Below are 144,179 nucleotides of genomic sequence, written 5' to 3'. Positions count from 1 at the left end.
AGCAACCCCTTTAAAGGAACAATTCATTGTGAAAATAAAAACTGTGTAAATAGATAGGCTGTGCAAGATAAAAAATGTTTGCAATATAGTTAGTTAGCCAAAAATGTAATGTATAAAGGCTGGAGTGACTGGATGTGTAACATAATAGCCAGAACACTACTTCCTGCTTTTCAGCTCTATAACACTGAGTTATTCAGCGACTTGAAGGGGGCCACATGGGACATATCTGTTCAGTGAGTTTGCAATTGATCCTCAGCATTCAGCTCAGATTCAAAAGCAACAGATATGACCCATGTGCCCCCCTAAAGTCTCTGATTGGTTACTGCCTGGTAACCAGGCAGTGTAAACCAAGAGAGCTGAAAAGCAGGAAGTAATGTTCCGGCTATTATGTTAGACACCCAGTCACTCCAGCCTTTATACATTACATTTTTGCCTAACTAGCTATATCAGAAACATTATTTATTTTGTACAGCCTATCTATTTAACCAGTTTTTATTTTTACACTGAACAATTCCTTTAATATGTTGAAAAATAATATGGGAAATATATCAATATAAGCTTAAAAAGTATGTTTCCTTAAGAAGTTATAGTAACCGTAGAAACTAATGAGTGAATTGACTAACAGAACCAATTGTTATTTAATTGTCCATTTGTTCAAGCCAACTGCTATTCATCTTACAGTCTGTTAGTAAATTTATTAAGCAATTAAGTGACTGTATGATGTAATATTGTCTAGATTAACAGCGTAACGGAGGAATGTTATAAATGTTATATATATATATATATATATATATATATATATATATATATATATATATATAAGCAATTATTTCCATGATTGCATGCGTCAAAGCCTACATTAAATGACTTTCTATTTTCAGCCCAAATTTAGGATTTACATTTACAATCCAATATATTCAACATTGTAATCATTTCCTAACACCACTCTCTATAAGAATAAGCTTCCTATTTTTTCAGTAGGTTCATTCTGCATTTGAACAGTGTGAAATGTTAAAGTGAGATGTCCTGGCATAAAAGAAACTGCAGGATAGTGTGGCATAGACTCACAGGAAGTCATTTCACAGTTGTTTCTCTACTGGTAAACAGATTACAGGCAGTGTACTCAAGTGCGGGTTATAATTCAAGAAAATTGTTGCTGCATAATGTATATTGGATAATCACTGAAAATGCTATATCTATACACAGGCTAAACAGAGAAGTGGAATCTGCAATGTAGTTTATCTATATTGGCAGTAATAGCTTTGTGCATGAGCTTTGCTTTTACCAGGAGCATGCAGAGCAGGGAGGATTGTAGGACCTACTTCTGGGGTCTCCTTGAAATTTAATGAATTACTAGACTCACAACACACGACAGGAAGGAGAAGGATTTGTATATGTAAAGTAACTATATATATATATATATATATATATATATATATATATATATATATATATATATATATATATATATATATACGTGTGTGTATTATTTATATATATATATATATATATATATATATATATATATATATATATATATATAACAGTGGAGCAGATCTTTTCGACAATGCTAAAAATGTTTCCTCCAGGGATATTCCCTTAGAATATTGTGAAGCTTCTCTGTGCAAGTGTGCAAGCTAGAAGATCTTAGGCTAGAGACACACAGGCTGTTGTCAGCGGCTGTTGTAATTTTGCAGGCTGAGAGAAGCAGATATGCTCAGTGTCCCTGCTCCATAGATTTGAATCTGATCAGCCTGTGTGCCGTCACACACAAGCTACGATCAGCCCAATTGCACAGGCTGAAAACAGCCGGCAGACAACAGACTGTGTTTCCATAGCCTTAACTGAAATGTCTGTTCGTGACTTCCTACAGAATTTTTCAAGTAGGCCTAGGACCAAATCAGACTGGTTGTTATTACTGGCTCTTTTTTATAGCTAAAGGGACTTAACACTGCCAGCATGAGATCAATAAGAGCTAACAGTCTGGCATTATCACTGAGATCACAGAACTCTTCACATTAACACTTTGCCTAATGTATATCACACTGTACTAGAGTAGCATCAGCAGGTTCCATGCCATCACTAAAGAGGCACACAGCCAAGTAATACAACACTGCTAGTCTTCCAAGCCTTGGCTATATCTGCATTAATAATCACACAAATTCACACTTTGCAAAGTAATATGTTTCATCAGAATGTTTTTACATTTTAATTGTGAACACCACTTAAAGGTGATGAATTGATAAAACAATTCATCACCTTTAGGGGGTATTCACAATTAAAATGTAAAAACATTCTGATGAAACATATTACTTTGCAAAGTGTGAATTTGTGTAATTATTAATTATTATTATTTATATATACAAAGAAAAAATAATTTGCATGTCTTCTGTGAACAACTTTTTTCACATTCCCCCATATGTTTGTTTCATTGACTGTTCGATAATATAAATCTCAACATTAACATAATACTATTCAAGTACAGAGATCTTAAAATATCATATTCTCATGTAACAAAGTCACACTAATTCTCAAGTTCCCAAAGTTATATTTGTGCCTGGATTATCCTACAATGCAACACAGCAAATGCACAGAAATCAGCCATGTTTGAAGACACACGAAACTGATGCATTCATTGTTTTTACTTATTATGCTGCAAACTTAACTAAACTAAGGGGCCCATTTACTAACAAATTTCCATTTTTTCCACGAATCTCTAAAATTGGGTGGTTTTCAAATTTTTTTAAAACATTTTCTAAAAATTCAAGATTTATTAAGGGGCAGATTTATCAAGGGTCGAATTTCAAAGTACAAAAAAAATCGATATTCGACCATCAAATTAAAAAACTTCTAATTCGAATATCGAATTCGACGTTTTTTCAACAAATTTGTCAATCCTGCGGTCGAATAAAAATCAAACGATTCGAACGATTTTAGCAATCAATCGAAGGATTTTCATTCGACCTCTAACGACTTAGAAAATGGTTGTAGAAGGTCTCCATAGGCTAACATAGCACTTCGGCAGGTTTAATTTGGCGAAGTATTGAAGTCGAAGATTTTTTAAAGAGGCAGTACTTCGATTATCGAATGGTCGAATATTCGAACAATTTTTACTTCGAATCAAAGTCGAAGTAAATTTGAAGTCGTACTATCCTATTCGATGGTCGAAGTATCCAAAAAATTACTTTGAATTTGAATTTTTTTACTTCGAAAATTCCCTCGAATTCACTTCGACCCTTGATAAATCTGACCCCAAGTTTAAAAACCACAAAAATCTCTAATAAAAGTCAATGGGAGCTTCGCTGATCCTTTGGGACCAGTTTAAATCAATTCAGACTTTTAGAGGTTTTTGGATTTTCTTTTTTGCTAGGAATTGTCTAAAAAACTTGAATTTTTATGGTATTCGTATTTTTTAAGCATCATTCAGCATAATTTTCCATTTGTAATTTTTTTATTCAGATCTTTTAATGAACAATAAATATTTATTGAAAGTTTTCAAATTACAAGAAACTAGAATTGTTTCGTATAGCAAATTCAAGAATTATAAAGAAATGGAAAAAAGGAAAAACAAAAATAAGTCTAATCATAGCAAACATATTGGTGGTTTGACAATCAAAACATGCCATGATAAATATACCGGAAAGTATTCCATGCATAATCTCAGATTCGGGTCCCAGATAAATGGAATACAAGTAAGTTGCCTAAAGCATTAGGAGAACTGGTGCAGAGATGCATATATCTATTTCAAGTTCAAAGTTTATTGTCATATGTAGAGAGTACAGCGTACACAGTACAATGAAATCTTACTTGAATGCATTCTTCACAGAATAGACAATTAACAAATGTGCAACATTACAATAATAAATTAAGTTACTATACGGTTCTGTTTACTCTAGCTATATACAATAAAGAGGTCTGTCTTCTTATAAATACAGTGAAGTTACAAAACAATAATCCTATCTAACATGTCCTATTATCAAAATAACCATAAAGTGCGAGTTTAAAGTCTAGTGTGTAAAAGTCTTTAGCATTTGCAGTGTATTTGAATTGAGTATTTTTTATATTAAATATATATATGGTGTTTTTCTTATTTCTTGAGCAAAAAAAGGAAACTGATGCTACTCCATGTTTGGTCATTTCAGTTTAGATAATACCAGTGCACAGACAATCACCTTGCAAAATGGATTCCTGCTAACAAAACAGTCACAACAAAAAGGGAATGGAGGAGTTTGTATAATGGTAATCTAATTATTTACCTTGCAAGGACCAAACATGGAGTAGTTTTAGTTCCCTATTTAGCTAGCTCAATATATAATAAAACCCATAGCTTTTTAGTGATTAAAACAGTAAGTAAAAAAAGTATGTTAAGTGCAAGCCATTTTTGTTGCACTCATGTTGAACAAGCGGGGTTAAGAATACTCCTTTAAGAATGAAAGAAAAAATACAGTATCCGTTAAACTACCATTTGCCATGATGCAGTGCATAGCAGCTGTTGCAAGACTACAATAATCATCATACTCCACCATTTCATCTGTAGCATTGTGCAGCACTTGAACTGACACAAGTTGTTTATCATAGATACACAATGAGTATATAAATGTTTCTGTATCACACACAAACCCAATTTCCCACCTCTGTCTCAAACACCACAAAGAACTGTCTGCTGCACCCTATTTATGTCAATCTGTCCATTGAGCCTAATCCTCTGGAGAATGACAAGTGACAATGAAACTATGCTGTACATATGTCTGAGCACGCTACCGCAGAAAGCTATGAGAGGTGGTCACCTGCTGTCAGTTACAGTTCCTAAGTTTAAGTGTTTGAGCACATATAGGTAAACACTGCATCTTTTATTTTTATTTACATGGCGCTACTTGTGACTGTAGATGCTGTATGACCAATTACTGGGGAGCTGTGCATATTATGTATCTGTGTTGGCCAATCATGAACTTTGTTGACCAAACATTGCCATGTGGCATATTGGGGCCAACTGCGACCAGAAGGTATAAGGCAGATGGATTGGATTGGAATATACTGTAAAAGGCAGTTGTGGCAGGCACTGACAGTACTATAAAAAGCCTTATTTTATGGAGAAATCGGTTATGGAAGAAAACGTTAGGCGTGTTAAATGCCCTCTCTAAGCCATGTGTACAATGGAGTGCATCCTGTGAGGCGAGATATACAAGGGGGGGTGGTTACCAGCGCCATCTTCACACATTGAACCCAAAACAGGTTGGCGCTGCTGGTGCAGACAAGGAGCAAGCCTTACTCATCAACTTTCATCATCAGCTCAGACACCAAGCGCTGCCGCTGCCTTTAACCCATACAACGTGATTTTGGGAGCGAGCTAGAGAAAGTGATCCTCCCAGGTTGGGAAGTAGCTTGCTTCTTCTCACTACTTCTGTCTGACTTTGCGCTCACTCCTGAGCGTTCCAACCTGACAGTGCCGCTCCTGCACATCCTGCAGGGCCAGATTTGTATTTCCGGTGCCGGGACTCATGAGTTGGAGCGCATTTGTGCTCCTCATGGGCCCCTCAGTGCTGTGGGCCCCTATGCTATTGCCTAGGTTAACATAGGCATTAATCCGCCCCTGTTGCTCCGGTCTAGATGATGAAAATTTGAGCGAATAAAAGGGAGGGGACGGGGGCGACGAACGTCAGCAGGCCTAGGGGTGCCCTATGTAAATCCACCATATGGGGTTTGCCTTGACGTGGTATGGTGGCTTACCAATTTTATGATCATACCTTTGTAACTAAATATATGTACTTCCATAGATACTGAATTACTTATGAGACAGGGGACCAGGGAATGTGTATTGATCAAGCCCTCTTCTTTTTCTCTATGTTTCTGTCAGTACCGCTGCTGGGAGTGCACAGCAGCGAGTCTTCTCCCAGGGGCACAGGTTCCAAAATGGAGGTGCCCATGCGGCCCACATGCATGCCGAGCCGACGCGATGGCGCAGGCGCGATGACGCCATCGATGACGCCGAAGTATGAATAAAAGAGCGTCTCAAACGCTGCATCCTTGCCCAGGTATAGGAACTGTTTTCTAATTGTTCCTGGGTGCTTTAAAATAATTGTGATAGTTTATTTGGACCTTGATCCCTGCCTGAAACTCTGTTTGTGAACCTGCACTGCCTGCCTCCTGAAATCTTGCCTGGACATTGACTTCTCGCCTGTTTAACCCCTTGATTACCGCATACTTGGACTTTGACCCAGCTTCCTCCTTGGTCCTTACTTCTCCCGGCTGGGAGCCGATAGGCCCCCTGATAGTTTGTAGTTAATTTGGCCAGATTAGTGGCACTTCCATTGAACATAAATATATTTTACTTAGCCTTGGAGTGATCCCACAACCCCCCTTTTTTACCTTTAATATCTACCTGTCTACAAATGAGTTAAGATTATTTTGGCCAATCTGCACCTTGCCATAGGCTATATATATATTCATTTTTAATGATGCACTTCTCACCTGTCCATGGAGAGACTGCTTATATGCAGTTGTGCGGTACATATTGTCAACCAAAAGACTCTGCTTGCATCCTATGGGATCGGCATGTCTAGGTAAAATGCGCTAAGTGCACTTACCAGTTAACACAGCTGCAGGGAAGGAGTAGAGATTATTTTTTAATAAGAAAGGAACTACGCAGGAGATACAGAAATTGAGTCTTCAAATCACATTAAATAGTTCAGACATGGGACATTTTCTCTCCCTGTGTATCAGTTTCCTTGCAGTACTTGTTATTAATAAGGATGATGGAAATAATAATTGCACTAATAACAATAAGGCACAATGTACCCTATCAAAATGTTCAGTTAATCCAATAAAAACTATCCAGCAATATCTCTGATTTTTTTTCCCCAACTCTATTAAAAAAAAAAAAAATAACTAACATACGGCTTCACCTAAACGTTATAAAACAGCGCCATCTAGTGAAATTTCTTTTCCCTTTCAGAAATGAATTAAAGCCCCTTGAAATTTTTATTTTCCAATATGTTTCTTGCTGCTGGTAATATTTCTCCCACTAACTACTCCAAAGTCTTTTGCAGTTCATTAAAATGTGCTTTATGTTCATACTTGACATTGATAAAAATGTTGTAACTAAAAGAGGTTTTATCGAAGACACTAAAGGAGATTTACCAAACAACCCTGAGCCCAGGAAGTTAAAGAAAATAATATGGAAACTATAGCTAAATCTCGCACAGTTAACACATATATCTTAATTATTGTGGCACATTCACTGGCACTTTATTCGGAAAACACTGTCAGTGCGTTAATAAGGATGCAGCGTTGGAATATTTACATGTTATTTCACCCTCGCCGTGTGCCATTTATCATGGGAATAAAAATCTTAATTTCCTTCATACAGATGGAAATGTTGTTTTTGAAAAATGCGATAGATGTAAAATTCTTTTGCCTGCATGCATTATTATCCACTATATCTTGTTAGGATCACTCTACATCGGCAGTGCAGTTATTTGTAATCTATAGCAATTTCTCCTATAATGACAGGACTAAGAGCAGGGAACTGAATTACTCAGCAACTGCAACTCCCAGCATACCCTAGTCATCTTAGCTAGCAGTGGGGCGGCACAAATTGTCCGTCTAAGATTTTAAATAGCCTCTGCACATGTTTACGGCCATTTGCAATGTTTGTTGGAAAGATAGGCAGGTACACATATCTTTCTTTGTTTTCCATTGCTCTTCCATTGCATCATTTCACATCACCCCCAATAGTTGCCTGAAAAATGTTTGCTAGTATGTTTAGCCTTCTTGGAAGAATAAATAATTAGTATCACTTTTCCTTGCTTCCATCTACAGCATTCAATAAAAATACATAGGCTAGGGAAAGATACCAAAAAGTTTGGATGTGCTACTGCAAAAAGTGCAGCAGTCCCTCTGCACTTTTTGGTATATTTCTCTAGACTAGGTTTTTGTCCCAATTGTTCTCCAGTAGTATGATATGTGGTTAAATGATCATTTAATGAAACGTGTGCAGAATGGGCAGTCCCTCAATACTGTTATCACATCATGGAATGTCCATTCTTGATATGGATGCATTCTTTTAAGGGTCACTATACCCTTAAATTTCCTATAAAACTGTGAGATAAAAATCAAAGGTGTTCTGGAGGAATGTGAAATGCATGGTCATTGTGTGGCACATACAGTATGTATTTTATTTAAGGATGATGCTGTGCTGCACATAAATCTATGGGACTCAAATTTAACTTCTAAAACTGTGCATGCTGGGAAACCCCCTCCAGAAGAAAGTATGGCATTTGGCAGAAAAATGCTGAGCTAGTGCTTCTTTAGATGCCATGTCAATGTAATAAATGACGATCATTTAGGCATGGCATTATAATTAATTATATTAAATGTATTTTCTTTCTTTTCTCTTCATTTTTACTGAAGATCCAAGGAGACTAAAACTGATGGAGTGTTTATTTTCATGTATTCTCTCTTTTGCTTCCATTACTTTTTTAATTGCAGTGAAAGCCTGTTGTAATTGTTCACCAGTTATAGTGAAGATTAGTGTACATTGGAAAATAATAAAACATTTAGTCAGAATGTAGGGCACTGAAGATTTACATACCTTTTATTCAGACAGTGCCCTAAAGTTTTGGACACCCAAGTGGGGTCCTAAGCATAGAATGGAAACAGCTACCTTCTCTTGTGTTTAAGGGGTGGCTCACCTTTAAGTTAACTTTTAGTATGTTATAGAATAATGGCTAATTATAAGAACTTTTTAATTGGCCTTCATTTTTTTCTTGTTCTATTCTATAATAAGCGAAGCACAAGTCCCCTACTTGCTGGAGGTGGTGAGGAGTGCTCCAAAGGGCCTGGAATGGAGGAAGGTTCCAGCATAGGAGAAAAAAAGCGCAAGGTTAGTTATGTAATAGCTCACTCTAGGGGGCAAATTCACTAAGATTCGTAGTTGCGCCAGGCGTAACTTCGCCGCACTTCGCCAGGCGTAGTTTCGCCAGCGCTTCGCAAATTCACTAAAATCTGAAGTTGCGCTCAGGGGTAGCGTAAGGTTGCGAAGTTGCACTAGCGTTGATTCGCTAAGCGAAGCGAAGTTACGCTAGCGATGGTTAATTTGCATACGGCGCCAAATTCAAATTTCAATGGAGGAATACGTACAATCACTACAAATGCCTGGGAAACCTTCAAAACATCAAATAAAATGTTTATTTTGCCCTAGACATGTGCCCACTGTATAGTTAAGTTGCCATGAGTTAGGAAATGTAGGGGGGAAGGAGGGGAGCCCCAAAAAAATTTTCGATCTTTTTCAGCCTATCACCCATAATATAGAAAAAACGCCAGCGTTTTTTGGGACTTAGAAAAAATTTGAACTTTTTTTGAAGCAATCCCTATCTACTCTATTGCGCTTTGCCTGGTCTGAGGTGGCGAAGGAAGTCTAGCGTAAAAGGTAGCGTTCAGTACACTGCGAGCGTTAGTGAATTTGCGTAGTTACGTCCGTAGCGAAAATTCGCCAGGCGTAAGGGTGCGAATTAACACTAGCGAATTTACGCCAGAGTTCGTTAGTGAATTTGCGAAATAACGAAAATGCCCAACGCTAGCGAATTGACGCTAGCGTTCGGCGCTTCGTCGCTTAGTGAATTTGCCCCTAGGCGTGAGACACAGGATTAAAGCAATTGGAAAAGAATCCAGAGGCTCCAACAAGGAGGCTAATAAAGTTTAGTACCCTGCAGTGTCAATGCTGCCAGTATAGGGGTGGTAGGCTCATGGATCAAGGGAGAGATAGCTGGAATAATACACATAGAGCTGTCAATTACCATATTTCTCCCATGGCCTTAAGTCATTCTCCCGATATTTAGCACTTTCTCTGTCACTCTGGGGGATCCTTTACCAGGCTGGAGTACTGTATCACATGTATACTTGTATATTGAGCTGTGGTTCCCAAACTGAAGTGCTGGCCCCAAGGGGCTTGAAGCAGTGACAAGGGAACTTGGTGGTGTGTGATTATAGTCTTGGCTAATCCCAAAACTCCCTGATTATGGATATAGAGGGTTAAGCAATTTTTTTTCCCAGCTGTCATAAAACTACAACTCACAGCATTCCTGGCCAGCTGTAAATTGCTTTATTCAGTAACTAAAGACCTTCCCTTCAATAAAAGGGCGTTATTCAACAATGTTGCATAGTATGTGCTGCAACGTGGTATCAACTGTATCATATATCAGGAGGGGCTGGAAACTTTATAAGTATCTCGTCCTTCAAAAATCTGCACATAACAGGTTAATCCTTGAGACAACACCAGTAACCTAAAAGTAACCTAAATGCACAGAGTACAAGATAAAGACAGAGAGGTACTTGCTCTCCCTTAATATAAAACTGCATTACACAGACTTCAAATCTACTTCGCCAAGCAGTACAGCATCTCCATTTTGTAAGCCTTTGCTGTGATTGGGGGAATAATAAAATAAGTCACAATGTTTTAGAGCATATGGGCCATTCTTTTGTTTCTGGTTAGATTGTGAAAGTAAATATACATAAAGCTACTGGAATAGTAAAGAAATGTATTATGGTCAGATGGATTGTTAAGCTGAAAATTATCCATAAATAGATATCCGATTTAACAGCTAGCACCTTCATTATAGCATAAGCACAGGAGCAATGAGTAAAATTGGCTGTGCTCTTTACTGTAACCTTTGCACTAAGGGAAAAAATAAAGCATGGAGCCAGGGAACAGAATGTACATATTGTACAAACAATCTACTTATAGGATCGCATTTTGAAAGGTGAATTTTGGCACCTTTATTTGTTACATTACTTATTCTCAGAAGGAGAATAATTGTATTACTTCCTAAAACATCCTATGCTCAATATTAGTACTGTACATTGTATACATTTCCTCAGGTTTTTTATTTAATCAAATGCATTAATTTCTTCATTAATTAATTAACAATATAAAACATTTAAAAGGTCATGCTATAAAATGCATTTAACTTTCCCGTCATTCAAATAAAGGAAGAAAACATCATCTTAGGAGAAACACTATCCCTAGTTGTTATAGCATAATATAGCATGATATAGCATTTCTTTAAATTTCCCCAATCAGCCTCCCACCTCAAATGATTTTTAGTGCAAATGTAATGCCCTTTCCGCCAGCTCTAACCGTAATATATTCAGGGAAATGCTCCCATCCAGTTCAATCCAGGATTCTTTCAAGCATAGTATAAAACTATTTCATGTAGAATTCTTTTATTTCTGGAGGGGGTAGCATTTTCCACTGCTCCTAAAAGGCAAACTTCCAAAGCCAATCTAACTGTTACTTTCTTATCTTCAGAAATATACCCAATTACCTACTTCCAATATATATATGCATAACTTTAAAACAGTCCCAAACATTCTAGCCAATGTCTCAGGCAAATAATAATACAGATGTATACATTTTAAACTAGTTTTATATATATATATATATATATATATATATATAATTCCACATATAATGGCACTCACCATATAAAGTATCACAGCTGGGTGCTAACCGTAATTCACATAAGCCCAATATGAAAGCACTCACAGCAGATTTCATCAGTGTATAAAGAGGTTTATTCACCACTCACATCTACGCGTTTCAACCCTCAATGGGTCGTCATCAGGATGACAACCCATTGAGGGTTGAAACGCGTAGATGTGAGTGGTGAATAAACCTTTTTATACACTGATGAAATCTGCTTTTCATATTGGGCTTATATATATATATATATATATATATATATATATATATATATATATATATATATATATATATATATATATAACAAGGGAAAGTTGTGCTCACCACTATTTTTTAAAAACCATTAGGCGGGGGTGCAATGAGGGTGTGACCACAAAATACATATAGACAAATACAAGAGTCCTCTGCACTCTACCCATTATCAATATATTTAAGACAGAGACATTTTGTGCATACTGCTACTAAAAAATGCCTTACCCTTTAAACAACACAGGGATTGTTTGTCCATATATTGCAATATATTTAAGCTGGCCAACTACGTCAAAGTCATCCCATATCTGGCCAGTCCTACGCTCAATTTTATCTGATTCATTAAGAATTCAATTGCTTAATTATACATTTTACAAAGGGACTAAGTTTTACCTGCAACTTACTAGCTGCTTTCAAAGTAAAACTCCCAAACTTGGCTGCCCTTTTATTAGACACCAGTGGGATCACCTGACTATAGCTGGGAAGTGTGGGAGCTACAACATGGAGCTGGTCACTGCTCCTGTATAACTATAACAAACAAGGGAAAGTTGTGCTCACCACTATTTTTTAAAAAACATTAGGCGGGGGTGCAATGAGGGTGTGACCACAAAATACATATAGTCAACTACAAGAGTCCTCTGCACTCAACCCATTATCAATATATTTAAGACATAGACATTTTGTGCATACTGCTACTAAAAAATGCCTTACCCTTTAAACAACACAGGGATTGTTTGTCCATATATTGCAATATATTTAAGCTGGCCAACTACGTCAAAGTCATCCCATATCTGGCCAGTCCTACGCTTAATTTTCATCTGATTCATTAAGAATTCAGTTGCTTAATTATACATTTTACAAAGGGACTAAGTTTTACCTGCAACTTACTAGCTGCTTTCAAAGTAAAACTCCCAAACTTGGCTGCCCTTTTATTAGACACCAGTGGGATCACCTGACTATAGCTGGGAAGTGTGGGAGCTACAACAAGGAGCTGGTCACTGCTCCTGTATAACTATAACAAACAAGGGAAAGTTGTGCTCACCACTATTTTTTAAAAACCATTAGGCGGGGGTGCAATGAGGGTGTGACCACAAAATACATATAGTCAACTACAAGAGATCCTCTGCACTCAACCCATTATCAATATATTTAAGACAGAGACATTTTGTGCATACTGCTACTGAAAAATGCCTTACCCTTTAAACAACACAGGGATTGTTTGTCCATATATTGCAATATATTTAAGCTGGCCAACTACGTCAAAGTCATCCCATATCTGGCCAGTCCTACGCTTAATTTTCATCTGATTCATTAAGAATTCAATTGCTTGAACAACCCCTTTAAGTTTTATTGGCATCTTTCAATAGTATATTTATTTATATTCATCTTATTATACTCTCATTTCTATACCCAAACCACATTGGGGTTGGCTTGCACAGGGTGAGTTTACCCCTGATATAACCTATTGCTCCAGCTATCTGTCTTGTCTAAGAGATTTTTATCAGCAGGTTAGGCTAAGCATTCTCAATAAAATCTTAAATATTTCAAAGACCACTTGTAAAACAGGTTTACTAAACATCATTTTATCACCATGACAGCACTCCTGTAAAGGAAATAATATAAGAGCACAGACTGTTGTGTAAGGCACACTCCTTCTCTACTGTTTTTACATTTGTATGGCAGATCGACAGCTACTATATTGCTTTCCTGAGGCATTGTCTACTACATACAGTAACAGAACACCATTTATTTATGACCATTTGATGGTGCTCGGCCATTGCAGTTAATGGAGAAATATGGATACTCAAAATTGCATCTAAGAGCAATATTCAGGAAAAAAGGTTTGTGTAGACGCAATACTTTACTTACTATTATTTGCAAATAAATGAGAAATAAACATTTCTACATAACAGTTTTAAATATGGAATGCTGTGTTCATGTTTTTATTTGAAATCTGGTTATTATAATGTTGCACAAAAAACTTGATTTGTTATTGTAACTGTGTGGAATAAATACATTTAATTTTTTCCTTTTCTTTCATAGTTTCTTGTTTCTAGTTTTTTTTAGTCTTATGAAGAGGACTTAAAAAGAGGATATTTAATTGTAAGAATAAGAATATGTTTAATTTTTCACAAATATAACATTATTTGCCTCTGCATTAGCTCTCATGATTTCAGCTTAAATAACATGCTGAGTTGCATCTTGTATGCTTCCCTAGGTTACCTTGTCCTCCCGACAGTCACATACTCCCTAACTGGTAAAACTCACCCATGGTCCCACCTTGTGCAGTCATTATACATGTAATAAACAGGGAATTTATAAGCAAATCATCTTAGCTATCTCAAGCAAAGTCTGCAGTTTTTTAACGGTATGGGTTGACTTTGTGCTGGGGTTGCCAATCAGCTGGTAATTCGCGAGCCTAGTCGGTAAATGACCAGACTAGCTGGCAAATGACCAGCTAGTTCAGGGGCTGATTGTACAGATTTTCATCTTTCCGGCAATTAAAGTGCTTCAACCTAATCTTCATAACAACCATATCTCCACCTAGATCCTGATTTGCCCATTTCCACCCCCAATCTAACATCAGTGCCCTGCTTCGGCATAATTCACATCACCACTGGCCTCCTTCCAATGCTGGCTGGTAAGTTTGGGGGGAGTTTGGGGGGGAAAAGGAGATAACCCTATTTTATGCCACCTATGTGTCAGCCTTTTGTTCAGCAGTACTGTATTCATTAAGGGGTGAGTGGGGGATGAGTAGGGGTGGGTAGGGGCATTCCCTACCTCTCCCTTAACTTGTGCGCTCATCAAATGGGCATAGGCTGCAACAGAGCCCCGTTGTTACCACCTGCTGTATAGCACACTCTTTTACCCCTTAATGTCTTCCATTCTTACCTAGTAAATGTCCCCCCTCAGATGCCTAATAGTCAAATAAATGATTGTATTTCTTGCCCTTTTTCAGCACTGCCCACTCTCAGGAAAGGTGCTGTAACTTCTTAAAAAGTGAGTGTGCTCAAAATAGACAAATGAATATCATACTCACAAAACCCAAATGGCCTTAATTTGATGTTCACTTTGTCAGTTTTGAACTCACTCGCTGCAATTGCACCATGGAGTTATTTCCTTTTAAGGGTTTCAGCTATATTCTGATGCTAATATATGTTCTGTCATCTATGTAGAAATTTCATTTATTTATTTTTTCTTAGGTCGATTTACTTAGCACATACACCTTTTCATACATCTACATAATTCAAAGATGTCAAAAAAAAATACTGAATGGTTATTATATAGGAAACAAAGCCATCATTAAATCTGTCATTTACACAAAGATCTTGCTATTATTGCCATTAACCTAGACAAGTATAACACATACTTTGCATGTATTTCATGGAAATTTGGGTGAGCACAAATTTTCTAGTCAATTTTACAGCAGTAGTCACACCCAAAGCAGTATATCACAATCAAGAAATAAAATGATCCTTTCTGTTCTGTTGAAAGCAATATCATGTAATACATGAGTAAAGAATAGCAGCAGAAATATGGTAGTAGTTAATGCAGAACTGATTAATGGTCAGTAAACTATAATGCATTTACAATGCTTAGCTCAACTGTAGTGAAATGGCTCAATCCTGGGCAACATTTACATTACCAAATAACTATAAACAGTGAATACAATTTGGAAGCCAGCAGAGGTGACAAACACAATCTATACTGCTGCTTAATGTTTGACTTATTCATGTTCATCTTTGAACTCCTGGGGTTCCAGTTCCCCATTGTGGTCCAACATTTGGTCAAGCTATGTTTAGGTTATAGAAAGATTTCATTTATAAATAAAACAATGTTGTAACAGTACAAACTAACGTATGTCCACAAAATGGGCTTTTAGACTTGCTTTTTACCAGGGCTTTAAGACCCAAGTCTCAGAAATCTAGATTTAAGGTGGCCATACACGGAGAGATCCGCATGTTTGGCGATGTCGCCAAACGAGCGGATCTCTCCCCGATATGCCCACCTTGAGGTGGGCAATACCGGGCTGATCCGATCGTGGGCAGCTTTTATTGGCCCGTGTATGGCCACCTTTAGACTGTAAAGTTGACAGTACTCTGTAGCTAATTTGATGAAGTCTCCAAGAGGGGATCTTTACACTGCCCCTGAAGTACTGAGACTAGTGACTGGATAATACCACCAATAGATCCATCAGACAAGGATCACATCAATATACCAATGTGTTCCTCACACTGCAAGATTTTAATCATACCTGATAGAGATCTGGATTAAAAATGGTCAGATAGGCCCACACAGGGATTATAAATTACCAACTCATTTTGGAGTGTAGCGCAAATGCTATTCTTTAAGAAAGGATCCATATTCCCACTTGACTGGTACTTGCTTTCCCTATCCTTATATACAGCTGTGTTATAATACTGGCCCTTTCTAAATAGTTTTTGACCACCTAATCCAGGGTATACCCTTATTAGGTACTGTAAGTGGCTGGCAAAGTACAAGAAACATATTCAAACATATCTGCACACACACAGTTGTTTTCTGTTGGGGAGCTTACCCCTTTTATTTTGCTACCAACAGTATCAACGTTTTGGGGGGGGGGTCATCATCCCCTAATCCTCTTCAATTCGCTAAGGGTAAGGCCACACTAAGCGATAGCGCGGCGATTTGACTCGCAGCGACTTTTCGCCGCGACTTTTAAACGGCAATCGCTGGCGAAACTTTGGCGCTGGTGTCTATGGGGAATCGCTGCGTAAAAACACACGCGGCGATCTTTTTTCTATTGTCGCTCGAAATCGCGATTTCAAGCGACAATAGAAAAAAGATCGCCGCGTGTGTTTTTACGCTGGCGATTTTGCGCGATTCCCCATAGACGCCAGCGCCAAAGTTTCGCCAGCGATTGCGGATTAAAAGTCGCGGCGAAAAGTCGCCGCGAGTCAAATCGCCGCGCTATCGCTTAGTGTGGCCTTACCCTAAAACCAGGATATGCCATTTATTAGATAAGTGGCTGGCAAAGTACAAGATACAAATTATTTTACAACGTATGAATTAAAAAGTCAAGAACCTTGCAGAATGATATTTTCTATGCAGATTTGTGATGTATGTATTGTGTTCTGTAACTAGATGTTACAGCAAATTCAATTTAGGGCTCCAATATATTGATAAATTTGCAGATTCTCTATTACAATTGCTTATTAATTAGGGCCTCACTCATCCCCCTACACTCCTGGGGCCCCTGCACCCCCAGGGTCTGCTTCATCTGTAGTTACACCCCTGTATTTATTTTAACACCTGACTCAACTTCTTATTAGAGCAGAACACATAAAAATAAACAATGTGTAACATCCTGTGGGGTGCCAATCCCCCTATGTGATAGTATGACTGGCTATAAATATTTCTGCTCTGGTAACACTATATAAGCCTAAACATGCTTGAAAAACAATGATACCTTCTTGTCAAAATTGTTACACCATTTGGTTTTTTTAATCTGGTTTTCTCTTTCAGACCATGTTGATTTGTATAGACTCCATGGATTTTATGTGATATTTGTTCTCATCTATTTCGCTTTTGAAATTTCCTACAACCTGTGTCAACAGAAGCAAGTATTTTTTCCTCTTCACTTTTCTTAGCATGCTGTTCATGTTGGGCATAACAAACCATTAAAGCAAATGTAACCACTGTCTTTGGGAATGTACAGGGACCTTGAAAATGTTGCAGTGCCGTGTTTAAATACAATAGGGCTTATTCGTTAAACCAGGCTACCTGCATTTAGCAGAGGTGTATGCAGAGGGGTTGGGTGTTGGGCAGCAAGTGAGTGCCCCTGGAATGATCCTTTTACTTTTACCTTCACCTATTTCACATTTAGCTTTTTATATTTAATATTTGCCTGCCTGTCTACCAAACCCACTTTCCAATAACTATTTGTCGTGAGAAAGATATGTGTATGGTTGGCCATCTCTACAGTATGTCATTGACTGACCATGAATTTGCCTTGTTACTGTTATTATTACATTTAGATACAAAGTGCCAACATATTCTGCATAATAACTGACCTAGAACAAACTGATACAGTTGGTATCAAGAGCATACTTGGAAAGCAAAACAAAATACTGTAGTGGTATTATTTGTACATGAGCTGCCACTTAAGAAAGGATTTTTGTTCAACAAAAGAACAGAACATTCCATCAATTTGTGAGCTTTTCCTAATTATCCAACTTTTGCCACTGTCACGCAAACACCTGTTGTGTTCTCTCATTCAAAAGCTGAATTGCCTGAACCAGTTTATTGTTTTCATTCCATTGTTAAAAAAAAAAAAAAAAATATATTGATTTGGCTTTCTGAAATCACTCAGGCAGTAAGAGACAGCTTTGCAGGTGGCTCTTTCCCCCCAGAGGGTTTTTACAGTCTTGTAATTGTCTGCTTCCATTTCTGATGGCTTGAGTCAGGGAGATGAAGTCAGTTATAATAAGGCCTATAACACTGTTGAATGCTCTGCTAGCAAATGGTGACAATTAGATCGTCTCTAATGCCAGGATATTTAGGGAGACAGACAGTAATTCTGAGAAGACTTCTCTACTAGATGATACAAACAAGTGTAATTAATGCTGAAGTTATTTTTACAGGATAGTCATAATATTAACTTTTTTTAAATGTATCTAAAATCATTAGCTGGTAATTTTAAACACATGCTAATAGATTTCTTTGTAACCTAATAGTACAGTCGTGGGAGTCTGGATACAGAGAGAAAATATTCTTTTCACACATTCTACATCTGAGACAACTTATTTTAATTACAGTATATACATTTTTGCTTGAGTGGGAGGTGCCACCTCAGCTCCATGATAACATTCCAGTTTCCTGCCCACGACCCTTTTCATTCTGCAATGGGGGTGAAGTTTGTGTTTTCATGAATTATCTACCCTTAGTGCATGTTGGAGCCTATCTTTTCATTTCTTCTTTGCTTTCTGCTCAGGTTATGGCAAAAAACTAAAAGAAAATAAAGTTTCTAAATGTATCACTATGGGTTAAACTAGCAATAGTGCAATATGCATTAGCTCATGGCAACCAATAAGCTTTTTGTTTTGTCTTTGAAGGATTCCCTTACAGCTGCATGCAGCAAAACCATGTTTTTGGTGTGCTTTGCAAATGCAACTGGCTTTACAGCATTTTGTACCCTTTGTGGTGACTGGACTTTAAACCAGCTCCTATATGTGTATACCAGGAATAGCAATTAATCAAGAAATGCCAACCCATTTTGGGTAAGCCTTGACCATATCTTGCCGAGACCACACCGCCAATCATGCTCCAAATTCTGCCTGTTTCTAAGGTATATTGGTATATATATATATATATATATATATATATGTGTACAAAGGCTTAGGCACACACTGCTTAAACAATTACCTAGGTGCTGTACAGAAGAATTGTATATTCGCTCCAAAATGCTGACGCACACCAGGATTTTTCTTCAAAAATGCTTGTTTATTAGATCGACGTTTCGATCCCCAGAGGGATCTTTATCAAGATAACAACACACTGATTTGTAAGAGATTATAAAGACTCACCATCAGTGACCCAACACCAAACACCTCCCACAAATTCAATTAAGCAGGTTAACCCTTCGTGAACCTTAAGTGGCAAGTGGTAAGTTGTGCGGGACAATCTGGAAGAAAAAGTGCATGGTGCCATGAATAAATATCTTTTTAAACAGTAAAATCGTGTTAAGAATTTTTTTTAAAATACTTTTACAGAAAAAATCACAAACAGTATAAAAACACCATTTAAAACCAATATAACAAAAGCTTAATGTTTGCATATAGAATAGTCCATAAGTATTTCATTTCATTTCGTCTTCCTTCCTTAGATAACATTATGCTAGATTAACAAGGCTCTGTAAACATAGACAATCATAAGAATGGATTGTAAGAACAATATTCATTTAAACCATTGGGAGCAACCGTGTTTAATGTCTTAATCCAAAAGACCTCCCTTTGCGACAACAGACGATTCCAGTTACCTCCCCTGGTGGGCTCTGTGACCATATCTATGCCCATAAATCTAAGTGTGGGCAATCTATGTCCCATTTTTAGATAGTGTTGCGGTAGGGGTAAATCTGATTTCCCTGTCTCGAATGCCCGTTTTATTGAAGATCTATGGTTACCCATACGTTCACGGAGCGTGTTCTGTGTCTTTCCCACATAAGATAAACCACAGGGACACGTTATCATATAGATAACGTGAGTTGAAGTACATGATATACGTTGTTTGATTTGTATATCTTTACCCGTATGGGGATGTTTAAAAGATACGCCAGTTGACATAGACCTGCAGGTAATACAGCCCGCACACCTATAGCAGCCTTTTTTCAGTTTACTTAAAACATTGCCATTGCCCGTATAACATTTAATGGGGTCAGACTGCATCAAGAGATCTTTTAAATTCTTACCCCTTTTATAACCCCACAATGGTTTTTGGGTTATATTTTGAGCTAATTTCTTATCACTCTGTAAGACTGGCCAGCTATTTTCTACAATTGATCTAATGGCATTAGAGCCCGAGGTATAATCACTGGTTATAATAAACCGATCTTGTTTTTTTGGCAACATATCTTGTTGTGATGTTTGTTTATATGTTAGGTGTTCTCGGGCTTTATTAAGGGACATAGTTAAAGTCTGTTGGCTGTATCCCCTCTGTTTAAAGCGATTGAATGTATCCAGTACCTGTTCCTCCCCTATAGTGCAGTCTGAATTATTTCTCATGGTTCTTAAAAACTGTGAAAATGGAACTGCCTTTTTAGAGCTAGGGGGGTGGTAACTTGTCGCATATAGCAGTGTGTTTCGGTCAGTAGGCTTACGATATAACTTGTGTCCCAAACCTTTGTTATGTCTGAATAACTCAATGTCCAAAAATTGGATATTCTGTGTGTTATGTGTGATAGTAAATTTCACAGGTGTGTCCAATGAGTTGATTGCATCCACCATATTTAGAAGCTCATTTTCCTTACCACGCCAAATTATCAGAATATCATCTATATAGCGCAGATATAATAACAACGAATCTCCATATTGGGGTATAATATTGCGTTGTTCAAAGGCTGCCATGTAACAGTTGGCATACGCAGGAGCCATTGCCAAAAAAAATCTGAATGTAGGATTCATTTGCTTCATTTAGGAAGTCTGGCACTGAAACACACTGCTATATGCGACAAGTTACCACCCCCCTAGCTCTAAAAAGGCAGTTCCATTTTCACAGTTTTTAAGAACCATGAGAAATAATTCAGACTGCACTATAGGGGAGGAACAGGTACTGGATACATTCAATCGCTTTAAACAGAGGGGATACAGCCAACAGACTTTAACTATGTCCCTTAATAAAGCCCGAGAACACCTAACATATAAACAAACATCACAACAAGATATGTTGCCAAAAAAACAAGATCGGTTTATTATAACCAGTGATTATACCTCGGGCTCTAATGCCATTAGATCAATTGTAGAAAATAGCTGGCCAGTCTTACAGAGTGATAAGAAATTAGCTCAAAATATAACCCAAAAACCATTGTGGGGTTATAAAAGGGGTAAGAATTTAAAAGATCTCTTGATGCAGTCTGACCCCATTAAATGTTATACGGGCAATGGCAATGTTTTAAGTAAACTGAAAAAAGGCTGCTATAGGTGTGCGGGCTGTATTACCTGCAGGTCTATGTCAACTGGCGTATCTTTTAAACATCCTCATACTGGTAAAGATATACAAATCAAACAACGTATATCATGTACTTCAACTCACGTTATCTATATGATAACGTGTCCCTGTGGTTTATCTTATGTGGGAAAGACACAGAACACCCTCCGTGAACGTATGGGTAACCATAGATCTTCAATAAAACGGGCATTCGAGACAGGGAAATCAGATTTACCCCTACCGCAACACTATCTAAAAATGGGACATAGATTGCCCACACTTAGATTTATGGGCATAGATATGGTCACAGAGCCCACCAGGGGAGGTAACTGGAATCGTCTGTTGTCGCAAAGGGAGGTCTTTTGGATTAAGACATTAAACACGGTTGCTCCCAATGGTTTAAATGAATATTGTTCTTACAATCCATTCTTATGATTGTCTATGTTTACAGAGCCTTGTTAATCTAGCATAATGTTATCTAAGGAAGGAAGACGAAATGAAATGAAATACTTATGGACTATTCTATATGTAAACATTAAGCTTTTGTTATATTGGTTTTAAATGGTGTTTTTATACTGTTTGTGATTTTTTCTGTAAAAGTATTTTAAAAAAAATTCTTAACACGATTTTACTGTTTAAAAAGATATTTATTCATGGCACCATGCACTTTTTCTTCCAGATTGTCCCGCACAATTTACCACTTGCCACTTAAGGTTCACGAAGGGTTAACCTGCTTAATTGAATTTGTGGGAGGTGTTTGGTGTTGGGTCACTGATGGTGAGTCTTTATAATCTCTTACAAATCATTGTGTTGTTATCTTGATAAAGATCCCTCTGGGGATCGAAACGTCGATCTAATAAACAAGCATTTTTGAAGAAAAATCCTGGTGTGCGTCAGCATTTTGGAGCGTATATATATATATATATATATATATATATATATATATACTTGGTTTCAGTGGATTTTTAATGGAGAAGTGCAAATCACAGCAAGCAGGTGACTGGGCTGCTACTTAACGGTGGGGGGGTGGCAAAGATTGCATGTTACTTGAAATATCTGGTAATCCTTGCCACTGCCCCTCAGCTCAATAAAGTACAGGTATGGGATTCATTAATGTTATCCAGAAAGCTCAGTATTATGGAAAGGCCATCTCCCATAGACTCCATTTTATCCAAATAATCCAATTTTTTATTAAAATTTTTTGTGTTAAATAAAACAGTACATTGTACTTGATCCAAACTAAGATATAATTAATCCTTATTGGAAGCAAAACCCGCCTATTGGGTTTATTTAAAGGTTTACATGATTTTCTAGTAGACTGAAAGGGATACTGTCATGGGAAAAATAAAACGCATCAGTTAAAAGTGCTGCACCAGCAGTATTCTGCACTTAAATCAGTTTCGCAAAAGAGCAAACATATTTTTTATATTTAATTTTGAAATCTGACATGGGGCTAGATATATTGTCAGTTTTCCAGCTGCCCAAGTCATGTGACTTGTGCTCTGATAAACTTCAGTCACTCTTTACTGCTGTACTGAAAGTTGGAGTGATATCCTCCCCCTCCCTCCCTCCCCCCCCCCAGCATCCTAACAACAGAACAATGGGAAGGTAACGAGATAGCGGCTCCTTAACACAAGATAACAGCTGTCTAATAGATCAAAGAACAACACTTTACAGTGTTTATACAAATGGCCTGTAGATTCCATTGTGCTCAAGACTTATACTGTGCATACTTTCTATACAGCTTGTGGTGTTAGAGTTGCTTACTGTTGTGTATTGGCTGCATGAACCTGCTAATAAAGCACTGTTATACTCTACTCATCCTCGACTACCAAAACATAACACACTTAATTGTAAAAGCCAGGTCCCACTGAGACACATTCAGTTAAATTCAGTAGGAGAAGCAACAGCCTGCCAGAAAGCAGTTCCATCCTAAAGTGCCGGCTCTTTCTAAAAGCACATGACCAGACCAGGCAAAATAACCTGAGATGGCTGCCTACACACCAATATTACAACTAATAAAAAATACACTTATCGGTTCAGGAATTACATTTTATATTATAGAGTGAATTATTTGCAGTGTAAACAGTGTAATTTAGAAATAAAAAATGCATCATAAAAATCATGCCACAATCCCTTTAAGGTATGAAGATCCAAATTACGGAAAGATCCATTATCCAGAAAATCCCCAGGTCCCGTGCATTCCAGATAACAGGTCCCATACACACATTGAACTCTTAGCAACCTCAGCCCATTCGATTCTGGGAAGTGAAGTTTAGCAATAACTCAAGGGCAGCAGGGTTTAACATCTCGCATTTTATTTCATTTTCCATTCCATTTTAGCATTATACACATGAAGAAACATTTGAAAGTGAGTCCAGCACTTATTTAGATTTTTGAAAGTAAAATAAAGAAATGAATGTGTGTCAGCAGCAGAGAGTCATTCCAAAATACTGAGCTGTTCCAAGACTGCTGAGACGGAACAAGAGAAAGCATCATCAATATGCTGCCCGGTGATATTTAAACCAACTGCAGCAGATCAGTCACAGAAAGTTTCCGGTCACACATTCTCCCTCTCTGTCTCTCTAATTCTTTCCTTCAATAGCCATAGAATACTCCACTGCATCCATTGCAAACTACACTGACTGTATATCACTAAGCCCTAGCACTAGATTTCATTTGATACCATTTTTCTCTCTTGCATGAATTCCTCTTCCTTTTATCCTTCCTGAAATGTGTTGCCTGCATATAATTGAAAGATTATAGTAATAATTTGGCAAGGATGCCGCCTAATAGCATTTCCTATAATTGAAAGGGGAATGGTACTTTAATTTTATACTGACTCAGACAAACTACTGTACTAAAGCATTATATTAGGTGCATTAGAGTGCAGAAAATTGAATTTATTATAAATTGTGACACTAACATGTAAATTATACACAGCCACTATAGCATAAGTGGCCCTGAATGCTCAGGTGTTGAATCATCTAAGTGTGATTGTTTTTTACACACACACACACATATATATATATATATATATATATATATATATATGCATAGAATGGACCAGCACACCGTTTTCTTCAATCAAACGTGTTTATTCAATACACACTGTGCATCCAACGTTTCGGCCCGCATCCGGGCCTTTATCAATATATATATATATGTAGCGCTATAATAAACTGACTTGTGCTAGGACAGTTTAGCTACTTTCCTTGGTGGGCTGAGACCACCGATGAGCTCTCTTTCTCAGGGGTAAGCCCTCACAGCTGGGTGGAGGCAAGGGTGTAGTGTAACTGTAACCTGATGCGATAGCACAATGATGGGCGCCAGTAGTTCTTGAACAGTTGAACAAAGAACAGTATTTATTGAACAATAGCACAGAGATCATTTAGCACATTGATCCATAATGGAGTATAGAACATACACAGCAGCATAAAGGAAGCATATACTAACAGCACGTATAGACTGAATCCCCACAGGCTAGGGAATATACAGCAGAGAGTAAGTTGACAGCATGTGATGGGTATTGCCCAGTTTTCAGGATATCTTACAGTGGCAGACTAGGGGAACTCCTGACATCCCTATCTCAACACTTGGTTCCTTACTCTGGGTCAGTAATACCCTGGGATCTTAATCCCTCTAATCTCCTTGGCGGAGCCTTAAGATGCTCAACTAAATAACCTCTCTATCACTCCTTGAGCGATCTATAAAACAAGTATAGCTGTCTAATTACTAGGGCCAAGGCGCCTAGGGTCAGCACTACCCATTCCCTTCCAGCCTGTTTGGTTGGGCTAAAGCAATGGACCCAGAGCACATGGTTCCTAAACCTTTTATACTCTGGCACAGTGCCATCTGGTGTACACTGTGTGAACTGCAGGGGTTACATAAGCACAAGGTCCCCATAAGGACCCACTAAGGTGTCCATATTACTAGGGATGTGCCTGTCTGTAATGTGTAAGGGTGTCTAAGATTTTCACATCCCTACATATATATATATTTATACACGATCCAATGAGTATCCGCACTCCAAGGCACACTAATGTAGCTTATCCAGCTGGGGTGCACGGTTAAAATATATGTATTTAAATTTTCAGAAGAACCAGCACTCCCATATATAAAAAATATCTGTTTTTATTTCTGTTGCTGGTTCTTCTGAAAATTTAAATATATATATATATATATATATATATATATATATATATATATATATATATATATATATATATATATAGATATATATAGATATAGATATATATTTATAAGAAATTTGCTGGAATACTAATACTCTCCATTAGCATAACACTGTATACAGAAAGTAATCAGACTGTACTGATATTTTGGCAGAAAGAGGAGGGTGTCCATATTCTAATTACTGTATGAGACTATCTGGTCCTTATATGTAATGTGTAAGATGATAGGTACATTACACAAGCAGAGGTGTGCTTGTTGAAGCCATTTACTGGTAGTAATAGTGTGATATTTCCCCAAAAGTAAGATTGGGAGCAGGAAAAAGTGTATATCTCTGCCCCAGTGGAGCTTGAAGTCTATGGGAGTAAAGTAATATATGTAAAATTTGCACTAGGTCTAGTATAAAACAGGTGACATTATAAATTAGTTGCTATGAGAGGTTAGATCCGGTGCAAACTTTACACCAACACACTTTGGCAAACCTCCATATATGTTATAATATGGGACAGTCATTATCAACTGTTGGGCTACCTCTTTTTGAGTGACCTAAAGCAGTAGAAGAATGGCCTAGTCTCAAGGCCAATAACGTAACAGCATAACTACTGTATCGGCTATCCCTGGAACCAGGCAGAACTAGCCGTCTGGATTCTCTGACAAATACCAGCGTGGCTGATTTAAGCTGCCATAGACTGATGCTTAAATTAGGCCTGTGTGGGGCTGTTTCATGTAACAAGAATCTCTTTGACGCAGAGTGGACCAAGCATTTCTGGCTACTTTGGCAAAAGTTAGATGGGCTGCTATAAGGTGCCACCTTTCCTTAGGTCTGTGTGGGGCATTTTGGAATTTGCAGTGCCTATTTTGAATTGCAGTGCAGTCATACCTGAAACTAAAAGGCCAGTTGGCAGCTAACCCTCAGGCAGCTCCAGGAGGAACAATGAAAGCAAAGGTTTGGTATGGATTTCTGCCCAGCTACAAATCTGTGTTGATAAATGTGCCCCAGAAGTATTAACCAAGTTTTCATAATTTCTAACCAAATGTTCTAGAACAATAGTATTTGTGAATGTAGAGTATGAGAAGCCTTGGTTAAATAAACCAGCCCAGCTAATGTATGCATAGTCCTCCAAGTCTCCTTGACTACTCAAAACTATAAGTTTGATTTTTTTAAGGTGTTCTCTCTGAAATGTGGCAGATAGAGATTCATCTGCCAAAACACAGAATTAAGAAGTGCTCTCCAGGTGATACACAGAAGTGCATATACAAACAAATACTACAAACAGCACATACATATGCATAAATGTTTGCATTGTTGCTGTTTTTATTCATATCCCTTCTTTCAATAAAATCTTATTTTTATTACTGTCAAGTATGTATCAGAGGATTGATTTTCTTTTATTAACTTTCTTTCGATGTGCTGTCATAGCAGTATTACTTCTAGAATGTTTGAAGGTTGAAATCAGTTTTTAGTGACTCCATTTGAGCATATTTTAACACTTTTGTGTGTACAGATCTGACTTTGATCAATGGCAAAGCTGCTGGCTTACATATTAATTACCCGTCGTAATTTATTGATGCCACCTACTCTGACTTTTATGTGCTGCTTTAGTTTCCCTGACCAACAATTGTCTTTGGAAGACTTTATTACTTTGCCTTCTGTTCTCAGATGTCTCAAAACTAAATATAGGCATACATGGGCAGATTGGTAATGTTATGGTGGCTACATAGTGTAATAATGCAGTCACTTGTATTCAGATTTGATAACCACCTTTTTGTTTGTGGGGTAGCAAAGCAATCGTTTAAGATTACTGATTGGAGATTTTACCAATGGTAGCAGTTGATCAGATATCTGCAGTTTTGTCAACCACAACCTGTGGTGTGGTCAAATTTGGTTGAATTTGTACATTAAAAGGTGAATGTTAAACTAGATAAATAGCTGAAATTATTTTTCTGAATCTTGCTAGAAGATGTACAAGTGTTTGAGCTGTATAGTTAGAGATATATGACCATAGTGAATTATTTTTACACTATAAAATTCATAAGAATTTGTTGTTTAAAAAAATAAGACAATTCTCTCACCAGTGTGTAGCTCCCCGATTGGATCCCAACGATCATGTGTCCTGCTCCCTGGCACCGGAACCATTCCAAAACTTTAACCAATACAAACTTATTTGACACGCCAAACCATGATGAATAAAAAGTTTCTTTATTTGTTGACAAATATAAATAGCATATAACATGCTATTTATATTTGTCAACAAATAAAGAAACTTTTTATTCATCATGATTTGGTGTGTCAAAGAAGTTCGCACTGGTTAAAGTAAAAAAAAAAAATAAGAACCCCTTTGTTTATTCTGAACTCCTGTACCATCATACTCTTGTTTTAAAGGAAGACTGGGTATTAGGCATAATGGATTCTGAGGTATCCATATATCATATAGATTTGTAAAATCCACTTGCCTACTATAATGCTTGCAGTTTGCTAGAATGGATACAATTCAGTGAGAAATGGTGGATATTACAATAAAATGAGGCTTATTGGGGTAAATTACTTCACCTCAATAAGCGCACATTTATTGGTATCGCTCAGTCATTCAGTTAAATGTGAGCAGGCATTTTAGTTCTATTATCAGTATAGCAAGAGCACACAAGCTAGGAAAAAACAACATTTGCTTTTCATAAACTGAATTGCAGAAAGACAGTGTGCCAACATTAATAAAAATGTACCCAGCCAGCATGTTCAAACATTTGCCATATCCCACACTTAAAGGGTGCTTTGTTCCTGATTGTTTGTCCAAATTTACCTCCCCCCTTAATATGGACACACTTAGGAGGTTATTTATCAAAGGTAGAATTTTAGAACTTTTTTAGACCTCAAATTAACTCAGAACTCGAATGGTTGCTAATTTAGGAAAATACTTAAATATAAAAAAATTAATATCAGCATCGGGGTAAAAAACTTGAATACTCTGATAGATTTTTTGGGCAAAAAAAACCTCAAATCGCTTGAATTGATCGAGTTTTTGAGCGAAATCCAACTAAAAAAAAACAGAACATTATGAAGGCTACAAACATCTTCAAATGGTTCAAAAGACATCTGCCATTGACTTCTACATGACCTGAACAGGTTTTAGATGATGTAATTTTCAAGCTATTTCCAGCTTCGGGGGTTTTTATTACATCTCCAAAAAATATTTTTTTTTAACCCAAAAATTTGAGTTATGACTGAAAAATACCCTCTAAATTTTCCTTGGAAAAAACAACTTGACTGTTGATAAATAACCTCTTAGGGTAAGGTCACACCTGGAGATTCAGGGAGATTTAGTCACATGGCGACTAATAGCCTCTTCTTTGGGGGTGACTAATCTCCCCAAACGGCTTCCCCCTCTCTTCCACCTGCTAGAATAAGAAATTGCCTGCGGCATGGCACTCTCAGCACTTCATTTTCCGAAGTCGCCCCACAAGGAAAATTGGAGTTTATTTAGCCCATAGCATACAAAAAGGCAATGTTTCAAGCCTACCAGGCCCTTATCAAGCCTGGTAGGCAGGGCGGGGCTTGATAAAGGGCCTGGTAGGCTCAAAACGTTTACTTTTTGTATGCTATGGGCTAAATAAACTCTGCATTTGAGCACTTTTGCAAAAAAAAATAAAAAAAAAGGGCTTGATAAAGGGCCTGGTAGGCTCGAAACATTGCCTTTTTGTATGCTATGGGCTAAATAAACTCTGCATTTGAGCACTTTTGCAAATTCAACAGTGTGCTGCTGGATTTTTTCAATGTACTGATGTGACCCTAGGACAGGATTGGGTCTTCTGCACCACAACAACAACACAACAACAGTCAATAGAATCACTTCAGCGCACTGCCCAGTTTTTTTATGCAGTGGTGCTTCTTTCCTCGTTAGACTTCACCGCAAGTCTTCAGCATACATATAATTAGAAAAGTGAGGAGAGCAATCCAGGGCAAAAGATCTGCAACAATGTAGTTTATTAGCAGCTACAAACACACACACCTGTGTGTTTTGTAGCTGCTAATAAACTACATTGTTGCAGATCTTCTGCCCTGGATTGCTCTCCTCACTTTTCTAATTATAACAACACAACAAAAGTGTTTTTTTGGAAGGTGAGCGCTCCCTATTCTGTGACTGTGAACACATACACATATGAAGCAGAGTGGCATTCAGAAACAACTGAAATATTGGAAATACTGTACACATGCTAAGTTTTGGTTTGGGTATTTTGAAGAAATGTTAGGGCTGCCCAAGTCATTTCTGTTTGAATTTTGCATCTGGGTAAATGTTAATTATTTTTTTGCACTTATTTCACTTATCCATATCCCATATACAGAAACATAGTAATTCAGGTTTAAAGAAGAGCCATGACAACCTTGTTGTCTGAATGACTCCTGCATAACTATTAGTGGATCCAGAATCCCTATCTGAAGCATCTCCATTTTGTCTCTGAGGGGAAAACCCTGTGTATTCTCAATTGCTAAAAAGACACCAATCTTCTAATGTATCTGCCAGTACAACCACCACCACTGAAAAAAAATCATTACGATGCCGGAACCTCCTCTCTTCTAATCTTAGTGGATGTCCTTGTGTCTGCTGGAAGGACCTAAAGTTAAATATTGCTTTAGAGAGTTTATTGTATGCTCCCCTATGAGGCAAATTGTAGAGGCTTGAAATGGGTTTTTTTGCCTTCCTCTGGATCAACTAACAGTTAGGCCCAGTGGTGGATTAAAGGCATGTGGGATCCCCAGGCTACATCCACACAGGGCCCCTTTTCTCAACAATTTTGCTTCCCTGGTTTTCTGGCTCCCTTTTCCATCCACCGTTCGCTCCATCTCCCCCTTCTGACACAGCTCGGTCTCTCTCCACCTACTCCCTCCCTTGAAGTCAGGCCTCTGACAGCCCACTTTCTTTCTCAGCATTACTTCTTTCACAGCGAGATCTAGCTCAACAGCAGATGTAATAGGACAGCGCATGCGCAACAGCTTCCCACGTCACTTCCCCCTTCATATTAGGTTTTTTTTTAATTAGCTGAAGCAAGAACCTCATTAGAAGGGTTCTGCACGCTTTTGTAAAAACTGAAATTTTTTCTCCCAACCAGCAGCAATCGGCAAGTACCAGCTACAATCTACAGACAGTGAACAGTGAATTTTTTTTAATTGCAAATAACCCCATGGGCCCTAGTCTAGACATTAATCTGCCCCTGTAGGCAGGTTAAAATAGAGTTAAAATGTTGTACTGGATGGACATGTGTCTTTTTTCAACCTAACTTACTATGTTACTAGTGCTCTGGGATGAATGACCCCTCATTCTGTGGATCTGTACCCCTTTAAATACATTTCAAAAAAATTTTTGACCATGCAGCTGCTGACTAGCATTGCTTGTTACAGCCAAGCTTATTATGCACAAGTAACCCCAGGTTCTTCTCCATTATGGATTTGCCTGGGGCAGTTGCATAAAAGGTGTATGGCTTGCATGTTTTTACATCCCATGTGCACAAGCTTACTTTTATCAATATTAACTCTCATCTGCCACTTAGCCAATTTAATTTGATATAAATATTTATGTGTGTATATTTATTTATATATATATATTTTTATATATATATATATATATATATATATATATATATTTATAATTCATTAATTATACATCTTCTTGATTCTCAACCTTAGCTCATTAATTGTTTATAAACCATTCTCCTTTATATATATTTAATTCTGTCAACCCCACTCTTCACCTCTTTGCCTTGAGCACCTTCCCCTGCCCTTTTGGATGCTTTAAAACAGGGGCCCCAACCTTTTTTACCCGTGAGCCACATTCAAATGTAAAAAGAGTTGGGGAGCAACACAAGCATTAAAAAGTCCCTTGGGGTGCCAAATAAGGGCCGTGATTGGTTATTTGGTAGCCCCTATGTGGACTGGCAGCCTACAAGAGACTCTGTTGGCAGTATACTTCGTTTTTATGCAATTAAAATGTGCTTCCAAGCCTGGAATTCAAAAATAAGCGCCTGCTTTGAGGCCACTGAGAGCAACATCCAAGGGGTTGCAGAGCAACATGTTGCTCACGAGCTACTGGTTGGGGATCACTGCTTTAAAACCTTAAGCAGTAAAACTAAACAGCAGCCATGTTAATGAAGGTCTGACCCAAGGTTAAAGGGGATGATTTTAGGGATGAGAGTGAGCTTAGACCAAGTTCCTTGCACTTTACCTGGGTAGCCTTGGGTAGCCTTACATGACACTTGAGCATCGTAGATTTCAAAACAATGAATACTGAATTAAAAAATTAAATATGCCAATATGTTTATCTGAAATCTTTATGTTGGATTGATTGGATTTGAGACTTTAAATAGGAAAATGTTTATGCTTAAGGCATTGCAGCCATATATCCTTAATATTTTCACATAAAACAACAGGAAAATACTAAAGATTTCTTTCTCCACAACAAGATTTTCCCCTGTGGCACATGATATCATTGTTTTCTAAGCATGATTTCACTGTTTGTGATTGTTTATCTGGCTGTGTCTTTGCGTGCAGTACTTGACATTGTTCAATTTTCGATATCAGTCATCTTGTTCTATGGCAAATCAAATAAACTGCGGGGCTCGCATTCTATTTCTCAGGATGCGGGAATATTTTCTGCTTGTGTGTCCTGAAGGTAGAGAATATCTCCTATGAATTACCATTTTACCATTACACAGACGTCCAATACAAATTTCAGCCAATGTTATGATGCGCCTCTTAATGCCACATCAGATTTCTGCTTGAATAAGCATCAATGACGTGTCATATCTGTTCTTTATTACAGCAGTAACTCAGTATGCTTGGGTGAAGTGTCACATGGTTGTGAGAACAGATCTTGGCATTAAAAGCAATCTGCATGGAAATGAGCATGATTCCGTTCTCCAATGGAATGCTCTGCAGTACATTCACTGAATCGACCAGGCAACGGCACTTAGAAGCTGCCAAGCAAGTATCAGTTTTGCAGCAAGAAAAGATGGATTTCTGCACAACAGAACTGAAAACCTCAGAGGCAAGAAAGTCATTTTTCTTTTTTATGATTAACTGCACCAGTGCTTGGGAGGTTTGTTTGTGTCTCAGAAGCAAATTAAATTCGGGAAAATAAACTTTGAACTTTCAAGATGTTTTCTAAAGCCACAAAGTATGATTTTTTTTTCTTGTTATAAAAGTGTGCAGATTCAGCAACAGCTTTGCACATATGGCAAAGCTGAACAATCACAAAGGACAAGTATCCAAAATGGCAGGAATTCAGAAACCTAAAAACCTAATTTTGTCAGTGCTGTATCTGCCAGGTTGTACTGGCAGCAGGTTTTCGTCACACACACACAAAAAAATTAAACAGAAAAGTGTAAATGCGTTATATGGCAGTAGGGCTAGTACGTGTTAATTAATGTGGCATGGATGAATGTTGCCAATTGCACTGGCCAGCTATACATGATACTTAAGTAAAATTAAATTAAAAATACCAGTGGCAATCAAAATGTGGGAAAAGCCAGCAATGCATTAATTGCTTACCAAATGATAATTGATGTATCCTTTGACAGCTACATGATATTTTTGCAGAAGACAACATGATCAGTTTGAATAGAGAGGAGGAGATGGATATTGGGAAGAAACATCTTAACAATCAGTGTTGGACTGGGTCTCCTTGGGCCCACCAGAGAACCTAAGCCTGTTGACTCACTCTCACAACGATAAGTGTCAAATGGTACAAGGTGTTTATATAGGCCAACAGTGGGAAAAGGATGGGTTGATGATGGGAATAGTCTTAGGCAGGGGCCCACTAGGGCCTTGGCATATTGGGAGTAAAAGTGTGTCATGCATTTTGATGCTGCAGGTAAAACTGAGTGAAACCCACACATGTGTGACATGCAAGATGTGTGACACTTTACAGGACTGGTGTGGCAATAGGGCATAAAGGACAGAACCATGTAGGAGATTGGCAGGGGCTTAACCGGCTCTTCAGTAGATTTGGAGTGTGCCGTTTTGTAACACAAAAGCTTAAACACACCTAACTATCCAGGATCCTCTTATGTTCCTATGGGGTAGCCCAATTTCCCAGCTCTGCATTATTCTAAAGTAATTACACGGCACCTGCACTACATTAGCCTACTTCTTTACATAGCAAAAGTCATTCCTGATAAAATAGGCTAGGTTTTTCTTAGCTTCAAAGTTAATATCAGAAAAACCTATAAGATTAGGACCCCGTGGAAGTGAGAGTTCATTGGGGGACACTTTTCAAAAGCTGCAGTTTTATTATACTGCTTATCATTAGCCTTTATTTATAGTCCCACCAGTTATGTACTGCTTTACAGAAATGTAACCCACTATCACAGTCATAGACAATTTACCTAAAGAAATCTCACACATACACAGAAAGAAAATATTCCAATTCCTTCCAGAAAACACCATGCTTAGAAAAAAACTTGGCGTCCTCAGTGTTATGAGACAATGATAACCCCTGTCCTACACCAAGGGGGCATTTTTGTATCATCTAATAATCTTAATGTGGGTGGCGTGAGAAAAACCTCTGTTTAAGTGCCACAACTTTTTTCATGGCTAAATATGAAATCGCTCTGGGGCAGCCAAAGACTGCATTATGCATGTCTAGAATATCCAATATGAAAGGCTACATCAATTGCATTAAAAGGGGAAGCTCTACTTTGATTTATAATCTTTTAATCCTTCATTTTTTATGTTTAATCATTTTTACTTTATCACTCATTCTTCAACAAAAATGAAAGATCAATTTGCATTCAAGTTTTGAAATCTGTGTGGGTGCGGAGAGTTATTAAAAAGTTTGAAATGATAATTTGAGGATACTGTATACATAAACTACAGTGGTTTCAGAACAGCAGAACTAAGACAATTAAAGGGGTTGCCCGCCTTTAAATTAACTTTTAGTATGATGTACAGAGTGATATTCTGAGACAATGTGCAATTGGTTTTAATTTTTTCTCATTTTTATTTTTTTCGTTATCCTGCTTTTTATGCAGCAGCTCTCCAGTTTGCAATTTCAGCAATTAGGGTGCTATGGTCTAAATTACCCTAGCAACCATGTATTGATATGAATAGGAGACTGGAATATGAATAGGAGAGATCTGAATAGAAAGATGAGTAATAAAAAAAGAAATAATAATACATTTGTAACCTTAGAGATCATTTGTTTTTTTAGATGGGGGCAGTGACCCCCATTTCAAAGTTGGAAACAGAAAATGATAAGCAAAAAAGGCCTATTGAAAACATAAAGGTGGACCACCCCTTTAACAGATGTGCTGATTTATCAGAAAGATTGATCCTACAGAAGTATATCACAAGGGGGTTGAATTGGTGATTATAGAAAACTTATTTAAGTAGAGAATCGGATGCTATGTTTTAAAAGGGGGCTTATTGCATTATTTTTAAATCACCCTCAACATGTAAGAATTTTTAAAGAGGTGGTCCAGCTTGTAGTATGTTATAGAATGGCTAATTCTAAGCAATTTTTCAATTGGCCTTCATTTTTTGTATAGTTTTCAAATGAATTGCCCTGTTCTTCTGACTCTTTTCATCTTTCAAACGGAAGTCACTGACCCCATCTAAAAAACAAATTCTCCGTAAGGCTACAAATTTATTGTTATGGCCCTCGTCTGTTCATATTCCAGTCTATTCTAATCAATGCATGGTTGATAGGGTAATGTGGACCCAAACACCAGATGGCTGAAACTGCAAACTGGAGAGCTGCTGAATAAAAAGCTAAATAGCTCAAAAACCACAAATAATATAAAATGAAAACCAACTGCAAATAGTCTCAGAATATCACTCGCTACATCATTCTCAGGTTCATTTAAAGGCGAACAACCCGTTTAACTGTAAAATTGACCATGCTATGATAACTAGCACACCATATACTGTATAAGATAGGTATGACAATATAATTAATACATTTAATATAACAGAAAAACTGCTCAAATGTTAAGAACACAAATCAATGGTCACACATCAGTTACCAGTGCTGTGTGATGGTAAACTGCAACGGCCTGGTGTACTTCTATAGTAGTACCAAGTAGCAATCTCCTTCCTGTTCTTGGATTCTCTCTGCTGCCATGGGATGGGTGCACATGCACAGTAGTTTGAAAAGCCAGCTTTTTGCTTCTCAGTTCTCCTTTGATACTTCTTTATGAGTAATTTACGTGATGGTAGTTTAGAGTACAATTGAATTTGTGCATGACAGTTGGAGCAGAGCTACTACCATTCATCTTTCTAACCTGATCTCTGGAATCTGGCAAATGTAGTCCACTGGATTTGGAGTATCAGCATTTTTGGTTTGTTTCTGTATTAAAACAAAGCATAATGATAAAACTCAATTCAAAATAAATCGGGAGACTTGTGCCCAGAACATTGCAGGCATTTTCCAAAAAGCAAAAGCTTAGAAACAAACAACTTACTTAGGAAAACCTTGGAGAATTACCAAGTTTGTTACACCAATATTTTGCACATAAAGATATGCATACAAATAAAGGGAGTGTCATAAAATTAACAACCCATAACAAAGATACAATAAAGCAGAATGATGCTGGAATCCCGAAATATATATAAAATCAAGTTTTCAATTCAGCTTTGTATTAAATACAAACTAGATTAGCTTTTAATTCATGCTATTTGATCGAATTGCAAAAAGTTTCTTTTTTTTTGTAGACCTTAAAGCCTTGTATCTAATGCCCTCTAGTGGTCAAGAGAATATTTGTTTGGTTTATTTTTATTCGGATATTTACAGTACTATGTAATGTGCTTTTTTTTCGGCACATAAAATGCTCTCTTCATATATATTTCAGTAATATGTCTCTTTAGCTCTTTCGTTTTTCTTGGTTTAACAGTGTGATTTCAGGACTCTTTGCAAATATAGGTTGGCAACAATGGGTAATATGACCTGACAACCCATATCCATGATTATTGCCATTAAACCACAACAGACATATTTCAGATACCAAGTGTAACTGCAGAGTTATTCACAGTACTCCCAAATTACTAAACAGCGTCACTTGATTTTTAGCATCTCTACAAACACCTAGATGCAAATAATTGAACAGTTTTAAAGTGTGGGAAATGGCAATAATGAATAATTTAATTTAACAGAAAGGCAGAATTACAACAATCCACACACCGTCCGAATATCGTACGAATGGAGGATTCGTATGATCGGATCTTTGCCTTTATGGCCAGCTTAATACGAACTAAAATAGGAAAAAGAAGAATCTAGAAGACCCAATGTAGCCAGGAAGAGGAGAAATAAAAATGCCACTCCAGAAGAAGTTTATTTGAAAGAGAATCAGAACCCAGCAACCAACAAGATTTTGAGGAAACTCTGAAGCACGACTATCAAGGACCATGCAGCTGGAATGGTGGAGTGAAAGTTTATAAACACAGGGACTGCAGGGAATAAGCCACTAATAACTACTGAACTGGATAGCCTTTAAAAGCCTTTTGTATGTAGGTCCTAATTAATTCATGGAGACTCTGTCACCAACTCACTTTATGGTATAGAAGAACAGAGTGTCTAATACCTTGGATCCCTATGTCTTCAGCATTCAATTTTTGTGACAAGCATCAATTGCATTACATGCAGGAGGGCCCAAGAGTGTAGCCCAGCGAGGCCCTAATTAACAAGCAATTTTAATATACTGTATCTTGGTAGCATAGGCCAACTTATAAATATTTTGGGGCCCTATATTGAATTTGCTGTATGGCCCAGTAACATCTAGTTCTGCAACTGATTACATGGGAAGTTTTAATCTATGTTTTCATTTTGGCTGTGACAGTGGACCTTTGAATTGCTTTACCTCAAACACATAGGAGAACAATAAGGTGCAAATATGATCCAATGCGGGAACCAGACATTTCCTTTGCACCAATATATGCTCATTTGTAATTGCTGTATGTTATTACACTGAAGCGCCCTAATAAAAGTACCTTATATAGTCTTGCTTTTGTATTATGATACGGAATCCGTACATGAAATTTCTTACACACATTTTAACTCTCTCACACACACAAATCAATGAGTATGTATTTGAAGAGGCTAAGGCTAAGGAGTGTTTAACATTCCACTGCTATGATTGTATAAGATTGCTTCATAACTAGAATGCATTTTGTGATATCATTCTACATAAAAATCATACATTGGGATATGGGCAAAATGAACTGATAAAAGTGGTTGTGTGTGTGAGTGTGAGTGTGCACAGTAGGCATTTTATAAAGGCAGTCTAAAAGTGACTGATTGACTGGCTTATATTAACAATAATGTCAACTACCCAAATGTCAACTTTATCGGAAAGGACCTCATCAGCGTGGATCAGCAAAATCAATATCAATGTCAAGGTAAGGAAGTGGTATAAAGTAGCTTTCCAGTACCATATTTATTGATGTCAAAGTTGCCATTGTTACCTTTACATCATGTTTCCATTTAATTTACATACAGGACCCAGATCATCTCTAAGGGACAAATTTACTAATCTTTACTTCAGAAGCCTCCACCACATTTCGTACAACGTCATCAGATGTTAATTTGCTGCGCATACGTTTAGTGATCAAAATGTCAAGTTACAACTTGGCAGACGAATGCTGGCGAAGTTTCGCCAGCAAAAATTCGTCAACCTGGGCATTTCTAAGCGAACTTTCACTAGCATTACTTTCTTCCTAGCAAAACTCTGTTAACACGCTTCCGCTTATGTCAATTTAAATAGGACGGGTACATATAGGTTATATATATGTCTTTATTGGTGATTGTTGGTGAAATTGCTGGAAATGCCCACTTATTATTAAAAATGTCCATGGAAGCAAAATAAAAACAAAAGAGATCTTCTATTGTCCTAGACATGAGCCTACCCTAAAATAAATGTGGCATGTGCTTCAAATGGTTAAAAAAAAAATTAAATAATATATTTAACAGTTACAACTTTTAAACATAATCCTACTTTAAATTGTGGAAAAAACGCCAGCATTTTTTTTTTTTACTTTTCGGCGTAGAGGATATGATGTCACTGACATAAGATTGTTGAGGATGAGAAGCAGACTCTGGCGAAAAGGGAAACACAGTGGAAAGTTTGCACTTATGAATTTGTGGAGTAACGATCGTTCTCCTGAGTGAGAATTCACCTGGTGAAAGGGAGTGGGAACTTTACTAGTGCTGAGCTCTTTCGCTAGCAAATTGTCCTCTACGCCTTTTAGTAAATTGGTTCTGTCCTTGCGAACTGCTGATTTGCCGAATTTTCACTAGCAACAGCCACTTCATCCTTTAGTAAATCTGCCCCTTCTAAGGGACAAATTCACTAAGCTGCGAAGCGCCGAATGCTAGCGTTAATTCGCTAGCATTTGGCATTTTCGCTACTGCGCAAATTCACTAACGAACGCTGGCGTAGTTTCGCTAGTGTTACTTCGCAACCTTACGCCAGGCGAATTTTCGCTAGTGACGAAACTATGCAAATTCACTAACTTGCGCAGTGTACTGAACGCTACCTTTTACGCTAGACTTCCTTCGCCACCTCAGACCTGGCGAAGCGCAATAGAGTAGATAGGGATTGTTTAAAAAAAAGTCAATTTTTTTTCTAAGTCCCAAAAAACGCTGGCATGTTTTCTACATGATGGCTGATAGGCTGAAAAAGATCGAAAATTTTTTGGGGCTCCCCTCCTTCCCCCCTACATTTCCTGACTCATGACAACTTACCTAGACAGTGGGCACATGTGTAGGGCAAAATAAAATTTTTATTTGATGATTTGAAGGTTTTCTAGGCATTTGTAGTGCAGATACGTGTTCCTCCATTGAAATTTGAATTTCGCGCCGTATGCAAATTAGCCTTCGCTAGCGTAACTTCGCTTTATATAGCGAATCAACGCTAGCGCAACTCCGCAACCTTACGCTACCCCTGTGCACAACTTCGGATTTTAGTGAATTTGCGGAGCCCTGGCGAATCTACGCCTGGCGAAGTGCGGTGAAGTGCGGCGAAGTTGCGCCTGGCGCAACTTCGCATCTTAGTGAATTTGGCCCTTAGTGTTCTTTTGCCCTGCTTGGCACAAATGAACTCTCCCTCACTGGGATTATCCTTGTCTAGTTCTAGAAATTTCAGCTCCATCCTGAACTGCCACATCATGTTCGTTGATATGGTCTGTCACACTGTAAGACGGTGCTGTAGTATCGGATTTTTGTGGGACAAAACAATGGCATCACTGACAAAAGATATTTTGCTGACAGTATAATATATTAAAAGGCACCCCCACATACAGTACCAGTATCCAGTTTTACTAATAGGGTTTCCACCTGGCCGGTAAAAATGATGGCTGATCCCAATGTTATTAAGAGGGAAAAATGATAAATATATAGGAAGGCCGGTATTTTTAGGCAACCCTATTTACTAATGTCACTGAACATCTGAAATACACATACACCAGTGCTCCTGTAGTGTTCTGAAAATACAAAGATGTTTACTAGTGTAAGATAACAGTTAAACAAGTGTAACATTTTACAGCACAGGCCTAAAGCTCAAGGACAAATGTAGCAATACATGGAATTAACACAGATACAATTTCATTACAATAGTATAACCTAAAGGCATAAAGCAGAGTAGACACAGACCTGGTAATTTCTGAGGTCCCCATGCATTTTGGGGGTGGTGCTCTTTCAGAAGAATTGATTCTTTCTTGAGGAAGGGCATCAGCCTGAAACACTGGGGACAATTCCAGCATCACCAGGTCTGTATCTGTTTTGCTAGATGCCTTTAGGCTACAGCATGGTATGGGAATTGTGTCTGCTGTTACCATATGTTGCTTTTTTTCTTCTAAAACTCCTTTTTTCCTAAACTGTGATAGGTGATACTTGTAGTACTATGATTACTAGACTAGACTAGTAAAAAATCTTTTGGTTTGCATGACTGAATATATGAAGTGGTATATTTTATTATCACAACGCCAGTAAAAGTGAATCTAACAGGTTCCACATCTTTAAAACTGGTGCAAGATAACAGGATAACCAATGCATGTATTTTTTAAATCTCAACTACTGTATAACTATATTAATGCATTTTATAGGATATGAATATTTTATATATATATTCCTATGCACTATGCACTAAAGGGGTTCTTACTGATGCACAATTTCAATTTATTCTTGCAAGTCCTGAATGTCTGGGGGCACATAAAGATGAAGAACAGTATATTCTGGTTTAGCATTGCTCAGTTTGCTACAATATAGCTTTAGATTCAATTTCATTATAAAAAAAAGAATAGGCCCTTTACAATATATTTTAGTAAAAATTTGTTTTTAAACTGGTCTACTCCTCTAACTCACAGATATACCAGTGGCCACAAGCTGTAGGACTTCAAAACACATAAGTCTTATTTTATAATGAGGAAAAGAAATGCTAAAGTTTTTGGTTGTTACAATATACAATATGTATTTGCAAAAGTCTACAACCCCATATGTAGGTCTAGTAAATCCATTGCAACCAATCAGATGGTGGAATGTACTAGTCTAGTCCATACCTTACAACATTTAAAAAACAGAGAGAAGAACAAAAAGTTCTGCCATGTATCGTTCCCATATCATGTCCATTTTACAAAATTTTGCAGGTTATGGAAACTTTTAGGGCCATGTTTTGTGTGTTATTACAGTTTTGCTAATAAAGGTAAATCGCCCTTTAAGCAGCAAGTCTCAGTTCTCCCAAAAGACCTGCTCATATTAAATTGTTACAAATGTATCTAAGTGCAGTTTCTACGTATTCTGTGCTCTCTGCCAACAGCCTCTTGTTTAATTATGTTTTAGAAACTTTTTCTGGCATCAGTGCAGGAGATCAATCTGGACATTTCAGTAAGAAACTGGGACTGCGGGCTGAGCTATCAAAGTCAGGACTGTCCCACAAAAAATGGAACAGTTGGGAGGAATGGTCTAGTCTAGCTAGTACTTGCTGCTTGAGAACACATATCCGATTGGTTGCTTTCTGTTACTTGGCCTGTGCAAACATTGAGCCTAAAACTTCATTATTCAATGGTGGACCTTGCAACATGACAATGACCTTAAACATTCCAGTTAATCCGCAAGTGTATCGCTAAATTAAAATAGAAATGGAGGGTTTTAGAATGGCCAAAGCAAAGCCCAGATCTATGCAGTTGGGAAAGAAACCCTTCAAACATCTACGTCATATTGGTAGACAGTTGTAAGGAAGCTACAAGAAATGCCAGCTATTAAAGTCATTGCTATGCTTACTAATTCTATGCAAGGAAATTGCATATATATTATTTTTTCCTGAATAAATGATTGCAAAGTTAATTTTCCATTATCTTTGTTCAATTGCATCACATTTCTTTATATACTGCTTGGATGAAATAAAAAATTGATATGTCCATATGCTTAAAAAGTTGGTGTATATATATATATATATATATATATATATATATATATATATATATATATATATATATATATATATATATATATATATATATATATATATATATATATATATATATATATATATATAAATATGTTTAATTGTGCAAATTAAGTGGGTATGGGAAAATCATGGCCAAAAGTATAAAAGGTGTTTAAGGAGTGGGCAAGGGGCTGTAGTCCAGGACTGTCAAGAAAAATCTTGACTACTTCACACAACAATTAAACCGGTATCAAAAACCTCCTTAACTGGTAAAACAGTCCACTAAGAAATAAATAGCCAGGATCCCTCCTCCTCAATTATGACGGAATATAAATGTTTTATTTTAAAACTAATTGGTTTATAAAACAAATACCCACAAAATGGCTTTATCAAAAGAGCCAACTTTTATTAATATGGAAAAAAGGCCTGGATAATTGTTATTTGAACTTCATAAATATGACTGTCCCTTTTCAACCTGTTCATATCACGCTGCAAAAAGCGGACTCTGTTACCTGGAACAAAATAGAGATACAGGAATTGTGCATTTTTACAACTTCTGAGTATAGATTCAAAAACCCATGTGAGTTACTGCAGAATTGTGTTATGTAAACATTTGTGAGTAATTTAAAAAAGTTAAGTTCGCTACTTGTTTACCCTACCCATAGTAACCAAACCGCAATATAATTTACTGTTTAAATTTCATATTTCACCTTCCTGTATTTCCCATGGGCAGATCACCCACTCTAGCAACTAGCTGCATCATGGAGGGAGGGGGAGAAAATGGTGATTTGTATCTAAAAACTGCACTTTGAAAACTGTGCCTGGTAAGTAAATGCACTTTATTATCTATAATAACTGTTCTTACCTGGACCAACAATAAGTGAACCACCTTGCTGAGCTGGATCACCTTGAAAGTAAAATATAGTGCTGGTTATTGCCCTCCAAATGCTTCCACTGAAGATGTTTGACTTAGAATTTATACAACTACTCAGGTTCATCACTGCACAGTGGCAAATACTGTATAATCAAGTAAAAATAAAATTTACTTGATTCATTAATTGTGCCTTTTTAAAATTTTAAATGTTAATTTGTTTATATTGCTATACAAAGAAAAGTTATGTTTATGTTTCTAGAAACCCTGAACTTTATTCAGGTGAAAATATATCTGATTTAAATGCAGTGCTTATGCATTTTTGTGCATTAATGTTTATACATTGACTTTACAGTAGAACATTATTATTATTACAGTATTACTGCCTGACTGTCTGGATATGCATGCCACCTTGGGGGGCAGTTTATGCATACCAGTTTACCAAGCAAGCCCATTGTTTTTATTGTAAGTTTAAATGTAACAGGCTGAAGATTAGGAATATCATAACATCTCGCTGTACAATGGCAGTTATTTTTTTTTTTGTTTTTTGTTCCAGCACCGAGATTCGTTTTCCATTAATCCTTTGATGGTAATGTGCCATTATGTAATTTTGTGTTGGCCAATATGGTGCAAATTGAACTGAGCTGTGATTATAAAGCAGCAATAAACCAGTGCGAACTATTTACTGATCTGCAATAAAAGTCCAGCAGTAATAACCTACCAATGTCATCTGCAGGTAATTATCAATTCATAATATTATTATAGCATTTTGGATGCAAGATGCCCTATATAATTAACTTATAATAAAATTAGTATAATGGGATTCAATAAATTATTATATAGAAATGTTACTGGTCCTTCTATTCTATTAAATTGATACCTTTATTACTGCAGATATGGGTACACCCCTTTACGTTTTAAGGTACAGTATCCAGCAATTCTTGCAAGAGACATTTCCCATACAACTAAAAGTAAATAAAAAGGCAAATATAATTTCAAATGAAAAATATCTCCCATCATATAAAACTGTGATTAAAACATTGCCCTAAATAGCACTGGGTTAACTTTTCATAATGATGGAAACTCTTATGTTATTATTAGGACTGTGTTAAATCCCATTTAAGACGTATGGTACTTAATGATTTTAAAGGGGTTGTTCAACTTTGAATTAACTTTTGGTATGAGGTAGAGAGTGATATTCAATTTGCAATTGATTTTATTTTTTTATTATTTTGGCTTTTGAGTTATTTAGCTATTTATTCAGTAGGTCATCAGCAATTTGGTTGCTAGGGTCCAAATTACCCTAGCAGCCATACATTGATCTGAATAAGAGACTGGAGTATAAATAGGAGAGGGCCTGTTTAGAAAGATGAGTAATACAAAGTAGCAATAACAATTAATGTGTAGCATTTGTTTTTAGGTTACATAGTTATATATTTACATAGTTAAATCGGGTTGAAAAAAGAAAAAAAAAGTCCATCAAGTTCAACCCCTCCAAATGAAATCCCAGCATCCATACGCACACCCCTCAAATTCTATCTACCCATACCTATACTAACTATAGAGCTTAGTATCACAATAGCCTTTGATATTATGTCGGTCCAAAAAATCATCCAAGCCATTCTTAAAGGAGAAGGAAACCCCCAGGGCGCTAAACCCCTCCCCCCCTCCCCTGTGCTGCCCCCCCTCCCTCCTCCCCCCTGGCCTACCTGTCCCCCTGGGCAAATGCCCCTAACTTTTTACTCACCCCTCTGCGCAGGTCCTGTCCACGGAGTACGCAGTCGCCATCTTCTCCCACGCGCGTCTTCTTCCTGCTCTGATCGGCGTTTTCTGGCGCATGCGCAGTAGGAACAGGTACCGGTACGGCTCTACTGCGCATGCGCCGAATATCACGAAGTTTTCCGATTTCACTTCGTGACATTCGGCGCATGCGCAGTAGAGCCGTACCGGTACCTGTTCCTACTGCGCATGCGCCAGAAAACGCCGATCAGAGCAGGAAGAAGACGCGCGTGGGAGAAGATGGCGACTGCGTACTCCGTGGAAAGGACCTGCGCAGAGGGGTGAGTAAAAAGTTAGGGGCATTTGCCCAGGGGGACAGGTAGGCCAGGGGGGAGGAGGGAGGGGGGGCAGCACAGGGGAGGGGGGGGAGGGGTTTAGCGCCCTGGGGGTTTCCTTCTCCTTTAAAGGCATTAACTGAATCAGCCATCACAACATCACCTGGCAGCGCATTCCACAACCTCACTGTCCTGACTGTGAAGGTTACCTGTGCCTTTGCACAGTCCTTGTCTAGATGAATTGTGAACGGAAGCAATGGATCTCTGGTGCAGCTAAAAGTTACTTCAAGGGTTCCCCTTGCATTTTGCACTTAGTAAATTGCAGGCTGATGCAGGCACAGACTGGCAAACTGTGGATTCTGGCAAATGCCAGAGGGTTTGGTGAGTGGGGGAAGGAGTTGGTTAGCGTGGATGGGTAGTGGAGATAAGCAAAGTCAAAATGTCATTAAAGGGGTGTGAATATTTGAGTTAACATTTAGTATGATGTAGAGAGAGATATTCTGAGACAATTTGTAATTGGTTTTTATTATTTGTGGTTTTGAGTTATATAGATTTTTGTTCTCCAGTTTGCAATTTTGGCAATCTAGATGCCATAGCAACCGTGCACTGATTTGATTTTGATAAGAGACTGGAATATGAATAGGAGAGGGCCTGAATTAAAAGAGGAGTTATAGTGCCTCTCCCGTTAGAAAATATTAGCTGGACGAATGTTAATAACTTACCTACTGAAGCATTAACCCACCCTCTGATAAAAGCGACTCTGAAGGTGTGGCATAAAAATAAAGAGATTTACGGACTTACTAGACCCCCATATATCCTCTCAACTTTGCTAAAAAACCCAGATTTCGCACCAGGGATGGAGAAGGGTACCTTTGATAGATGGGGCATTTGGAAGGGGAGGGATACGAGGATGGTTGATTTTATAAAAAACAATAAGATAATTCCACTAGCAACTATACAACAACGTTGGACCCCCCACCCTAGAGATATCTGGAATTACAACCAATTACATGGATATTTAGGGTCTATTAGATCTTGTGATTGGCATAGATCTCCAACTCCATGGAAAATCTTCTGGCTACGTCTACAAATTACCCAAAACTATTATCTAGACTTTATAAGATGTTGTTAAACGGCTTACCTAGGGACAAACCCGCTTTCTGTCTAGCATGGGAAAGAGAGTTGGGGGTTACCCTAACTGAACAGATATGGAGCAAAATTTTTAAATCAGCACACAAGGCCTCTAGAGCCTCCAGATCCGCAGAGGCCATATACAAATTGACTACAAGGTGGCACTACACACCATCGAGACTAAGTAAGATGTACCCTTCTTCCTCAAATACATGCTGGAGATGTAACACAGCAGAGGGCACCCATCTACATGTATGGTTGACCTGCTCTAAACTAAACACTTTCTGGAAAGATATTCTCTTAGCAATACATAGAATCACAGGGCGGAAAATACTGATAGAACACCACACTCTAATATTATTAAACGTACCCGATAATACTTCCGTACCTGTTTTGGACTCACTTACCTCTCATTTACTCCAAGCGGCAAAAGCCTTGATACCGGGAAAATGGAAGGATCCCCATCCCCCCACGCTGAGAGAGTGGGTAGCTAGGGTGGAGGAGATAAGAAAATTGGAAGAACTTACTTTTATCTTGCATTCTGACAGCCCCAAATATTGGAAAATTTGGTCCCCTTGGTTAGCCTACACAAGGAAGATAGGCACAGGGTAATATTTGGTGACATATCCGGATTACTTTAGCAGATTGTACTATCTTTTGGCTCCATAGCGAACTAATCGGAGCAAGAACTTGTTGTTTGTGTTTGCCTCAGTCAAATATATGATTGTATTATTATTGCTTGCATGACGATGTACCCCCCCCTCTTCCCTTCTGTATCCCCCCCCATACTAAAAACTATAAATAAAGATTACAAAAAAAAAAAAAAAAAGAGGAGTTATAGAAAGAGGAGTAATAAAAAGTAACAATAACAATAAATGTGTAGCCCTGCAGAGCATTTGTCAATCGATGGGGGTCAGTGACCCCCATTTTAAAAGCTGCAAAGAGTCAGAAGAAGAAGAAGAAGGCAAACAATTTTTTTAAGAAAAAATAAATATTGAGGACCAATTGAAAAGTTGCTTAGAATTGGCCCTTCTATAACATACTAAAAGTTCACTTAAAGGGATACTGTCATGGGAAAAAAAAAAATTCAAAAATAAACCAGTTAATAGTGCTGCTCCAGCAGAATTCTGCACTGAAATCCATTTCTCAAAAGAGCAAACAGATTTTTTTATATTCAATTTTGAAATCTGACATGGGGCTAGACATTTTGTCAATTTCCCAGCTGCCCCTGGTCATGTGACTTGTGCCTGCACTTTAGGAGAGAAATGCTTTCTGGCAGGCTGCTGTTTTTCCTTCTTAATGTAACTGAATGTGTCTCAGTGGGACATGAATGTTGTTCTTAGATCTACCAGGCAGCTGTTATCTTGTGTTAGGGAGCTGTTATCTGGTTACTTTCCCATTGTTCTTTTGTTTGGCTGCTGGGGGGGGAAAAGGGAGGGGGATGATATCACTCCAATTTGCAGTACAGCAGTAAAGAGTGATTGAAGTTTATCAGAGCACAAGTCACATGACTTGGGGCAGCTGGGAAATTGACAAAATGTCTAGCCCAGTGATCCCCAACCAGTAGCTCGTGAGCAACATGTTGCTCTCCAACCCCTTGGATGTTGCTCCCAGTGGCCTCAAAGCAGGAGCTTATTTTTGAATTTCAGGCTTGGAGGCAAGTTTTAATTGTATAAAAACCAGGTGTACTGCCAAATAGAGCCTCAATGTAGGTTGACAATCCACATAGGGGCTACCAAATGGCCAATCACAGCCCTTATTTGGCACCCCAAGAACATTTTTCATGCTAGTGTTGCTCCCCAACTCCTTTTACTTCTGAATGTTGCTCACGGGTTCAAAAGGTTGGGGATCCCTGGTCTAGCCCCATGTCAGATTTCAAAATTGAATATAAAAAAATCTGTTTGCTCTTTTGAGAAATGGATTTCAGTGCATAATTCTGCTGGAGCAGCACTATTAACTGATTCATTTTGAAAAAAAATGTTTTTCCCATGACAGTATTCCTTTAATGGTGAACCACCCCTTTAAGGGCAATGGAACATAAGGTTTTACGGCAATGTTCTGTTGGCATTTTTTAGCAAAATTGGCTGAAAAGCACATGTGTACTTGCAAATAATTCCCAAACAAGGCATTACCTCAATATGTATGTACGATGACTGTCCAATAGCAATTAAACTCACATTTGCATCCTGCAAAAAAAGGGGATCTCATTAAAAAAAAACAAATAATAATGAATCTCAACCATTCAGCTAATGTTTTAAAAAGATGGTGTATATACAGGTATGGGACCTGTTATCCAGAATGCTTGGGACCTGGGGTTTTCTGGATAATGGATCTTTCTGTAATTTGAATCTTCATACCTTAAGGCTACTAGAAAATCATGTAAACCTTAAATAACCCCAATAGGCTGGTTTTGCTTCCAATAAGGATTAATTATATCTTAGTCTGGATCAAGTACAAGATACTGCCTTATTATTACAGAAAAAACGGAAATCATTTTTAAATATTTGGATTATTTAGCATGGAGTCTATGGGAGACGGCCTTTCCGTAATTTGGAGCTTTCTGGATAGCGCCGCGGGTTTCCGAATAAAGAACCCCATACTTGTACTGTACATTATATGGTAAAATAATATACACTTGCCAGAAGAGAACACAGTTGCATATAATAAAACAGGGGTTTAAAGAAATTCTTAAACAAAATCAGGTAAAACAAAAAAACAATAAGTTCCAATAAACTGTCACAGCATATCAATGCAAGTGAGAACCTACCTCCAGGGCACTTGAGGGAATTTTGGCAAGATCTTCCACATATTCCTTACAGGTATAACAGAGGAAATTCTGCAAGAGACAAAGCTACTCAGTCTCCTAGCAACAGCAACCGAGTAAGCGGCAGTCATGAATCCCAACTGTCACTGTGTCACTGGGCAGCACTGCACTTTCTGACATTGTCTGTCAAACCCACTCATTTGATGCAGGAAGGAAAAGAATCGCACATACTCGCAACTCTAATTTTCAAGCAACTGAACTTTTACATAAGAACTATCAATAATTATGTATTATTGTGACAGACAGAAGGAACCTGGAGAAGAGATTTACAGTTGTGTAAAGTCCGTCACCATTCATACAGTAATTAAGAGGAGTTTCCTGCTTTTTTGCTCCCAGGTTTTTCTAAATCTGGCGCTCGGTGACACTGTGGGAAAAATTTGTGGATACAGTCGATGTGGCCCTCTCAGTTCTCTCTGTATCTCCCCAGCAGGTATATATAGACTTATATATAACCATTTCTTACACAGTCGAACACCATGATAGTTTTGCGCTCCCAGTACAGATTGCCAAAGCGGTGGCTCCTCCAGTACCTGCCCCTCAGCAGGCAGTGGGCAGCCGATTCCCGGTTTGGGTGGAAGAGGGCAGCAGTGTACACTTCACCTCTTTGTTCCCAGTCATTCTTACTGATTTGCTGGGTGCCTGGGGTGTTAGTAGGTGCTGCTGCTGCCAAAGCCTGCCATCTATCCCACGCCTCTGCTATGCGACTACCTAACTTACTCAGGCCTCCTTAAAGGACCGGTAACATCAAAAAATGTATTTGTTTTAAAGTAATACAAATATAAGGCAGTGCTGCTTATATAAATGCTTATATAAATAAGCTGATGTGTAGCCATGGGGGCAGCCATTCAAAGGAGAAAAGGGCTCAGGTTACATAGCAGATCGCAGATAAGCTCTGTAGAACATAGTGGTATTATCTGTTTTCCACTATTTTACCTGTGCCATATAGCCTTTTTTCAATTTCCGCCATTGCTATACAGCAGCTTGTTTATATGAACGATAGTAGTGTTTCTGAAGCAAACAGATCAGTTTTACCAGTAGAGGGCAACACTACATGAAATTTCCATTACTTTAAAACACTTTTTGGCGTTACTGTTCCTTTCTAATAACTCTCCTCAGGAGGATGCAGCGTGGGAGTGGCTATCAGCAAATCACCTCCGAGTCCTAACTCCTCTACTTTTTAGTCACGGATACCCCGCAGGGCCAACTTGAGCCGCAATTGGGCATTTTACCCACACACTGTATAGAACTTCTTATGGACAAAGTAGAGCAAATGATAGGAGGCAGAATCTGAATGAAGACACTATGTAAAGTATAGAGCTGTCGTACACTAGTGGAAATAGGCTGCTGTGGAATGTATCATAGGGATCCCTCGCCTCCCTGCAGTCTGTATCATACCCACAGTGCTATGACCTACACAACAAAGTGAACACGCTGCCCGTTACGTCACCGGGTGCCAGCCAACCACGGGAGAAGATGTCACCCTGGCCCGGACTCGCTTTCCCTGTGATTCTGCCACCATTCAGTATACATGACATTCTGCGGGAGGCAGAAAGGGGAGGGCTACATAGTCGGCATGGTGACCCGAAAGCTGTGGCAGCACGGCGGAGGGTTTCCATGTAGAGCAAGCTCAGCAGCGGCCTGGCCAGCAGCAGCAGGGGGAGGAGGGGGATCAGCTGGGAAGAAGAAGCAGCTCTGTCATCACAAACAACAGCTGCACCGTACATGGCACTAGTTGCAGAGCTCGGCTGCTCTATCCGGCGCCAGGGAAGGTACCGACTGCGGAGGAATCTAGCGGCGACACGGCACTACTGCTGGGCAAACAGAAGTGGCACAATAAAGTACGTGCTCATACACTCTATTTGCCTGTCACTCCCCTACCAACTATGAGTAGGACTCCCGGGCAGACATGAAGCGCAGAACAGACAGCTGCAAGCGAGCACAGCGCAAGAACGACGTGGTTTGTCACAAGAGACCCAGGAATCTGGCTGATGAAGAGGAGGAGGAGGTGGGAGAGGAGGATGACTTTGAGGAAGAAGCCGACAGTTACATGCCCATTACTGGTAAGCCCCCCCCCATATAGATGCTATCATTATGCACCCAGGAGGCCTCAACCACACGTAAAGAGTTAACTGCTGCTGCTGCTTTATCAACTCTTCCCAGTCCTGTTATAATCTTACACGTGTGACATCATCACAACTGCCCAGTGACGTCATTATTAAGATAGCGTTTATGTATTACAGGCATCAATAGAAACATAACGAATCCACCTGTCCCCTACACTTGCCATTAACCCTGCAACAGAAATACCCACCTTCTTGAATATCATTTTTACCTGCCATCCCTATAATGTACTGATTAGTGGCATTCTTATTTAAATTGCTGTTTTGCCAGTGGTGTGGCCCTACAACAAATGTTTTGGGACCTGCCCAAGGGCTTCATAGACTTCTTTGCATGACATTTTATAGTCCTTTTCTGTTCACTTTTGTCTCAAGCAATAGGCCAACAGCAGCATACATCATTTTAGAGGACAAAATAATGCAAAGGCTTAATTAATATTTACCGTGGCACCAGCACATTATTAGCCCTAGCATGCACTGTTTGTTTGGTGTATGCAAATAGTTTTGGAGTGCATAGAGCACCTAGATTTGAATGTTTACCCATTAATTTTATTTCATGTTTCTTATAGGACTTCTGTAATTCTTTGAGCATGACCTGAACAGGTTTTTATTAACAGCATGTTGACTTAATTAAAGGTTTTTGAACAGCTCACTGTGTTAATTGGTGTGCATTCTTACAGCTAAATGTTGTCCATCCATTTTGCAAGTATCAGTAAATATCCTGATTTGTAACTATTAGGCCTAGTGCACACAAGGGAATTTTATTTTTGACAGGTGAAAAAAGGCGTATTTATTTTAGCCAACAGAAATAAATGATGGGCATTTGTGAAGGAAGAGCGCTTTCATATGAAATTGGATGCAAGAGATTGTAGCAGCACTTAGAGCTCAAATCCATAGACATGTATTGAAGTCAAGCAGTTGTACCAGCTAAGCTCTTGGATAATTCGATGCAGAAGAGGGATGAGGCCTTAGCAGTAAAAATTATCCTTACAACACATCTTTGCTGTACAATATATATTGTATGCAGTGACCCCCTCCTCAAAGGGACATGTGCAAACACACTGTAGTACTGCAGTAAGCATTATACTAGGCCTGTGTGTGCAGAACAGTTTTCACCTATCAATACATGATACAGGTACAGGTATACTTGTTAAGTTGGTGTTTAATGAGACATCTATTATTGTACTGTATAAATGTACTTTTGTGTGCACTTTGTTTTTTTAAGTGTTTTTGCTTCATATGTCACGTGAGAAGAGGTGTGGAGTTTTTTCCTGGCTAGCATATTGATGGTATTTATATAGGCCGCATGTATTTTAAAGGAGTTTTTCAACTTTCAGGCACTTTTTTTCAGTTGCTTTTCATCTTTTATTATTTACCATTTTTCCAAAGCTGACATTGAAATGCCCTGTCTCTGGTGTTTCAGTCTGGCAATTCAATAATCCAGGTGCAGATTCTGAACTATTATAATTTGCTACATGTAGTTGATACATTTTTCAGCAGCATCTCTGGAGTATTAGCAACTATTGTATCAATTATAACAGCTGCTTTTAATGAAACTCAGGGCCTAAGATACAAAAATAATTATCAACTAACTGGCATGGATTTGTGGAAAGGCCACCTAGGCCCAGGCCTAATGCGGCAGGATTTTAGGGGGCAGCATGCTGCCCAACCCCACCCACATTGGTTCAAAGAAGTTGAAACAAGTATTTAATTTTGCTGAATAATCTATGTGGATTATAACAATACATTTTGAATACTTAAGCACAATTAGATGTGTACATTGTTTCTCTTGCTGTAACCACATTAGGTGCACTAATCACATTATTGGATCACTAGTGACTAAATCTTTCATTATTTGGGTGTATCGATTTGGCTATAATACACTATTGGTTTTCCTCTGTGCAGCTTGGGAGTTTTGAAACCATACTAAACTTTACCTAAATCTAATTAGCCTTCATGATGATACCTCACTGTGACTGCTCCTAGCTTAGCCTTTTATTTAATTTAAATAAGGCACAAGTGTGTATACAGCTCTTTTGTTTTGCATTGATTTAGATAGTTTTTACCATGGTCCAGCAATTTAAAGAGATCACATGTGTAAGGCTTTGGACACACAGGCTGTTTTCAGCAGCTGTTTTCAGCCTGCGTATTTGGGCTGATCTCAGCCTGTGTGTGACCGCACACAGGCTAATCGGATTCAAATCAACGGAGCAGGGGCATTGCTTCTCTCATCCTGCATAATTACTCAGGCTGAAAACAGCCACTGATCAGTCCCTGAAAACAGCCTGTGTGTCCAAAGCCTAAAGTAAGGGCTCTTATACATGGACATTCTTGTCTGCGTTCCCCCTGCGGTGGATCTTCCAAGCGCACAGGAGACTGTATTTTCTATTAGTTTGTACTCACTGGAATGCAATTCAAGCTCCAAATGTATATGGAACACACAAGCAATATACAGTTAGTTCTTTTTATAGTTAGCGTTATGGTATATTTGTTTCCTGTTTCCTGACACCTTGAAATTCAAAAAAAAAAATTCCAGATAAATGAAAACCTCATAATTGGTCTTTGTACCATAACAAAAATATATATATTTTATGTCAGCATGTAAACGAAAAAATTCTTTCAGAGGAGGGAAAGCTACTTCAGTGCGTTTCATTCTGAAGGGGAGCCTGATAAAGAAAACAGCTATATTTTTATGATGGCTACTGATTAGTGATGGGCGAATTCGCGAAACAGCGAAAAATTCGCGAAATCGCGCCGGCGTCTCGTTTTTTACACTGGTGTCCGTTTTTTCGAAAAAAAAAAATTTTGACGCCGGCGAATCGCGCAAATTCGCCGCAAATTCGCGCCTGGCGAATAAATTCGCCCATCACTACTACTGATAAATACAATTGGTAGCAGTGAATCACTAAATCATTTTGTAACTGGGAGTCCATACACCTGATTTCCGTATATCTATAGAAATAGCCAGAGGGACAAGCCCTGGTTCCAAGGGCACTCAACACACAAAATTAATTGTATCAAAAGATATATATCCCAAGGCTTGTTTTCAGTAAAAAATATTATTTATTAGTATTCAAAATTTAAAAAGTTTACGTTTAAAAGTTTAAGGTGGGCCCCACATGGCCCACCTTATGCGTTTCGTACCCTCCGGCACTTAGTCATAGGTGTCTCTATCAACAGCATGTTCAACACAAAATTTAAACCCTAGTAATCCCTCCCATTTTCGTTTTCAGAACGTTGTGAAAGATATGATACAAATGCCCCATAGAGGCTAAACTGTGACTAGATGTAGAGCAAGTGGGGTTAATCCCCCTTTGTTTTTGATTGGTTTTTGAGGGCAATCCCCCCTTTTGATATTTGACATGCTGCTGATAGAGACACCTAAGTGCCGGAGGGTACGATCAACAAGAGTCAAGACCTTGAACAAAAGAATTACAGAGTTTTTATAAATTTGTAAAAATGGAGTTACCTGTGGAACGGCATAGAAAATCCATCCAAGTCAGGGGGGCTCCTGGGGGAATCTGCATATACTGAATTTTCTTCTTTCTCATTATGGTTGTGTTTACACTGCAATCAAAAGCCACGGAAAGTTAATAGTGCTTCTCAGGAAGCACCAAAAAATGAGCTGTCCTTTGTTGTTTGGAGTTTTTATGCCCATCAGAAATACACGTGTTTGCCATTTGGCCCATACAATCAAGTCCAATGGGAATTCATTATTAGCATAATTATACTTTTGAGGAGAATTTTAAAAACACAGTGTAAACACGCCATGTGCGGCGTTATTCATAAGGATTGTATACTCTTTTAGGATCCCTTAACTGGACTGAAGTATAATACTCTGAGAATGTTGAGGCTAGCATAATTTCCTGTATGTGTTTTATGCCCTTCACACAGGCAAGTATTCTGTCATTTCCCAGCTATCATTCGTCATTTGCCGTTAACTGTCAAGCTAACTTTTTTTTCAAGCAGTGTGAAGGTGACAGGTGACAGTTTGATGGAAAATATACTCTATGTAGGAAAATTTGCACATTTTTTTTACACATTTATGTATTTAGAGAATGCATAAATGAGCAAACTGATTAGGACATTGATGAGTCTCAAGTTGTTTAAATGTTTCTATTGGTCAGTTTCCAAATCAGAAAGGAATGTATTATTTTGCTTGTTGTGTGAAGGCCAAATTTCTTTTCGAAATGAATATCTTCTATTGTTCTAACCATCTTAACGGTGATTTTCATCATCTGATATTTACTGCCACAGCTGAACTGAATTAGAGGGGGAACTGCTAGCAGGAATTGATACAATTAGAGCAAAAAATGTATTGGCTTCTGCCCTTATTTTCTCAGAAAATTAATATTTTTTTTAATTATTTGTCAACTGGCAAGTTGCCTTTCCCCTAAAACTACTTTTACTTCTATTGTTACTGTTTTTTTTATTATATTAGACATCAGATTTATTGCTTGTCATATTGGTTATATATAATTACATTTGTATTCATATTATTTTTTTGGCATGTTACACATATACAAACCTGTTGGATTTTATTTTGCTTTCTTTAAAGAAAAAATCTCTCTTTTCATTGAAACGTGTTTAGATAACCTGTAGGTGATTATAGATGGTTGCTTTATTTTTGGTATTCTGGGTTCTGCCTGTGCAAGGTTTAAAGGAATGGCTTTTTTTTAACATGAACATGGTACAGACAATAGTATGTGGCTTCTAAACCTTTTGAGAGTTAAAATTTAAAAGGTGGAACATTTGCAATTGGTCACATGGAGGCAATCACCATGTGACCATATGAGAATAAAGTCTGCACTAACCAGCGTACACTTTTTGTAAAAAATTTTAGTTTTGCACTCAAGTAAAAAAAAAATATCAAAAGTAGACTCACATTTTACAAAATTACCTTGGTAGGACGATGACCTAGAAAAACTGCAGAAGTGTTTTTTAGTGGCATTAAAGGACATAAAAACAAGGCCTTCGTTTTTTACTGTGTCGGCCATTTTGGGAACAATCCAGTTCTTGGGAAAAAGTATCTTTTAGTTTAAATGGCTTAGTACCTAAAATAACCCCACTTGGTAGACTATTTTCAAATATTTGAGGAATGAAACAAATTCCAACACAATAATACTTTTTCAATAAATATTCCATCCTGAACATTATTTTATTGTTGTGCCTTCCGTCTATTGTGCCATCCATCTAGTTTAGCCAAAAGTAGAATTATTTCTTTCTACCAGTAAATTAACATTTCTTCTATCTTTCTAGCAAAATTGTAATAAATAAATGATCTCTTTTGCTGCATGTGATACATATAGAGTTAGGGCTTGGATCAAGGTTAGAATCCTATTTTGTGCTACACTTGTCACCCAGTGACAAATATTATTTTTCAAAATACACTTGATGGCAACAAGGTTAAAATGTGAGGGAAGGTTTATGGAATGGATCGTTTTTAATGAGCTGGCGTACCACTGTGCATTATGGTAGACTGTACTGAAGTCCTTTTCATGACAAAATCCTTTATCAAAAGAACTGCAGGATTTTTTAAAAGTTAAAGAAATGTGCGGAAAAGCTCTTCAATTCTGTAGTGTAATGATTGCACATGCTGACACTGGCTAGGAACTCAACTCTCATTCACAATGATAGAATCACTGCTCTGCATTTCAGGAAATTAATTTTCTAGCAATTACATTTTAATGTATCAGTAATGTTTCAACAAATAAAGCATAGTACTGTGGTTTGCAAAGCATGCAGTTTATGATGACCTTTTCTTAAATCCTACAGTTTCCATGCTGATGCTAAGGAATCATCATAGAACAAGGCTTCCATAGTGGTAAATGCTCTATTATCAAGGAAATCGGTTATATATTACTGTAACTATGCAAATCAAAGTAAAAAAAATCAAATGTGTTTTTATGACTTAATCTAGATTACAGTGGGTTTATAAAGAACAGAAGCTTTGATTAAAGCTTTCTAAATACCTGGAGATACTACTTTGTGTGTTAGAAAAAATATAACTAGTTTGTGAACAGAATAGACATTGCTGCAGTGAATGAAATACAGATAAAATAAGAGAATACTTGTATTAGTCCTAGCCATTGGCTATTGGCATTCAAACAATGGGACACAACCAACATTTTTCAGCCTGTATGTGTTTACAGTTTGCACACAATGAGAATTAAATATGAAAATATGCATTAAAGCATACATTATTGGCTAAAATGTGATAATATATCTCTGTTCATCACTGCAGTAGAGTATGAATTAGGCTAATGGCACACTAAGTGGCAGATGACTATGAAGATTTTCATTCATCCAGGTCATGGTATATCTAGTAAAAGTAATTCTAAAACAACTGGACTTGATGAGTAATCACTGAGACTAGGGGGCAGCTTTATCAAAATGTCAGTTTAGAGCTTAATAAATGAAAACTCACCCACGTTCTATTCATTCCTATGAGGTTTTTAGAATTTTATTTATCAAATATGTAAAAGTTAGAACTCACCATTTGATAAACAGTTCTAAAAATCCCATAGGAATGAATAGAACATGGGTGAGTTTTTATTTATTATGCTCTAAACTCACATTTTCATAAATCTGTCCCTAGGTGTTTTGTCTGCTTGTGTTTCTACATCTTCATGTAAGCGATAGGTATGATTTAATCATAATGTATTTTATGTTGGTTTGGTTTTGTTACAATTTCCCATTAGTAGATGGCAGTGTGTGTGTTAGGGAATCCCCTCTAGAAGCAGGAAGGAGGGTGATGGTACTAGGCAGTCTGTATAGTGAGTAATTGGCCTAAGTTTCTCTGGCTGATGACAGGATAGAAATAGCTGAGGCTCCATAGAAGAGGAAGGAAAGGGTTAGTACTTGACATTTGAATGCTAGGGCAACAGTGACATAGTCAGGACTAGCTACTGCTGACACATCACCCCTTATTGTGTGCCAAACCCTGGGATAGAGAGCCATTGAGCCAAGAGGGTCACTAAGGCATAAAGGGGTATATTTATTAAAAAGTGAAGTTAGAGATCCAAACAGTCCGCTAGAGTCAAATTTCATTTCATTAATTTCTATGGGATATTTAAAGGCGTATTTATCGAAGGGTGAACTCTCACTTTCACCCTCTTATATATATGCCTTTAAAAATCCCATAGAAATGAATGGAGAGAGACAGTATTTCACTCTAGCAGACTGTGGTGATCTCTAACTTCACTCGTTGATAAATATACCCCAAAGAGTCTTAGGAGTGTGAGCTGTAGGGCAGCATCATGTGCTGCGAAATTCTGTTGCTGTTTAATTGAACACCCTCCTAACTTTCCATCCACCTTGCTCACTAAGTTTACTTCGATTTGGCAGGTGATGTAATGACTCCACCCCAATTGCATTATGACCATGCCTCTGGCATCAAGAACCCACCTCCTGCCATGGCCGTTATGACACAAGTCAAATTGTAGCAACCCTAGAAATATAATAGAGAAGTATTATCCCTGTGATACACAATGTACATGTTATCTTCTGCTTTGTGTTTTTTGTGCACTGACAGGCACAGTATCATCTTGTCAGCGCACACACATGGGCAGATTTCAGTACATGTACAGTAAATGTGAACGGCCGATGCTGTGTCTGTGGGTGCTTACAGAATATAAAGCAGACGTTTCTTTGCCTGAATTTCAGAGCTTGAAGAGAAAACAGCTTATGTTCCACTAGCTTTATTTTCATGTTATGTAAGTATTTTTGCCTAAGAAGTTAAGCTTAAACCCCTCAAGAAAGGGTTTTATTACCTGAAACATTATGTGTTAAATACTGCTATATCCTCAATACTGTATATTACCTCAGTCTTTCAAGTAGACAAGTACCTGGATATGCACCAAACCAAGTATTGATGAAAAACAAGATAAACAACGAATTATGTAATTAATAGTTGTCGGGATATTGCAGTTGATTCTCAAAAGCAGTGTCCGATAATAAAAACTATTAGTTAAATAAAGATTTATTTTGGCTTAATGATAAGGATATTATGTGTAGTGGATATATATCTACATGGACAAAACAAGTAAGCTAGTTTAGGCAATGCTGACTAGACTGGCCTAGTATTTGTAGTGTGTGTGTGAGGCCAAAATAAGCCAACATTCTGATTGGAATCTGCGTGGCACTGAGCTTTTTGGTTAGGTTTAACAGCACTCCATTCAGCCAGCTATGATATTGGCTGTGTATCTGGTCATTAGGCTAATATGCAATATTGGCATTGGCCATTGGATGGAATGGGTGGATCTGTTATTATGTGGCCAGGATTGCTGTGAAGCTAATGTATCAATGGGACGTAAATCTTATCTGTTTGTTTTGTTTTCTAACTGGTAACTAACTGTATGCTCACTTTATTATTTTAAACCAATCAATAAGCAAGCATTATTTTCCTATTAATTGCTGGTTTGAAGCTTTAGCCATTATAAAACCTATTTAAGAAAGATTTTATCGCATCCTGTGCTTTACCACTGTCTTTCCCCATTAGACTTTAAGTACGGATTTATTATGTCATTACATCTGGTTTATATAATGCCTTCCTGTCATAGATGTTAATTTCCCTCTGTTAAATCCATTTATTCTCTCAAACCAAACATATTCGGGCTAGTTTTTATATACCAGCCATTCATGTTGGAGCAGCAACTAACTGTATAGGTGTTTTTATTTGATTATCTTATTTAATGTAAGTACTCTGCAGCTGCTACATTTTCTGTAATATAACAGTAGGTCATTCAGCGTTGTGAGTATCCTGCTCTATATTTGAAGGCTAGGCTTTATCAGTGGGGGCCCAAACATTTTGGGGGAAGGAGCAATTACAAAAGTTTGTGTGCAAGGGGATATTAAAACACCACTATTTCAATGCCCTATTTATTGGCAAGTTCCCTCAAGCCTTATTTATCATTGCATATTTCAAATTACATACATAATTAGCATTCAAATTTAGGATCCTTTATGCTGGTAATGATACATGGACGATACAGTGCTGGAAAGTTGAAGCTTTGAGGCAATTTTCAGGTATTTCACCAAAACTGCCATTTTTGGGAAAGCCTTGCGACTCAGTACTTTAAACCAGAAAGGCATGGGTACCCATTTTAGATTCAGTAGAATGTGTACTTTCCAAAAATATATGATTTTGGGGGGTAAACGTATATTTCTGTGTTTTTACCCCACAAAAAATGCAGTCAATGTGTTGATTTTACAGTAGCTTAAGTAAAGTCCTGGACAATTTGGATGTGCTAACTTCATATTGGGGTCTCTAAATGCCAGGTACTTTGGTAAACCTATGCACAATGGGGATCAAACTGTTCAGTGGACCCCTAGCAATCATATTCAGGGTGCTTTTTCTTGGTATCTAATATAGTGTGTGATATGCAGAGCAGGAAAATAAAACCTTTGAAGTGATGTTTCAAAATTTTGATAAATTGTTATAAAAACCGCTACATTCAGACAAGCTTTGATGTTTGGTAGTTAGGAGTAGAGAGACATAGTTACCCATTTTGGAATCAGCAGAATGTGTACTTTCCAAAAACATATGGTTTTCTGGGGTAAACCTACTGTTTCAGGATTTTGTGGCCTTGGAATCTAAAGTATGCTGTTTTCTGCCTTCTGCTTTCAAAATTCGGTAATAATGCCAGGAGTTTTTGCGGCACAGATGTCCTAAATCTGCGTAAAACTATACAAATCTGGTATTAGCATGTTCAAGAGACATGAGGCTTTCCAAATCAGTTGGATTTTCATGCGTAAAATTAAATATTTTTCTGGTATAAGCAGGGCCGGATTTACATAGTGGGCGCCCCTAGGCCCACTGCCGTTTGTTGCCCCTGTCCCTCCCTTTATTCGCGTAAATTTTCATCATCTGGACTGGAGCAATGGGGATTGTTGCATGAGAAATTTAAAAAAGGATTGTATCTCCAGCGCATCCCCAGTGTTTTTGGACCAATGTGGGTGTGGTTGGGCAGCATGCCGCCCCCCTAAAATCCTGCCACCCTAGGCCCGGGCCTAGGTGGCCTTTCCACAAATCCGGGCCTGGGTATAAGTTTATATATTGTGAAAAATATACATTTTCCATTTTTTTTGTATTTAGCACTATAAATCTTTTTGCAGAGGTGGCAAAACATGAAAGATTTAGAAAGCTCAGTTTCTCCCGAAAAAAACAATGTATAGCTTTCCTAGGTAAACTATAGGTTTCCCCCTAGAAAATGCCCCTAAAGTGAGAGAGCACAAAATGTTTTAAAAACATCTGGCATTTCGTGTAACCAAAATTTTCAATTCTGCTGGCACTTAAAGGGTTAAACAAGCAATTCTTGTGTTTTTTCTATAACAATTAGACAGTACATTGTACTTGATAGTAATAAAGCTAGTATAAATCCATTGTGATGGCAAAACAGTTCTATTAGGTTTTGTAATATTTAAAAGTTCTTTTGTAGCCTTAAGTAATGGTGGTAATTCTCCAAGGCATGCTGACAAGTTAAAAATGATAGTTTATTTACATCAAATATTAAAATACATAAGAAATAACCCCTTTAGCGCCTAACGCGCTTCATGCCCACCTATGCAAAAAAAAAAAAGGATTTTGCCTATGACTAAGTGCTAGGTGGGCATGAAGCGCGTTAGGCGCTAAAGGAGTTATTTCTTATGTATTTTAATATTTGATGTAAATAAACTATAATTTTTAACTTGTCAGCATGCCTTGGAGAATTATTTAAGTATATGGTTGTACCTCTGATTGGTCACTAGAGGACTCCGGCATGCTTACCATTAATGTTTACTGGCCTCTACCTCCAATTTGATTAAAATAGTTTAAGTAATGGTGGTGCCTTACTACATCTAGAGCTGGATAATGGGATTCTCTTTCTGTATAATCAAACTCCAGATCACCCATTAGCAATAATTAGGAAGTTCACCCTGTATTTGTATATATAGACTTATAGTGAACGTTTTTATAAGCAATAATCAAATTCCTTTCATAATTTATTTCCCAAAAAAGCAAAAATTAATTACAGACATATAATTAGAAAGTATCAGTTCCCTTTATATGTGCACGTTTTGTCATTTAAACAGTAAGCAAAGCCATCAGAAAAGCACCGTGCAATTTTAGCTATGTCCCATTAATTAAATACAGAATATTTGCTCTCCTGCTGTGCAATGTTTTTTTTAAAAGTTTAATAAACAAGAAATGTATACAGGTGTCCCATAGGATAAATGACAGTTCTGTTCCCTTTAATTTGTCTGAAGATATTTCACACTCCTGCAGTAGGAATTCTGTAATGCAAGGACAAGATAAATGACTGCATTAGCTAAGGAAATGTGATCTTTTTTTCCTTGCAGTAGGGGAAAAACATGCCCTTCTAGATAAAAAAAAAAGCCAGTAATTCTGTTTAGATGTGATTTCTGTATAAACGAAGGAAAATTTTAATGGCACGTCAATTAAAATTGCAAAATGATTGTAAAGTTATTTATAAATATTATTGCTAATGAAGTATCTGTCTGAGAGGTCTGTTCTCTGGACAGCTTTATACTTATACTTATAGACTGATTTTTTTTTACACTGTTTACACTGCAAATAATTCACTCTACCATATAAAATGTCATTCCTAATCCAACAAGTGTATATAATTTTGCCTGGTCATGTGCTTTCAGAAAGAGGCAGCACTGTAGGATGGAACTGCTTTCTGACAGGCTGTTTTTCCTACTCAATGTAACTGAATGGGGTCCCAGTGGGGACCCCATTCTTATATCTGATATCAGACTTCATCAAATTGTGAACTCTAACCTTAACCCATATGCTTCTAAAAATCCAATAGGAACAACTAGAAAGTGGGTGAGTTTTTCTGTGGTGAGCTCTAATTTTACACTGAACCAGTATATACATAGTATATATTATGTATATTTTATATGTTACAATGTTACCTTTTTGCCAGTGTAAGGCCTCTTATATATGGTTCTTTTTTCATGTGGTTCCTTGTAGTGGACCCTTATGCATTCCCCCACAAGGAACCATATGACAAAACACAATGTTTTACTCACTCTGCTGCAGGGAATTGCCAAAAACAGGTGAAACGCATAAAAGATCCACCATAGGGGAATACATCCATGTGTACAAGGTCTTAGAATGTAATTATAATAAATAGGATCCTAGTGTTAAAAGTATGTCAATTTGGTAGCTAATTCTGAATACATATAGGGTGATGATAAATAGGGGCAACATTAAAGGGGTTATTTACTAAACCTTTATTGTTTCTGGTCGAGGTTTTTTGGACAAAAACTTAAACTTGGATTTTTTGAGATTTATTACACTCTGATTTTCCGTATCCGAAAATCTGCTATCTCAAACCTGTCAAGGTCATGTGGAAGTCAGTGGGAGATTTCCCTATCCCAATTTGAAGATATAGTGATCTGCGCTGGGTTTCGTCTGATAATTCCAAAAATTCAGGCTTTTCAGGCATCAAATCCGAAAATGCATATGATTTGAGTTTTCACACAATTTTATCAAGTTTTTTCCAGCAACAATTTTTTCTAGTTATTTTATTGTTAAATAAGATTAAATGGTGGACGGGAGTTTGGGCAAGCTTGGTTTAATAAAAAGATGAGATAGATTACAGTTTTAGTAAAACCCGCTTACAGTGTCCCAGTAACCCATGGCAAACACTCTATGTATACTATTTTTTCTTTCATTATTCCTTCTGCAAAGAAGAGGTAAAAGCAAGTTGTATTTGTCTTTGAAGTAGCCATGTAAATGTGTGTCCATAATTTTCATTGTTGGGTCTTTGCGTGACACATCTTTAGTAATTCTGTGGATATTGGGCAGCAACCTGTTCAAGAACATGGAAAATTTCAGAACATGGGAATAAAGATGTTGTATATGTATAGAATGAGTTTAATGTTCAGTTCATTTTTAAAGATTATTTGTCAAAATGTACCATTTTAGCACAGCTTAGCAGTTTAGTAATTTGAAGTAGAAAGAAATGTACCTGTTTTGAATTCTTTAGAATGTGTACTTTTGATGGCAGGGATAGCAAAAAGTATGACAGTATGCCTCCAGGTCAATAGTTATCAGTCTGTTTCAACAAATTTCAGTAATATTTTGTGTTTGCTTTATTCATTTTGACTTAATTAAGCATTCAGTGTCCCTGTGTCTGAACAAAGTCATAGCTCTGTATATTTAGTAATTGACTGGACCAGCCTTTCACAGCGATAACTGCAACACTTGGGGGAGGGGCATATTTATAACAGGATTTATTACATTTTACGCATATATTTATAAAGCTGTGGCATCAGTACTAATGACAAATGTCCCCTGTTGACCTTAATTCTTTAAATGCTATTAATACTTTCTTACAGTATTATGCTGGAATTACACCAGTATTTTACAATAGATTTTGTGGTTTGTTGAAGTTTATGGTAAGACACTATGGTGGTTATTTATCAAAAAACATTTTTTTTTAAACTCAAAACATATTTTATTGAAAACACAACTCAACCCTTAATAAATCTGCCCCTATGTCTAATAATTGTTTCTTTATTTTTTCCCCTAAGCTTTTGATGTTGTTTTGGTCTCTAAACCGTGTTTGATTTATAAAAGTATATCTTATAATAATATAATAATATAATACTTTCACCAGCAGGTGGTGTGTATGGGATATTATGTAACGTAATTATGCATTATTTTGCACTAACACCAGAGAAAGAATAAAGCTAGTTGCTATAAGTATCTTAAAATAAACTGAGGTAACGAAACTGCCTGATAATTTGAAGTGTGAATGCTGTAGGTATAGTGAGTTGCATTGTAATATAACAGTCTGGAGAAAAGTCAGAAGCGTATTCAAGTGTATATACCGTACCCTAAGTAGCTAGCTATTTATATGAGATAGGATCAGTTAGGGGCAGATTTATCAGGGGTTGAATTTCAAGTACATGGGAGTTATCTAAAACTCCCATAAAGTCGAAATTCTACCAATTGCAATTTATTTAAAAAATTACATTTTTGGAACTCAGGTTAATAAGATGGACCTGCAAACTCAAATCAAATTCTAATCAAAACAAATTTGGATCAAACTTGATTCAGGTTTTTTCTCTGAAAAAAACCTCAAATGTCAGAAAGGCTGCAAACAACTCTAAATTGATCCCAGGACATCTTCCATAGGCTAGGACAGCAATTCGGCAGGTTTAAGGTGGCGAATAGTAGAATTTGAGTTTTAAAAGGGCCAGTGTATGATAAATCTCGAAAATCAAATTAGAATATTTAAAAAAACTCGAATCGAATTTTAAACAATTCCCTAGTCGTATTTCATAGTTTTAGTCATAAAAAACTCGAAATTCTAATTTTCACTTCGACCCTTGATAAATGTGTTTGCTTAAGTGGCACTGCCAATCCCAAACACATAAGTGTAAGGTCACACTGGGAGATTCGGGGAGATTTAGTCGCTCTAATTGCCTCTTCTTTGGGGTGACTAAACTCCCCAAACTGCTTCTCCCTGCCTTTCACCTGCTAGAATGAAAAATCGCCTGCGGCACTTGCCGGCACTTCATTTTCCAAAGTTGCCCGAAGTTTCCTCGGCAACTTCGGAAAACGAAGCGGCGCGAGTGCCATGCCACAGGCGATTTTTCATTCTAGCAGGCAGAAGACAGGGGGTAGTAGTTCGGGGGGTTTTGTTGACCAAAAGAAGAGGCGACTAAATCTCCGAGAATCTGCCAGGGTGACCTTACCCTTACTCTGGTAAAAAAAACTGTAGCATAGTCACTCTAAGCACAAAAAGCTGTATCCGGGCCCAATCAGTCATATATTTCAGGCAGGGTATGCCTTTGTTTACAATGGTAGACAACTAAGTGTAATGATCTCTTCCCATACAGGGTGCTCGCCTGATTCTATAAGCAAATGCCAACCTCTAGTTCCAGCCCCACAAAGGTCTCTTAAAAATAGTTAGTATTTTCTGAAATTGGTCCATTTGCACTGGAAACACTCCATAGGGGTGGTACTACTCTAGTCATCATGTGTGATTATTTTTGATTGGATCCCACTCCCCAATGCAACACTCTGTTTTCATTTCAGAAGTATCAGCGCTAGGTGTGAAGGGGAGATCTTTTGATAAACGAAAATAAATAATTAAAGCTATTTTGAGGGATTCTGTCAAAATCCCTTAACTTACTGGGATGTTTTTCATGCCCTGTAATTTGTATTTCAATACTCTTGGATTGGAGTTGGAGGCTGAGCCCTTTGGTTGGTGTGTGAGATGAAAGGCATTTCACCTACTTCAGTAAATTAAAATTGGTAGGACGGATATTTAAGGTACTGATAAATAGGCATCATATGTATAGCTTGGTCACGTGGGCCAATTTGCCAATTGACTCTCTCAATCTAACTCCATGTTCTTCATTCCACATTCTTTTATCTTTCTGCAACATTTGATAAAAAATTGCATCATAATAGTGTCATACCATTTTATTTCTGGCAATTTTCAAGTCTCTTACTTATCCAAAAATAACCCAAAGGTGTGGGTGTATAGCTACACAATGGATTCATTGTTCCTGGGAGATTGTTGTTTTGGTGATTTCCCACAAGGAAGTTTTTTTTTTTCTTTAAAGTTTGCCGAGTAGCATTTCTTTGCCCTCTCATCTGAACAAAATACTGATTTGTGTGTTACTATTCTAGTTTCTAACTGAATGCTGGTACAGGGGAGTTAAATGTGTTGTTCACCTGCCAAACACTTTTTTTCAGTTCAGTAATAAAGAACTCCAGAAATAAAGACATTTTCAATTCAGTTCTGTGTTTTATTTGTGATCTCTTTATTAAATAGTTAAGTTTAAAGTTTCAGGTTTTTTTCCCCTTTTTTATGTATCTCTGGAGCAAGGCCACAGATACATTTCTTAGCTGTGGTCCTGATGAGCATACAGTAGAACCCTGCTTTTACATTTTATAAGGGACCGCCAAAAATTGGTAAAAATCTTAAACGTAGATTCGGGGATGACTGAATCCAGGAAGTCCAAAAACAGACTGGCACTCTTGGCCTTCAAAAAGCTGTTGAGCTGAAATCTGTGTAACATGATACAACTGTCTTAAACCATTAGTATCTCAGAAACCACTTGAAAATAAAATGTATGTAAATTAGCAAACTACGCTAAATAAGTTTATACCAGTTCATTTTTTCGAGTTTAGATCTCCTTTAAGAACCTCTTTTAGCTAAGCATAACTACTGAGACATTCATTATAAAAGTGCTGCAGGTCTATGTGATGAAACCTTTTAATTGCCCCCAAATGGAGAATTGACCTTAATATTCATATAGAGACACTCAATGTTCAGTGTGAAGCACATTGTATGATTATATTTAGCACCACCATATTACCTGCCTTACCCAAGTGGAGCTTACACACTAGTCCACATACAGTATGTAATAAAAGGCACAAAGTTTGCCCAGATGCAGCAACTCATATTAACCAACAGGTGACCAGTAAATGCTACTTTCTGCTGCTGCGAGTGACTAGAGCTGTAAAAACAGTTCTAGACATTTATTACATATCTTCACATCAATTCTCAGGAGCCAGTTAACCTGTCTGTATGTTATAGATAGAGTGATGGAAGAAATCAGAATACTAGTAGGCAATGCACACAAGCCTGGGGAGAACAAACAAACTCCTTGCACACTGCGTCCTGGGTGGATTGTGTTTTAGAATTATAAACTGCCTGCAGTGCTGCTGTGCACATTAGTTTCATGAAAGTGATTTATGCTACTATGATTACAACATTTAAATATTTCTTTTCAAAGTTAAGAATAAGTGATTATGCATATTAATGTTACAGATATATTAATTTTTTATGTATAAGAGCCACAAATAATCTGCAAAATAAAAGCTTTCCAATTATGCTTAGTGATATTACTTGTGTCACATCACATACTGAGACTTTTGTGTTACAACAAATAATGTGCTTCTTTTGTAAAATATGATATGAGAAGTCTCCTTAGAGTTCTTTGACCTCAGGAAATGCCAGCAGCATTGTGCCTTTATATGGCCACAGAACACACAGGACATCCAGATAGTGGTACATGGGGGAACATTCTTTCTTACAGATATCTTTGGAAGGCCACATTTGCGAAGGTACAGGAAGCTTACTATGGAGATTATGTGGTAAAGGGTGTTTGCTTTGATTGAGTATCTCATGCCCATCAATCAGATGTTTGCTGCTATTACAGCAGTAATAGCTGTTTAATACTTGTACTAACGATTTCCTGTAGTATGTATGTAACCTTCTCTATACATTACTTGAAATGCAATTATTTTGTTGGGTAAAACCTGTTCTAGGAAAATTAGCTTGTTGTAACATTTTTTAAAAAAAATACCCTCTTCTGCATAAGTATGCCAATAACACATTCACATTGGAATGAACTGCATTGGCCTAATGGCAAACATATGGATTTCTGTTGGTTGTAAAAAATGCTGTAGCACTGCATTTTTGGTGTTGGCTGAAAACGCCTTTAACTTTCCAGGAGTATTCATTGCTATTTAAACGCAAAGGTAACTAGCACACATGGCTGAAATACACTGCAGTGTCAACATGGTACCAGCAGTTCTCACAAGACTATGTCACTGTGTCATGGATCATGATACTTTGTTATTAGTGGTATTCTGCATCATTACGTTTTTCACAAATGCAATTGCGCAGTGCTTCATGAAGAACAAGAAGTTACTGATAAATGAGGGGAGTATGGGAAAGTAGAAAAAAATGCCTGTCAAAATCAGCTTGAATCTGCTTGTGCACCTGCCGAAGGACTTTCTACTACTCAGTGACTTTATACTACTATATGCAAGCACTGCCCTCAGGAAAGAAGACATTATAAACAGACCCCCATAGGGTAATAGCAGTGATGCTAAAAAAAATTAAAGGCATTTGTATGCACAAAATGAACTTTAGGTCATTACTGGTAATTTAAATGGATCTAAGTCCGTCATCTTTGGTGTAAGCAACCCTAAGGGCCCTTACCCACGTGTATCTTGTTGCATTCCCCTGCAGTGGAAGAAACGCAGCAGTCCATTCTTTTGGAACTTGATGCTTTCTACCTGCGTTCATTGCTTGCATAATTCTGAGTGAGTACAACCCGATCCCAATGAATGGAAGCATTTCTTCCCGTGTCCCCCTGAGGTGGTACACAAAAGAGATAAACTGCTGGGGAACTCGGCAAGAAACATTTGTGTATAAGAGCCTAACTGGTAATTTGTCGTGATATGGTTGTGGAAGGTTCCCATCTCTGCTGCTCAGACATCAGTCTGCTCTGGGCAGGACCGCCATCAGGGGGGCAATCTGGGCCCGGTGGCTTCTAAATGTTAAGGAGGGCCAGGCCGTGCTGTGTGTCCTGGATTAGCCAGGCCTCCCCTTAAGTCGTCGAATCCACAGCAAACCACCACTAAAAGTAGGAGCCAAGCCACACCGAAGTAGGTGCCAAAGCTTCTGCCAAAATAAGAGCCAGGCTGCGCCTAAGTAGGAGCCAAGCCGGAAAAAAACGTTCCAACCCAATGGTCTTTTTTGTTATTTTTTTAAATTTAAGTGGGGACCCTGGCCACCAATGTTTTTTAAAAAACACTTATAGGAAAAACCCTGGCCACTGATGTTTTTTTTTTATCTTGGGGGACCCTGGTCACCATTTTTTTTACTCTTGGGGGGGGCTGGCCACCAATGGGTTTTTTTTTAACTTGTAGGGGGACCCTGGCCACCAATGTTTTTCTACTTGTAGAAAAAATTCTGCAAATTCTGATGGCTCTGGGGTGCTGTCAGACACCTGAGCATAGGGAGCTACTCGCAATATACTGAGCAAAAAAGCAATTCAGATGAAGTGTTGCTTATCGATCTATTGCAGAACTGCAGCCAATCAATTCAGAGACAAGTAATTAAGATACTCTGTTCTGCAACACTGATGCAAACTGCTAACTGCTGGAATTTCTACGCACCTCGCAATGCTCACCTGTAGTAATTACTAATAAGCCCTGCAGTATATACTCCTTATGAATTATTCCTTGGTAATTAATATGATTACCAAATAGTTACACAGCAGTCAGTACAATGATGCATTGACTAATAATTCCTAGCTACAGCACTGGGATTCCATGTTCAAATCCAGTCAGGGCATTTTCCTCAAGCAGTAAGGTGCTATGAAGGTGCAGTACAAAGGTCGATATTTCGCACAGGAACATGTATAAAAAACATCTTTCATAATGTGGGAAAAATGTGGGGAAAACAGTTCTTTAAAGGGGACCTTTCATCTGAAAAAAATATTCCAAATCCTATCAAGCAAAATAAACTTTAATTACACTGTATAAATTATTTGAATCTTGTTTCCGTCGCTCTGGGAATTCATAATTATAGCAAGCAGGCAGGAGCAGTATTGTGGACACTGTTATTAAGGCAAGCCTCGTATCATCTCAGAATCTTGTTTGTGCACCAGAATTGAGGATGTGATGTCCATTCCAATGCACTGGCTACACAATTAAATGGTAAAGAGAGCTGGGAATATGGGGAGTGCAGTGACATCTAGGAAGTGCTGAATGGAAAGTGAAAGTAATTGCCCCTGCCCTGCCTCTATGCCTAAGGAATAGAGGAGCAGCAGGCAATATTTGATTGACAGCGTAGATTTTAAAATGAGTTTACAACAGCTATGAATGCTTTAATAAAAAAAATGGATTTCATTTTTAATTTGAAAAGGATATTTTCAAATATATAAAACATATAAAGGGATATTATACATATTTTTATGTCTGGGCGACAGGTCTGCTTTAAAATGTATTAATCACACATACAAAATGATTACATTATTTCAATGTATCAAATATAATGTAAGTTTATCAATTAAAGGGGTTGTTCACCTTCCAAACACTTTTTTCAATTCAGTTGTTTTTTGATTGTTCCCCAGAAATAAAGACTTTTTTCAATTACTTTCCATTATTTATTTTTTACTGTTTTTCCAAAATCTAAGTTTAAAGTTAAATGTTTGTGTCTCTGGTGTTGAGTCTGGCAGCTCAATAATTGTAATGCAGACTCTGAACTGTTAAACATTTAGTTGATACATTTATATATAGCATCTCTGGAGTATTAGCAACTATTGTATCAAGTCTAAGCTGCCTGCAATGAAAGCCCAGGGATTCTGCTCAGCAGGGACAAAGATAAGAAATGTATCAACTAAATGTATCCATTTAGAACAGTTTACAGGATCGGCGACCCCACCTCCCAGAGCTGCTTTAGAATGTGAAAAATGACACTTTACACTTCAATATTAAAAAACAGTCACACATAGAAAATAGAAAGTCATTGGGAAAAGTCGTTATATCTGGTGATCTATCTGAAAACTACTAGTTGTATGAAGGTGAACCACCCCTTTAAGTAGCTGTGGCCTTCAGCTGTTTCAGTAACTTTCCTAGCAGCTTTCCCATGTGTTTGAATGAAATGCGGAAATGTAGACGCAAACATAGTTTGCAATGCAAATCACACCTAAAATTCACATGGTGTATGTCTAGTTAATAATTCACTGGCTTCTAAATACTTATGCAACATGCACCTTATAATCAGCCACATAGCAAGGAGACTATTTATATGACCAATATTAAAGAGATTTAGCATCATGCTGCTAGGCATTAGAGATTTAGCCAGGGTTTAAACAGCAGCTCCAGGGCATACCATACCACAATACTTCATTGTATGTACTGGTCAACAATATCAAGACCTGGCACAAAAGAAGCCATTTGTCAAAAAGTACCATGTAAAAGCCCATTTGAAGTTTGCCAAAAAATCTGAGATGTTTTCCTAGAAACAAAAACAAAGCAACCTTTAAAAAAACACATGATTCAGTTCCTAAAGTATTTTATGCAAGCAGTAGTGGAAGGACAACATACTCACATGTACCTAAAAGGAATAAACCGATTAATTATAGCATGACACATCATAATGCAATTGTATATCCCTATAGAACAAAAGCTATTAATTTGTACAAATATGTATCCATGATGGAACACTGCCAAATGTTTTTATAATAGCTGCATTTCTAAAATTGGTATGGGAATTATCATTCCAATTAAAAGTCTCATTCATAGTGCATTTTATTTTTTGCTTGTTTTTTTGGGATGTTCTTGGCCTGATATTTTCATGAGATTTCTGTATTATAAATGTCTGATATGTGGTGGGAAAAAGGTCACTCTGGCATCTTTATATCTGATTATTTTATTTCCATCTGTATTGTTTTATAATTGTGGATGGAGGTGCTTCTACAGACTGATAGTAGTCAGAGCAAGATCTTAGTTCAACTGACAGACACAGGTGTTTTGTTAATAGGAGTATCACGAAAATTAAAATTTAATATAAGCTTCAGCATGCTGAAATGAGAAAACAATCAATTAAATATTTCTGAAATAATCAAGTTTATGTTCACTATTCCTCTCTCAGCATCTGTTTTTCTCCTCATTCTGTCTTCATGCAGGAGTTGGGTGTTAGATATTCATTGACAGTTTGATCCAATATATCTTATAGGGAGGCTGCTTTTGCCTAGAAGATGTATTAGAGCTCGTTCTATTAAAATCACCAGAAATCCTGACTCTCCACATGCAGAATTTGTGCAAAAGACAGTTATTTTGTTAGATTTTATTTGTACTGGAATCAATTATTTGAGTGAGCTCTAATACATTGGCTAGGAAAGGAAGCCCCCCTATAAGATATATTGGATATATTGGATCATTCGTCTGACACCCAACTGCTGCATGAAGACAGAATGAGGAGAAACAGATGATGAGAGACGGATAATGAATATAAACTTGATTATTTCAGAAACAATGCAGAATTTTGAATTGATTGTATTTAGGAAGTTTATTATTTCAATGTGATGAAGCTTATATTTAATTTTCATTTTCACAATAGTTCGCCATAACTGCTGGTGAAAGCATCAGTCCCATCTGAAAAATGCAACAGTTGTTTAGTGTGGATATCATGACAACATTCACGTATACTGATTCAAAGTTACTGGACCTGTATATTTTGGTCGGGTAGGAATGTAAGAGTGCCTTAAAATTATTTTGGCATCCAAAGAGGTGACTGCTGCTCTGGGGCAGCCTTGTGCTGGACATCCTGGCACTTCACCATTATAGTTTGCTTCATCTGTACTACACCTGGTCACACATGGCAGCAGTGTGCTTTCTAGCATCAATGGAACAGAAAGGATAAATGCAGGGTATAATGCTCACCCCTAGGGGCATGATTCTCTCTTAAAATATGGTGCATTTAGCTTGGGTCCTATTGGAATTGCTGCTTCGGTTTCCTTTTTCATATAATTTATTTGTGAAAGGTTATAGGCCAGCTAATAACCTGAAGCCTTCATCAACCTGTGCCAGTGATTTTCTTGTATCTTTTCTTTTAGGGTTTCTGGTAAAGATATTAAGGTCAGGAATTTCGTGACCTGCACCCAACCCTAAAACACCCCTTATGAACCCACACTGAACACAGCCTAGACATTTTCAAGGTTCTTAGACCCATGCCCCTTCTTGCGATGTCAGACTTAAGGGGAGTAATGGTGCAGTACAGTTCCAGAGGGATGAGGCATAGAGGTGACAATGTAAGCTATGGTCCCAGCTTTAAAGGAGACATTTAGCAGAAGTGAAATCCCGCCTAATCTTTTAGGCAATAATGCATAATAAACGCAAACCTCCCCACATTTAAAAAATGTAAAGAGGGACAAAAAGATCTGCTGCGCATAGTGTAGTAATTTCTTGACCACACCCATTTTGTGGTCAAACCCCTAACCCCCAATATCACACATTAGGTAGTTAAATGTAAACTGTAATTTGACAGGTTATGGAAAGTTGGAACACATTTTATGGGGGTATTATATGTTGACTTATTATATGTTTGTATCAGTTACAAATATATATATTTGCAGGGTTTGTGTATTCTGGTCTCCCACCAAGTCTCCTTATCTTATAGTTAGTTTGCAAAACTTTTCTGGTGGTTCAACTTGCAATTGACAGTGAAACTGTCAAAATCAGGAATGTCCTGCGAAATAGGAACAGTTGGGAGGTATGTAAATCTGTCAGCTTTCACTTTGGGCTATAAATGATCATTATCTTTAAAAATGGCCCCTTTATTGGAGCTCCACATAAGTCTGCTACTGTCCCGGTTTCAAGTGAGAGGTGGATGTGTCCTAGTGGTCCCTGGCAGAAGCACAGTAGGAAGGAATAACTAATCACAGCCCTGTAGTCACACAAGCAAAATACGTTTTCAGTTCCCTATCAGGTCAGCTGAGCTGCTGATTGGTTAATATTCCATAGTGCAGTGAGCTGAGTGACCCAGCTGCCCTGCATTGCCCGGAAACTGAGGCAGTAGGAAGTTCAACTTATGGGCCAGGAGTCCAGGTTCTGCTTAAAGGAGTATAATGCACTGGCACATTTTTGTTTTTTTTACACAATATGTCTCCTTTAACTTCTAGCACAGCTGGATGCCTGTGACTCCTGGTGATGGTATGTTGTCCCAAACTTGCCCAACCCGTGTGTTTTAGGCTTATATTCATACATAATTGTTCTGTTTATAATAATGTGTCTTCATGCAGAGATGTTTCAGTGTTCTTGCAGCATAGATTTTCTCTTGTATTCATTTTGTTTAGGCCAAGGTTTCAAATTCTTTAGATATTTCTCCTATTTCACACTATTTTCTGTTTTCATCTTTCCCCATATCTATGTATGGCTATCCTGAAACATTTTTGTAGTACTTGTCATTCTTTGACATTTTGGCTAGGTCTGTACCAAAATAACAAGCCATCTGGAATTTAGAGGAATAACATTTTTTACTCATGCCTGAAATATTGTGTATTGTAGTTTTGGTATAAAAAAGATAAATTTTTCTTCTGTAAAGGTATGGTGCTTTTTCTGCTTGCTTGTGGTAGTCATGAACTGTACTTTCCTTTCTGTGAATATAAATGTGTTGCCTTCAACTGGCTTTTGTTTTAAGGTTACATGACTTGACTTAAATATCTACTAATGGCTATAGCAGGTGTCTCACAAGATATGTGGCAGGGTTAAGTGCCTTTTCTCTGAAAGACTAATTTACAGCACTGCTGCATTTATTTAATATAATTGTGATATTGAAAAAAAAACATTGGCTGAAACAAAGCAAAAATTCATGAATTTCTTGAACATGAAACCTTTGGGCAGAAAATTAAACTAGTAATTATGAAATGACTGCTTCCCTTTAATGTTGCACTCAAACCACTACAGTGTCATGAAATACCTAAATAACCAATTACAGAAGTGAATGGTTGAATTCTGCCCTAAACTATAGGGTCAGGACTGCATCACCTGGGCCCAAGACATTTGCCCATGAGCTTTGACCTACAGATGGTATAAAAAGCTAAACACTACCGGTATGGGACCTGTTATCCAGAATACTTGGGACCTGGGGTTTTCCAAATCTTTCAGTAATGTGGATGTGCATACCTTAAGTCTACTAAAAATAATTTAAGTATTAATTAAACCCAATAGGACTGTACAAGGGCAAAAGGGAATGCTTTTTAAAAATTGTAATTAGTTGGTAATAATAGAGTCTATAAGATATGCCCTCCTGTAATTCAGAGCTTTCTGGGTAATCAGTTTCCAGATAACGGATCCTATACTGTATATAAAGAGTGAAATTGATGAAAAACTAAAGTGATGGGTTCGGACCTGGGCATCCAAAACACATCTTTTTTGGGGTGAGGTACCCTTATGTTATGTTGAATCTTTAGATATAAAGAAATGATCACTTATACCTGTAGATTATTTCCTCTTCACAGCACTGAGCTCCTGTGTGTTTTTATGTACCATTGCCATTTTATTTTTTAAAGGCCTAACATTAATGTCTTGGGTGTTGGGCCTCAGTGAAAAAGTTTGAATCTTAGATTAAAAAGTAAACTTTATCTCTGAACATTACAAAATATCACATATAACAGCTCATATTTAAAACACTGTTTAATAAAAAGTACTATGACTAAAAATACATGTAGATTTAAAAAGGTATTTCATGTGAATAAATAACCGTATGAAAATTAACTGCAGTTGTCTACAATATATCCAACTGCTGGGGTAAGCTTTTGTGTATTTTTCTTGTGATTCTGTGCTGTACTATTCTGCCTTTGGAGTTGACATAAAAGTATAATTGCCTCTGAATGATTGCCCTTTAGCTCCATTAGGTGCTATATGACTGGTAACAAATTAAATGACCACCTGCTGCCTTTATGGTCACCTGCACCCCATTGTCCGTTATCCTAAAAATTCCAAACCAACTTATTCTGTAGTGCTAACTGGCATGTATTGCACCCAAATATTTGTATTTTTATCCTTGTAGATAATGTGTGTTTGTAAGTTGCATGTGTTGGTTATTTGTAATGACAATACAGCTATGTAAATAAATTGCTTAACTTATGATGTTAGCTGCAACAAATTGATGTTATTAGTGATGAGCTTGAAAGGGGAGGTAGACTCCTTTGCTATCAAATGCTCTTTATTACCACAATACATCTTCCAATTACCTTGGTTTACTTTAATCACAGCTTGAATATGGACATGGTATTATTTAGAGCTGCACTATGTACTGGGCTGGATTTACATAGCTGGTGCCCCCAGGCCCCCTGCCGTTTGTCTCCCTTGTCCCCTCCCCTTCATTTGTGCGCATACTCAAATTTTCACCATCAGGTTGGGAGCACTGGGGATTGACAAATGGGAAATTGAAAAAACTATTATATCTCATTATCAGCCCCAGAGCTTCCAAACCCCCGTAGGTGTGGTTGGGCCCCCCTAAAATCCTGCCGCCCTAATCCCGGGCCTTGGTGGCCTTTCCACAAATCCAGGCCTGACTATGTATATTTACTCCCAGTATCTCCTGCTACATTCTGCTGTAAAAACAAAAAAATATGACAGTATAATTATTTCTTCATGTATACTTTATAATTGATATTTTGACCCATGCAGCATGCAGAGCTTTTTGAGGCCCAGAGCAAAATTCTCCCTTCTGCATACAGTTAACAGATATGTTACATTTGTAGCAAAATTACCTCCTTTGCTGTGGCGTCTCCATTTCGCAATAATGTATGCAATCAAAGGGAAGAGGAAATTGAGTATGTTACTAACATGGATTAAGTAAATACTAGAAAGAACCTTTGCTCCAGCGTAATTGGCACTCGTGGTTTTACAGTTTGCATTTGCCCAGGCTGATCTCGGGTAACATAACAAAAACAAGCAGGTTATCCTTCATGCACATTTTATAGATAGGTGATTGAGGACAATTGTAATCACTAGCACTAATCATTTTTATCACAAGATAAGAATTCATATTGATGAAGCTTTTCCTTTTCTTTTAAATTATCTTGGAACCTTTCCCATTTATATATTTTGTACATGTTCTATTATAATATTGCACCAGTACTCACAGGCTTTCACAATCATTTTGCTGTAATCCTATGCTGCCGTACTGAATGTTTAATTGAAAACAATTATCCCTCATTCACTTATATTCACTTCTTACCTAAGATAAAACATTGGTCAGTCCTTCTAGTTAAGCCTAGCACTAACCAGTTAAAAACCTAGCAAAAACCTTGTTGTGCCGTATGCAGTTATGGAGACGTCAACCAACTCCATGTCATAAGGGCAATAATACTTCAATCTTAGAGTTTTTAAGCCTACACTCAATTATAACTTGAAATAAAGTCTCAAAATGGATTGCTATTAACCCTGTAATTGTTTGAATCTCTGCAAATATATATCTGAGGCAGTAAAAATAATGAATCCTAAAACGAATAGATCATATAAAGTTATATTGAACAATGTGATATTTCTCTGTGCATGCATAGATTTGACTGGATCTTTGGATCACACTAGCAGTTGTCAGTACAAACGTGAGATGTGGGGGAGGTGAAGAATATTGACCTTTTTGTTCTAGCAGGATGATGTCAAGCTGGAATGCTAGGGTTTCAGTAAGAAGTCAGAAGTAGTGACACTGAGAAGAGATCACTCAGAGGAAAATGAATGCTGTGGTGAAAAATGTTACCAGCCCCATTTTAAAATCCTTACTACGTCTTAAAAGGTATATATATATATATATATCTGCTTATACTATGCAGTAAATACACGGGCAGATAAAGTGCAATTTGTTTATACCATGTCACTGGTGGTGCGATAGCATACTATATGGCGACCATCTACTCATCTGATGGTATCTCTGACCTTGGCATTACATAATTCATATCACTAGAAAAATTAAATTCCACATTAGTTTAGAATTATTTTAAGGTAAATTTTCACTCTAAGAGATTAACCTGAGAAATGCTTGCAAAAGTAGTTGTGGTTTGGTCTAGCCCTGAGAATGACTTTATGGCTGCAGGTTTGTGCTAGATTTGCTTCTCTAAAAAATGGCCCTTGGCATTCTCTGATGTATATTGAAAAGAAGGTGTTTTATATGTATATTGCAAAGCTTTCTGTCTGAATAGCATTGATGCAACAAAACAGAAATCAGTTATGTAGTAATTTTTTTATATTGTTGCCTTTACAAATGGCCTTTGTGGTATGTGACCTATTCAGCCACAGAGACTGGCACTCCTTAAGGTGTGGCGCCCTGACATTGCTATAACTGCATGTGCACCTTACATAATTAGTATTATAAAATGTGTTTTAAGCTTGTATTTATTCTGTAAGTATGTACTTTAAGAGAAGCGGTTAGTGCACGTAAGTTTTACTCATCTGATGATGTACCTGCACAGAGTTTCCAAGTGCCCCTCTTTAAAACTTTACTACAGTACTCCATAATCTGCACATTTTAGTTATGGCTTTATTTACTAGTAGGTCTTTCCAGCTGACACAAGGTCACCCATTCCGATTAGAAGAAAAGAGGTTCTGCCTAAATATTCGGAAGGTTTTTTTTTTTTACAGTGATAGCTTTAAAGATGTGGAATTCTCTCCCTGAATCAGTTGTACAGGCTGATACATTAGATAGTTTTAAGAAGGGGTTGGATGGCTTTATAGCAAGTGAGGGAATACAGGGGGGGATACAGGGTTATGGAAGATAGCTCATAGTACAAGTTTATCCAGGGACTAGCCATGGACTAGCCATTTTTCCCCCCCTCTGAGGCAAATTGAAGAGAGGCTTTAGATGTTTTTTTTTGCCTTCCTCTGGATCATCTGGCACTTAGGCATGTTAGAAAAATTTAAAAGGTTGAACTTGATGGATGTGTATCTTTTTTTCAATTTAACTTACTATGTTACCATGTTGTTTACCCCCAGATGTTTGTACAAAAGCACATTTCATGTAGATACCTTCCTACACTGTTTCCATTTGAAGCCAAGCCTATGTATTATTTATAATGGGCAGTAATTGCTTTAGGTATTGACTGGCTTTTCATTTTTGTTTATAACTTACTACATTGACTGACACTCACAAAACTTTACACAATAGTTAGACATATAACTTATACTCAATTTCTTACTAACACTGCATTTAGTAAAGTGAAGTTAAAACAGCTTTAAGGCCTGTTAAATCTGCCAATTAACATTATGGGCACACGTACATGCCCCATAGTGCTCATGCAGAGACCACTTCTGGCTGGGGACTGGCTGTGTTCTGCACCTTGTGCTGAATAAAAGACACCTGCTGTAAGTTGCAGAGAGCAGTGCTGGGGTTTGAAGGCCAGCCCTGTCCTTACCATCTACCATCTTGCTGGTTAGGGTGGGGGTTAGAAAGGAATAACGTTTCAGGTTGAAAGATTTCTGATGGCTCAGGATCAAAGTGCCCCCACTGCCAGTTGCCCTATTGCAATCATCCATTCATGGATTATTTAGCCCTATTGGATTGCCTTCCACAACTTTATTACCACAACCTACCCGTGGGGGAAGTTAACTGTAGTGTGAAACCATAAGGGCCAGTAACACCAGGAAATGCCCTAAAGGTGTTTGTGCATAATGTTTTTTTGCTCTGTGCTTTTGATATTCGCTGCAATTCCAAAAAGCATGATGATTTTCTGTGAAAATACCTGCAGTTATCAGGTTAGGCTTTTGGGGTAGTACATGAATGTGTATTGTCTAGGGTTGCATTTAACACCATAGACTGGGTAGGGCTTTGTTTAGACAACATATAAAAGATGGCAGGACACAACATAGTGGGTAGTAAACATGAATTAAGATTTCTGTTTAAAGGCTATTTACATATATAACATATACATATTATATCAGGTAAAACTGTAGCTATACATTTTTACCAGTCCTTTAATCTCCTGTAGAACAGGAAAGGGAACAGACGTGTCAGACTCTTATTTCACATTTTTCAGAAGGAATAGGGGAGGGATGATTTCATGAGCTGTAAGTGCCTTTATCACAAAAGCTGTCAAAAGTTGATAGTTTATTATGGCTATAGATGCACATTGCATACACAGCCAGAGGTGGCCTTTCACTTTGTTTTTATACTAAATTGTCCAACAATTGCTGAGTTTGTGATACATGTCAGAACAAAGGCCAGGTGATTCCTGCTCAATTAAGAAACCCAGCTAGCACAAACATGGGGTGCACCCTTGTTGTGGTGGTGTATATGTGCCTGTCTACAAGCAGAATAGATTTCTAAGCGATCTGTGCAGCCTGGATTCCCATCTGGGAGCTAAATAAGTGCAGCAGAGGAATATTACATTATGCTTCAATCATTAGAAATGTTACAATACAGAAGCAATAGCATTCCTTTGAACATGTCTATAAAAATCACTAGTATCTTTGTATTATGCAAAAGTAAAGTATTCAATGCCATGCCAATTTACCTTCTGGCAGAGTTGAAATGGGCTGCCAGGGCACTAGAAGAAAAAACGATGTATCCTGGTCCTGTTGGACCCAATGGTGCACTTGAATTAATAGGCTATGAAGTGCCGTGGTAGAGAGCAAGGGGTCTGGGAAAAAAGTAATTGATTGATGACAGTGCAAATCATGTTGCTGGCAGGTGTCATCATTGGGTGATGTGCTGGAAGTGGGCTCATATCTTGGGTTTTCCTGCGGACCCCACTTCCCCCAATGGGGGAATCAGAATGCTCTCCTCCTCATGCTTTAGCAGACACTTTACTTGCTCTGTTTTCTAAAAACACATCAGTATTCATTACAGGTGACTGCAGCCTGTGATGGGGTTGTTAGGATGTAGAGAGATATTCTGAGACAATTTGTAATTGGTTTTCAGTTTTTATATTTGTGCTTTTTGAGTGATTAAATTTTTATTCAGCAGCACTACAGTTTGCAATTTTTAGCAGTCTGGTTGCTGGGATCCAAAGAACCTTAGTAACCATGCACTGATTTTGGAATATGAATAGGAGAGGTTCTGAATGGAAAGACGAGTAATAAAAAGTAGCAATAACAATACATCTGTAGCCTTACAGAGCATTTGTTTTTTAGAAGGGGTCAGTGACCCCTATTTGGAAGCTGGAAAGTGTCCGAAAAAAAGCAAATATTTAAAAAAGTATTAACAACCAAATGAAGAACAATTGTAAAGTTGCTTAGAATTGGCCATTCTGTAACATACTACAAGTTAAAGGTAGTAGCATCTGTATAACTGTAATAAATAAGTCCTGATTGGGTTGTGGTGTGTAATAGTAAAGGCACGCTCGTATCCGTGTGACACCCACAAACCACAGAATCCAGTACCTCGTTAGCACAGGTTTTCCGGTTTAATGAACGTTTGGGAGATAATCAGACTTTTGTCCGGCTCCTCCTTGTTGTCCATTTAAACTTCTGTTGCCTTTACTATTGGCTGTTGCGTGCATTCCATTCACTTGCTGGCGCCCCTCTGGCCAATGAGCTGCAAGGGCTGGGCACGTGGGCGGGTTTAGTTTACGGCGTTCTTCCCCGTGTGGGGCTGACTTGTTTGTAGCACCGGAACCATAACAAGAGCCAGAGAGCAGGTTTTTTGCTCGCAGTCTGCACGCTCATTCCGCGCTTCTCCCTCTCGGCGTGGATAGACGCGAGCCCGAGTGTCTGACTGACGTTTCGCCTGTGTTGGTGGCGTGGGAAGGAAGTGGGAGCAGACAGACTCTGCGTGCAGACATGACCAGACTTTTCTTTTAACTTCAACGTTTTATCAACTTTGTTTTATTTCTTTTTTCTGTTTGTGCGCACTTAGTGTGGCCAGTGCACGAGGAGACGTGTCTGCAGCCTGGGAGCAGCAGCACAGCACAAAGGTCGCTGGGGAAAGTTCATGGGTGGGAGGGTTTGGTCGCTAGACACCGTGCCAGTCTGTCATACTAGCCACTCCTGAGACACAGCCGAGGGACGCGCACACTCTCTCTTGTCCGGCTCCGAGCATGACTGACGAACTCGACCTGCCGCCTGGCGCACTGGAGATCTCCAAAGGTAAGAGTTTTGGTGCAGTATAGCGCTGGGGAGTGACTGTGACCAATCAGCTGCGCGCAATGCCCTGTACTAGTGAAGCGGAACTGTTCCCTATCCTGCCCCCTCCATGTTGCTCTTGTTACACCTTGCAGCAAGCACCCTAGTCATTTTTATTGGGTTCCTTCTGCTGAGTTTGTAAATCCTGCCTCCTCACATAAAACTCTGCTACCACAGCATATATGCATTTGGGCCCTAAGGACTGACTGCTAGGCTGCTTCTAGAAATCTAAAGCCAATTATTATTCTTATAGTGGCAGAGAGCTAGGCAAAACGAATCCTACCTGTGCTGTTTGTTTTCCAGCTCTTTACCTCCTGCAAACATCTGTCTAAATGTATATAGAAAACATAAGAACATTTAGACAGTTGGGAAAGTGAAATTCCCATTTTGAGGTGAGTTTAAAGTCACAAGAGGAAAACTACAGGTTAAAGCTTGCCCTGAGCTGAAATGCTCTTTGACCTCTTCTCATCTTATTCAGCCAGTGTTAGTAAACACACCCACAGCCCCTGTAGATAACAAAATATATCATGCTGTTTCTGCTGAGGGATATGAAGGTTTGTGCACTTAAGGGAGCTAGCACACGGGCAGAATCTGGGAGATTTAATCACCTGGCGACTAATCGCCTCTTCTGCGGGGAGACATTCTCCTCGAACTGCCTTCTCCCTGCCTTCCGCCTGCTATAATGCAAAATCGCCAATGCACTCGCGGCGCTTCAATTTCCGAAGTTGCCTCACGAGGAAACTTCAGGTGACTTTGGAAATCAAAGCGCCACAAATGCATTGGCACTGGCGTTTTGTCATTATAGCAGGGGGAAGGCAGTTCAGGGAGATTGTCGCCCCGCAGAAGAGGCGATTAGTCGCCAGGCGACTAAACCCCCCTGAATCTGCCCGTGTGCTTAAACCCTAAAGCTGGCCATAGATGTAAAGATTTTTTAAAAGATCCGGTCGTCATTGTGAGACTACGATTATCTCGAAATGATCGTACAAATTGTCCATCGACTAAAAAGACCAATTTGCCAGGAAAACAAAGGGTAGCTGCCTGCTTGGCCCTGCAAACATAGATTGCACTGGGATCGATAAAGATTTTTTAACCTGGTCGATCAAAAAAAAAAAAAAAGAAAATCTATGCGTCTATGGGGAGCTTTAGCCACCAGTGTAGAGTGCTTGTTCAGGAGCATTGTACAGTTTGCATGTTGTGCTACGCCTGGAGATTCCATTAAAGGGGTGGCTCACCTTCAAGTTAACCTTTAGTATGTTATACAATGACCAATTATAAACAACTTTTCAATTGGGTCTCATTATTTTTATTTTTATTTTTTTTTTTATTTTTTGAATTAATATCCCTGTTCTGACTCCAGCTTTCAATTGGGGGGTCACTGACCCCATTTAAACAACAAATGATTTGAACGTTTACACGTATTTTGTTACTGCTACTTTTTTTTTATCACTCCTTTTTCTATTCAGGCCCTCTTCAATTAATAATCCAGTGTCTCGGTTAAATCAATGCATGGTTGCTAGGGTAATTTGGATCCTAACAACCAGATTGCTGAAATTGCAAACTGGAGAGCTGCTGAATAAAAAGTTAAATAACTAAAAGCTACAAATAATAAAACACGAAAACCAATTGCAACTTGTCTCTGAATATCACTCACTACATCATACTAAAAGTTAGTTTTAAGGTGAACAACCCCTTTAAGTAACTTCGGCATGTAGTATATCTTCTCTAAAATAGTAAACTTTTTCCCAAAGTAACTAGATAAAAAAAAAATAACCTTACTTTAACTTTTGTAAAACAGCCCAAACCGTCAGTACCCCATTTTTTCTTTTCTTACCCAACACTCCTGACTTGTGATGAACATTTTTTTCCCTTTCTAAGTGTGTATATATAATGAAATTTAAGGGCCATGCCACTAGCATTAACGTCTTATTACGTTATTTTCTATTACTACTAATGGAAAAACGATACCTTTAGAATAAATTCTTAACAGATAATGTATATCATAGTAAGTGACATATGAAAGCTAGATGCATAAATATTTCCTCTTTTGCATCTTTTAAGTTGAGCTACTATTTTCTGCTTCCTCTGAAATCACCTGACAATAAATAATGCAGCTCTAACCATAACAGGAAGAAGTGTTGTGAGTAAAACGCTGAGCTCTGTCCGTTCATTGGCTGGTGTCACCTAGTTTGTAGGTAATATATTGGATGCACCTAATGCAAGATTGGGCCTTTTTCAGCTGGAATCGGCCAAATCCAAGTGCCTGGCTAAACCAAATCCTCAAATCATAAATACTCCTTTCAGAAAAGCAAGTTTTTCCTTCTGCACATTTGTATATGTAAATTAGGGTTTGGATTCATGACCCGATTGATCCCAATCTTTGCTGAATCCCAAAAATCCCATGGAGGACAATATGTGGTCCATGCCCCCCCCCGTTCAATAGCCCTGATAGAAAAGGATTTTGAAGAATTTTAAGCTTTTTGAATGAAAGGTATACTTTCACAATCATTTTGTCCCCTTATCTAACAAATTTAAATGCTACAATTCCTAACAGTGATATGTAAATCATAACACTAAGGCACTGCACAGGCTTTATCAAAACAAGTTTACTTCTGTGAATTAAGCCTGGGAGAAGGCTTTTTTTCCCCCATTGCCTTCCATTAACCAGAACATGCTGTGGAATTGTACTTTAAACACTAGAAATCCATCAGGCTTGTTCTATCCAGTGATTTTTATTTATAATATATAAAATATATATTTATAAAAATGTATTTTCGTAGGCAGCAATGAATGTAAATTCACTGCATGTAACCTGCTCTTGTGATGTGTGTTGCAATATTGGCAGTATTTCCCAACACTCCAGTTTGAAACAAGAACGCTTACAATGTATCATGAAGAGCTGTGCTTGGGGTTTGCCAGATCATGCCTGCGAAAAACAAATATTGTGCTTGGTTGATAAGCAATCTGTTTTGATGCACTCTGCAGCAGTTTTGCCTTTTAGCCAAGCGTCCTACAACCCTGCTAGTTATTAATTAGCCGTGCGACATATTATATAGGTGTCGTATTTTAAATAGAATACTTATGTTTGTTATAGATGGACCTATTCTAAGCAATGGAAAAATTTTATATGGTTTTGGAATTACAGGTAAGGGATGCTTTATCTGGAAACCGGTTATCCGGAAAAGCTTAAAATTACTTAAAGCCATCTGCAGTAGAGTCCATTTTAATCAAATAATTCTCATTTTTAAAAATGATTTTGATTTTCTTTACATGAATCCCCAAAACTCTGATATTGTGATCCAAATTATGGAATGATCCATTATCCAGAAAACCCCAGGTCCAAAACATTCCCGATAATAGATCCTATCCCCAGCCAGCAGCTAAAAATGCTGTCTGAATATTGTGCATAATGGCTTCCTACAGTCAAAACAAAACTCAATTCTAGGGGTTAAAAGTTAGTGCTGTTTCTTTTCAGAACCTCTTCTATGGATTTCCATTCTTACTGGTTGCTTGGCTAATCAAGCACTAGCAACTGATACCTGTGTTTTAAGCATGGCACTTGCAGAACATACATGTGTGTGTGTGTATATATTTCAAAAGCCACCAAAATGATGACCAAATTAATTTAGAATATTGCTTTCCACATCATACTAAAAGTTAATTGTAAGGTCAACTACCCTTTTTGAAGGTGATCCTGTAATACTCTACATGGGGAGAATGAAACATGTGCACACCATTAGATTCTTAAGGGGAATGCAGGGCCATAACTAGGCAACCTGTTTGGACCGATACTCGTTTGTTTCTAGATGAGGTGATAACCCTGAGCTGAATTTGACCAGAATTTGGTTGCTTTTCCAGACTCGTGCTTACACCAAAAGTTTGGTTAGAAATCTGTTTCCAATCTGTAGGGTAAGTCCTGCAACAATGCTATGAGAATACATTTTGGAAAGTTCTGCTAAAATATGGCTATAAATTTGGACTTTGCATATTTGTCTGTTCACTGACGATTTCTTACTTGACCATCTGTTGCCAATACTCATTTACATTTCTGTGTGTCTAATAGCTAATGATGCCTGATTTAATTGAAGGGGTCGTAGTGTGCTGTGTTGCAAATAATACGGATGGAGGCCATCCAAACAAATTTTATTTTATAGCTAATAGGAATTAGGTATTCAGGGCTTTGCATCAGTCAGGTTGGGGATAAACATTCTCTATATACATCCAGTATGTTATCACTTCATGCATTGTTATGAATAATTGTATAATGAATGTAGTGTGTCATGTTATTAATCAAGAGGTGGCTGCCTCTAGTAACTTCACATGTTCAACGCATGCCACAGGATTGAGGAAATGCTTATTGGTGTGTAATTAATTCTCATTCATTCCAATAGTATGTCCTGCCTGTAGGCAAAATAAATGAGTTAATATAAAATCAATTATTGGAATGAAGGAAGTCTTACAATTACTTGTACCCCACAGTAAAATCTTAACACTAGCTATCTGGTTGTTATTTTGCCTTTAAATGTCTTTAAGCTGTTCTAAGTTAATGTCTTCACTCCTCTTCTTTTCAGATCGCTTTTATTTTGCCATCCTCTGCAGCAAACCAAAGACCACCTCTGGCTCCCATTATTTCTCCATAGATGATGAGCTTGTGTATGAAAAGTAAGTCCAACCCTTTTCTGCAGTGTTTATAATTTACTTACATATGCAAAACCAACCTGAGCAAATATATTGTTTTCTTCCCAGTACTTTCCTCTAGCCAATGTAATTCAGTCTCGCCAAAAAGCACTTTCTTTCATATCACAACACAAGAGAGTGATTAGTTCCGACAAGATATAAGGATTCATATAGCCCTTATGGAAAATGTAGCTTTCAATATCAAATATAGGCCATCTGTCAAAGGCTTTGTGCTTTTATAAAGATGAGGCTATCAGAAGCCAACTCCATTTATAACAGGGGTATGTTATTTTCTATAATGCAGGTGTTTCAGTGACTGACACTAATATTCTGGCTAAAATATAGAATTGTGAAACACATTCACTTAGGCACATTGTTCTCGAAGTGAAAATGAGAAGACATAAACTTAATTTTTTTTTTTCATTTATACGAACATTTTACAGAAGTTCAGGTAAAAAAAGGGATTCTGTCATCTCTTTATATAAATGTGTTTTTTTTTTTTTTCCCCATGGACTGTCTTGGCATAATTGTACCTTCTTAGCAGCTACTGCACTATCATTCTTCTATCTCTTGGTTCTGAACACTGGCTTAAGATATATGAAGAGTGTCTCTTGTGCTTCATGGAGGCATGATACAGTAAATACAACCCAAGCAGATAAAGATCAAACCAAAGACTGGAGTTTAAGAACTCCCCCTTAAGGTCCCCATAGACGTGATGATTCTTCTTTGGTGAACGACCGATTTCAGTGCAGTCTGACCAATCCGTCAAATTATCGTTCGGTTAGTGGGATTCGAACGATCGGACATCTTAGGATTTTTTGGCCGACATCTGTCAGAAAATTGATCGGCCAGGTTAAAAATCTTTATCGGTCCCAGTGCAATCTCTCTATGTTTGCAGGGCCAAGCAGGCAGCAACTCTTCAGTTTTGCTGGCAAATTGTCTTTTTAGTTGATGGACACATCGTACATTTAAACTATGATTTCGAGATAATCGTGGTCTCATGATAACGATTGGATCTTTTAAAAAATCTTTACATCTATGGCCAGCTTTAATTTATTTCTGTCTGAAAAGGCAAAAGAGAAGGCCAGTTCTTTCCAATTATTCACACCATGTACAGTGGAACCTTAATTTTACATCCCCTTATGTTAAGTTTTCCGTCATTTTACATTGTTGTTTTGTGGTCCCACATATATATTATGCATAATACATTTCCCTGATTTTACATTTTCCTGGATTTTACACCATTTTTTTTCTGGTCCCTTGAAAAATGTAAAATGGGGTTCTACTGTAATTAGATTCTCTGCGATAGACTGTTTAATTGTGTCCAAAAGCACAGGCAGCACATAAAGGAAAATATTTAATCTGGCATCCCAAAATGTTCATGGTGCGCTTTAACATGACTATTTCACCATGCTTTAGAAAATGGTTCAAACGAGGTGCCTAAATTCTGGTCTACAATGTTTACCCAAGCTTAAGAAGTGTAAGTTGTTGGCCAATATGTAGGTTGATATATGAGGTACATGTTAATTGAAGTAAAAGGGTTAATGCCATTGTTGGGCAGAATCACATTCAAATGAGTGCATGTAACTGTATAGGTGAGTAGGCCTTTGTTTGTTACAGTGCTGTCACTGTTACTATGGGAGGGGAGGAAAGTGACAGTGACTAATGATAAAAGCATTGCATAAGGGCAAAAACAGGGAGTAGCTGATGCATTTGGATATGGACTGCATATTAGAGGTTCCTGTACAGGACAAAGCAGGGACACGTCTATGAGCCCAGCTATTGGTCCGGAAGCCTATCAGAAGGGCCCCACACATGGGCCAATAAGCTTCTGACTCTCCCACAGTCTGTGGGCAGCGTTTCAGTCCTGTATGGCCAACTTACATTTTACCTGCAACTTTCTTGCTTTGTTTGCTTGGACAAAAAATTGCTGTTTTGAGAAGGGCAGTTTTAGTAGCTCAAGGCACAAAATGTCCATGTGATTAATATATTGATAATGGATTAAGTACAGTGGGTCTCTTGTCTCTGTCTGCTGAACACAACTTTTTTTGTTATAACGGATTTAAATTTGAGGCATTGGATTATGTTCTTATTTCTATTATGCAGAAGCCAAAAATAAACCATTTTCCCTCGCCAATATCAAAATATATGCAGGTCAAATACATTTCCATTTTTACAAAACAGGGTCTTTGTCACACTCCCTTAAGTATGTTGACAAACAATTCATGTTTTGTTTAAAGGTTGTTTGCCATTAGCTGTTCCTTATCTGGAATATTCCATTTTTACTGGCAACATTTTGTTCTCTGTTTGAGAATTGCCAGCATTCTTTGTTAAAGCTCTCACTATCTGCATACTTCCATTTATAGTAAAAACTTAACAAGGTAATCATAACCTTCATCTCTTTGGGTCCACAACATCCAGGTCATGCTATACAACTGACATTACAACATGGCAAATAGAACAAGAATGCATTTATTTAACAGTGATGTTAGAACAGTATGCTATGAAGGAATGCGTTTCTCCAGGAAGTACACTTAATACTGAATTTAATTGTGTTTAAAAAATAAATGTCCATTTAACAATCTAACATCTTATCCTGTGTATTTATTTACTGGTTCCAGGCAACAGTCCTTCATCTCTGGCATTAATAATCGACTATTTTAATGACAACCAGCATGGTTGTTTTTATTTATACATTTTTTTTGCAACACAAAATATATAAACTTTCTAATTTTTCTCCCCAAAAATAGCTTCTATGCAGATTTCGGACCGCTTAACCTGGCCATGCTATACCGATACTGCATGAAGTTAAACAAAAAAATCAAGGTGAGTGAAAGATTGCTGTACAGCAGTCCAAGCTAGGGAACAAGTCCTGTAGGAGGTCTCAACTGTACCCGCAATTTATTCCCTCTTATACAATTCACAAAGCCACTGCTTGACTTCTGTCTATAGGTTAGACCGGTTAGGGCCGCCATAGGTTAAGGGATCCTTGGGGTAAAATAATTGAGTTGCTTAAATAAAATATGTATGTTTACAGTTTCCATCCAGTCATACTGTGATTATGATTTTAGCTTTTACTATTGATGAGCCAATAAGAAATGAAGTGCTGCTGGCTAACCTGTTCCTATTTATATGCAACTGAATGTTTATAGTCCCCAGATAATTGAGTTCCTACTCTTTCTGTAGTCCTTTTTGATGACTAAGAAGAAGATTGTTCATTACACCTGTGGCGATGATAAGAAACAAGCCAATGCTGCATTTTTAGTGGGAAGCTTTGCTGTAAGTATGAGAGCCACATTCTGCCCTGGTTTTGCAAGCACTTAAATGTCGTTAACTTAATGCAGTTTATCCTGTTCGAAAACTGGACTGTTCAAATTGTTTAAACTATAGGGTTAAATATTAAAGTGTAATTTTGTACACGTACAGCAGAATTGCTTTTCTGCTTATTTTCACATATATATGCTCGGATCATACCATATTTCTTAGCTAAATTATTAACCATTGGTTATAATAAAATGCAGACACATTTTGTTCAGAAGTACATCAGCAGTTAGGCAACTCCCACCCTCAAATATAAATGTTCTGCTGTGCACTTTGTATGTTCTTCAACATTTTCCTTCATCTGTTGAGCTGTCAACAGATTTTTCCAGTATTTACCTGTGTGTACAAAAGCTTAAGGTATGAGTGAGCAAATATGCATCACAGCTAAAAGACATTATTCTAGGTTGGTGCTCACAACAGCGTCAGCCATGTGTTGTATATGGTTTTATTATTTTGGATCTCAGATCCCACATACCAGAGTCTATCTATCTTTATTTAGCCCTGACAATGGGTGCGTGGTGGGGCTTCACATATGTAGCTCTTTGCAATCCTCTTATTTGTGGCTGTTTGAATTAAGGGTGTAAAATATTCCTGCATCAATACGTAAGTACAAGCTGCTTCATTCTGTGTAATGGCATAGATGGCAACTTGGCCAAAAGAAGTTGGAAACCAGTATCTGCACTGTTACTGGCAGACCATTGTGCTAGAAAGCAGATGATTGGGTCTTGAACCTACCTTTTGAATAAAGGTGTGATTTAGAACTATAACTGAATTTGGAATAAATAATTGTAGCTTTTAATTTGAAGGTGTCCCATATTGTACCATGATGTACGAAATCAGCCAATTTTAATGCTCTATAAAACAGCCAGTGAGTCGCATGGGTGCTCCTCCAGCAACTTTTCAGGAGGACAAATAGTGTATGTGTATTTAGATCAGGGAGCATTGCAAATGCTGGTGCGTTTCACATTGTAAATCTCTCTTTTTCAGATAATCTATCTAAACAAGCAGCCTTTAGAGCTGTATCGGCTATTGCAAGCTGGGAGCACAAACTACCTTCCTTTTAGGTAAGTTACAAAAATAACAACTGTTATTTTACGGTTGTTTTTTTTTTTTACATTTGTTTTTTCTTAACAATGCTGGAAGTTAAGATGGGTATCTTTAGTGGTTGTGCTTGCTAGAGGTTTTAAATTGGCTTTAAGGTAAATTAATTATATTTACATATTTTATTAAAGGAACAGTAACACCAAAAAAATTTTTTTTTTAAGTAAAGAAAATATCATGTACTGTTGCCCTGCACTGGTAAAACTGATATGTTTACTTCAGAAACACTATAATAGTTCATATAAACAAGCTGCTGTGTAGCAATGGCAGAAATTGGGGAAAAAAGGCTATATGGCAAGGTTAAATAGTGGATAACACCATTATGTTCTACAGAGCTTATCTGCTGTGTAACCTGAGCCTTTTCTCCTTTGAATGGCTGCTCCCATTGCTACACAGCAACTTATTTATATTAACAGTATTGTTTCTGAAGCAAACACACCAGTTTTACCAGTGCAGGGCAACACTGCATTATAATTTTATTACTTTAAAACACTTAATTTTTTTGATGTTACTGTTCCTTCAAGTCCTCTGCCTATGAAATAACAACACCCTCATACTGTGAACCTGCCAGAAGCTTCCATACTGAATGATAATGCATTATTGTCGTGCTGCATTACAGGGATGCTTCATTTGGAACCTGCAGTTTTCACTTAACCCTTCTTGACTGCTTTAATGCTCTGCACAAGGTGAGTTGTCAAAATGAACATACAATTTAATAGAAGTTTGTGACTGGGACATCAACTGTATTTTGTCTCAGTGCTGGCTACACAAATTTCCTTTCACCCTCCAAAAACACAAACACATAATAACTGGCTCCTGATCAATTTACTCTACCATGTGTATTTGTGATAGGGACCTTAGATTGTAGACGCCAATGGGGCAAAACAAATGCACATGTGTAAACTCTGTAACAAGCTACGAATAAATAGTGGATAACAGATAACAACACCATTTATGTTCTATAGAGCTTATCTGCTATCTGCTGTGTAACCTGGGCCTTTTCGCCTTTGAATGACTGCCCCCCATTGCTACACTGCAGCTTATTTATATAAACAATAGTAGTGTTTCTAAAGCAAACACGGCAGTTTTACCAGTGCATGGCAACACTGCATTATATTTTTATTACTTTAAAACACTGTCATTTTTTGTTACTGTTCCTTTAAATTTGACAAAAGATCCGCTTCTAAATACTTGTTACTGATTGCTGCTGTGCGCTTTCCAAATGTAACTGCAAGTTGAAACAGTATCTGTCTCTGTCTGTTTCCATTCTCTGCACCATTGAAACAAAGTATCAGAAGCAATCTGCTTAACAGATCTGGAGTACACCTGTCTTTCAGAACCAGAAAACGGCATGGGATAAATGAACACTGCCGTGTAAAGTTGCTTGTTTCTTTATGCAAAAACAGCTTTGGGTAGAGATCCTCCTATATGATTATTTTGTTACAGCAGCTATTTTATATGTATTAGTCCTAAGTTCTTTACTAATTAACTTGTTTTTTCTCTAAATTTTAGGCTTTACAGTATAATTTCTTTGATTTCAAAACATTTGATGTGGAGGAGTACCAACATTATGAGGTAATGCTAAAACTGAGGTGAAGTTTTGTCAAGTCATTTGAAAGTAGCTCTCTGCAACAACATTAATCTTACCTTTTCCCTTTCATAGAGGGCTGAAAATGGTGATTTCAACTGGATTGTCCCAGAGAAATTCTTAGCTTTCAGTGGGCCTCATCAAAAGAGTAAAATAGAAAGTGGTATGTAGTAACATTCGGTGTTTTTTTTCTTTCTTTAATAATATAACAGATTTATATTTGTGGAGTGATTGCCTGTTTAGACAGTGCTGCTGTTGCTCATGTTAACCTGTCACTGCCAACCTGCTTTCTCATGTCTCACAGGGAGTGTAGTTTACACAGCAGGTCCAGTTTTGTAGCAGTTTCCCGGGCTGCAAATCTGCTCTCTTCAAAGTCAATAAATAAAGCAAATGTCTTTTTTATAAGTAAAATCTCCTCTTCCTTCGTGGTGTAACCGTTGAACTAATTTGTAATACCTATGCCCACTATTGGCTTCCCGTTGCAGGGCTGCTGTGCTAAATGTGCACAAATTGATAATAAAGGAGATGCATTTAGAGCGGAGTTTTCCAACAGTGCAGTGACAGCTTTCAATGTGAATTAAAAAAAAAAAACGAACCCATTGTTCATCATCTTGTTTCAGGTTACCCACACCATGCTCCAGAAGCCTATTTCCCTTACTTCAGGAAACACAATATTACTACTATCGTTCGCCTTAACAAGAAAATGTATGAAGCAAAAAGGTTTACTGATGCCAATTTCGAACATCATGATCTATTCTTTGTTGATGGAAGTACTCCAAGTGATGCTATTGTCAAAAAATTCCTTAACATTTGTGAGAATGCCGAAGGAGCCATCGCGGTACACTGCAAAGGTTTGTAAGAATTTGCCCATATGGACTCTTGGTGGTGTTAGAGCCTAAGGTTAAAAGTCTGTAGCCATTTAAGGGTGAAGGAATGGTCCAATGGGCACCCACCCCCAAAGACTGTAACGACTTACCAGATGCCCAGTAGAACCAAAAGCCTGGCTTTTAAATTTCCTGTGCATGCAAACCTGTACAAAGAGTGGATTGCTCCACACTTTAAACTTCAGCGTCGGATGGGTCCACATCCGTAGTTTGGCTCTTATAGTTGGTTAACTTTTTTAGTATGATGTACAGAGGGATATTCTGAGACCATTTGCAATTGGTTTTTATTTGTGGGTTTTGAGTTATTTAGTTTTGTATTCATCAGCTCACCAGTTTGCAGATTCAAGAATCTGGTTGCTAGGGTCCAAAGTAACCTAGCAGCCATGCATTAATTTGAATGAGAGGCTGAAATATCATTAGGGGAAGGTCTGAATAGAAAGAGCAGTAGTAGAAGTGTCACAATAAGAATACATTTGTAGCCTTACAGAGCATTTTTTTAGATGGTCGGTGACCCCCATTTGAAGGCTGGAAAGAGTCAGAAGAAGAAGGCAAATAATTCAAATACGATAAATAAATAATAAACCAATTCTTCATTACTAAAAATTAACTTACCGTAAAGGCTAGTTAAGAGTTATACTTTATTGAAAGGCTTACATCTGCTAACATCAGTGCTATTTAATTTCCTCTGGTTTAATCCCTTTTGTTGTTTAAACGCCGCATTGTATAAAAACGCTGACTTCAGTTAAAAAAAATAAAAAAAAATATATAAACTCACCTCTCCCTCTGCAAGAACAAGACCGAGTAGCATGCGCAGTACATAGAAGTCTTGGGCAGCACATGTGCATAGTTACAATTCATGAGCGTGCTTTGAGAGGGATCACTCCCATACACTGAAGCAGCAAGCAAGTTGTAATGTTCGCGCATGCGCAAATCACTCCATATTGATGATGTAACTGAAAAGAAAATGGCAACTGCGAAGGGGCGTTAATAGTGATAAATAGCAGAAGGCAGTACAGGAGAAAAGGAACAGAATAGAAGTTTATTTTACCAATCAGGTACAGCCTTCTATTAGATACTGGGAACTTGAGGCACAGCTTTTCCTCTAAAGGAGAACCACCTTTAAAAGTGGTGTTGACTTGGTTTCAGCCAGTAACCATAACATAAGTTAGTCGTTCTGTTGAATGCAAGCCCTTAAAGAAGGAAAGGCATCCTGCACTTATGGGTTCCAAATGTTAGGCACACCCAAGTGATTGTATTGACTTAGTTGAAACCCCGGGCCGGTGTTCCTATCAGCAGAAAACTGCACCAGCTCGGGGGTTATTCCAGCGAGCAACACTGTGCGCTTCTCTCTAGGAGCACCGGCCCAGGGTTTCAGGAAAGTAAATACATTCACTTGGCGTTGCCTAACCTTTGGCACCCCCAAGTGGTAAACGACTAACCAAATGACTGGATCAGTACTGTCTGTGTCATTTTCCAGAGCGCATAGCTCCAGAAAATGCCCTCCAATATTGAAATAATTGACTTAGTCTGCGTGTTTTTAGCTCTTGCGCTTTCAATTTGATTCCCCTGTGGTGGCTTTCTTTGTTTCACTGCACGGGAATGCAGCACTTGAAGTGTTTGTTCACCTTTAAAGGGGAAGGAAACCTAGTTGGTGCAAAAACCCTCCCCTCCCGTGTGTTGCCCACCCTCCCTCCTCCCCCCTGGCCTACCCGTCCCGCTGGGCAAATGCCCCTAACTTGTTACCCTTCTGCGCAGGTCCAGTCCAGGGAGTTCAAAGACGACATCTTCTTCCACGCGATCGTCTTCCTGCTATGAACGGCGCATGCGCAGTAGGAGCATTTTGCCGGTACGATCTACTGCGCATGCGCCAAAAGTACATCGTGACTTTTGCGCATGCGCAGTAGATCCGTACCGGCAAAATGCTCCTACTGCGCATGCGCCAAAACGCCGTTCAAAGCAGGAAGAAGATGTCGTCTGTGAACTCCCTGGACTGGACCTGCGCAGAAGGGTAAGTAACAAGTTAGGGGCATTTGCCCAGCGGGACGGGTAGGCCAGGGGGGAGGAGGGAGGGTGGACAACACACGGGAGGGGGGGAGGGTTTTTGCGCCAACTAGGTTTCCTTCCCCTTTAACTTTTATTATGATAGTGATATTATGTGAAAATTTGCAACTGGCCTTTATTTTTTGTTTATTTTTTTTAATTAATTGTGTTGCTTTTAGTTTACAATTATTTTATTTTTTTTGTCCCTGATGAGCAGAATGCTGAGTTTCATTAAAAGCAGCTGTTCTAATTGATACAATATTTGCTGATACTGCAGGGATGCTGTTGAAAAATGTATCAACTAAATGTTGCAAAGTTTCAACAATTCAGAATCTGCACATGGATTACTGAGGTACCAGACTCAAACACCAGTGACGGGGACTTTAAACTTAGATTTTGGGAAAAACTGAAAAAATAAAAGATGTAAAGTAATTGAGAAAAATATTTTTCTGGTGAACCATCTGAAAACAATTGAACTGAAAAAGCTGTTTGGAAGGCGAACAATCCTTTTAAGACCAATTTAGTTAGTAAAAAAAAAATAGGACGATCTATAAAATCCTTAAAATGAATTATCCCTTTAATAGACCTTAGTGCTTGCTATGGGGACTGTACCCGCGGCAGCTCCCTAAATGCCAAAAGTGGATTAAATTTATTAAATATCTGCAAACTGCTTTAATTGCTTTTTTATGTTTCAAAAAGAAAACTTAAACTGTTATTTGTATTTTCAGCTGGTCTGGGTCGGACTGGTACACTAATAGGGTGTTACATGATGAAGCATTACAGAATGACCGCAGCAGAAACCATTGCATGGATCCGCATATGCAGGCCTGGCTCTGTCATTGGCCCTCAGCAGCAGTTTATGGTGGAGTAAGTAGATTGAGGCCCTGTGATCGTATCATTGTGCATGGGGATCACCGTGCTTGCATATTCTTCTTTTACCACTATTTTTCTGTGAAAAATGTTTGTTTTAGTCCTTCCATTGGTATAGTGTGTTTGTGAGCTTGCCTCATTTATTTTTATTTTTTTTGCCCCGGCTTTCATTTAAAGGGGAACTTTTTTTTTTAATTTGCATAATGTAAGGAATTGTAATTGTATGTATCTTTACAATATACATCAGTTACAAATTTCTAATGGCTTTAAATCGTGTTGCTATTAAAAGCCGTGTATGTCTGGCTATTTAAACCCTTTGCACTGCTGGTTCTGACTCCTGTATGTATATTTATATAGACCATATGAAGGAGGTTCCTTCCCCATAGCGGATCCAATCTGACTAATCCATGTAGCAGAATACAGCTGAGGAAAGTTGAATTTTGCTGCATTCTTAATGGAGTCAGAACAAGTAGTGAATGCAGAGAACAGAAAGTGATGTATTGATATGTTTACAAATGCAGTTACATATGTAAATAACTAAAACCACCAAAATGTTTTAAAAGGCTCATAAAACCGCAATCCCTCCCCACCAACACAAAGGATAGCAGAGTCTATTTTTTCAATCATAGGTCCCTGCTGAGTGATGTGCACTGTAAGGCTACTCCTAATGGGGTGTCATGCTAGGGAACATGCATGTACACAATGGGCAGGTGTCCCAGGTCACTCAGTATGTGCATGTACATTGCCCAGTTCCATGTTGGGCATATTGTGCGAGACGGGACACTCGCAGATTATGGACAATTTAAGGCAAACCGCACTTACACTCCAGCTTGCTTTTATATTTTGTGTGCATGTCTTCAATCCTGTTCACAAAGTCTCCATACTGGTGTACTCCCAATGACCGCATTCCCAAATGGCTTCTTTAAAAACCTGCCTTTAATGATAACATTTCTGGGCAGCAAAAAGTATGCACCATTTCCAATGACATTCCACTCTTTATCAAGCGTGTGTGTATCTCTCACCTCCCAGAGTAGACCACTGTTGTTGTGTCAGGTGCTCAACCTGAAGACCCTATCCTGTCCTAGGGTCACATCTTGAGCACTTTTTGCAAATCTAACAGTGTGCTGCTGGTGATTTTTCGATGTATGCACATATATACAAAACCGGATCTTGACCTGCACTAGGCCTCCCACTGTGAAGGGCAAAACACTCAACTGGGGCCTATTCCTAAAAAAAAAATACTATTGTTTCACCCATCCAGATTGTGGGCTTTGTTAGTCTGCATCTCCACTGTGAAAAACATTTTTGTGACTAGGGATCGGCGAATTTTTTCGCCTTGTTTCGCTGTGGAAATGACGCCCATAGACTTTAACGGGCGTCGGCAACATTTTGGCAAAACAAAGCGGGTCAAATTCGCGCATACCGATTTGTGACCCTAAAAAAAAAAATGTAAATTGTAATGTTGCTTAGATTAAAATTGTATATCCTTAGGAGAAAAATTGTGTGTGGGTGGGCATCACTTTTAATTTTTGTAACAAGCCAAAACATAGCTGTATTTTCCCTATTTGAATCGTTGCCAGCAAATGTGCAGTGTTCGGAGGTTTCACTCTGGTTTTAGGAATCTTCTCACCTTCCCATTCCCCTTCTTGTTAAGCTAGCCATAGATGCAAAGATCTGATCGTTTCCATCCTTGAATGATCGGACTTATCAGACTTCCGCATCTCCCGACCTGCCACTAACCTTTCAGATCAAATAAAGTAGTAAAAGAACAGATCAGCCGATGTTCTGCCTCTACAGCAATCGTTCGACAGTTATGTCTCCACCGAAGATGGGCAATACATGCAGAGATATGATCGGCAGCCGACCATTTTCTAACCTGTCCGATCGACGCATTAAGATATTTTTTTTTCCCTTTATCTTTGACAGTAAGCAGCAGGGCCTATGGAATGAAGGGGATATTTACCGGAAAAAGTTACAAGAGCAGGAAAATGGAAATCGATGTGCAGTCACGTTTATTCTCTCTGGTGTGGATGACATTTCTATTAATGATGATGAGAGCAAGACATGTGGGAAAGAAGATCTTGGACTGGTAATTATGTTTTGGGCATATGTTTAGTTATTCTGTGTCTCAATCTGGGCAGTAGAGAACCTGCTACACTTGCTCTTACCCCTTACTGCTCCTTCAGCTTTGCTTTTTGGCAATGATCGCATTGCATCTGTAACAGCCACAAATGATGCATTGTATAAAGCTTTAAAATGTAATTTTGTAAATTTTTTTACAGTATAGCGATGATGACAATGAATCCATCCATGTGACTCAAGGGGACAAGCTCCGTGCTCTAAAGTGTAAACGTCAAACAAGAGTATCAGGGGCAGCACCATTATCGTAAGTTGGAGCTGTTTTATTTTTTTGCAGCTTTTTACATTTTTATTTAACATTTTGAAGTTCTTGCTACAGTGTTATCAATATGGTCAAAATTTGTTTCTTTAATCTGTAGTACTATGCACCTTTTTTACTTCTTAGTTTGACTATTTTTTTATTTTTTTTATTTTGGTACTTGTGGCCTCAATGAATTATGAAATGGTTTGGCACATCACTGAAGAAATTTCCATGAGTTTTGGGCTGCTAAGAATAAGAAAAAATGGTCACATGAACTGTGTTTGTATGTGGTTAAAAACTGGTCTTATAGTTGTCTGTGGTGGTAGGCTGGATATGTATAATATAAATTATTCCTTTAAAGGATGTCAACCCCAAAAATAATTTTTTGCGTAATAAAAGAAAACACAATTCTAAGCAACTTCATTACAAATGTTATATGACTTTCAAGTTATTTGTATATGTATTGCTATTGAAAACAGTGTTTGCCTGTCCCTTTCTATTCTCTGCCCTGATGGCTCAGACTGTTGATACAATGTTGTAAAAGTCTTAGTTCCCCAGCAAAGACAGGTCTGTTAATCGGCTGCTTGTCTTACATTGTATCAACAGTCTGAGTCATTAGGGCAGAGAATAGAAAGGGACAAACATTTTTAAATAGCAATATATATATATATACAAATAACTTAAAAACCATAGACAAATTGTAATTAATGTGTATTGCAAAGTTGCTTAGAATTGTTTTCTTTTATTAGGCAAAAAAATATTTTTGGGGTTGCTTATGTTTTAAAATCCGTCATTTGGGGTCTCGGTCAATATTATATATTAACATCATTCTGTTCTATGAAGCACTGCTGTTGGCAAGGGGGTGGACTTGTGCTGTCAACGTTTTCTACCAAGCTTAAACATGCTATTCCCTGTACTGGAATTGTAGCCCTAGTTTGGTTTCTTTTTATTTTATTCTATATGTTTCTGTAGTAAGCCGTTATTTTATAATTGTACTTTTGCTTTTGATGTTCTCAGTTTGACCCCTGTTTCCTCTTTGCTTATGTGTCTGTAAAATGTATCTATAGCTTGTCATTAAAATGATTGCATGGTGTCTAGGCTACGACCCTAGCATCCAGGGACCAAAGTGTAAATGTCAGACCGGAGAGTCAGAACATCATTTGAATTACATAATTGCAAAAATGAAAAGTATGTGCAGATCATGCAATTTTCACTGTTCTCAACATAGGAAGTGTTAGCTGTGAATATACTCTTAAGTTTATTTAGTTATGGCCAATAAATGAATACCAATTATAAGTTCATTTGCAAATATATTTTCAAATATCATTTCCAAATTACACTAACTAAGGACGCTACTGGCTATAACAGATTTGTTAATGCAGTAATAAATCCATAATAATTACTTGGGAGTGGTGGTTAATTAGGTACAGAAAAAACTGCACTGCTAATGTGTGTTCTAGACCATGTTATCATACACAACATACCCCGAAAAAGCTTTTATAAGAATCAATGTAGAGTTTGGATAAAGTTGAGTGCAACCGTCTTCTTGGGCCATCTTTCACCTCTCCATGGCATATGTTGTTGCAAACAGATTACTGAGCTTATATTGTGAGCACTGTACCCAGTTCAGTTTCTTTAATCAGAGCAGTGACCCTGCTGTCTCACGACGAGCCTAGTTATTACGGTGTTTGCTGTTCTGTTTTTAATATTCTATAAAAATTATTTTTATAAGTGCCATGTATATAAAGCTTATTTACACTGTACATCACAATAACCGTAATCATCCAGTACAAAGCATTAACTGTAGTATTTATAAAGATGTTTTCCTTTATGAAATGAACCCATTGGTAACAAACACCATTTAATAACTACCTGTAATTTGTACTTGTTTTTCATTGTAATGTGGTGTAATCTATCAGAGTTCATTCATTCAAGAAGCAATTCCCTGCTTTCTTTTTCTACATTTGCTTTTGGCAGATCCTTTTTTCTGACCTTGCATGAGGGCCTTAACCAGCATGCATGTTGGAATATGATTGGCTCTGCTTCTACATTTGCATTTTTATCTTCTCCCCTTTTTAGATTGGCCCTAGCAATGCTGCTTTCTTCATTATGTGCCATTGTCACCTGGTGGATTGTTTGTGGTTCCCCTGTGCCCTTCGTACTATACTTTCTAGATTATTTAAGAACATAGTAGCCTTCAGGAGCATGGCACAAAGCCAGTGTAAGTCCCCCCCCCACTGTGTTTCTCTTTTCTGGGTGGATTTTATTTTGGGGAAGGGTTGCATTTGCTGTCTTTGCTTTCTTTCCCTTTGCTCCCTCTCCTAGTAATAATGTGGTGCTTTCATTGTATTGTGAGTTTTGTTTCTTTTTTGAGTGATATGGCAACCTTGATGTAAAAGCTTGAGACTTTTTTTTTTTTCTTTAACCACCCACCCAATGCTGAAAAAACATTTAGAAAGCAAGATAAAATGTGATTGCCTCTAGCAAGAAGCACATTTTTGTCTCACAAACTACTGTTGATCTTTCAGGTCATTTAAAAATAACTTACATATTGGTCTTTAATTCCTATCCTCCCTGTATGTTTTCTCATCCTCTCTGCATTTGATACATTTCAGTCTCTAGTGTATGATGGGGAAGTGATACATATTATTTCGGCTTTTTTAAGTTTTAAAGGAATTGTTCAGTGTAAAAATAAAAACTGGGTAAAAAGATAGGCTGTACAAAATAAAAAATGTTTCTAATATAGTTAGTTAGCCAAAAATGTAATGTATAAAGGCTGGAGTGATTTTATGTATAACATGTCAGCCAGATCACTACTTCCTGCTTTTCAGCTCTCTTGGTTTACACTGACTGGTTACCCTGGTTACCAGGCAGTAACCAATCAGAGACTTGAGGGGGGGCCACATGGGTCATTTCTGTTGCTTTTGAATCTGAACTGAATGCTGAGGGTCAATTACAAACTCACTGAACAGAAATGTACCATGTGGCCCCCCTTCAAGTCGCTGACTAACTCAGAGTTATAGAGCTGAAAAGCAGGAAGTTGGATTCTGGCTGTTTTATTAGACATCTGTTCACTCCAGCCTTTATATATTACATTTTTGTCTAACTAACTATATTAGAAACATTTTTTATTTTGCACAGCCTATCTATTTACACAGTTTTTATTTTTATACTGAACTATTCCTTTAATACACTGTGGTCTTTAGTCACACTGTTTGAAAGAAATGGCTATTTGAACATTTTAATCGGCAAGAAGAGATATACAACATATTTTCTTCTTACAGAGAGTTCAGTACGGCTTTTGGGCCTTCGTATATTGTCAACCTATTTCATAAAAATATATGTAACAATTCTTTTTGTGGCTCATAAGTATTTTGGGAAGGAAAACTCTGTCTGTAGGCATTACAGTAGCATTATATTATCCTTGTCAGGAATAAGCAACTCCAAAAAAAAAAGTAAAATACACATTGAGAATATGCTAATACACCTTACAAAATAAAATGCTCATCTGGAGCATTTGCCTTTTCTTCTGTTTAGATCATTTGTTTTTTCTACTTATGCCTTTTTATATATGGTCCCCTAACAAAGGCACTTTTTTAATGTTTACATGCTATGAAGTTTTGGGACTATATTTAATTATACAACCCCCAAATTGCAGGTGATTGCTTATGGTGCCACCTTATAATGACATTATGCCAGTAAGGTGCCTAACTTAGAAGGGGTTCTCCTTTTGAAACGAGTTTTGGAAAATTCTTCTTTCTGAAGGATACTTACCCTAGAGTCCAGCGGTCACCAAAACACTGTGCTGTTTATTCACAATAGAAGAACAATCTATCCAAGTGTCATAGGTATATTTAACAAAGTGTCATGTTAAGTCCTGTTGAATAAATTCTCACCATTTTCTTCAATACAAGTGGAACTACACATTTTTGTCTACACAGCACTGGGTGAAAGGTACCAGGATTTTCACTTGTGCCTTTGTTTGTTTTTGTTTTTTGCTGTGGATAAACGTACCTGAAAAGTGGGCAGCCTTTAATTGTTATTGGCAATGATGCTGTTGATCACTTACTGTATCACCCTACAAAAGCTGTTGTGTAGAGCGTGTACAGCTCTGTTACTGATTATGTGAATGCATTAGAAGTCTTGGCTTTCTATTAGGGATGCACCGAATCTTAATTTGCATATGCAAATTAGGGACAGGGAGGGAAATTGCGTGACTTTTTGTCACAAAATGAAGTAAAAAAGGTTTTCCCCTTCCCACCCCTAAATTTCAGTCAGATATTTTATAATTCTAACATCATTTATGAATCTCCATTCACCTGATTTCCAATAAGATTCAGCTCCTCTTTCTCCCCAAAAAACTATTTCCCTGTAATGGGGTTTCTAATTCAGGGAGCTGTATATAACCAGAGTCCAAAAGGGAGTCAATCCCTGCATTATTTTATCATCTGTGATGGAGTATGGCGATAAAGTTAAAGGCAAGGAAACCGATATATGCCTGTTATAAAATGACATTGAATGCTCGGGACCTGGGGTTTGCCATATAAGGTCTGATGTTCCAAAATAGAAATCTGCTAAAAAATAATTTAAATATGAAACCAGTTAAATTGGTTTCAATAAAGATTAATTATATCCTAGTTTGGTTCAAGTACAAGGTACTGTTTTATTATTACAGAGAAAAAGGAAATCATTTTCAAAAATGTGAATTATTTGATTAATATGGAGTCTGAGAGAGAGCCTTCCCGTAATTCAGAGCTTTCTGGATAGCAGGTTTCCGGATAACCGATCCCATACCTGTATCTAATGCCCTAAAACTACTCCCCTTTTAAGTGCAGAGAAAAAAATTCTTTGGGAGTAGTATTCCTTTATGGAATCACAGTTGAACTTTACTATAAATGAAATAGAGAATTTTTATGGATGGAGAAGATTGTATGTTTTAATCTTTTATTATTTTTAATGGCTGCCTAACATGTTAATGGTGAATTTTTTTTTTTTTTTTTTTTTTTTTTTGAGAAATGTTTATTTGGGCAAAATACTTTGTCAAAAAGCCTGGAAATGCCCTTCAATGCTGCTTTCATGCAACCCTAATAGAGTGAAATGGAAGTTGGTTTTGGGTCATTTTGATGCCATGATTTTTCACACAGTGGGCCGAACCCGTCTAATATGCCATTTTCCCTATTAAGAGTTGTGTCCCGCTGCATGCTCAGGTGTTTGCATAGCAGTGATTAACAGTGGCCACATTATGTCCTATTTCCTACTCTTTCCAGAGTAATTCTGCAATCCCGCCTGCAGCCCCCCCAGTCAGGTTTATCTGGCAATCCATGCATTGCAAAAAGAGCCACCAGGTCTTCTGCAGGATGCAGCACTTTGAGAGGGTAAGATTTATTCCTCCTTTTGCCTGAAGCCTTTATGGGAGACACTGAGATGTTTTTATAGGAACGCACAGGGGCACATATAACTGAGTATTCCTCAAAGACTATTTTTGTAGGAGGTAACCTTACAACTGCAGGCACATTTCTGGAATTTTTGCAAAAAAACCCCCCCCCCCGGGGGGAAATGCCCCATACTCCATATTTACCCCTTGGCACAGATTCTTCCAGCGGAGTTTCACGCATCCATCTTCCGCGTCCTCTGTAAGCTGACTGGGAAAACGGTATTTCTGCGCATGCGCAGTTGGAGCAGTTTGCTGGTATGCACATGCACAGAATTACACAGAAATTGACCATCTCTCCGTCAGTTTACCGGGGATGCGGAAGATGGATGCGTGCAACTCTGCTGGAAGAATCTGCACCGAGGGGCGAGTATGGAGCATTTCCCCGGAGGGGAGAGGGGTCTACGTGGGGTGGGGTTTAAGGGTTTTTTTTTTTTTTTTTTTTTTTTTTTGCAAAAGGGTTTCTTTCTACTTTTATAGTGCAAATTGGTCCCAGGTCTGTTCCAATTCTATAGTCTTCGGTGCAACATGGCATACACACTAAGCTTTGCAGCTGGAGATTGGAGAGCAGTTTCCTGGTGGTGAATCTGGCGTAATACACATTGATAGCATACCTCCCAACTTTCCTGTTTTTCGCAGGACAGTCCCGATTTTTGACTGGTCAGCCCACAGTCCAGGTTTGTGTTACTGAAATGTCCCGACTTTCTCTTTGATCTCCTGCACTGAACAGCCAGAAAAAAATACAAAGTTTCTAACTTAATTTGGCTTTGGCTTAATTTGGGAGCATTTAGAGCTTAAAGGGCAATTCACCTTCATTAGCAAAACCGTTATAACAGATATAAAAACCACAGAAATGCATTCAAACTTTCATAACCTGCCAAATTTTGTAAAATGGACATGGTAATTAGGGGGTGTGGTCAAAACATTTTTTCCCACTCCTCTGCAAAATCTTTTTGGCCTTCTTTCTATTTCAAAAATGTTGGGAGGTATGTGATAGTGTTGGGGAGTTCTCAGCAGATTCACTGATAGTTCCCACTTCAGATGCAAAGACTCATTGTGATATGTTCTTGTGCATCAGAGAGGGAATCTAGCGTCTTGATTTGTGGCCGCATTCTAGTCATTTACAGCTATTCGCCTAGGGCTAAATGCTGCCAGAGAACACGGCACCCCTATATTTGTGCAGCAGTTGCTTTCAAACTTGAATGGTTCTTGAGTCAATACTCTTTATTACATTATATACAGATGCATTTTTGTCCATGGTTTTTCATTTGTGTTTTTGATGTAGTGAAGTGTAGTTCAATTACACCTGGAATGAAAAGAGAACCAGAAAGCTGCCAATTCAAAAGGGATCATGCAATTATCTACCAGTTTTACCTTGCTTTTAGAGATAACTGTAGAATGATGTAGAGTGATTATATGCCATTTGTTTTCATTTGTGGTTTTTGTTATTTAGCTTTTCATTCAGCAGCTCTCCAGTTTGCTATCTGGTTGCTAGGGTCCATATTAACCTAGCAACCATGCATTGCTTTGAATAAGAGACAGTAATGAATAGAGGACCTGAGTAATAAAAAGTAGTAACCATAAATTTAGAGCATTTGTTTTTAGATGGGGGGGGGATATTCAAAAACTATAAAAAATGAATAAAGACCAATTGAAACATTGTTTAGAATTGGCAGTTATATTACATACTAAAAGTTAACTTCAAGGTGAACCACCGCTTTAAGGCAAAGCTTATTGTACACGTAGACACCACAGTTTTGTTTTTTTTTTTTTAATGTGTGTATTTTTATTTTTTATGTATATTTTTATTTGTAAAGCGCTCCTTGAGGGCAAAGCACTGTACAACAAAACAATAAATTCGTAGTAACAAACAAGGGGTCATTGGAATAAAAAGTAACAAGTGTATTATTAGAAATACAATTCACATAAATATAAAAAATATAATTACAATACAGATTAAGTGCTCAGTGTCAAGGAAACAAAAGGCTAGAGGATAATATGCTGATAATCCTTTTTCGAAATGGGTTTAACGTTCCCTTTCAAAATGAAAAGCGTTGACTACATGTCAAAGAGCCTGGAAATGTCCTCCATTGCCCCTCTAAGATGAACTACATGTTTGGGGGGTGGATTAGCTATTGGTTCTAGCAAGTGTCCCTTCCCCTTTGCTTTTAAATGTTGTGCCTCTCCCCGGCCATACCATCACATGCAGATTTGGGACAAAAAAGGGCTGAGTAGGACAAACCAATACTCCAGAGTCTAATTATTGTATGCATTTCTTATGCAGAATTATTATTTACCATTAAAGAAGGTAAGAATCCTGACAACTGCTTACTTTTTATTTTGGTAGAAAGATTGTATTTATTTATCATGGGAAATGTCTAGTGATGTGCGAATTTATTCGCCAGGTGCAAATTTGCGGCAAATTAAATTCACGAAACCGCAGTGAAAATTCGCCAGACGCCGTCACATTTTCATGAATTTTTCGTCATTTCACGGGAAATTCACTAATTTTTCGGCAAACAAAATTTCGAAGCACCCCAAATTCGCCCATCACTAGAAATGTCCACAAACCCTCTCCCTTCATTTAATATGAACATGTCTGGGCCAATCCATACTTATGGAGGATGTTGGCTTTGCATTGAAAATGATTTACTCAGAGGTTTTGCTGCTTTCTGTAACTGGTAGCTTGATCCCTAATTGGTGCTTTTTGATTCTCTGTTCCTTCTGATTGGCCAGTCTAAAATCTTGGTGGCCGGTGCTCCGCCATTTCTTTTCAGCCTTAACTTACCCTTGCATTTTATTTTCTAATCGAACTGCTCTGAATGTAATCGTTCCCTCCTTTCCAAATACCATTTATTAACATTGAACCCTGCCGCTTGTTTCATCACTTGTTACCGTTCTTTCTACTTTTCCCACAGCGTGATTTCCGAGAGGAAGAAAAGGAATGCTTTGCACCAAATGCGCTTAGTGAAACTATGGTACTCCCTCTCATCTGCCTGTTGCCTGCAATTTTGCCTGCCCTGCTTTGTCTGCTCATTCCCACCTCTCTGTGCTGCTCTAAAACAAATCCTTCCCCTTTATTTCTATGGTGCCGACACTTCGTAGAGCAAACATTTATCTGTGTCATTTGTCTCAGCTCATGTGTCTCTCTCTAGTATGACAGTGCTGTGTTTTTGTCTCTATCCCGCACACTTTTTAAGTTGTATATAATTTCACAAAGTATTTCATTTATTGGCTGGGAAAATTGTGCTAATTTAATTCCGCCTTGTTTCTTCTTTCTCCAGTCATTCCATTCCAAAGACCAGAACTGTGTTGCGATAAGAACAAGCCAAGGGTCACCATTGCTGAAGCAAACGCTACAATGACTTTTAATAGAAGCCGAACATCTTATCCTTGTATTTACAGGATTTGCATCTTGCTCGCCAGCAGCATGACAGACACTTACATAATCCAATGTAGGAATGCCCAGTCCTCCTCTAACTGGACTCTACTGCTACTCACACAGCTGCACGGGCTGTCTCAGGCACAGTCCATACAAACTGCAGCAAAGGAATCAGATGGTGGGGTTCATGCATGGTTCATAAACTGTGATGGCAATCATTTTAGCTCCAGGGTGACTCTGAGCTCTAGATTTCTACGGTTTCCACCAGAAACATACACAAGTAACCAGGACGGCTTCATAGAGTCTGACACATTCCATGCGGCTTGTGTTCATTTCCTTCTCTTTTTTTTTTCCTTTTTCAGTATTCCTTGTTTAAAAGGAAGCAATGTGTATATAATGTGTAAATAGCAAATCATTTTAATGTTCAGTAGACCAAAGTGGTGTTTCTCGTGTGTATTCCTAGAATGTTGCAAGTCACACACAACAAATTGTAGGAAGGACCTTTTTTTTTTTTTTTTTTATACCCTCAGGAGGGATGGCCAATTTGCAGATAAACTGAAAAAGATTTGCACATTTTAAAATTGATTTAGAAAAAAAGAAAGCAAATTAAATGTATCTGATGTTTGGATAAGCTGTGCAACTTTTCGTGCCTATATTAGGAGCCCCATTGCCATGCTGAGAAAATGTCACATCTGCCTCTACTGCACTATAGTTATGGGCAAGTGGTGGCCTAGATGATAATTATGATAGAGGCAATGAACTACAATTCCCAGCAGCTATGTTGTACATTGGGCACATCTAGTTGGATCCATTTGAGTGAGTGAATTAGGGAATGTTCAGCCTATGATAAATCCCTTTGTAGGGCACCACAATGAGGACTGTGTAATATACTGGGCAAATGAAGATGCTGCTGCTGCCAGGTGCAGAAATGCTCTGCTTGCGGAATTATGGTAACTCACAGGTCACATCTGTTTCCTTACATTGTTGTTTCTGCAATGCACTGTGAGTGTTAACTGAAAGCAAGCAAAGCTTGCATAGGCTCAGTGCAGCACTTGCACAAGAAACACTCTACAGACAAGAATAGTAAGACACTGTGATAACCTTGCCCTATACTGGATCTCACTCCGTATGTAATTGTGGCTGTTTTCCTTGCTTTGTCACGGAGTTGGCAGGTTAGCCCCAGATTATTCAGGCACAGTTTACGTTAGCTGCTTTCTGCATACATAAAGTGAGTCTAGATAGTAGGGGTTTGGTTGTTCTATTGTATTTCTGTAGTTAAAATATATTCACTAATATTGCTCTGTGCAAGATGGCAATTTGAAATGATACAGCTCCCCGTACTGAACATATTGATTCATGGGAATTCATGATTACTATGGCAAGTCTGTGTTGAAGTGCTTGTTTCTAAAGGCACACTACCTGTTTAGGAAACTCTTGCTATTAGGATTAGTAGGGAGTTAACTTAATCACCCCCCCCCCATAGGGCAATTGAAGCAGCTGTTGCAGGTCACTGCATTGTTGTGCATGGAGTAATTAGCCCCAATCAGGCTTATGAACATACAAGAGTCTTTGGGTGGAGGAAGAATGTTCTTGATCTACATTCATTATACTCCTCATAGGTACAAATCTGAATGGGTCCAAGAGCTGTTGGCAGCAGAACAGTCGGGGGTCATTTATAAACACTGATCTGATTAGTTTCCATGGGTTAGTGCCCCGGTGCAAATTTGCTGTTTATTTTCATTGTTCTACCTGCATCTGGCTGAAAAAGCTTATCACTGATTGGTTGCTATAGGTAACTGCCCAGTTGCAAATTTGGTCAATGTTTATAAATGAGCCCCACATGGCACCTGCAGCTCCCAAAAATGTAATGATCCACTATCCTGAATCATAAGCAATATATGTGCAGGGACTAGATTATTACACCATTTCAGGCTGCCTTGTGTCTCTTTTAAGAAGAAAAAAAAAACAGATTTTTTTAGATTTTGTGTGACATGCCTAGGAGCCAAGTCTAAATATCATGTCAGGCCCTCTGGAATCTAGAGAGTTCAAAGAACTAAGATTGATGGGATGGTGGGGTGTGTAATTCATCATAGGCATCATGTTTTTAGCTGGGAATTGCCAATCAACCATATCCCTGTATGCAGTTACATGGCACTAAGCTTGGGGGTTTTTTTTTTTTTACTTTATTTTGAATTGATTTGACATATTCATGTTTCAGTGAGTATTGTGGGTCAAAGCACAGAAAACTCGTTTGATCAACTGACGTAATAGAATTCTACATTGATGCCATTCCTTTGCCTCAGTCTGAGCAACATTTAGTCTCTTTATTTTCCCATTTCTTTTCCAATGGAGCCTTGAATGGAGGCAGGTTTTGGTTTGTCGTGTTCAGTGTGTAATGGGGCCTAGTTCTGCAGTTTTATTTTCTGTACATCCAATTACACAGTCTAAATCATTTGTTTGTGGACTACTGAATAACAGGACTTTATCCTTAAAGGATAAGTAAACCTTTAAAATAAGTGTAAAATTGTGTTATTCTAAGCACTTTTGTCATTTACATTCATTATTATTTTCTTTTTACTCCAAGAGATTAAGGGATACATGTGCTGTTAATATGAATGGATTTTGTTCCAACAGCTCCACCTGCTGGTCAGTTTTTGTCCAGTCTGACCACCAAGTAGTCAAGGAAGTTTTCAGGAGAAAGAGGCTGCTCTGATGTTCTTCTGCTTAGGAAAACAATTTCTCAAATCCATTCTCATTTTTTTCCTAAAAAGAACATCAGAGCAGCCTCTTCTTTCTCCAGACAACTTCCTTGACTACTTGGTGGTCAGACTGGACAAAAACTGACCAGCAGGTGGAGCTGTTGGAACAAAATTCATTTCTAGTAACAGCACCTGTATCCCTTAATATCTTGGAATAAAAAGAAAATAAATAATGAATGTAAATGACAAAAGTGCTTATAATAGCGCACTCATCAATTTTAAAGGTTTACTTATGCTTTAAACACACCTATATATTTCCCATTTCTTTAAAAATCTTGCTGCATGTGTGTGTTTGTACTCTGACATTCCCTTTCCTTCATGTTCTATATAAATATATATAATTCTATAATATGCACACATGTAGTAAATAATCCCAGCACTACGGGGAAAGGGAAAACTCAGGGATAAAGGGCAGTGAAGAACATATAAAGCTATAAAGGCCTGTAGTTTTGAATGTTGAAGTGTAGAGCAGTGAGGTGGCCTCTATATCAAATGGTTTTTGGTGATGTGGGACCAGTATGGAAGGCCGTGTTTAGCATCACTGAACTCATGTTCCTGTTCTTGTGCCTCTTTCATGTACAGAATATGTTTTAAGAGCTTATTTAACCCATATTTCCATTTCTTAATTTTTAGTATATTGTATATTTGTAATCCTATTTTTTTAAACTGGACTAAGCGACAGAAAGGTAGTTCTTTTGCTGAAGGTATTTTTTTATGACCAAAAAAAAAAAGAAGCTGTTTAAGGTGTTGCCTTTTTGGTTGGTATGCATTGTCTTGCATAGAGGACTCGGTCACGTGTACCTCTTTTATACTAGAACCCAGCACAATGATTGTATTGTAAATAAATGTAACCCTGTCCAAATGAAATCTGTAAATGGCAAATCTCGTGCCCAAAGTATTCAATATTATGGAGAAATGATTCTCGAATAGCAAGGATCTGGAATAAACGGTTCTGCCCTGGAATGTCTGATTTTTTTTTTTTGTCAATTTATTAAAATGGCTACTGATATCTGTTTATTAGTCGGGGCAGTAAAGCACAAGATGGGCTCTAGAACACTCCTTGTATCTGGATAAATGAGACTGCTCAAGCATCAAGCTGCCTGCACCCCACATCATTACTCCATTGCTACAATGTACATAGAGGGCACTGGATTCAGGTTGGCTTTTACTTGCCTGCAGCTTCCTCATCTAACCCTGCATATACCGGTATGTTTTATATAAGCTGCCCAGGGTCTGTATAGCCTCATATTCCACCAATCTGCAGTCATGTCTTGTATGCCATATATGCCCTAGCCATAGCTGCTGAAGAGTGACATGCATCATTTTTGATAATTAGCAGTAAAAGATTGCGTCTTAAAATCTCATCTTAATTGTATGCATTTCTACCCCCCATGTAGAGTAGCTTTGTACTTTCTCTATAATAGTCCTATCATCTTGTGCGAGTGTGGGAGGCCCTGCAAAAGTGCAACCTTCTATTGAATTCTTAACACACTTCAAACACAATATAATGTGCAATATTGTATTAACACCTTAACACAACTTAAAGGGGTTGTTCACCTTTGAGTTAACTGTTAGTATGATGTAGAGAGTGATATACTGAGACAATTTGTAATTGGTTTTTATTTGTGATTTTTGTGTTATGTTTTTTATTCAACAGGCTGATTGCTAGGGTTCCAATTACCCTAGCAACCATGCATTGATTTGAATAAGAGACTGGAATATGAATAGGACCAGCCTGAATAGAAAGAGTAAGAATAACAAGCATTACATAAATCCGTAGCCATACAGAGCATTTGTTTTTAAATGAGGTCAGTGACCCCCCCCCCCCAGCTGGAAAGAGTCTGAAGAAGGCAAATAATTTTAAAAAACTATGGGGGAAAAAAAAAAAAGAAATTTAAGACCAAATGAAAAGTTGCTTAGAAGTGGCCGTTTTATAACATACTAAAAGTTAACTTTAAAGGTGAACCACCATTTAAAAAATGCAAATGGGCTACAACACAACTCTGAATCCTCATGATTACAACCAGGCAGAAAAAGACTACACAACTTTTTGTAAAGCATTTAGGCTCCATTCCCAGACAGATCAATTGGGGCAATTAAACAAATGTATTCCTCTCACCAGGAGTAGTTGACCAACAAAGAGCAATTGTGTGATACTCGTGGAGATCTCAGAGAACCTCTAGAGGTTATGTAATAAATGCACTTATGTTGTTTAGTAACCTGTAGCAACCAGAGTAGTATTTGCTGGTCAGTTGATTGACAACAAACATCTGATTGGTTACTTGATATGGGCAAATGTAAAGCTTCTTACATTGCCCTATAATATATGAAAGAACACTGAACAGTGTGCATGGCAGGGTTAGGAGGAGAAAGTCACTACTAACCAGAAAGTACATTGTTGCCTGTTTGCTAAAGAACATGAATAACTTGTCAAAGGCAAACACCTAACATCTGGGAAACATGGTAGTAGCAATATTATGATCTCCTCCAGGGCAGTTTCTGATAATTCATGGACTATGAACTCACAATTCTACCAGCAAATTCAGGAAAATGTCAGGGTACCAGTCTGAACTGAAGATCAAGAGACCGTGTGTCATATACAGCAGCACCATGACCAGAAGATCTACCCAAAAATCATTAAAGGGGATGTAAAGTCAAAAAAGAAATCCCTTTAACTGCCTAAAAAGAAACAGATCCTCAATAAAAAGATGTGCCCAGTTGCATTGTCTCTCCACTCGCACAGACTTTGTCCTGCATGAATATGACTGCTGGTCACTTTACTCAGGGCTTGAACTAGGGGTAGGCAGTAGAGGAACGTACTTCGGGAGCAATGCTGGGCACCCCTAGTCCAGGCCGTTGAGTCTCTCCCCCCTACTCATCATCATTGTGTCTGTGCATGCATGCTCCTCCAGGGCACCTGGCAAGATCGGCTTTACTTCAAAACAATCCCCTCCCCTCAGAGTTCTGAAGGTCAGGGAAGCAGAGTTGTTTCTCACAGAGATTAGCTATAGTCAGAGATGAACCGGATATGCTGCCCTTTCAAACTCAGAGTAGCACTGATCATTTTAAGGTCAAGTAGCCACTGGGCACTGAAGAATTCACGCAGGCTGAAGTCCATGCAAGTGGAGAGAAGGGGGAACTGGAGCGTAGAAGATCGTGGTTTCTATGAAAACTGTACAGATTTTTTCTTTGAGGCTTTATTTTTAGGCAATGTCTTAAAAGGGTTTTATTTAGGCTTTACATCCCCTCTAAAACAGAAGTATGAAAGTGTTGGTATGGCCAATTCCATATACAGTAACCTATAAAAATGTCATATAGGGACTTATTTTTAACCACTAATGCAGATATTGTTGTAGTTTGCACCCAATAACTGTCTGTGTGATATATGCAAAGGCATAGCCAGCATTTTAATGTATTTGTTCCCAAAGTAAGTGAAAATTTAAGTTGACATTAAGGAGAGGTAATAAATACCATGACCTATGCCATTCAATAAAATTCTTAGCTCTTCCTCACTGATCTCATGCAGTGTATTGTGATTTTTAAAGATGTTGGTTACAACCTGCTAGAAATGATCATCTTTAAGATTAGCCACTTTATTGGAGCTCCCCATAGATCTACTATGCTCAGTCTTAAAACGAGGAGGAGTGGGGTGTTTTATGGTCGCTTCCAGAAGCACAGTAGGAGGGAGGCTAAGGATTGATCTGCTGATTGGTTCCTATACTACAGTGCAGCCTGCCTGGGAAAGTGGAAGTGAATTACATACTCCCCACCTTGCCTATGGCCTAAGTGCCTATTCTCTTGTAATCGTGACAACAGATTCACGCTGGTGGAGATATGGCAGCATGTTAGGCAGTCCTCAGTGGCGTAACTAGTTATTACTGGGCCCCACAGCAAATTATTTTTCAGGCCCCCAAAATGTTTAGAGGTTGACTTGTTTCTCCAATATTTATTGAAATTGTATATGAATTAGGGCCTCGTGGGGCCCCTATACCTCCTGGGCCCGCCTGCAGCCGCAGGGTCTGCTTCCTCTGTAGTTACGCCCCTGGCAGTCATTCATTATGGGTTATGTGAAGTGGCTCCTGGTAAGAACACTTTCCTTTTGAGCTTATGAATTGCTCTCCTTGGAAGAATGTTTACCATGCCATGATATGTATGTGTTGCTATGGAGCATGTCTAGTAATTATCCACCATGGTAAGACAGCTGTCATTGCTCTCGCAACAGGCAGTTAGTTTATGGCATGCAGAGTAACCACAATTACATTACTACTGTACAAAACACTCATGGATAAAACATAAGTGCCCCATTATTGCCCTAAATTCTCATATAATATACAGAGTGACTGCTGGGGAGGTGGTGGGTGTGAAGGATAACATACAAAACTAAAGTCAAACCAACAGAAACTTTCCTTTTTGCACTGTAAGCAACTTTATTTATTTTAACATTTCAAGATTCCAATAGCACTGCACGGTTTTATACAATGAAGTAGAAAGCCAGTTTTTGGTGTATGGGGATTGCAATCAACAACATATTCCTCTCCAAATTGGTATAAGCTTTCCTATACAATCTTTCAAGTAGCATGAATGCACTTTATCCCCTCAGTTTGGGGGGGGGGGGCAGTAACATCCTAGAGTTGTAGAGCTTGTGTTTAAGTAAGGCTTTAGACTATCATTGCTACAACCAAGCAAAAGTAAGTGCTGAGTGTCATTTCCCTATTTAAGTCCCTTCACATCAGGTGCAATCATGTTTAAGTAGATCCCCTTCCCCCATCTTCAAACTTTCTTTTTGGCATTTGGAATTCAGTCATTTCAAAATGCAAAACACAGCTGAAGCATATCCAACTAAGCCAAAGCAGGGAAATCTTCAGGATCATCTGGATTTGGGGCATCAGCAAGAACCTAGAAGAGAAGATCTACATCAAAAACCAAATCAGTCAATCCAAAAGAAAAAAAAAAAGTTTGATCATTTAACAAATGTAAAAGCATTTGTAGCCAAAACGTTTGGTTCAACTGAGAGTCAGCAATCCAACAAAATCCAGAAAAAAATGCATAGACGGTTAAAGGAAAACTATACCCCTCAAACAATGTAGGTCTCTATTAAAAAAGATATTGCATATCTGCATATATGATTGTATGATTCACGGTACACAAAAACATACCAAACAAACTATACATGTTCGAACTCTGTCTGTTAATTGGCTCAAGACCTGTCTTTTGCTTCCACACTTCTTCCTGTTACAGTTAGAGCTGGATTATTTCTGGTCAGGTGATCTGAGGCAGCACAGAGACCATCACAAAATGATGGTTCAAGGCAAGAGATTTAGAAGGAAAGTATTTAAATAAATATTTAAAATACCAGTTTGGTAAGATTCACTTAATATGATGTAATTGGTTGCTTAAAGCTGGCCATAGACGCAAAGATTTTACCTCAATATCGGAGGAACGATCGTACGTCCTCATCTCCCGACCTGCCACCAACCTTTCAGATCAAATAAAGTAGTAAAAGAACAGATCAAGCCGATATTCTCACAAAAGTTATGTCCGACCAAGCTGTCTCCCACTGAAAATAGTCAGATCGGCAACACACGCAGAGATATTGGCAGCCGACAGAACATGTTCTAACCTGTCCGATCGGCATGGCAAGATAAATGTCGGGGCATTCCACACACCATCCAAAAATCATATGAATCGAGGATTCGTATGATCGAATCTGTGAGTCTATGGCAGCTTAAGTGTTCATTTTGGGGGTATAGTTTTCCTTTAATGGTCATGGACACACCTATAAAAGATCTGTTAAACCAAACCTGCTAAAAGCAGAAAAATCCCCCTGTCCCACAAATTGTATTAGTTACATTGATGACTTCATGTGGGAAGGCTTCTTCTCTTCTTACTCGCCCGCGTCCTCCTCCTCCTCCTCTCCCACGACTTGGCCGGGTCAGGCTTCCAAAGTTAATGTCCAACTGAGCAGTGATATCGTTGACAGGCTTTCTGAAGCAGTAATGATAGTCCTCTTCATTTTCACTTAGATTCTATTTTAAAATGTGGGCAGGAAAATAAAAAAAAAAATCACAACTAAGCCCATGTTACACACACACTTCTGTATTCTTTTAGAAACATTAAGTTTTATTTAAATCTACACAATGAACCAGTATAAAAACATGTCATTCCAAACCTTGATGAGCAGAGACCTTAAGAGCCCTTCCACTCACATTGAGATTTATGCATACGTCTTATAGGGGTTGTTCACCTTCAAATTAACTTTTAGTATGACGTAAAGAGTGATATTCTGAGTCCAAATTACCCTAGCAACTATGGTCTGAGACTGGAATATGAGAGGGCCTGAATAGAAAGAGGAGTAAAGAAAAGTAGCAACAACAATACATTTGTAGCCTTACAGAGCATTTGTTTAGATGGGGTCAGTGACCCCCATTTGAAAGCAGAGAAGAACCCAAAGAAAAAGGCCAATTGAAAAGTTGCTTAGAATTGGGCATTCTACAACATAATACGTTACTTTAAAGGTGAACCACCCCTTTAAGTTAAAGGACCAGTTAACATTAAAACATTTTTCTTCAAAATTAGTTAGTACAGAACGAAAAACACCAAGGCAAATAAAACTGCAAAGCCTTTATTAAGAGAGAACTTACCAAAACTCCACTTCCTGTCCTCTTCTAAAACGGCGACCATCCATGCAGCAGCGTTCAACTTCTCCTCCCTGGCTATTCTAGTGACAGTATGTGAAGGAGGCAGAGGTCCACTCTCCAGCGCTTACCCTATTCCCAGCAGTCGGACTTTGACTCCAGCTTTTCCTCCTCGGGCAAGGAAGAAGAGGAGGAGGAGGAGGGCATCCTCTGCCTCTCCAGCGGCAAGTGTTGTCTGCAGGCGCATCGATCTGCTGAAGAATATCCCCAGGACTATGGTGCACAAGTGCATGGATCAGGGAGGAGAAGTTGAACACCGCTGCATGGATGGTCACCGTTTTAGAAGAGGACAGGAAGTGGAGTTTTGGTAAGTTCTCTCTTAAGGCTTTGCAATTTAAAAGTTTTTATTTGCCTTTCTACACTAACGAATTTTGAAAAATAAAATTTTAATGTTACTGGTCCTTTAACAACTTTTCAGTTAATCTTCATTTTGTTTTTTTAGAGTTTTCTTCCTCTGACACTTTCCAGCTTTTTAATGAAGGTCCATTGACCATCTAAAACGAATGCTCTGTAAGGCTACACATTTATGGTTATTCTACTTTTTATTTCTCACCTTTCTATTCTCACCTCTCCTATTCATAGTCCCAGTCTCTTATTCAAATAAATGTATGGTTTGCTGAATTGCAAACTGGAGAGCTGCTGAATAAAAAGCTAAATAACTTAAAAAATCAAATAAAAAAATGAAAGCAAATTGTCTGAGAATATCACTCACTACATCATATTAAAAGTGAAGTCAGGTGAACAGACCCCTTTAAGTACTTGTGCCCATTTGTTACTGCATGACACCACGGGGCAGATTTATCAAGGGTTGAATTTCAAATTCATGCGAGTTTATTTATTAATAAGTGAATTTTATAAACTCAAACTAATTTAAATGACCCGAAAACTCGATTTGAATTATAAAAACGCAAACTAAACTAGAATTTTCCCTTCGACCCTTAATACATCTGCCCCCCCCATGTTGGTGTGGGGGGTAGTGCAGAACCATTGGAATGGCAGACGACACCACTTGCAGAAGATGAAGAGGTTGTGTGATTATCACTGGGAAAAATACATACTCACATTTTTAAATTTAGATTTATGGATCACCACAGCTTTGGTAGGCACAGCAGCTTCTGGTTTACGCAAGTTAAATTCGGTCTTTGACCTGTTCTGATCCTGGAGTGATCTCCACTCATCAAGGGACATTTCTTGAGAAAATCCTTCATTTTTTTCTTCTGGAACTCTACAAAGACACTCGGCTGTAAATTATCCATGCCGTTAACTTCTGTGCCTATTCCCCTATTCCATTATCTGTGCAACAGCTTTAGAATGCTTTTGTCATTAAGGTATGTGTTAGATGTATGTGTTGGGGAGACATTCTTTGCATGACTGCTTCCCATTATAGCCAATAGGGATTGCTAAAACAGAAAAAAAAATGCTATTGCAACTCCCCCCCCCAAAATATAAATAAATAAGGGTGCCATAAGCATTGGTTATCTAGTTAGTCATAAGCCACATGTCACATTGCTTTCAACATACATGACCCTCCAGCTCCTGCCAATCTGTAATTCCCATACAATCAACTGGGAATTACAGAGGATTAGTGGTTCCATGTTCTTGGTGCAACACAACTTACTTGGCATGTTCTTCCTCTGTTGCTTCTGTGGTTTCAGTAGTCTCAATTTGCTCTTCCACTGGAATTGCCTCAATCTCACTTAAAAATACAAGTGTTGATCCAATGAATTAAAATTAAGAAAAAATATACTAAGGGGTTAGAACAGGCAAGCATTTGCAGGTGGTTGAACTGTGCAGCTCTACCCATCCATATCCCAACTACGGACCAGACTAAAACCTGCTTAAATATATATTCCGGTTATCTAGCCCTTAGATATGAAGTGTTACACACATTTATTGGATTAAAAAGTAGGAATCAGCTGGAGACATACACCAGTGTGAAAGTTATTCCATTTCAGCTACAGGTATGGGACCTATTATCCAGAATGCTCCAGACAAGGGATCTTTCCGTAATTTGGAGCTTAACTTAAGTCTGCTAAAAAACCATGTAAACATTAAAGTGGACCTGTCACCCAGAAATCAAAGTCTGTATAAGTCCTTTTAAAATTAAACATGAAATCCTAATTTCTATTTAAGCATCATAGCCGTTTTATACCCAAATAAAAATCTCAACCGTCAATTAAATAGTGTGCCCCTTCTGTATGCGTTAGGCATAGAGGCAGGGCAGACAAATACTTTCACTTTCCATTCAGAACTTCCTAGATGTCACTGCTCTCCCCACATTCCCCTGTTCTCTTCACCATTTGTGTAGTCAGGACATGGGAATGGACATCAGGTCCCCCATTCTGGTGCACAAACAAGATTCTGAGATAAATACAAGGCTTGCCTTTAATAAGTGTCCACAAAATGGCTCCTGCCTGCTTGCTATAATTATGAATTCCCAGACTGAAGGAAACAAGATTCAAATAACTTATAAAGTGTAATTAAAGTTCATTTTGCTTCACATAATCATTTGAAGAGGCAAAGGCTATACCTGAAAGCTTCTTTTATAGAGCCCCAGTTGCGAGGTCCACTTCCACCTCTCTTGTCTTCTGGTCTTATTCTACTAGAGACAATTGGTTTTGAATGAAAAGAGAATAGAGAGGGGGGGAAAGCATGATGAGTTTAGCCTTTCCTTCAGTATTTAAAATACAAAAGCTCCCACACTTTAAATACAACACTGTCAATATTCAGTTCCTAGCATCCCCATCAAGACTTGTGGCTACTCATCGGAGTACCAAAAGTTTACCCTCTGCCCTACAAGTTTAGCATTAAGTATCATTAAGTGCATTAACCTGGTGCCTACTGGTCCCAAAGTTTACAAGTGAAAATGTTGATCACTTGGGAGGACTTTTGGGTATTTGGAGTCTGAGTCGGCAAAAATGTACCAACTCCTAATAACTTTAAATACAAGCACTGAAAATCAAATCAGATTTAAGAGCTTCTATGAAAGAGGATATGGCAAAAACAATTCTGTGTCTAAGAACAATACTTTAATTTTGGATTGTATTTAACAGCTATGCCAGGTTCAATTAATATACAAGTATTAGGTTTTCCCAATTGTTTTATGTAGTTTAAATGATTTTGGTTTAGAATTACCAAAGGATGGGGTTTATATTTTTGAGCTGTGTTTGCTTCATAAAGGAGACTATAGTTTATATAAAACAAGCTGCTGTGTAGCCATGGGGGCAGCAATTCAAGCTGGAAAAAAGGCACAGGTTACATAGCACATAACCGATAACCCTGTCCAATACAATGGTGTTTTATCGGTTATCTGTTATGTAACCTGTGCTTTTTTCTCCAGCTTGAAGGCTCCCATGGCTATAGCTTGTTTATATAAACTACAGTAGTCTTTCTGAAGCAAACTGCTTTTACCAGTGCAGAGCAGCAGTACATTATATTTATATTACTTTGATATACTTTCGGTTTTTGGGGTCTCGAGTTGGAGTCAAATGATTTTATGTAGTAGCGCAAAAAGCCCTGCTATTTCTTTGCAGTTAGGCGAACTCCTAAAGCTGCGACCCAAGAAAGCAGTGCAGTCTTCTATTGGAAGTAGTACATGCCCCGAGTTGCCTAGTGATACTTATACATAATTACTTTTTTTTTTTTACTTTAAAGCTTAAGCACATAGGATAAGTTGCAAGTACACTGCACTGCTGTGTTAAAATGGAGACGTTTCCTTCCCCACTGACCATTTGTGAAGATGCAACTATTCTAGCAATACCAATAGATATAGTAATCCAAGAAATAAGCTATGCAGTTGGTGGTATCAATTCACCACCACTTTTTCATTTTTTGGTCTTAAAACAAAAATTAAGAAGCGCATTAACTTCCAACGTTTTTTAAACCAAGTAAAGCTCCCTGTAACTCCTGTTCTCAGCTCTGCATTACTTCCTCCAATCTCCATTGGCTGTATAGGGTAATCATTAGCATATTTGTGGGGTTAAGCAGTTTATGGTTACGAGACCCGATTTCTGTATAACCATAGAACAGGAGTAAAAATACTCATTAGCATTTACTTTAAGTATATTCAATACCATTTTAAATAAAAAGTAGCCTTATTGCCAACATAATAGGTTAACAAGTGTTTTACTTTGTCTATTTTGCTTAATGAATAAATTAACATTTTTAGAATTAAAGCCTCCCCCAGTATACAGCCCCCTTCCCAACGAGCAGCTCTGTATGTCAAAAGTTTGCCACCAATTTGGCTACTGCACATGTTCCTAGCCGAGATCTATTATGGGAATAGAAATGACATGGGCAAAGATGTTGGTGAGGCTCTACAGTTCTGGATGCGCTATGGGTCACGGGTGGGTTGGAGGATCTGTGCACTGGCACTAAAAATTTTGCCAGGAGGTATCACGTTCAGCCAAAAGCCATAATACCACACAGAAAGAAAGCAAAAGGTGTTTTCTATCCATGAACATACTTACGCTCGATCACTGCCACTATGTCTGTCAAACTCTCGCTTTCCTCTTAGATTATCATTCTCTGTATTTCTTGGAAAGCCACCTCTTCCTCTGCCTCGCATGCCTCCTCTTCCACCATAATTTCTCATTTGCTTATCTTGGTCCAGGATTTCCATTGGTCTAGAAGTAAAAGGTTACATTTAGAGATTATTCAAATCAGCAGAGATAAATGTTAAGAATGTTAAACATGTTTCAGATGGGTGCAGTTACACTTGTAGCATTCGGTTTAGTTGCTTAGTAGCTTTAAATGTAAAAGCTGGAAAAGAATCTGAAGACAAAGGGAAAAAAAACAAAAAACACCCCACAGACTTAAAGGCAAAAATAAAATCCCATTTTTACTTTCAATGAAAAAGAAATCTCTCCAATATACATTAAATGTCTACCCATTTTCAAAAGAAATTGGACTGTATGCAGTAATTCTTTTTATTGCTGCAGATAGGAAACAAAATGGTCGCTAACTGCCCTGCAGGGAAAGATCATACCTTCTTGGTTCCTCTTGTGTGCCCCCAAAGGGCACAGGGTGTAGCACAAGTATAAAATCAAACTAATATAGTTCCAGTGCTGATCGCCACATGATGACTCCCGAGCTCATAACACTCACCACAAAAGTGCTTCTCTGGTGGTTTAGACAGTATGGTTAAGGAAAGTCAACTTTTGTTCCAGTTACCCCAAATTATGTACAAAAATGTACATTGGCATTTTTACCTACTTTTCAATACTGTACTCATTTGATCTATCCATAATATTGGGACGGACTTCCCTAAAGGCAGGTCTTCGTTCAGCACGGTCAACTTTAACTTGTGAGCCAACGTTTTCATTTTGAGGAGCTTTTTCCATATTTTTTGGTGCATGCTTCTGCCCTGCAAAGGGAAGGTGTTTAAAGCAAACAACATTCATCCAAAAGTACCATTAAAGCCACATTTCAGTCACAGTTTAAAGGCTTGTAGAAAGAGTTAATAGGGTTTTAATCAATGCCACAATTAGTAAAATGTGGGCAACCGGAAAGGTGGCAAAAAAAAAAAAGTTATGTTTTCAATGCTACCTGCATTAGTAATAATAATACAACCAGCAAATTAATGCCAATTACCAATATTTGAAATGGGGTAGTATCGAAACTTAGTTTACTTGTTCAAGTTAGTTGCAATTACTACCAAAACTATTGATACCAGAGCTGTGGAGTTTGAAGCAATTATAACAAAGATCAAGCAAGTATTTGAGTGGTTAGACAAATGAGGAACGACATTTTTAGTCACTCTAAATAAAAGTATTTTCTCCAGTAATAAATACAAAACTAAGGTCTTTCAAAACCATTTCCTCACATAGCAGGTACCATAGCACTACAAGTGTGCAGCAATGTAATTCGTGAAGTAAAAAAAACAAAAAAACAATTGATACCTGGTTGAGTCACTTTAACATCTGTGTTCCCTCCAACAACGAAAGTCTTCCTGTCCTTTTGAGATACTTTTCCAGATTCTTGGAGAGAATAATGAAATCTTATTATAACTGCCCTTTTAGTATTTTTCACGCTGTTTTCCCTTATGTTTAAAGGGGACCCATCACCCAAACAAAATTATCCAAATCCTATTTTATCATGTTAGTCAAGCAAAATTAACTTTAATTACACTGTATAAATTATTTGAATATTGTTTCCATCAGTCTGGGAATTCATAATTATAGCAACCAGGAAGGAGCCATTTTGTGGACACTTTATTAAGGCAAGTCTTATATCATCTCAGCGTCTTGTTTGTGCACCAGGGGACAGGGACCCAATGTCCAACCCCATGCACTGGTTACACAATTAAATCATTAAGAGAGCAGGGGGGAATGTGTGGAGAGCGGTGACATCTAGGAAGTGCTGAATGGAAAGTGAAAGTAATTGCTTGCCCCGCCTCTATGCCTAGGCATAGAGGCGGGGTAGGCAATACTTGATTGACAGCTGATATTTTTAAATGAGTTTACAACAGCTATGAATGCTTTAATAAAAAAAAGAAATTGGATTTCATATTTAATTTAAGAAGGACTTTTATTATACAGATTTTTATGTCTAGGTGACGGGTCCACTTTAAGGCAGGTCTCTTAAGTAATAGTATGATCAGAAGAAATACTACCTAGAACTGGTTTGCAGAAAGTAAACTCACATCCATCCAGACAATTGCTCTATGGCCACTGGGAGCAACATTCAACACGATTCCCTTGTTGGGTATCACTGTTCGTATATACATGTCTCAAACTTCTCAACCAAACTTACTTGCAGAAACCAGGTCTTCTCAATCCATAATTTCCATCATAAGAAATAATGTAAGGCCACACCCAGAGACAATTCTGTGTGCCTTCCCCTTTTCAGTAGGTATCATACCACTACAAGTGTGCTGCAATGTAATTAGTTAAGTCTGGAGAAAAAGATAAAATGTGCTACCTGTTTGTGGAGTCATTTTAACATCTGTGTTCCCTCCAACAACAGCAGCCTTCCTGTCCTTTTGGGATTCTTTTTTTCCAGATTTTTGGTTAGCACTTTTCTTTGCAGCCGCATCTTCTTTCTTTTTGCGACGGGTGAGTTCTACGCCAGATTGATACAGAAAGTCTAATGGATCAGACTCGTCATCTAGAAGCTGGTGAAAGCGGTTTCCCACCGCACAGCCAAAGTTATCCTGCATTTCAGTGTTAACCGGGCTACTTGGCGTTTCCTTCATTGTATCTAGAGAGGACAAGAGCAGTATTACTAGTTATAATCCAACTCCACAAGGTAAGGAGGATAAATGGGGCAAATTACCCAACTGAATTGTGCTCAACATAGGGGAAAACAATGGTACATATTAAGTCCTAGCAGAAAATGTAGGGAAGAGACCCTGGTTAATAAATTAAACTTCCTGCTAGTTTTGTCAGAGATTGCAACACAAAAACACTTTGCTCTACTTGGTTTGACAGTCATACTTCTCTCCTAGTGTCAAATTATACAAGCAGACTGCACAAATATTCTTAAAAGAAAACAATGAAATCTTATTATAACCATCCTTTAAGTATTTGCACACTTTGCTTTCCTTGTGTTTTAAGGCAAGGTTTCTGAAGTAAAAGTATGACCAGAAGCAGGTTTTACACATTCCCTTCTCTGAACCATCCAGATGCCACCAATGGCCCTCCCATTATGTTATCAGTCCACCTTCATGTGTCCTAGGATCATTTTGAAAATCGTGGCCTCCCTATGTGATTCGGTTCGGGATTTGGCCTTTTTCAGCAGGGTTCGGCCAAATCCTTCTGCCCGGCAGAATCGAATCCAAATCCCAATTTGCATATTCAAATTAGGGACAGGGTGGGAAGTCGCATGATTATCACAAAACAAGGAAGTAAAGAGTGTTTTCACCCTTCCCACTCCTAATTTGCATATGCAAGTTAGGATTCAGCCGAATGTTTCAAGAAGGATTCGGCCGAATCCAAAATAGTGGATTCAGTGCGTTCCTAGTCTGTACATCTGTTGGTTGTGAGTTTTTCTTAAAGCCACCACCCTCCTGTTCAGCAGCAAGGTACAGACCCAGAACCCTTTGGGCGATGCCCCTCTCTACCAAATATGCAAAGTTTCTACCCACTCAATATTTTATAGTTTTTGAATTATTTGCCTTCAACTTTTTCCAGCTTTCAAATGGGGGTCACAGACACCATCTAAATCTAAAATATATTGTTATTGCACATCTATCCAGGTCCTCTACTATTCATATTCCAGTCTCTCAAATCAATGCAAGGGGAATTGGGACCCTACCAACCACACTGAGAATTGCAAGCTGGAAAGCAGCTGAATAAGAAGTTAAACAATAATATCACCATCTACATCATATTAAAAATTTAGAAAGTTAATTTTAAAGGTGAACTGCTTTTGCGGCAGCCATTCAAGTGCCATTGGCTCATGAGGCTCCTCTTTACACAACACAAAATAAGCTGATAAAATAAAGTGGTTTCAGTAGGATTGGTTTTGCATTTTTTTCATGATTACAAGTTCTGTTCATTGAACAGAGGTTGTATTGTATCCCCTCAAGCATTTCAGCCCCCACCAAAGAGGACTTAAAACAGGAATATCTATAGGTTTTACCTATCTAAACCATTAAAGCTTAACATACAAATACAGTGAGGGATAGGGCTGGGCCAAGCCATTTGGAGGAGAGCATTGCAGGCAGTGAGGCTAAAAGCCCAGAGCAGGCCACGCTACTAGAGAAGTAAATGGCTCCTATAATGGGGTTTAGTCCACCGCCCAGTAACTTACAAACCCTGCTGGCTCTCTATACAAGCGCGCGGCATGCTGGGAAGTCAGCCCTAGTTATAAGGGGTCTATTACTCGCTCACTGAACATACCGAGCACCACAACACTATTAGATTTAGCCAATTCAGGCACCACCATATTAGACACCTGGAATAGCCTGGCCCACAAAGAACTAGGTTACACGGCACAGCATCCCTTCTCTATGCAAAATGACATAACGGCAATATAAGAAAACACGGCGAGCCTGGAAGCGCTAATGTTATAAACAGTAAATGAGTGCACATAGTACCCAATCGCATTGCACCGTGTCACTGCTCCGACGCGCTACAAGCAACTCTACCGTCCCCGGGTAGAATGCGCTGAGACACTCCTACTTCTCCTCTTTACCTCACCTGCTAGAGTCGTCACTCACGCCGAACCATCCCACAAATATCCCGGGCTGACCACACCCTAACCTTACGGGATTAGTTGTTCAGTCCTTCCGTCAGAAAGATCCCGCCCCCAAGCGTAGTCTTTACAGCGCGAGCCAATAAGGCAAACAATTTGCCGCTAGTCCAACCAATCAGCGCCAACAGCGCTCAGGTGCTAGTGTTCCGAAATGACGGATACGCCCCCAACAGTAACCCCGCCTCCGCAGTTACTAAGTGACCAATCACGTGTCTGCGGCTTAATATATTATACATGAGCGGGGTTTCCTGAACTTTCAACGTTAGCGGCACATGTGAATGGGGAGCTGTTTAATTGCTGCAGCTGTAAATGTATGGTTCACCGCATCGGCATTTCTTCTTATAACTAGGGCTTGCTTTCATATAATTCATTATAATAGCTACTACACAAGCACAATTAAGTGCTGATACCGAGCAAGGCTTTCAACTGTCCATACAAAAAAATGTCTATGACATCCTACAGCAGACCCTGCGGCTGCAGGGGGGGACAAGGAGGTATAGCAAGGGCTCTAAGGAGGTACAGGGGCCCCATGAGGCTCTAATTCATATACAATTTGAATAAATATTGGTAAAACAGTTAAACCTCTAGACATTTTGGGGGGCCTGAAAAATAAATTGTTGTGGGACCCAGTAATGTCTAATTACTCCATCTACCAGAATCCGCAAATTCCAGTCCAGAGCTGTGTTCATGGCCAGAATTTATTATCTAGACATTCTTGTTACACGTTGACTAATAGCCTTGGTGGACCAATAGCAGAAAATTGAGCCATTATATTTGTTTTTAAGGCCTGATTATCCAAAATTGCAACCTGTTGTGGGTAAATGTAAAGTGCAATTCATTTCTGTATATCAGGAAAACAAACTTGCATATAAATCAAATCATCTTCCTTTGTCAAGGAGATATTTTTCTGTGTTCAGCCGCAGGGGAGCATTACATTTTTTCCAATGGGGCAGTACTCACTCAGGCACGTGTAGGCGCCGAACGCAGGTTGAGACGCAACATGCTGCATTTTTCCTGCGTTCAGGCGCCTACATGTGCCTGTGTGAGTACAGCCCCATTGGAAAAAATGTAATGCGTCTATTCCTGCGCTCCCCTGCGGCTGAACGCAGAAAAACGGAACGCAGGGGAGCGCAGCTACAACCACTCGTCAGTAAGAGCCCTAAGTCTACCCCTGGTCCAAACCCTTGTCCCCCCACTGGTTTTTCTCTTCTGGGAGGGGGCGAAGTAGGAGCAAGCACAGATCTGCTCAGTGCAGATTCACATAAGTGTTCAGCCAATGACAAGATGTGAATGGCTCAAGAGAATAAAGTAAACTGCTAATGTCCAATGTAAAATTTGCAGGACAAATAACATTCCTCTAAGGCTCATGGAGGATGTAATATCTTTATTTGCGACAAATCCTTGGGTATTGCTGTTTCATATCTCCTTGACAAAGGAAGATGATTTAATTTATATGCAAGTTTGTTTTCCTGATATGCAGAAATTAATTGCACTTTACATTTAACCACAACAGAGCCCTAAAGAAGAGGTATGTGCTTGGCACCCCCACTTTGTTGCGCCCTAGACACGTGCTTCTTCTGCCTACTCATATTTCCGGCCCTGCCATGAGTAAATAGTTCAACCTCATGCAAACCTGTTTTTTATTTGGTATAATTATAGTCCTATTTGAATGCACATATGTGTTTGTCAGTTCTAATCCCTCTATGCACAGCTTTGACACATAGTTATTAGAGTTGGGTAATAGGCTGTCAGGCTTAGGTACTACCTTATTATTACGGACTGAGATAGTTTTGTACTCCAGAGTCAAGTGATATTTCTGCTAATAACCGAGTGATAATGCTGAAGCAGCTGGAATAGCCCTGCAATACCTCGCAAAAAGTTTCATTTTCTGTTGCTCTTCAGAAAATCACCAGCAGGTGTCCCTATTATAATATATATTTACTTCGTCAACATTCACACTAGGACTCCTTCTGCATTGTATACCAATGAGGAGAGGGAATACTCATTCTAAATGCTTTTCTACTAATTCTAAAAATACATTTATGTTTACACCAAAAGCAATTCTAATAATTATTCTTGTATAACAATTATTCTTGTTAATTGTAACTGTAAAATATAGGGGTATGATGGCACCATTTATCAAGCAGATTTATGGTACATGACTTAAAAAACAGATCATCATCATCATTTATTTATATAGCACCGACAAGATACGCAGTGCTTTACCTTAGTTATAACAAACAGGGAATAAAAGGTGGATAACAAACAAGGGTTACAGAGTACAATAGAATTAGAGGGCTCTACAAATTAGAGTTTACAAAGTAAAGGTTAGGGTACAATTGAGACATTGGGATTTTAGAAACAATTTTGTGATTTATGATACAGCAATGATTGATTAATTAAGGTATATTGAATAAGCTTCTTTAAACAGGTGGGTCTTTAAGGAGTGTTTGAAAGTTTGGAAAGAAGGAGAAAGTCTGACAGCTCGAGGCAGAGAGTTCCAGAGAAAAGCAGAAGCCCGAGAGAAGTCTGGTAGACGAGAATGGGCAGAGGTGATGAGAGGAGAAATGAGGCAAAGATCAGAAGCAGAGCGAAGGTTTCGTGAAGGAGTGTATTTGGAGATCAAAGATGAAATATAGGGAGGGGCTTCATTATTAAAGGAGAAGGAAAGCTACGGAGGCATTTTATTGCCAATAGATTAGCTGCAATAGTGCAAGCTAGAATGCTATGTTTGTTCTGTAGAATGTTTTACCATACCTGAGTAAAAGCTCTAGAAACTCTCTGTTTGTTTAGGATAGGAGCTGCAGTATTAATGTGGTGTGACATCACTTCCTGCCTGAGTCTCTCCCTGCTCTGGGCTCAGATTACAGTAGAGAAGGGAGGGGAGGGGGGAGAGGAGCAAACTGAGCATGCTCTTGCCCAGGGCAATGAGGTTTAAGCTGAAAACCGGAAGTCTGATACAGAAGCCCATGAGTACACAATAGAAGGAAAGAAATGTGGTGTTTCTTTTGACAGGGGACTCAGAGCAGCACTACTTTGGGGGTTTACTGGTATATTTAGATGGACCTTTCTGATAAGGCTTACTTTGTTTTAACCTTTCCTTCTCCTTTAAGGGCCTTGAAAGTGAATGTTAGTAATTTGAATTTGATTCTAGAGGAGATTAGGAGCCAGTGAAGGGACATGCATATGGGAGCAGCCGATGTTGAGCGGTGAGATAGATGAATGAGTCTAGCAGCCGCATTTAGAACAGATTGGAGTTGTGAATGGTGACTTGTTGGAATACCTGCAAGGAGTAGGTTGCAGTAATCAAGGCGGGAGATGATGAGCGACTGAATCAGCGTTTTAGTTGATTCTGAACTGAGATATGGTCGTATTCGGGCAATGTTGCGCAGTTGAATACGAAAAGATTTTGCAAGTGTTTGAATGTGTGGTGAAAAAGACAGATGTGAGTCTAGGATAACTCCTAGGCAGCATGCCTGTGTGGTGGAATTAAGGGCTCTTACTCATGAGCGTTTTTACCTGCGCTCCCCTGCGTTCCGTTTTTCGGCGTTCAGCCGCAGGGGAGCGCAGGAATAGACGCATTTCAATATTTCAAATGGGGCTGTACTCACACAGGCGCATGTAGGCGCCGAACGCAGGTTGAGACGCAACATGCTGCATTTTTCCTGCGTTCGGCGCCTACATGCGCCTGTGTGAGTACAGCCCCATTTGAAATAATGAAATGCGTCTATTCCTGCGCTCCCCTGCGGCTGAACGCCGAAAAACGGAACGCAGGGGAGCGCAGGTAAAAACGCTCATGAGTAAAGGTGGTGTTGTTTACTGTGAGTGATATCTGAGGGACAGAGGAAGATCTTGGAGGAAATATAATGAGTTCTGTTTTTGAGAGGTTCAGTTTCAGGTGGCACTGTGACATCCAGGAGCAGAGCAGAGAGAAAATCTGTAACTTGGGAAAGGACAGAGTTAGAAAGATCAGGAGTAGACAAGTAGAGTTGGGTGTCATCAGCATAAAGGTGATACTGAAGTCCAAATTATGCAGTTTCAGTTGAGTGTGATGGGCGGAAGCCAGATTGCAAGGGGTCGAGGAGGGAGTTGTGAGCGAGATGCTGGATCAGGCGTTTGTAAACAAGCCTTTCTAGTAATTTGGATGTGAATGGAAGAAGGGAAACCGGACGATAGTTAGTGGGAGAGCTGGTATCAAGGGAAGGTTTTTTGAGGATAGGAGTGATTAGTGCTTGTATAAGGATGGAAAAGTACCAGTGGAGAGTAAAAGATTAAATAGGTGGGTAAGTGCAGGAGAGAGTGTATCAGAGATTGGATAGAGGAGGCGAGAGGGTATGGGGTCAAGGGAACAGGTTGTGGTTTTGAGCAGGCTAGAAGTGTGTTAAATTCATCTAGGGGCAGATTCACTAAGGGTCGAATTTCGAAGTAAAAAATACTTCGAAATTCGACCCTCGAATTGAAATCCTTCGACTTCGAATATCGAAGTCGAAGGATTTAGCGTTAAACGTTCGTTCGATCGATCGAAGGATTTTTCATTCGATCGAACGATTAAATCCTTCGAATCGAACGATTCGAAGGATTTTAATCCAACGATCGAAGGAAAATCCTTCGATCAAAAAAAGTTTAGCAAGCCTATGGGGACCTTCCCCATAGGCTAACATTGACTTCGGTAGGTTTTATCTGCCGAAGTAGGGGGTCGAAGTTTTTTTTAAAGGGAAAGTACTTCGACTATCGAATGGTCGAATAGTCGAATGATTTTTCGTTCGAATCGTTCGAATCGAAGTCGAAGGTCGTAGTCGAAGGTCGAAGTAGCCCATTCGATGGTCGAAGTACCCAAAAAATACTTCGAAATTCGAAGTATTTTTCATTCGAATCCTTCACTCGAGCTTAGTGAATCGGCCCCCCTGTGTTGCAGGGGAGAATGAGTTCAAAGTGGATGTGAGTGGACTGCACGTTAGTCTGAGATAAAAACAGATACAATTTAATTTCCATAAAATCCTGCAAGGAAATTGCACATTTGTACCCTCTAATTAGCGGTTAGCATCAGCCTGGTTACACCTAGCACTAAGACATGTCAGCAACTACTGTTAATGGCATCTAAATTGCAACATTTTAGAAGCAAGGGTGCCCAGATTTAGAATCATCTGATTTTGAAGGACAAGGAAATTCGATTATTTGAGTTTTTTAGGGTCAAAAGTGTCAAATTCGACTAGGGAGTTATTCAAATCAATTCGAGTTTTTTTGAAAAATTCAAATTTGATTTTCGTGATTTATCGTACTCTGGCCCTTTAAAAACTCGAATTCGACTATTTGTCACCTAAAACCTGCCGAATTGCTGTTTAAGTCAATGGGAGAGGTTCAGGGATCAATTTTGAGCAGCCTTCCTGGCATTCGAGTTTTTTCAGAGGAAAAAACTCAAATTGAGCTTTTTAAATTCGAATCAAATTCTATTTGAGTTTTCGGGTCGATTATAATCTTCTGAGTTTTAAAAATGTGATTTTATCAATATGTTCATGGGAGTTTATGGGAGTTTTAAAAAAAGAAAAAAAAAAAAACTTGACCCTTGATAAATGGGCCTCACAGTGTTGAGGCCTTGGCACCAAATGGCTTTTAAATTATTTTCCTGCCAAAACTCAGGTGTATGTTTTGTGCAGCCTCAAGGTAAAATGTTTGATTTTTAACCCTGATTATCAACCCTAACCTGCTTTGACAGGAACCTTTGCTGTCTGCCCTGACCTTTATTTATTTACTTTTTTACCTCTCTTCAGTCTGTTGAGCAGATGACTAGGCTGTTATTGCTTGTGGTAGGGGGTGTGGCTTGAAGAATTAATGAGACTCACAATAAAATCTGTGTCAGTTGTCATCTGGTTGTCATGGAAGTGCCATCGTTGAAATATCCATGTGCATTAATGGAGTGGTTCACATTTAAAGGAGACATTTTATTTAAAACATTTTTGTAAAAAACAAGAATATACCAGTCCATTTTACTCATTTAGATATAGAAGGAATGTGCTTTAAAAAGTACAGTTTCTGGTTACTTTATTGAACAATTCTGCAAAATCCCCACTAGTCCCGCCCATCTGTTCCACTTCCTGCCTGCTGAATTCTCTGCTTGTGTAGAGGAGCCGAGGCACTTAGCACACTGCACTGTAGGATAAGAACTAGGGGAACTGAATCCTGTCTTTGCTTCTGTGACTCCAGGGCTGTGATTGGTTGCCCCCCTCCTACTGTTCTTTTAGCAGGGACCGTTAGGACACACCCACCCCTCACTTGAAACCCGGACAGGGACCAGAGAACATCTATGGGGAGCTCCAATGAAGAAGCCATTTTTTAAATCGTATTAATTTGCATCCAAAAGTAAAACTAGCACTGTATAGCATACATTATTGCCTGCAAAATTTGGGGGGTTTCATTATATGACTTATACGTCTCCTTTAAGTTAGCTTTATAGTGTGTTATAGAATGGTTAATTCTAAGCAACTTTTCAACTGGCCTTCATTTTTTTATTTTGTTATAGTTTTTAAATGATTTGCCTTTTACTTCTGACTCTTTCCAGCTTTCAAATGGGGGTCACATTGAAAAAAACAAATGCTCTGTAAGGCTACAAATGTATTGTTGTTACTCTTTATTGCTCATCTTTCTATTCAGGTCCTCTCCTATTCATATTCCAGTCTCTTATTAAAAGCAATGCATTGTTGCTAGGGTAATTTGGACCCTGGCAACCGGATTGCTGAAATTGCAAACTGGAGAGCTGCTGGATAAAAAAAAACTTAAAAACCACAAATAATAAAAAATGAAAACCAATTGCAAATTGTCTTAGTATATCACTCTCTGCATCATAATAAAAGTCAATGCAAAGGTGAACAGCCCCTTTAAGGTTACGTGAGAAGCCTTGGGTTAATGAAGATTAACAATGTAACAAGAAGTTGCATTACTACATGTGTAAAAGAGACAGCAGTAAGGCATGATGACATCAACATGTCTTGTGTTCCTGTAAACTAGACATAAAAAAAATCTAACACCAAGTCACCTTCCCTCTAATTTACCAGGCTATTACAGTAAAACCCCCATTTTACGTTTTTCAGGAGACCGGAAAACAATTGTGTAAAATCCAGGCGGTATTTTACCTTTAAACGCCTGCCAAGGTCAGGATTACAAATTTACCAGCAATGTAGTTGCATACCTCTCAACATTCTGAAAATGGAAAGAGCGACAAACATTTTTGACCATGCCCTTTTTGAAGCCACACCCCCTAATTACCATGCCCATTTAACAAAATTTGGCAGGTTATGAAAGTTTGAACACATTTCTGTAGTTTTTATGTTTTATTACAGTTTTACTAATGAAGGTGAATTGCCCTTTAAGCTATGAGTCTAACTTCTCCCAAGGGACAAAACTGTTACAAATGTATATTAAGTATCTATTATGGGCTCTCTGCCAAGAGCCAATTAAAGGGGACCTGTCACCCAAAAAAATTATTCAAAATCCTATTTTATCAGATTCGTCAAGGAAAAAATACTTTAATTACGCTATATAAATTATTTGAATCTTGTTTCCTTCAGTCTGGGATTTCAAAATTATAACAAGCAGGCAGAAGCCATTTTGTGGACACTGTTATTAAGACAAGCCTTGCATCATCTCAGAATTTTGTTTGTGCACCAGAATGGGGGACCCGATGTCCATCCCCATGCCCTGACTACACAGTTATATGGTAAAGAGAACAGGGGGAATGTGGGGAGAGCAGTGACATCTAAGAAGTGCTGAACTGAAAGTGAAAGTAATTGTCTGCCCCGCCTCTATGCCACGGGCATAGAGGAGGGGCAGACAATATTTGATTGACAGCTGAGATTTTTAAATGAGCTTACAACAGCTATGAATGTTTAAATAAAAAATAGAAATTGGATTTCATGTTTAATTTGAAAAGGACTTTTATTATACAGATTTTTGTGTCTGGGTGACAGGTCCGCTTTAAGTTAGAAACATTGTATCTTTTTTGGCAGTTCAAAGCAGAGAAATCAGGACTTTCCAGAACAAACGCAGGGGTTGAGCTGGCAAAAGAGGGACTGTCCCGCTCAAAACGGGACAGTTGGGAGGTATGTAATTTCTTTGTAAATTTGTAATACCCTTTAAAAAAGCCCTTAGCCAGCCCCCATTTCATTAAAAACTTACCTTTTCTCTGCCTTCTGGCCATCGCGCATGATGTGGCTCCACCCCATTTCATCACAGCCCACCCCTTTTGTTCCTGCAGCCACCAGCTGCCGGTGGAAATTTTATGTAAGGGTGGCAACCCTAACTGCAACATTTCTGGTATAGGTGACATATTAGCCAGGTCCTTTTAAAAGAGAAGGAAACCCTTTTGCAAAAAACCCAGTACCCCCCACCCCAGGTAGACCCACCCTCCCTCCTCCCCCCAGGCTAACTACCCCCCTGGGAAATGCCCCATACTCCATACTTACCCCTCGCCGCAGATTCTTCCAGTGGAGTTGCACTCATCCATCTTCCATGTCCTTGGTAAGCTGACTGGGAGATCAGTATTTCTGCGCATGCAGAGTTGGAGCAGTTTGCTGGTTCGCGACAACTGTGCATGTGCGGAATTACACGGAAATTGACGACCTCTCAGTCATCTTACAGAGGACGTGGAAGATGAATGCATGCAACTCCTCTAGAAGAATCTGCGCTGAGGGGTAAGTATGGAGTATGGGGCATTTCCACGGAGGGGTAGTTAGCCTGGGGGAGGAGGGAGGGGGTCTACGTGGGGTGGGGGTGTGTGGGTTTTTTTGCAAAAGGGTTTCCTTCTCCTTTAAAGATGTAGTTCACCTTTGAATTAACTTTTAGCATGATGCAGACAGTGGTATTCTGAGACAATTTGCAATCGGTCTTCCTTTTTTTTTAATTGTTTTTGAATAATTTATTTTTTTGTTCAGCAGCTCTCCTGTTTTATCGGCTGCCTGCAGGTCCTGACTGACAATTAAAATAGACCCTGGCATTTCAGGTACACAGAGGCCCAATCAGCCCACATAGAGGCCCAAACAGCCCACTAAATACTGACTTTCTATGGCACCTTATAGCAGCCCCTCTGGCATTTGCCAGAACCCACAGATTGCCAGTCCGGGCCTGGCTGCCTGGTTGCTTATGGACTAATAAGCTTCAGACTTGGTCTGGAGGAGCTGGGTTGACAGCTTCTATCATCCAGTGAACAGCGACTTAAAACGGAATAATAACATTAAAATTGTAGTATGTAATTGAGCAATAGTTTAATGCTGAAAAAAGGCAGAACAAGCCAAATAATAACTATATAAACACTGTATAAAATGAAGACCAAATTTGGCAAGAATACGCCACCCTAAACTAAAAGTTACCTTAGAGGTGCAAGTTGGAACGACCCCTTTTATTATTATTATTATTATTATTATTATTAATAACATGTATTTATATACCCTACCCCTTAAAGTATTTCAAAAAGGTAGAGAATTTGGCGCCAACCTTTCGATGATTCCATAAACCAAATACAACCAGAGACCGTAAACCATTCGTCACTGCACCTGTCAATCTTACTCTGCGAGGCGTCATCTGTGTTTGTCCGGTTATTTCATAGGCTTGCGGCATATTCAGGTATGGGTGGGCGGTGCTATACTGTCCATTCAAGACTTTACTGTCAAATAAAAGTGACCGTCACGAGCTCCGCCAATTAGCGAAGTGGAAGGGAGGGTTCATGTCAAAGAAGGCAGTTTACATTAGCCAATCAATTGGGCAAACCAGAGAGCGTGCTTATTCTTGCACTCGGTTCATTGGTTATGCTTTCAGTCAGTCTGAAAGGCAGCGACTCGCGCCTGGTGCAGAGAAGGTGATTGGTGTCTTCCAGGCGCGAAATCTAACGCGGGAAAAATAGAAGTGAAGGACTGTTCGACCGCCAACGCCTCTTCTCTTCAGCTACAGTCCGTGGCCTTTGGGGAAGTACAGGTGGAAAGTGCTGGGATCCCCGCTGGGCATGTCGGACGGGCTGTAAGCAATGATGTCTGAGGTGTGCTCTTCTCCGCTGCACCAGTCTCCGCAGGACACGTCGCCTCCCCGCCGGGTGCTAGTGTCCGTTATCAAGGCGGTCTCCCCCTCCTCAGCCCATACCCCTCTCAAACACCGGCGACCTCCTTACACATTAGGTACAGCTCAGCCGAGCCCCGTCCCGACCAGCCCCGGATTCAGTGACTTCATGGTGTACCCGTGGCGCTGGGGGGAGAATGCTCACAACGTCACTCTGAGCCCAGGACCCATCTCCAGGCATCAGCCGCCCTCGGTGGAATCTCTTCACGTGACTAGGGATGGCGCCTCTAGAACTCGAATTGCTGATGTTATTGGAAATGGAGCTGCGGGAGGGACCGACATGCCAGAGGATGGAGCTGCAGCACTCACGGTAAGGCTACTGGATTGATAGACAATCATTGGTTAACACTCACTGCCATGCCACTAATTCTCATATTTCACATAGGCACTCCAGGGGAGAAGGGCTTCCAGCAATCAATTGCATGAGACTAACCATAATATCATTCCTAACCAAGGCACCAGCTCTGGATTAGGACTCAAAATAAGCCCTGGCATTCCAAGTACTCAGAGGCCCAAATAGTCCTCCACCAGCCCACTAAATAGTGATTGTCTATGGGACATTAGAGCAGCCCCTCTGGCATTTGCCAGAACCCACAGATTACCAGTCTGGGCCTGCAAGGCACTCGAAGGGAGTAGGGCTCCTATGAATGAATGGCACTGGCAGGTCTAGATTGAGTATCAACATAGGTCCTAGCATTTTAGATAGACCGAAGCCCAAACAGCCCTCCACTAGCCCAATCACTAGTCACTATCTATGGCAAGTTACAGTAGTTCCTCTAGCATTTACCAGATCCCACATATTGCTAGTCAGGCATGGGACAAACCATTATATATCATATCTCACGTAGTTACTCCAGGGGAGTAGGGTTGCCAGCAGCTCTGGACTGAGAATTAAAATAGGCCCTGGCATTTCAGGTACATAGAGGCCCAATCAGCCCACATAGAGGCCCAAACAGCCTCCACCAGCACACTAAATAGTGACTTTCTATGGCACCTTATAGCAGCCCCTCTGGCATTTGCCAGAACTCAGATTGACAGTCCGGGCCTGGCTGCCAGTAATGAACCTAAACCTAGCTACTCCAGAGGAATAGGGCTGCTGCCAGCAGTGAATGGTGTGGGACTAACCATATTACTATACTTAACATAGGCACTCCAGGGGAAAAAGGCTCCCCACAACGAATAGAATGGGACTAACAAAGTCAAAATAACATAGGGAGCATGGATGCAACAACAAATGGAATTTAATATTTACTGTACCTTATAACATAACGCCAGGGGAGGATGGATCTTAGCAATGAATGGGATGGAACTGACCATATTACCATACCTAACATAGGTACCATATGGGAGAATGGCTGACTGTAATGAAATGCATGGTTCTAACTGTAATACCATACCTAACATGGGTACTCCAGGGGAGGATTATTAAGGCACCCAGCCCAAACATAACTCTGGTTCAAAAAAAGATACAGTTGCAATTAAATATCTCACGGCAGTGTCTTATGTACAATTTGCACCCTGGCATAGTTAAAATGAAGGAAAATGAGCCAACACCCTATCAGTCTAATTATGAAGTGTTCTAATGCTTCATGCATTGTGTATATATATCATATAGTTGCAAAGAATGTTTCCTGTTTAGATAAAACAAGCACTTGATGCCCAGTTTCACTCCTCTAAACAGAGCTTAATTATAGGCCTTATTCTGCCTATTTTTTTCAGTTTTCACTTGATTTTTTCTGATTGGCGTATACTTGGCATGTATATGGTGCGAGGCACAGTGCAGTTGACTTTATTTTTTGATCGTAAACGGTGCTTTCAGTGAGCAGCAAACCATTACATTGCCTGTGAACATCTGTATTTGAGAGTCCTTAAGTGACAGAACCAGCTTGCAGATATATTGCCCCTTTCAGTGACAACAAGAGAACATGCCGAGTAGCTGTAATTTAACAAAGAATCTAAAAAAAGACAATCATTTTTACTTTACTTGTGAGCTGGTAAAATATCTGTAATTCCTAATTACATTCTGTTGGGCAATGGCAGCTAGTAAATCTTTCATTTCTGGCCTGTTTATGGTCACCAGAGATACGCTGCAAAGTCACAGTTTACCTAAAGAAAGTATGGCTGCTTTTCTATGAATTTGCGCCACCTCTACTTTGCAATAATAGTCCTTTCAGGTGCAAGATTTATATATGTCACAATTTTTTCCCATTTCTGGGAGGTGCAGTTATTCTATATTAAAACTCATCATAGTGCCATTTAGAATCTGCCAAAAATTTATTGTTGGAAGTACTTTTTTTTTTGAGAGTAAAATACAAGAATGTGTTCTATAGTTTAACTGGATATCAGTAGGTTTTCTTTTATATTATCCGACAAAAAAAGGATATCTCGTGAATAAATTGATTTCAGTTTTATGCAATTTTTTATATGTGCAGGATGGAAATCGTCGAGGCCGTCCAAGAGCAGAAACTGTTCGAAACTTAATAAGTGAGGGTGAGCACTCTTCTAGCAGAATCCGCTGCAATATCTGCAACAGGGTTTTTCCTAGAGAGAAGTCACTGCAAGCACACAAAAGGACTCATACAGGTAATGAGGTTGTTTTTGAATACTGTTGCAAGTTTTTTTTTTTTTTAAGGAAGATGTTTAAAGGGATTGTTAACCTTCCAACATTTTTTTTTTTTTTTTTTAGTTGTTGTTTTCAGTTCACCAGAAATATACTTTGTACCTACTTCTGTGTTTTCTGTGACTATACTTCAATATTAGAAAAACAAAGTGTCATTTCTCACCTTCTAAAGCCGTTATGGGAGTGGGGGTTGCACACTGTAAACTGTTCTAACTTAGATTTAGTTGATACATTTCTTGTCTTTGTACCTGCTGAGCAGAATCCCTGGGTTTCATTAAAGGCAGCTGTTAGAATTGATACAATAGTTGCTAATAGATTCCAGAGATACTGCTGAGAAATGTATCAACTAAATGCTGCAAAATTGTAACAGTTTAGAGTCTGCACCTGAATTACTGAGCTGCCACATGTTTGATTGAAAAAAGACTTTCTGGAGAACAATCTGAAAACAGTTGAACTTAAAAAAGTGTTTGGAAGGTGAACAACCCCTTTGGGGTAAGGGCACATGCTAATATTCTGGGAGATTTAGTCGCCTGGCGACAAATCGCCTCTTCTTTGGGCAACTAATCTCCCTGAAAAGCCTTCCCATCGTCTAGACTCTTAATCGCTGGCAGTATGGTACTCTGAGCGCTTTGTTTTCCAAATCTTATGGTGTGTTCCCTTACCCTACAGATGATTAGAAGAACCATTTCCCCTAGATTATGCAATTGCATTGACTGCTATACAATTAACATAACTATTTAAATCATAGCCAGCATATACCACAGCACTTTACATTAAGTCACAATGTAAACCTACAGTATAAAATACTCATGTCCAACTTTTAAAACAAACACAATGGAAGATTAAGCACAGTCTGGCTGGTATCTAGGTCTTTACCTACACAAAAGTCTTTGTATTCGTGTTTTGATTTTCTGTCTCTAAGGGTTGGGGCAGACGGGCAGATTCAGGGAAATTTAGTCGCCTGGCGACTAAATCCCCCCGAATCTGCCCGTCTGCCCCAACCCTAAAGGAACAGTATAGAAGTATAAAAACAGTGGGTGGGTGTATTCTTTAGTCTGGCTAGAGTAGAAAGCATCAATAATGGTTAGATGTGCAAAACAGATTTATATGCATTATACTAAAAGCTTGTATGATGTTGCATCCGAGCTGACAACAATGGGTATGGCTTAAGTAGCTGATTTCAATAATTAGAAGGAATGTCCACATTTGATCAGATAATGAATTAAACTGATAATATATTTCTTAATTTTTTTCCCCAAATAATGCAAACATGTTTCCCCAAAGGTGAAAGACCTTATCTGTGTGACTATCCAGACTGTGGGAAAGCCTTTGCACAAAGTGGGCAACTGAAAACTCACCAGCGTCTTCACACAGGAGAGAAGCCTTTCGTATGCTCAGAAAATGGTAACTTTCACAGATAATGTAAAATAGGGATGGTAGTGCTAATGTAAACTTATGTTGTACTCCATGAGTCCCTTAGTGCAAGTAAACATCTAATGTTATTTACACATAAATGCATAGTTTTTTATTTTCAGTAAAGTTACACATAAGCACTATTCTACGTCTAAAACTTTGATATAGCTTACTGGTCACTAATTACTACTAGCCAGTGCAGTTTTGTGTGTATACTGCTTAGATTTCCTATCACTAACCAGCATAATAGATGTTTTTGGATATCTTAATATTTTTTTGTGCATTCTTAAGGGTGTTTAAGTCGGTTCACACATGCAAACCGCCACTGCTCGAAGCATCCGTATGCAAGACTGAGGAGAGAGGAGCCCAGCAACAAGCCAGGCAAAATGCAAGTGGCTGATAAAGATACAGCAGAGTGGCTTTCAAAGTGAGTGGCAGTCACTAGACTTAGTGACTGAAAAATATTGATGCTTATACCTATACAGTGGATACTAGGAGTGTCTGCACACATTCTAGCAATGAGAGACACAGAGTACATAACTTTGTACATCTCCAACTGTTCTTTAATGAAAAGTTTACACATGGTTAAAGGGGACCTGTCACCCTAAGAAATCATTCCAAATTGTATTATTGTGTTAGTCAAACAAAATAAACTTTACTTACACTATATAAATTATTTTAAATCTTGTTTCCTTCAGTCTTGGAATTCAGAAGCCATTTTGAGGACATTTATTAAGGCAAAACTTGCATCATTTCAAAATTTTGTGTGGCAGAAAGTGGGGACCTGATGTCCATCCCCATGCTCTGGCTACACAATTAAATGGTGAGGAGAGAGTGGGGAAGTGGAGTGCACAATGGAAAGTCAAAGTAATTGCCTATCCCGTCTCTATGCTCTAAGACAGGGATCTCCAACCATTTGAACCCGTGAGCAACATTCCGAAGTAAAAGGAGTTGAGGAGCAAAACAAGCATGAAAAATGTTCTTGGGGTGCCAAATAAGGGCTGTGATTGGCCATTTGGTAGCCCCTATGTGTATTGTCAACCTACATTGAGGCTCTGTGTGGCAGTGCACCTAGTTTTTATACAACCAAAACTTGTCTGTATTTCAAAAATAAGCTCCTGCTTTGATACCACTGAGAGCAACATCCAAGGGGTTGGTGAGCAACATGTTGCTCATGAGCTACTGGCTGGGGATCACTGCTCTAAGACATAGAGGAGGGGCAGGCAATATATGATTGACAGCTGAGATTTTTAAATGAGTTTACAACAGGTATGGGTGCTTTAATAAAATAATTTAATGTGAAAAGGACCACAGGAAGATCAATAGCAAAACTCTGTGGATTAGTTTACTAGTACTTATTTGCACAGTAGTGATTATGAAGCCCAAAAAGTGCACGTATAAACTGTTAATTGCCTCTACTCAATTTTGCAATATACATTCATTGAAATGGTTTATAAGCTATTTGTATATGTATTGCTATTGAAAGCAGTGTCCCTTTCTATTTACTTCCCTGGTGGCTCTGGCTTTTGAAACAATGTAACATAAGCCAACTGATTGACAGACCTGTCTTGTTAGGGGATATTGGATTTTGCAAAATTGTTTATAAAGTAACCAGGAGTTGAGCAAATGCTGCTTTCAATAGCACTTACATTTATAAACCACTTTTAAAGCACTAACAATTTTTAATAAGTTCAAGTAGCTTATAATGGTTTTCTTTTATTAGGCAAAACAAATAAGATTTTGTCTAGGAACTTTTAATACCACATCCTTGTAGGGAATTCTTATTTCTTTTTCTGTGTAACGGGCTACTTTGTGAATTTCCCTGTGGGGTTGCTTTCTTTTAGAAGTGTTTTTACAAAGAGGAAATAAAATATTTTGTTTAAAACAAATGACAGTCGTACGTTTACTATTGTCCTCCATTTAATATTGTTAATGGATGTTAACAGGAATATACTCTGTACATATAAATCTGTATACAGTTTGGAAATATTATATAATTTTTCTTTCATTATAGGCACTGGGAAACACAAGAACAGCTACCGCCCACATTAAAGGTAAAATCCATTCAGAAGGCTGATCAAGAACAGCAGGATCCTTTAGAGTATTTTCAGTCAGATGAAGAGGAAGACAATAAGAATGGCTCTCACTCAGCTTCCCGGAGATGTCTGCAGGAGCAGCGAGAGCGTATGCATGGCGCTCTGGCTCTGATTGAACTAGCTAACTTAGCTAGTGCACAGCTGCGCCAGTAACCTTACACAGAGCTGTACGAAGTGTCCTACCCTAGTTGTACCATGGTCCCTTTTTTCCCCCAGAAAGACATATTTTAAACATGTTATCTTGGCCGGAAAAATAGGTGACAAAATACAGTTTTGGGTTATAAGCTAAGCACCTTATTTGCTTGACATAGGCTGCTATCCTGTAGAACTTTTTATGAAGAATGTTGTTGCTTCCTACTTTGGAGCAAGAGAGATTTGCACTTTTATGGTAAGATGTAAAGTGTTTTAAATATATTGTTGTAAATATGGGAGAGTAAAGAAGAAAATATTTCTATCTCTTTGTGGGATAGTACATTTTACAAGCTTAACATGCCGTTTTCAAAAACTCAGTTTAACCAGCTTGCACAGATTGGTTTACTGCATTACTTCCTGTAGAAGGTTTTGGGTACTTATGGCATTTGGTTATTTCACTTGCTGTGTGTTCGCAAGTCTCCTATCTCTGCAGATCATCCCTCGAGAAGCAAGCAGAACATGTTTGTTGAGGGCCCCGGGTCACATTGTGCAGCAAATGCATAACCAGACGATGTGTTTGTACCGAAATGTGAAAATTAAATTAGTTTTAGTTTGCATATGCCAGAATAAAAGAATCTGCAAATTGTTGCAGAACACTGGCATATGTTTTACAATTTCATATCGGCCTGACACTTATATGCATTTTCACTGGCAGAATTGCAAAAAGAGCTGGTATTTATGCAGTACTTCTATATCTTTTGATTTAGAGATGTATGCAAACCTCTCTTCTGCAAGAAGCACAGGAAAAACATTGGGCTTCAGGGGGTATAGATTGTTTGTGTATTGGTGGAATTGCACTTGTTCTAAGAGGAGTCCTAAAGTTTTACCCCCTCTCCCCACACACACTTAACATTTGACCCCCCCATCGATTGGACTTTTCCTTCTCTGTTAAGCTTGAAAAATGAAAACATGGATAAATTGTCCATAAAATGGACTCTGATGTTGTATGGCACTTGTTTTTTTTAAAGAGGGTATTTTACATGGAGATTTTGACATGTACTAAACTATTTTTAAAT

The 144,179-nt window shown here is 38.4% G+C and overlaps 3 protein-coding genes and 1 long non-coding RNA gene across 16 annotated transcripts in view; 2 read left to right on the top strand and 2 right to left on the bottom strand.

Moving 5' to 3' along the window:
- Positions 1–42,148: 42,148 nt before the first annotated feature.
- On the bottom strand, positions 42,149–50,572 carry LOC121394239. The gene is made up of 4 exons (XR_005961576.1): positions 48,846–50,572; positions 48,211–48,264; positions 42,888–42,929; positions 42,149–42,534 (listed from the first exon to the last, which is right to left on the bottom strand). It is a non-coding gene; the product is annotated as an uncharacterized LOC121394239 (long non-coding RNA).
- Positions 50,573–50,653: 81 nt separating this feature from the next.
- cdc14b.L (cell division cycle 14B L homeolog) lies at positions 50,654–110,430 on the top strand. 9 transcript variants are annotated; one of them, XM_018259224.2, is made up of 16 exons: positions 81,843–82,385; positions 86,277–86,327; positions 86,990–87,080; positions 89,846–89,921; positions 90,282–90,374; positions 91,404–91,480; positions 92,137–92,203; positions 93,030–93,092; positions 93,181–93,268; positions 93,726–93,956; positions 96,758–96,896; positions 98,826–98,988; positions 99,182–99,285; positions 104,547–104,654; positions 107,629–107,688; positions 107,995–110,430. In XM_018259224.2, exons 4-16 carry the CDS (start codon positions 89,880–89,882, stop codon positions 108,029–108,031), a joined length of 1,272 nt encoding a protein of 423 aa, XP_018114713.1. In that variant the 5' UTR covers positions 81,843–82,385; positions 86,277–86,327; positions 86,990–87,080; positions 89,846–89,879; the 3' UTR covers positions 108,032–110,430. The 9 variants fall into 9 exon arrangements, with proteins under 9 accessions (XP_018114714.1, XP_041420542.1, XP_041420525.1 ...); XM_018259225.2 differs by lacking the exons at positions 81,843–82,385; positions 86,277–86,327 and adding an exon at positions 50,654–50,962; XM_018259208.2 differs by lacking the exon at positions 86,277–86,327.
- A 4,828-nt stretch (positions 110,431–115,258) lies between these two features.
- habp4.L (hyaluronan binding protein 4 L homeolog) lies at positions 115,259–126,804 on the bottom strand. Of its 5 annotated transcripts, none has more exons than XM_018241465.2 (10): positions 126,690–126,804; positions 124,468–124,746; positions 123,447–123,524; positions 122,761–122,911; positions 122,016–122,171; positions 120,077–120,148; positions 119,165–119,242; positions 118,609–118,771; positions 116,701–116,877; positions 115,259–115,747 (listed from the first exon to the last, which is right to left on the bottom strand). In XM_018241465.2, exons 2-10 carry the CDS (start codon positions 124,739–124,741, stop codon positions 115,691–115,693), a joined length of 1,206 nt encoding a protein of 401 aa, XP_018096954.1. In that variant the 5' UTR covers positions 124,742–124,746; positions 126,690–126,804; the 3' UTR covers positions 115,259–115,690.
- A 9,553-nt stretch (positions 126,805–136,357) lies between these two features.
- Positions 136,358–144,179, top strand: part of znf367.L (zinc finger protein 367 L homeolog) — a 7,899-nt gene continuing 77 nt past the window's right edge. Inside the window, exons 1-5 of the mRNA XM_018259195.2 lie at positions 136,358–137,152; positions 139,275–139,425; positions 140,747–140,866; positions 141,167–141,302; positions 142,890–144,179. The exon at positions 142,890–144,179 is cut by the window's right edge and continues 77 nt beyond it. Of these exons, the coding sequence (XP_018114684.1) occupies positions 136,754–137,152; positions 139,275–139,425; positions 140,747–140,866; positions 141,167–141,302; positions 142,890–143,124 (1,041 nt within the window). The 5' untranslated portion in view covers positions 136,358–136,753 and the 3' untranslated portion in view covers positions 143,125–144,179. The remainder of the gene's footprint in view (positions 137,153–139,274; positions 139,426–140,746; positions 140,867–141,166; positions 141,303–142,889) is intronic.

This window comes from Xenopus laevis, chromosome 1L (genome assembly GCF_017654675.1).
Source record: "Xenopus laevis strain J_2021 chromosome 1L, Xenopus_laevis_v10.1, whole genome shotgun sequence".
Taxonomy (NCBI): Eukaryota; Metazoa; Chordata; class Amphibia; order Anura; family Pipidae; genus Xenopus; species Xenopus laevis.
This window is presented reverse-complemented; position numbering and strand designations above follow the sequence as displayed.

What these genes read in the sequence shown, in the direction of transcription:
- cdc14b.L (XM_018259225.2), top strand. Translation starts at nt 50,809, where the DNA reads ATGAAGCGCAGAACAGACAGCTGCAAGCGAGCACAGCGCAAGAACGAC. An exon ending in TTTTAGTGGGAAGCTTTGCT is followed by an intron (nt 90,375 to 91,403) that starts GTAAGTATGAGA and finishes TCTCTTTTTCAG; the next exon opens with ATAATCTATCTAAACAAGCA. An exon ending in ATGCGCTTAGTGAAACTATG is followed by an intron (nt 107,689 to 107,994) that starts GTACTCCCTCTC and finishes TTCTTTCTCCAG; the next exon opens with TCATTCCATTCCAAAGACCA.
- habp4.L (XM_018241573.2), bottom strand. Translation starts at nt 126,435, where the DNA reads ATGGTGGTGCCTGAATTGGCTAAATCTAATAGTGTTGTGGTGCTCG. An exon ending in AATGAGTACAGTATTGAAAA is followed by an intron (nt 122,172 to 122,760) that starts GTAGGTAAAAAT and finishes TTTTACTTCTAG; the next exon opens with ACCAATGGAAATCCTGGACC. An exon ending in TCTATAAAAGAAGCTTTCAG is followed by an intron (nt 119,243 to 120,076) that starts GTATAGCCTTTG and finishes TGTATTTTTAAG; the next exon opens with TGAGATTGAGGCAATTCCAG.